Raw genomic sequence first — 121,896 nt, 5'->3', positions numbered from 1 at the left:
TTACGGATACGCTGAACAGTCCGTAAATTCCCTCCTAAGGTTGAAGATTGTTGAATTGGAGATTTCACCTCCGTTATTAACCTATGCCATGACTACGGCGGACTTCGAAAGCTCCTCGTTCCACTTATAGCTCTTTATCTCCTCATATGATGACGGCATGATGCTAACTGAACTACGTATCGTCAGCTGACGAGAATATCTTTCCTATTTGGTAACCGGTTTTTTATTTGATAATGTCGTCTTCAAGTTATCAAGGTTTAAAGTAGGCGACACTTTGATCCCCTCTCCCTGTATATATATTATACGAAGAATATGTAAAACCATAATACCATAAATATAAAAGCTCATAATGCTGCTCATTAATATTCATAATAAATTAAAGCAACAACCTCGCAGAAGGTTTAAGAAAAAGAGAGCAAAAAATATTTTAAAATTTGCAAAATTTATTCAGACACGTTCCATTAAATATATCTTCTCATAAATATACATTGTACTGGCATACATATTATTTAAAAGTTGATGATCCGTACAATAATATGTATGAAATAGCGTCTGTTGGTAGGACCAAAGATCCTTTACTCCAGCTGCTCCCATCTTCCTCTCTTTTCTTCGGTACACATATGAATACATTTAAGAACCATCATCACGGAGATGATCACAACGGCAACCACTAATGAAGAAATAATAAATAAGTTAATGAGTAATTCTATCAGGTGAATAATTAATGACATTTAATGAAACACTATAATCTTCATTTTGTTTTTTTTATTCAGTCCAATTGTTTTTTACTTAAATCTTTTTTGCATTAATCGTGACCTGTAGTTTTGCAAGGAGCATTTTTTTTTCTATTGTAATTTTAGAGAATGGTTCATGATATTTTGCCACTAAACATATTTGGCCGTTATTATTATTTATTTTTTTGAAGAGCCTTTTTTTAAGTGTTTGAAAAACTTTCAAAAAATTCAAAATTAACTTTTGCTCCAGAGCATAATTTGATCCAATGACCTTTGTTTTTATTAAAAAGAAATCCTTAAAAACAATACTCTTTGTTTTTTCCTTATATTTTTTTCATCTAGAGAGATAATATTTCAAAAGTTCCTTCATTTTAGGGGCCCCCCCTCCAACCCACTCTCTGTGGACGACCCTCAGGTTCGAACTTTACCTTCAATCTTTACTATTGTATCTCATCTATCAATATGAATAAAAATAGTGATTAAATATCCTGAATTCTGTCTCATAAGTCTATTTCGAAAGGACTCATTGACTAATGGTACCTTACACATAGTCATTGTCTTTGCTGACGCTTCAAGAAATGTATGTATTTCCATCGATAGAAATAAAAAATGTTTCAATAATAAAGTTCGGACCTATGATGTTAAGAAATTAAAATACGGGGGGAGGGGGGGATCTTGTTAAGTGGGAAAATATCAAAGAGACGAAAATGTCACATGTAAAATTACTGGCCGCAAAAATGTAGGGGACAAAATTAATTATTTAAAACGTTATCGTAATTTCACAGAATGGCTCATGATATTTTGCCACTAAACATATTCGCCCGTTATTATTTCTTCTTTTTGAAGAACCTTTTTTTTAATTGTTTGAAAAACTTTCAAAAATTCAAAATTGACAAAATTCGTTAAATAAAAGTATAAAATATGCCCTCTTTTATAAAAAAAAAAACTCTCAAAAAGCGTCAAATAGATAATAGATATTAGAAACACAAGGCGTTAGTCAATGTTGCAAACTCATATTTTATTGCAGTTGTATGTAAGTAATAGGTCGATTTAAGATTAAAAGGGTCTCTAAATGAATAACCTAAGAGTGGGAAGGGGGATAAACTTTTTTCCTTTTTTAATTTCTAAACTTAGTTTTTTATTTACAAAAATGACATCCCTACTTATAAATTCATATTATACAATATTATTGAAGGAACGGTCCTTGGGACCGATCTTAGTCTGGATTGTACCGAAGAAATTCGGACTGACACAACATTACAGGGTCTAATAGATACATCCCGAATATGTTTGACTTTAATTAGGGCATTGCGGTCGAGTAAACGGCCATATATGAGAGATTGAGAGTCTTGACAACCATTTTGGTTCAGATTTTGCCTCAAAAATATCAACAACAACTAGAGAGTAACTATGGCTAAACCTAGCTTGAGTAGAAAATGGTACCAGGCATATTATTGAGTCCACCAAGTACCTCAGGACACAGTTTATGATGCTCTAAAGTACCTAAACAAGATGAATGACGTCACCAGAAGGCCTCAAAATCCCTAAAGCTATTATAAGACGACCTTGACATTCCTGGACAGTTTAAAGAGATCAATTTAGGCAATTTTAGCAAATCCATTGTCAAAGCTGCCCAAGGACCTTTTAGTGAGTGCAATAAGGGAAATAGGATATTCAAGGACTTAGGCCCACCTCTAATGTTCAAGGCTCACCTCGTCTCGCCAAAGCCAAATATTGTACTAACATCTTGAGGCAGTTAAAGATTGGCTTAATCCCTCTTTTGATATTTTTCTTAGACGAAAAAGTTTTCACTGTCGACGCTTACAACACGGACGACATGTTGATCGTGTAGAGTAGGGTCGAGTTCATCGTATGTGTTGGTTCAGTGGCTCATTAAAATGGTTGGAAATATTATAAAAATAAAGTAATTCTTCGAAACCATGATAAAGTTTGAATCTTCTTTTTGGGGACCAAATATGTGTATTTTCTCTAGGTGTGTATGTATGTATGGATGAATTATATGAACTTACAACCAACAAAATAATAAGAAAATTCATTTATAAAATATTTATCTAGAGGAAGTTACTCCCTTAACTAATTAAATGTCATTTACTTTTTGTATTTTGTACAAAAACAAAAAAACGAGCACATACCCCTGTATCAACATTCTACATTATGTGTGTAAGACTATAAGATACTTACTCTTTTCCTTAAAAAATCTATTATGGATGTATGTATTAGTGTTGGATTTCGGTTTGAAAATCTTAGACTGGGTGAGACTGATATGAGTTTTAGTTAAGTAAATTAATTTGATCCTTTAAAGAGGATAAATCTGGATTGCTCTCAAAGAAAAATTCGGTCTAGATCACGTCATAATTTTCTGGAAAAATAATTCAACTGATTTTCGAATTCAAATAAAAGTGTGTCAAATTTTGCAAATTTGTTATTTAATTTTAAAATCTATTTTTGAACCTTTATTCCTCCGAAAAATAACAGGGGGAAAAGGCTCGAATGTATGACATTTTTATTCAATCCCTGTGGAAATTATAAACAGCCATATAAAGAACTAATTCTAATTAAGCGTATTAACGTTCAGAACAGTGATTTGGAGAAAAGAAGCAGGCACCTCGACAGCTGATAAAAAATACATTGTCTTGGTGAGATAAGGTAGTGAGATAGGGATAATATAAAACTCGGTTTCCACCGATTCTATAGATAAACTGGTGATGACGTCAGTTGTGTTTTAAAACTATATTGGTTCAAATAGGTCTAGAAAACATCACATACAACCGAACCAAAAAAATTATTGGGTCTTGGACCAAGTCTCAATACAAATATATTTGTATATCAGAATGAGGAGTTAAAAGAAAGATGAAATCAAGATTAAAAGAGAGAAAGAAAAAAAACCTGCCTTCTGTATATGTGAGTACATACATCCTTACTAGGTTGTCTCATTACCCGGCATCCTGGATTAAATATTTTTTGATTTGGAGATCCCGGAAATATCAGAATCCCCTTTGTTATTAATAAATACTATGACATTTAAGCTAAAGAGGTCCCCGCATAATGCGATTTCAAACGCATTATATTGATAGAAAAAATCGTAAAAACTCTAAACCAAGTGATTATTAATTTAGTATTAGGTACTCAACGTCTAATTTAATTAATTATATATAAAACCGTGTTGCGATACCCCACATTGCTATAAAGTATACCACTTACAATGTTTAAAATCTTCCTCTCCTGTCAATTGAAACGAATTACATAGAAAGAGTATTAGAATAAAGCTTTCGACTTATACTAATGTAAAAATGGTTTAGAATAAATTTAGAGATGTTCTAAAACGAACAAGTGCATAAAATACTAGCACAAAGTAAACCATTGAAAGGAAATAGGAGCGGGAAAAATAAGAAATTAATCAAGGAACAGGTCAAGCATGACTTGGGGCATGTGTGTTGTTCACTTATATGAAGGTTAATGGAAATATAAGGTTATACCATAATGCTTTTTTTTACAAGTGTTAGACTTCCATCACACTTTTTTATAGTGACGTCAAAGAGTATAACTGTTACCAGGAGAAGCTATATATCATTCTTCTTGAATGTTACTGTTAGAGTACCGCTGTTATACTCTATGGCGTCATATTTGTTTATTTTACCTGATTACATGATAGTATAATCTTATATTTCTATTAACCTTGACTTACTTGACATTTTAAAGAATGCCACAGAGAATGACTCCGTCATGCGGGTAAATTATACAACTCCCGGAATATAGTATTTATTTAAACCAAAAAAGTCCCGGGAACCGGGATCTTAGAATAGAAACCCTAATATATACACGTATATAAATTAACCCCAATATTGATAAATTAATTTAATTTAATTCACAGCACCTGAGAAGCCTCATATATGTACCTATATGTGCTTTTATGTATGAAAGAAACTTGGAATAATAATTCTTTATTGGATTTTAATTTCTTTACCTATAACTAAAGAAATGTGTGCAAGTAAAATGAATATTGAGCTTTCTTAGAGGGATTTAATTATAGAAAAGAAATAGTTTAAGAAAGTGTTCACATTTCGTATAGCTATATTGTAAATCACAATCATATTCCCTAAGTTAATATCAACAACTCCCATGTATTTTTCCCAGTTGCCAATTTTCTATTTATATTGTCTTTATTAATACTCTTAACTTTGATTGGTTCAACAAAAAGTAGCCGTTATTAAGTTCTTTCTATTTGTGGAGGAAAGGTTGACAACTTAGGCGATGAAACAGGATGGAAGTGGTGGGATATCTGAACAGTCAAGTCATTAAGGTTATAATTGAAAATTGTTAGCATTTTCAGTATGTAAAAAAGTTATAGTAAAGCTCCCTTTAGAAAACTTGCCTTTGGAAAAGCTTGCTACAAGCAGCTGTGACGAGGAGGAAAAAAAAGAAAAGAAAAAGAAACAAGAACATCAGCTTCCGAAAATAAAATTCTCTCTTTAGTTTGCCAACTTTTAAAAAACACCGGGCGAGTTAAAAAATAATTCCATTTTATCGCTAATTCTAACAGTTCAATGATCTATTCCTACTGTTTTCCTTTTCTAACCTATAAACTATCATGTTTCTTTATGCATTGCCATCCCCTAGGTATAAATAGACATTGTAGTACTACAATGAAACCATCTTACCTAAAATCGAATGTTCTAAAAATATTTAGGCTGAGTTCGATTAATTTTCAGAAAATTGCAACTTTAAACCAATCAACGTTCAAAATAATAATAAGGAATAAATTGTGTATTAGTTAGTGCTAGATAAAAAGTATGACTCGAACTCGAAAAAAACTCTACTTGACAAAAAAGGACAATTTTCTGAACCTTTAAAACGACTCACCTGAAAAAGTATTTGAAAAACTCGAGTAAAATCGAATGATCAAAACTCAATATATGCATGAATATGCAGATTAATCTCCAATTTTTGGTGCGAGATTTTTTCTTTAACGGAAACGAATCCATTTTTTTCTTTGCTAATTGTACAGTTATATTGAAAAAAAAAAACCCCATATATAATGGGTAATCAGCTATTAGATTGTAAACAAAGAGTGGCGCCATCTTGCTGTAAAATGATACAACTCTACGAATGATAATATTATTTAATATAAAATATACATATTTTTATCACACAGAGGGTGTTCTAAAGAAATAGGTTGGGCTACCAAGCTACAGACTGTTACACCACCAAGCACATAATTGCACTATTGTAGCTAAGATGTTAATAACTTGTGCTGAGGCAGTTTTTATTTAGGACAGAAGACTGCAGTCTCGTCCTGGTCAGTCTCAGTACGGTCCAGTTCAGTCCTGTATATCAGTCCTAAAATTGATAAAGTTAATCAACTTCATTTCTTCTATTTGTTAATTAGTTGTGGTACTGACAGTCTGCCAGACCTGCTCCAAGGACTGTTAGGCTTTGTCCTAACACTGGACTAGACCAGAACGAATAGTTAAGGGCTGCCACAATACTACGACTAACTTAACAATGTATGAAAACCTAAATAAATTTAATGTATGCATTGTTGTAGTATTACGTTCAGGAAAAAGTAATTATGTATTTTCTGCCCTTTTTTAAACTAAGTATATCTTGTTCAATATTGATCACATCGGATAACACGATCCGGCGTTGTAAAAGGGATGGGTGTATACTACAAACGCTTTTTGCACAGAATAACGCTTGATCGTTTAAGTCATGATTTATACGGTCCCGATACTCTTTCAGTTCGTTTCGTACAACAGTGGTTCGAGCGATTTTCCCCCGCTCAAATATGCCCTGTACTGTGCACAACTCGACCGTTTGAAGCTGACGATCACACAAAAGCAGCCAGCATTGGTGAATAGGAGAGAAATCGTGTTTCATGAAGCTAATGAATCTTGTTTCATATTTGATAAGACGGCAGAAGCTTTGGGAGCTCGAATGGGAAGTTCTTATAAAGCCACCCTACAATTCCGCCCTGGCACCAATTGACTACCACCTTCTCTTGTCTATAATCAAGGCCTACAAATTTTCTTCCGTAGTGGCCTTTGCAAATTGGTTGTCCAAGTTTTTTTGCCAATAGGGGCAATGGTTTCTACAAAATGGGTATTATGAAGTTGGTTTCTCGTTGGCAAGAAGTTATCTAATAGAACGGGGCATACTTGGCTTAAATCAGATTATTACAACACTTCCTCTAAAGCATTGAAATAATGCGAAAAATACGAAATTACTTTTTTGCCAATCTAATATTATAAATACAACTCTTTGGTAAATATGTGCTATTATGCAAATAAATATTTTCTAAAATTACCCAAATACATTTTTGGATAAATAATTATTCACGGCCTATTTAGGTAGTTAGTCAAACTAGACTTAATTGTTGAACAACTTAGATTTTATCTATGCAACTCAAATATTTATTCCTTTGTCTGTTGCATATACTCCACCTCAACTTGACTCCATTCTCAATAACTGGAACTCAAATCATTGTTGTCATTTATCTTTATTTTTAATGATGACAAAAAAAAAATGTAATAACGAAGCTTTAGCTTTTTTTGAAATACAATCACTAAATATATCTGACTTGGGCAAAGAATAACGTAGAAAAACAAGACAAAATGACAATAAATATACATTTTTTTCTCCGTTTATAATTTAATGCTTAGAAATTACATTTCAAATATATTAATGGGACTTAAAGTCCGAGTTAAGAACCATTGTAGGAGAAATTTGCCAAAGAGTGATCTTTTTTAAAAAGGACACAAACCAAATTTATTGGGATGGGTTTCCTGTAGCATCTTCTTGAATAAATTATTTCTCGTTTTTTGCTGATCGTTGCATTTACCTTATGAGCCATAGGAAGGTTTGGATCTGTGGTCACTACCCAGTCTTTTTTTGATTTCCTGACATGTAGATTGCATTTATGTTTTTGTTAACACATTCTTATTAAAGGATAACTCTTAATGCGATCCAAGAGAATGTGTACAGATTTTTTTTAGTTTCTTGCTACAGAATGAAGTATCTATTCTATAACGGAGCCATTTTTGCTCTGAGGTAGTAAAAGTGTTTTTGATTCGATGTCAGAGTTCGGGAGACTTAATTTGTCCAACTGTTTGGCTACTTCTTTTTCCAGTAAGTTTTCTCTCAGACCTAGTAGTTACCTCATAATCTGTCTATTGTTAATTTACTCGAGAGCAATACAAAAGGAGTTGGTGGTCCAAAAAGTATAGTATCTGTGTGCTTCATCACAATTGAACTAGTCCTTAGCTTGGTTATAATGTTAGCACTTGCCTTACTTCTTCTGATTCAACTCTTTATTCAATTACTCGACCAAACTATATGGCCTACTACTCGAATAAAACACGAGTAGTAGGCAAATCGACAGCTGACCAAAAAATAAAATGCAAATATTAATGTCATGTCTCATTTAATTATCTGGCTCTTATTGTTAGTGAATAAAAGGCAATTTATTGGGCTATTATTAAACAATTCCTTATAGTGCATATACATATAATGAGGGCTATAAATTAGTATTTTCATGGATTAAAAATAAATTGAATATACACATAACAATAAGAAAAAATAATCAAAAGGTGAAAGTAATGTCACATACAAAACGAAGATACAATGACGATATTCCCACTTTAATCCATTGTTACTTTAACTATGTACAGTATGAGGGGAATGCCCGCAGAAAATTGCCATACTGAATATTGACAAAGAAAATTGCCCTCAGGAAAACTGCTATCAGCAGAAAACAACCATCAATAGAAAATTTTCATCTATTGAAAATTGCCCGTGATTATACTACATTTTGAATGATTCATTTACCTATCCATCCCATTTACAGATGTATCTAACCCAACTAAGAACCCGTTGATAGTTTTCTTATTCACAAATAGGTGACAATCAAATAACACACCTAATACCCCATAGCCGTGGGACCATGAGACGTATTAAAAATCATAACCGTCACTTGGGGTTAATGGGCTGTGCAGCATAAACTTGGGGTTTGAAGTAGATGAAAAACCAAATCCACCACTTCAATAACAATAAAGAAACCGTCCCAATTTTCTATATTTTTTACAATGGTAACTTTGACGGCCACTATTTAAGTAAAACGGGATCTTTGTGCACCAGAAAACTATCTACAGATCTTTAAATGTGTCAGTCCGATCTGTAGATAGGGAGATTAGTAGATAAATCACTACATATGTATATTGTATAATTGCAGGTAATTTTCTGATGCCAATATTCCTTCGGACAATCTTCCTAGAATCGTAGGTTCAATAAGGGCTATTATATAGAAAGTGATTGAAATCTATTTGGGAATTCGAGATAACTAAATAGTTTTAGAGTAGAAAATTAGAGTATATGAAAAATGTTTTTAGCAAGGCAATGTTTCTTAGTCTCTTCTTGAAGCATAAGTATCTCTAAAAAATCTTTAGTTTTTGCAAGAACTTCGAAGTTACAGATCATGTTATATGTAACAAAATCTGATTATAACGGTCACAATAAGGATAATAGCCTTATTAATTATTGTGAAAGTTTCAAGTGAACATCAAACAATCCAGTCTTAGCTAATAAACAACATATGTTAATTAAATCAGCCACTTCTGTTTATTGGCGTGGAAGAGAGATCAAAAATAACTTGTGCTTTCATTAGTTAGCATTGAAACAACTTCAGCATGTATCACTTAATTGAAATTGTGATCTATCCTATAAGTTTGATATTACAAGATTTCCTGTACTTATAAATGTCAGACTATGTAAGACATTTCAACTAGTAATGGGTTACTTTCTGAAAATCCTTAACTGATCTGAGATCGTTATAATTTAGTAAGATCGAACTAATATAGTAGAGGTTTGGTCCACAATTCAGACCAAAGTCTGGATCGAAACAAAATTTCGGTCTGGGGCCGAGTATCAAGACTAATTTCAACCTATTTTAAAATAGATCCAATACCAAGAGTTGATGCTCAACTAGTATATAGACAATCAACTCTCAAAACAAATGTTTTTTGATCATTTTTAATCAGGCATGGCTTTTATTCAAATCCTTACATTAGGTGCATTATTGTATGTATGAGTTAATAAAGGAGCTTAATATACATTTACATCAGATTTGATGATAAAATACGGCCACTTCAATTGGTGAAGAATATATTCATACACAGAATAAGATATCATATTTTCAAGTTATTTTTTTTTACGTCTACTGCAACAATTTTGAAGGAAAACAATAAATAAATTAATAATGTTATGTACATTTTTGCACAGCCATTTTGGTGCAATTGCAAAAAAATGTTTTGCACTGGTAAATATGTTTCTCCTTAATTTTATTCCTAACATAATTATAAATGCGGCTATGATCAAAAATGAATATAGATAATTTCTACACTGACCAATCATATACATATCCAAAAGTATACATAACTTTTAATATTTTAGAAAAAAGTTCAACTTAGGAGTAGTGGTGAAACACTATCGGATATTATAGGTACAAGCATTTGAGATTCCCTATTTATTTGATATTTTGAGGAGTTTCAAAATTATTAATCCAATTATCCATGCTGCAATATGGTCCAAAAAAATTTTAATATATGTATGTATAGGGTATGTATTTTTAATCCGGGAAATTTAAGGAATATGTACAATTCAATTTATTTTCCCAAATTATTAAAGTAAATCACAAATATTTAGATCTTACATGTAGGGCTCCATAGTGAAGTAAATCACTCATACTAATTACGTCCAGCATTAATCAGAGCCTCCAACCTGGTCCTCAACCCGGCACATACCTTGATAAGGAGCTCCTTGTCCATGTTGGCCACTGTCTCAAAAATGGAAGCTGAAAGGAGTCAATAGTGTTATGTGCACGTTTGTTGGATTTATCTCCAAGACACATAGTAGTCCAGGGGGCTCAGATTTGACGAACATCAAGGTCTTAAAAATGTTGTTTATTTCGGAATAAATCCGGTTCTAATAACCCGATTAGGGCAAACTGCCCCAATTTTAGAATTATAGTATTACACCGGATTTGATAACATCAATTTAAGTGTTTAGCATCATTATCAATGGAATTATTTGCGTCCTTGTCCGTGCTCTAGCACGGAGGGACACAATAATGACCATACGACGTTCGTATTTGGAGAATATCTCAATATTTTGTATTTTTTCTTATACAATTTTTTCATATCAATCTGATGAGCACATTTACATACTTACACAGGCCAAGGTATCGAGGTCAAAATTTGTTCCAAATTTAAAATCTTAACCCTGTATATTATGGTCATAAAACTTCGACAATGCTCCTTTACAAAAGAAGTTGTTTTAATACAAACGTGTCATCTTTGAACATAATAATATTCAGAGTTCATAAAAAGAACTGCCGGGTTTCCAACATGTTCTTAAGTGTACGCGATGTGAACGACTCATTATTGCTTTTTTAACTCAATTTGGGCCAGATCATTAACTACCAATCTTGATTTTGGAAAAAAAATGCAGGTCCACCAATCCTGAGAATATTATCCATGAAAATGTAAAAGCCTAATTTGACCTGACAATATAAAGTGCAACTTAATTGAAGGATATTTAAGGCAAAACTGAGCACTCAAAACTCAAGAGCTAGACGGGGTTGGTTTGTGTTATGTATCTAATCTTTTAATAGATGTAACAAATCTGTTTTTGAAAAGAGCTTGAATTTTACAAGTATTAGAAATAATAGTATGATTTATTTTTCAAAATAAGTTCTTTGCTAATTTCAAAAAGTTTAATTGTGTGTAATTCTTATTTATTTTCCTGAGCATGAAATAGTTTTTTGAGTCCATTTCTCAGATTTGGGTTACTGTACAAAGAACTATTTGTCACTGAGATACTGTGTTTGATTCTACATCAACAGTGAATATTGTAAGACAAAAGGAATCCACAAAATATTTTTCAAAGGGTATAGAAAATCTCAGGAATTTAGAAATGTAAGCAGTAAATGGTAATATATATAATCACTCTTGATGACTTGAACCCTTCCACAAGCTTATTTACATCCAGGGCCTTGGCACACGAAGATGAAGATATCTCCTTCGTGTACTGATGTATCCAACGAGATATATCAAAAGTTAATAAGGAAATCTGAGCTGCTGGAGTCTTGGGCTGACACGATAGGGATATCTTTTGTGGAGATGTGAAAAAAAGAAAATGTAAAACTCAATTCCAAATTTTGACAGAATGTATTTGTTATAATAACTATCTGTTTAAGGATTGTAGAAAGGTTTCTAACAGTACTTTTCATGCTTTTGTTGAGTGGCCTTTGAGTTTCTTTTTATTTGAATTTGTTTCTTTTAACATGGTGGAGGAAATCTTAATACCTTACAGGCAACCATTTTGTTTGGCTTGTCGACAAAGACACAGAGAAAATCCTCAGAAAATCGAGGTATTAGTTACTTTTTTTTAAGCCCCAAAGATGATATTGGCAAATGTTGAAATGTGGAGAGCCCATCCTAAGAAACAATTTGAGAGCAATAGTTTTATGCTTCACAGCTCAATATGTTGTTTTTTCTTAATCAAAATAACCAAGGATAGATGATGATTCCTTGGACTATGTCATTGACTTAATCAAATACAAGCCGACAGATTTGGTTGGATATATAACTACTTTAAAAAGAATTGTTCGGAGGTATAAACACTTTCAATTGATGATTAATGAATATGTTTTGAAGTATTTGACATATGGTCTGCTTTTTTCCATAACTCCCCCTTGATTAAATATCTTAGTTCTATGCTTTATGTAGACTACCTTATATACAAATGTAATAAGTGCAAGATCTTAACTCATAAATTAATTTTGCTCTATTCCCATCCCATGTTATTTATCATGGGAGGATACTGACTTTATCCTTAGACAATATTACCATCTTTTTTTTATGTATAGGTAGCAGTCATTGTGCCATAAAAGTTAAAATCTTAAATTACATCCCCCCTCTCATTGAATTCCCCGCTGCTTCTACGGTTTCTTAACAATCCTTGTTTTTCCATTGGATTTTCCATGCTTCCACTTTTTCTTTCAACAGAGACTCATTTCTTTTCCTTCTTCCTCTATAATATAAATCTAGTTTTTTATCATTTAAAAAATCTTTCTCGTTTCTTTCAACCATTGAATAATATTGGAAACACTATATTTCCTTTGTTTAATTCTTTCATTAGATCCTCAATGACCTTCTAAGACTCAAACTCAGAGGTTTCACTTCATTTATTTTTTTTCAAATCAAGGAAGTATGTAATGGATAAATTTATGAAGCATAAAATGACTCTCAAGGATTTTTATCATGGGTTAAATCCGTAAATTTTCATTATTTGTGTGTTGCTCTATGAGAGTGGTTCTTCAACTCAAAAAATCAGATAGTCTGAAGGACTGGCAGTTTTAAAAACCTGTACCAAGGACTGATAGGAATGATTGAAATAGCATAAAACGCGACGTTATTCCACTGGCATCAACATTGTATATAGACACCATCTTGGGGGTTCATAGTTGGTATTTTTACCACATAAAATTGACAATTTTCAAAATTCATATTGATGAAACTTAATCAAATGACTTTAATAGTTAAAAAAAGATTTAACTCTTGCTTTGAACATTACCTTACGCCCATGATAAATACTGATATTTGATTTAAATCAAAGTAACTTGTACTAAATATCCCTAAAAATGCCTTGATCTTTACAATTATTAATATCAATTTTTGATTGGTTAGGGACTAAGGGACTCAACCTGTGGTTTAAAAGCAGGAAAATTAGAGAAAAATATCTCTTTCTGTCCGTTGTAATTGTAATTTTTTGTTTACAATATGCAAATAAGATTGCTTAACGATGTTATAATATATTTCCATCACATATGAGGGTCTAATATATAATAAAACTAGGCCTCAGAAGGATACTTTTTTGATATACAGTAAGTTCTAAGCTCTTTTAATTGTTGGTCCCATTTTGCCATCACTATCTTTCACAATATTAATTAAAAAATGGGGTTCATTGCAATAAAACTTCAGTCTCCCAAAATGGCCTTCAACTTTGTTGAAGTTGCATGAAAATACATTATTTTGGTCAACTGTTAATTTGTCTACTCTTGTTCTTTATTAGTGTTGGGATTGCTTAGCTACACAACACGAATTAAATCTCATTGAGCATATGTAATATATTTAAATTACTTTATAAAAATTGTCTCTCAGTTTGGAAAAATGATTCAAATTGCAAATTATAAGTTATTATTGGTCTTTTTGAAGGAATGGTTGAGCTATGCACCAATGATCTACCTGCGAGAGGTATTATAAATCTCAATATGTAGCACTTAGACAAAAGTACTTTTTTATAGAAAAAAAAATATTATCAAAAAGATTTTTCTATCAATAAAGATAGCATCTCAAAGGTCTCAAATTTTATATGTGTAACGGTTCTGTCATTAAAAAGTATTTCTTTTAAATAGAAAAGATAACCTTTTACAGCTTTTCTTGACTCTATTTCGTTTTGATAAAAATGATTTTCTTTAAAAACCATGTATTCTAAGGATTAATATCAACTTATTTACTTTTCTAAAGAGCTCAAGTATATAATTGCTTTGTAGTTCTACTCCTTAAAAAAGTTTAATCTCTAATAGAACTTTTTTGTAAAAATGTATTGTAAATTATTTATTTCTTTTTTATAAGAATATTAATTGTAACAAAGACAGAAGAAGTTTTTCAGGAAGGTGAAAAATTATTTTTGAGAAAAATGCCACTCAATTCGAAGTATTTATTTGGAATAATTAGGCATCGACAAAAAGGCAGAAAAACTTTGATGTAATAATGAAGAATGTGCTCCCTTTTTTTTGTATTGAATAGGATGCACTGAACTTGAGCCAAACACAATCATTACTACATTTTTATTTCTTAGATCAAGTAGTCAAGCTGTTCTAGGATATTATGAGTACACTCAAAGATAGTTTCTTCAAGGATAGAAATATAAATAACAACTATTATATTTTCATCGACCAAAGTTCCAGTTCTCCGAAAATAAAAGATTCTTTAAAGAGTATATTATCGAGTGAAAGGCCTGAAATGACTTTCGAACATAAGTCGAGTCGTAACTTCTAGTTTTTGAGATCATTGGCGTTCAATTCCCAATAAAAAGTAGCAACTCAAAATCATCATCATTCTGAAATAGTGCATCTATAGAACATCTGTAAAAAAATTGTAAACATATTTGTGCCTCAAATTCATTTTTCAGTGGGATTTTACTGACCATTTATTAAAACTCACAGTATTACGGGACAAAGTACGTCCCATTTCAACTCAATACGAGACAGGTGCTTTTTTTCATATAGGATGATTCTGTTTTTCAAGGCACGGTTGGCAACTCTATTGTAGACCTAGGATATATCTCTAAGTCACTGAGGACAACAAGGCCACCAGGGTGATCAGAGGCAACAAAATCACAAACTCGATTAAGTTAACTGGATGATTCTTAAGATTTTTTTTCAGTAGAGCCCGGATTTTTGGTGAGCTAACAACTCGGATATGAAACAATACGATTTCTATCTCTGGGGAGGGTCGAGCATAAGGCATGTGCCTACTATTATTCGTCTCTGAACGCCATGAAGAAGCCCAGTACCCATACAATAGCTAAGCTGGATCTACATGATGTTGTCCGGGCCTGCAAAAGCTTCCAGCGCTGTATGGCCAAGGTTATCAAGAAAGGCCAATCTCATTTTGAACAATTGAATTTCATTAAATGTAGCATTCAAATAATAATAAAAAAATATATTGTTCAACCCCATCTAGTTTGTTTGTTATAAGCCTTTAAAGATTTTGTCAATTTATCTGGACCATCCTGTATATCATCAACAATATGAATAAAGAAAGAAAAAAATAACCATAACTCTGGTGGTCTACTATTCCGATTCAGTAAAAAAAGAAAAAAAAAGACATTTTATTTATATCAAAATATAGAATGTTAAATTGTTAATGAGTCAATATTACACCATATCTTTATTGGCATTCATGGATCAACCATATACAGTATATATACTTAATGAAATCAACATCCCTTTGAGTAAAACGGGGTGAAGACTCAAAAACTAGAAAAATTTTAACGCTGTTTTCATTTCTTCGTATTTTAATTTAGTGCCATTTTTATGGCACACTTTTGGAGCAAAAGTTGGCAATTCAACCATTTCTACACTTTTTATTTTTATATGCACACCTACAATCTGAATGAGGGTTTCACTACGGGGACAAACAGAAGCACAGCTGGCCTTAATGAAGTCTGAGGTCAAGTTGTTCCACTCCTCTTTGATTGCAGCCTTCAGCATATCAATATTCCGGCGTGAAGTCTTGTTCGTCTTACCCTCCAAGACACACCAAACAGTAAAGTCCAGGGCTTTAATGTTGGGTGAGGATGAAGGCCAGAAGGCAGCCATGTTCTCCCTGAAGAACTGCTGGGCCTTTAAGGATGTGTGTGACGGTGCCTTCTGGGGTAAACATATAGTTATCCCTGGGAACGTGCTCTTCAACCATGGCAAAAAATGGTACCTGAGGACCTTGCAGTAGACGGCCGTGTTGACTTTCTCATTGGCCTTGAAGAAGTAGGGAGACTGCCTGTCAGACGCCGAGGACCAAGACCTGAGCTGGATGTTTGGCCCTGAAGGTTCCCTTGAGCTGAGCTCTTGATTCAGACAGGAAGCGATCATTTTTTCTGTTCAGAACAGCGCTCACTTGTCGACATGTACGTGGAGGATATCTCACAGCCTCTGCCTTTTTGCTTATTGCTCGGACAATTTTGATCGCACAAAAACAAAGCAAACATCAAATTGTAGCTTGTTGTCCGCTCTTTCCAATGGCGCCAAGTACAAAGTTTTAAGACTTTTAGAACTGAGGCTGGATGACCTCGAATAAAATTATAATTTTTGAGCCCTCACCTTGTACATTCTCGTATGTGTAGAAGGTATTATGATCATAGTTTGATAATAATCTCACCTACAGAGTGAAATATATATTTATCTTTCAATATGGAGCACATTCATGAACAATTATCCACAGCAATAATAAATAGATATTTATATTTATTTTCATGTTGGTTAAAAAAATGAACTGACTTGATTTATAGGTCTAAAGAATCTCTTTGTATGTAGAACAATCGATATTTAAAAGCGTGGCGTCGCTGAATTACAATCATTTTACTTATTAATGTATCATTGTCCTACGTGTAATTACATAGGTGGTCTGTCAACATAAAAGTAAGTTACTATGATTTATGTTTAAATTAAGTCGGGATTAGATTTATATTCTTCAACGAATAATGATCGTCAATTTCTATCAACAAATTGTTCTGATTGTTGTAGACTCTACAAATTGATAAACTTAATTTGAAGGGACCTTATAGGCGGAAAATAATAACTTATAAATCAAACGAGGGCTCCATACTATAGTTAAAATTCTTGGTTATCTCAAACTATACCATAAATTTGAATAAAAAATTAATGAATGTGCCTATGCAATATTGATGAATGTATACTTCCTTGATTTTTATCACAGATTGTTTTTTATGTTAAATTAGTACATATTTATATACAAGGTCGTGTGAACGTGGTGGGCTGTACAGTCCCTTTGGAGCCCCCTCCAAATTAAGGAAATTTAATATTGTAAAATTTTTAATATAAATTTTAATATTTGAAATTGAATTAAATTTTTTTAAATGAATTTTAATATTTGAAATTGAATTAAATTTTTTTTAAATGAATTTTAATATTTGAAATGGAATTTAATTTTTTTTAAAATGAATTTTAATATTTGAAATTGAATTTTTTTAAATGAATTTTTAAAATGAATTTTTTAATATTTGAAATTGAAAAAAAAATTTTTCACCTAAATTTTAATATTTGAAATTTAATTTAATTTTTGAAATTTTTTTGTTTTTTTGAAATTTTTTCAAAAAATATAATTTTTGAAAATTATTTTAGATTTTTCAAATTTTTTTAGGATTTCTTTCCAAAAAAGTAAAATTTTGTGAACATCTTTGGTTTTTTAATTTTTGAGATTTGTCTTATGGATTTTTGAAATTATTCTCAAAAAAAAAAGTTTTTTGTCAGTGTTGTGGGCTGATAAATTTTTTATATAAAAATAATTTTTTTTATGAATATCAGTGAATTTTTAGAATTTTTTTTCAAGAAAATTAATATTTGAAATTTAATTTTAAAAATATTTCTCCAAAAAAATTTACACTTGTGCACAGAATTAAATTTTTATAATGTTTTCCAAAAATTTAGTTTGTTGTGAATGGCTGTGGATTTTTGAAATATTTTTCCAAAAAGTTTAATATTTGACATTTTTCTCTAAATTGAGCGTAGATTACATTTGTACTTTTGGACGAATTATAGTATACTGTTATCAAAAAATTATTCTTATTAACTGTTTGGGTGTGCGGAAAATTACACTTAATGTAGCCAAAATTGATCGTCACAATTCAAAAATAAGATATTGATAGGTTTATTTGAAAGACCATATTGGGACAAATAATATCTATGTCTCTATTAAATTAAATAACGGAGTGGTCCAAAAATCTTGTGTATCTTAACTCCGAAAATACCATTATAAGAAATATGTTCCCTTTCTAACAAATGTAGATATAAATAAAAATAACTTGTTCAACAAAAGTTTTACACTTAGAGTAGCAGCGTATTATTCCATTTGGTATGGCTCGCTCAATCATTTTAAATAACCGCCCTATCTGGCGTCTTGCATGATGTTTACATTGCAGAGAATGACGGTAGAGCTTAGGCGCATCTTAGTTCACTTGTTTTCTATTTACTCCACTTCTAGGTAAGCTATGAACAAGAAAAAAATTACAATACTAGGGTAATAACTTTTTAGCCTGAGCTACTAATTGCTACGTATAGTTGTTACCAATTGGAGGGAACGTTTTTATAATCTATTCACAAAATGGGACAAATATGTCTCATTTCAATAAAAGAGGAATACATTCGCCTTTTTTAAATTTTCTCCCATTTATATAATAACTGACGCACATTAATACTAAAAAAATAATTCCACAAATATAGGGTTAACTTACCCCACAAATATAAATAAAGGACTTCTAAGTGAGTCAATTATGTCTATTAAATATTTTCCTATATTTACAGAGTGAGAACTAAAAAATTAAAATCCTCTTTGAGGTAGTCTATCCTCAGTTCTAAAGTCTGACAATTTTGTAATTGGTACCATTCGAAGGAGCTGCACAAAGCTACAATTTGATGTTTGTTTTGTTTTTGTGAGCAACAAGCAAAATGGCAGAGGGTGTGTGATCACCTATGCACAAAAATCGTTCTCCGACAAGAAGATTTCCCAGTGGACGCTGTTCTGCGTGGGGGAAAGATCGCTTCTTGGCTGAATCAAGAGCTCAGATTTAGGGAATCTTCAGTACTGAGAATCCAGCTCAGGTGATGGTCCTCGGCTTCGTGATGTCCGACAGAAGCAATATCCCAACCTACTTCTTCAAGGCCAATGAGAAAGTCAACACACGCGTCTACTGCAAGGTCATCGTGTACAATGTCATGGTGTCATGGTTAAAGAGCACGTTCCCCAGGGACATATATGTGTTTACCTATGACGGCGCCCCGGTACCCACGTACAAGAAGATGCAGCGTTTCTGCAGGGAGAACATGGCAGACTTCTGGCCTTCGTCCTAATCCGAAGTGAACACCCTAAACTTTGCTGTTTGGTGGGTCTTAGAGGGCAAGATGAACAAGACTTCTTACCTGAATGTCAATGCTTTGAATGCCGTGATCACGGAGGAGTGGGATAACATATCCGCGAACTTCATCAAGGGCAGCTGTACTTTTGTTCTTCTCCTTATTGAAACCATCTTTCAGAATGGAAGGGGAATTATTGAATAAAACGTGTAGAAAATTGATTAATTACCAACTCTTGATTCAAAAGTTTGCTATAAAATTGACGCAAATAAATAAATATGCAGAAGTGAAAACGATTTTTAAAATTTTCTAATTTTGAGTCTCACCCTGTATGCATAATAAATGAAGTTATAAAATAAATAAGGATTTTCTACTTTTTTAATATATTTTCAGTATTGTTTATTTGTTGACGCACCACATATGTATCTGAGTGTTGAAGACCCTATTTCATAAAACGATAGGGGACTCTATTCTATTTTGTTTTCCTTTTAAATAACACAACCAAATAATAAATATTTATAAGTAGGAAATTCGTTAAATTTGATTACATATATTATGAAATAATGGAAAATAAAAGTATTTTATAATCCATTTACCCCAAAATCAAATTATATACCTACATACATGGAAAGGTTAAATAAGATTAATGATGCGTGAGGTCGGATTTCCACTCTTCTTTTCCTTCCTATTCTTTTATTTGACTAATTGATTCTTATTATGTATTGGGTAAATCCCAAGTGGCTTGGAGGAAACACATAGAATGGTAGTTTGACTCTATACTAGTGTGTGGTAGTAACCGACGTTTCCCTGATATATTAGGCGTCGAGAAACAGACACATTTTGTTTTAATAAAATAGAAAAACAGTCCAAAAGAAATTGTCAGTGTGACTCTGTCTGTTTTTTCATGAGTACACTCACGCGTAGTCACTCAATACTTAGATGTTCTCTCCTCAAGAAGGAATAATCATATGATATAATGAGCCAGGGAGTACTTTAGTCCCTGGCTAAGCTTAAGGTATACACGCTCGTTGGTAAACTTAAAGTCGCATTAATTATTTTATAGAATGTACTTTTGAGCTGTACACAATCCCGTTCTTAAAAATGAGTCCTCAACTCATATTTTATTGTTAAGAGTCAAGTATAAGATATATATATACATTGTCTTTGTTCCATTGCGAGACAAAATTAACAACATTGAGTAGTACGTGACCACCATCATCAGAGAAAAACTTTCATGCCTAGAACCATTCCCAACTCTGTCACAATATGGTGCTCATTCTCAAACGTTCAAAGGTGGTACGAGACTTATTCCCTAGCGCTTGGAGCAGCTACAATTACCCTCCAATTCAGTCCAGATTTTTATACAAGTTGCACCGAAACAGGCTTTTTGAATTTTCTAAAGCTGTTATCTTTTTTATTATTTAACTATTGAGGAGGGAACATACAAGTATGAAGTAATAACTGCTATTTGTCCTCATGAAAGACAGGAGAGTAACACTATTCACTGGTATGTTAAAAAACCGAAAGTGAACGTAGTCATCCTGACAATTTGAAGTTTGTTTTGCAGGAGATAAATAAAGAAAGATACAGAAGCCCCATTCCATATCTTGCAATTATAGAAAGGAATTAGTCGGAAAGGGATTCTCAATTATACTCCGAGTCCAACAAGGATACTCTCTCTCATTCATGAGCACACACGAGTGGTTACACTTCATAATTTATACTAAGTAAATGTGCTCTCCTCATATATGAAATAATAAGTATTATAAAATAAATGAAACATACATATATTCAAGTAGCATTTAAAAAAACCGGCCCCTCTTCCATTATAGTATTAAGTTCATCGACAGCTATGTGAGCATTGTGTCAGTTCTTATTTAGTTGATGCTGTTCAGTCTTAGGACGCGTCTTATCAGTCCTTGAGATCGGTCCTTCGGACTGTGAGTAATAGAACTGATTAAATAAAAGTTGATTGACGTGTTCAATTACCAAACTCTATAAGTTTTAGGACAAAATTGGACCGGATCAAGACGTAACTGAGGTATAAAGTCCTAAAAAAGGGCTGATACAGCGCTAGTTATGTTTTGTTGGCAAAAATTATAAACTGCTGAGTGCAAGTCTTTGTTTTAGTCAGAGTATAATTACTCTGATCAACATCAGAGTAATTTCACTCCTTGCTATATAAGGAGTGGGATATATGTTTATTTATTTCCTTTCAGAACTGCTTGCAGCTGATCCAATAAAACGTCATGACAACTAATTTGCTCTCTTCCTAAATATTCTTCAAATTGTCAGGATTGCCACGTTACTTTTCAGTTTCTTTTATTTTTATATACCAACAGGATCTATTTTTTACACCGTTGGATATGTTTCTTAATTAATACAAGATTTAATTCGAGTTCAATAGACTAACACTTACAACAAGAGTACTACTCACAAAAACATGTCACTGTGATAACACCTTGATGACTGATGACTAGTGTAAAATAGTTGTAATGAGGGTGTAACTATATGGAATAGAGTCAATCTAATCACAAGGTGGAGTCTATATTTTCTAATGAAAACTGGTATGTGTATTGTATTCATTTATATTTCAGTAGGCATAGACCTACTCACATAGGTGATTTAATTATCTTTAGAATGCCAATATCTTAACCATCCAATGGTGCAAAAACCTTTTACTACCCCCTACCCCCTTTTAAATTTATTTATATGGGTTATCTTCGGTTTCAGTCTGGAAATCCTGGACCGGTTTAAGACTGTTATGATTTTGGTTGTACCCATCTTATTCCGTCATTTGAAAAAGTTTGGTCAAGATCGGTCCAAAAGTAAAATTCAGTGCCAAAAAAATCAGACTGATTTAAATTCAGTCTATCCCAATTTTATGTATAAATTGACTTGACTCATATGTGCTTTTAAATTGTCAACACGGTACAATGACGTCCCACGAAGAGGTCAAACGTGTAAAAACCTTTACTTTTTCTTTATTTAACTTATAGGTAGTGCTGTAAATCCTAAGTATTTTTTAGCGTGCGAGTTTGTTAGTAGTTGGCAGCCTTATACGTGGTTCCTATTTTCATTATTGAGGAGGGAACAACTAAATATAAAATTTAACCAAGAAAGTGTTTGCATATGAAGGACGGATAGTAACGCTGAAGATTTGGTAGTGAGTTATAAGTATAAGTCCTTATTATAGTACAATGATGTCATACGTATTACGAAGTTTAAACAGAGACAGATAGGAGACATTTCCATCCCGTCGTTTCTCCTGAAATACGAAAATCTGAATTCGAGCATCTCTTGAGATAAAATGATCAAGTTAAAAGTGTATTCCTTTTATTTCCTTCATCTTCCTTTGGTTCTGACCCTTGTTATATATTTTAGTGTTATGGTTATAATTACATACTACCATATACTGATGGATAGATTCTTAATTATTTTGTAAATTATATGTTTGCAGTATTTGTTTTTAGATTTTTAAGATTACTCAGTTATTTATAATCTATATAAGCTCTTTGTTTAACATAATGGAAATATCAATGACTGTTGATTTAGAAAAAAAGAAAAGAAATTCGGTCTCTCATAATAAATGAGACCAAAAACATATCGATCCATAAAAGAATTGTTCATTAATTGAAACGGTGAAAAAATGGGTTGACGGTCTTGGACCAGGGTCTGGACCGAAAAACTGCTCTGGAAAAAATCACTTAAGACGGAAGGGATTTTTTTTCGTGCTGTACCGAGTCTCTACACTAGAGTTTACGGCACTTGGTAATTTTCTCTTAAACTATTTTGCCGACGATTCTCACACCTTACACCTTTTTGTCTTTGGACATTATGCCTTAAAGCCATTTCGCACCAAGTATATTTCGCCTTAATATATAAATTAATGAAATCAATACATCGTTTTTGTGATTGTTGGTTAAAATTGATGTTCCATTTGAATATTTAAGTCCAATTATGGTACATGTAAAACTATAAAACGCTACCATGGCTGTTTTCTTTTGGAAAAAGGAGGAAATCATATCCCAAAATTTCAATACATTCAGAAAGATGACTCAAAAATAAGAAAATTTTAGCAGCCGTTTTCACTTCTATATATTTTTATTTTGTCCCATTTTCATGAAAAACTTTTAAAGCAAAAGTTGGTAATTTAACAATCTTCTAAATGTCAAAATGCCCCCCTCCATTCTAAACAATGGCTTCAATAGGGTGGGGGACGAACAGAAGCACAGATGGCATTGATGAAGTCCGAGGAGAAGTTGTTCCACTCCTCCCTGATCATATCCTTCAGGGAATCGACATTCGGATGATAAGTCTCGTTCTTCGTGCCCTCCAAGACGGACCAAACAGCGAAGTCTACGGGTTAATGTCGAATGAAGACGAAGGTCATGAGGTAGCCATGTTCCCTCTGCAGAAATGATGCACCTTCTTGGACGTGTGTGCCGGGGTGCCGTCTTGGGTAAGCACATAGCTGTCTTTGGTGAACGTGCTCTTCAACCATGACGAGACATGGTACCTGAGGACCTTGTAGTAGACGTTTATGTTGACTTTCTCATTGGAATTGAAAAAGTATAAAGGCATCTTACTCTCGTAAGACGCCACGACGCTGAGTACCAATACCTGAGCTGGATATTTGGTCTTGAAGGTTCCCTTGACCTGAGCTCTTGATTCAGCCAAGAAACAATCATTTCCCTGTTCAGAAGAGCAGCTACGGTGAAGATCTTATTGTTGGAGTAAATCTTGTGTGCGGAGGAGATCGCCCACCCTTTGCTGCATTGCTTGTGGCTCGGACATTTTTGATCACGCACAAACAAAGCAAACATGAAATTGTAGCCTTTTATGAGTTCTTTAGAATGGCGCCAATTACAAAATTTTCAGACTTTTAAGTCTGCTGCTAGGCACCTTCGAATAGAATTCTACTTTTTGAGTCTTCACCCTATACACAAACAAAGTATCACTCTGTAATGAATTCCAACCAAAGACAAAATAAATAATAAAACTTGTATATAGTAAGAAAAACAAAAATACATAAACATGGCAACAATTGGCATCGAATAAGTGCTAATCACTTCTTTGTTGGTAATCATCATTAGACATAATTGATAGTTCATCCTGGAAAAGACTCATGAATTGACGAACAAGGATAATATGAGGCAAGAGCACAATTCCATCATTATTCAAACAGAAAACAAACATTTAATGCACTTTTTTTAGAAACAAGTATAGCATATTTTGATTTCAACATTTGCAAAGTATAAACTTTATGTATATGTTAAGGTGAAATATACTTGAGACAAAATAGCTTTAAGGCAAAATATCCTGCCAAAATAGTTTAAGGCAAAATTAACGGACATCAGAATTTACAACCATAAGTAATAGTATTGAGACCATCTTTTCTTCCAGTTCGGTCTTAAGTGATTTTGGGTAGGTCAAATTTTTCTGATCAGTCTAGGATTTCCAAACCCAATATTAATCCCAATAAGTACCTATCTAAAAGTAAATATGTCTATCTCCATTATTTCTCAGTACAATAATGAGATGGCCAGTCTTATAAAAAAAAAGTATCCTTGATAATTAAAATAATTATAAATGTACATATCATTAGTATTTTATTGAATTGATGTTATTGTAATTTCATTATTGGTAGATATATAAAAAGTGAAGGTTGGAATTATGGGATGCACACGAATTGGGAATTAGTTATTATTATTATTATTATCATTATAATGAGCGAGTTTTAACAGTGGTCAATCATGTGTTAAGGCTACCTACAGGGTAAAAAAAATAAAATATGAAATACGGTGCGTCAACATAAAGACAATCTTGAACAAAAATTAAGAAACCCAATATTTCACAGACATATTTGAGTCAATTATAGGGGTATTACTCAAATTTGTGGTATTAATTGAGAATGCCAATAATGTTAGTTATAGTTTAAAATATTTATTTGATTAATATAACTTATTTGGGCTCCGATATAAGCCTTTTCAACCATAAAATCTATCCATTTCTCATTTCTTATTCTGATAACAATTTTGTCAACTTCAATTGCAATTTGACGTATACCCAAAGAGTATAATGTGTTGATAGAATTTGACGATCATTCGTCCAAGAATACAAACGTTATTCTAAATTAATTTAGAGAAAGATCATTCCAGCTTGCTTTTTCGTTCACGGGCTACAAAAAAAATCTACTTTTCTATACCTATGAATATTCACAAAGAAAAAAAATCCCACCTTCTTTCTGGACTTCATCCAAAAGACATTTATGCTCAAAATGATCAGGATTTTCTGGTTATACTCCTCCGGAAATCCATTGCAATGGTGTACATTGTAAATATTATATAGAAAATATGTAAAAATAGACATGATGCAATCTTTTGACATAATTTTTAACCTCCTGTAATTAGAGAAGGATATTCCCTTGGGGTTTTCAATGAAGAGTAGAAATTCTCAATATAAGTGTATAAGTATAAGTATTCATGATTATTAGGTATGCTAAGAATTAGGGGTAGAAAGTTATTACTTATAATTCAATTATTATTTGGTTTTGTCACGCAGCAGTGTCTTTTTTAAAACGAAAATCCTCTAAGGAAACTTCATACATTTACATGAATAATCACGTCTTCTAGTGTATTGCAACCTCTTTAACTAAAAGAAAATTAGAAGAAATCCCGAAATAAGTTGGTGGTTTTTAGTTTAGCAGGGGCGTCCGCAGGGAATGGCTAGACGAGTTGTAGCGCCCCCCCCAAAAAAAAAAAAAATAAAGGAATTTTTTCTTTTTATTAGAAAATTTAAAATTTCATTTTTTTCCCAAGAAATATATTATATCAAATTTAATTTAATTATTCAATTTTTTTTCCTAAAAAAAATAATTCTTTGCAACTTTTTTTCCAAAAAAATATAATCTTTTTTCTATTTTTTAACAAAAAATTTATAATTTCTTACCAAGAGGATTTAATTTTTTATGAAAAACTATAGATTTAAATTTTTTTTTTTTTTTCAATAGTTGTGGATTTATTTTTAAAAATATTAGTAATTTTAATTAAATTTTTGGATTTTTTTTTCTAAAAAAATATTTTTTAGAAAGAATTGTGGATTTTTGGTATTTTTTTCCTAAAAAATTAAATATTTAAATTTCATTTGTCAAATTTTATTTACTAAATTGTTAATTTTTTTTTCCAATAACGTTTTAAAACCCAAGCCCTATCCATCATAAAACCCTGCGGACGCCTCTGTGATGGCTTTCGTCTGAACATCCTAGACTGGTCAAATACTGTTATTATTAGAGTTCTAATTTGTTTTTGCTTTTTAAAGAAGTTTGATCAGGACCACTCTCAACGAAACGTTCCGTCTGAATCTATCTCTCTTCAAATTCGGCCACAACCAGCGATAATATAAAAAAGCTAGAAGAGCAAGACGTCAGCTGAGTAAAAGGAGAGAGGAACATAATAGAAGAATAAATTATATAATTATACAGGTGTACAGGTAGTCAAGGCCTCGAAGGTCGGACGAAATGGTTGCTGCAGTGAAAAAGTCTGTCGAGGACAAGAGAGGCAAGTCCACCGTCAGCGGCCTCTCCAGTGAGTTCAACGTCAGCAGAAGGACCATGGACAAGAGACAAAATAAGTTGCTGACCTCTTCCGCTAAGTACTTTTGTTCTATCTGAGGGAAATTGTCCACATGGTCTTGACCATACGAATGATATTTTTTAGGAGGCATGATATCACGTCGGGGTGACTAATCTTAAGATTGAAATATTTTTACTTTAAAAAAAGTAAAAATGATTATTCCTTTATACGAATATAAAAAGGAAAAAAGAATACAAGGTACTATGATGAATATTTAATACTAACTAAACAAGTCGAATTCCTACATAAGTATTGATGTACAAAATGATGCATAAAAATGGATCTAAATATGCAAATAAAAATGCAGAAAAAGGCCAAACATGCAAATAAAAAGGCAAATAAATCCGGTAAAATAGGATGTACTCTGTTAAAAAAACAAATATATAATTAAATTGTCTCAATCAAGGAGGTCCTTGTATGATTAATGAGATAACGGCGGATAATGTACGGATATAACCTCTGAAGTAAATATGTGGCCCGTCAAACACAAACGCAAGATAGTAGGATATTCTTAAAATGTATTGGGATTAGTGTTGTGTAGGTCCTTCTTTGAATTGAGGACCACGGTCTAGTCAAGTCCGGTGGAATCGATTAAAACCAAAGTCAGAATGGATGTTGCTGCTTTCGAATTTTACAAAAAATGAAAGTACAGTGTAAATTTCAAAAAGATTAATCCAAAGAAGCCGATTGACTTAGTTCTGATGATCTTGGTGAAATGTACAACAGATTAATCAAGGATGCACGCGTCATTTCCATTGAAGAACCCACGATTAAGATGATTGGAAGGCATGTACTAAATTAGGTAATCTAACTGAGATTAAGATTGTCAGCGATGGTGCAGATATCCTTACAGATCTGGACGTTTGTCTAAATACTATCAACTGTTATGTGTTGAAAAGGATTTAAGATCCAACAGTAAATATATGAAAGCCACTTTAACTATCTAAAGCAGAGAGTCCTAATCTGTGGGCCAAGACCCCAAGTATCTCGTGTTAATATCATTATTCTCTATTTATACAGGGAGGGGGATCAAATTGTCGCCAAAATATTTATCTACAAAAAACAACTCAAATTATACATTTTTTAACTTTTTTTATTGAAAATCAAAACTATGACGAGCATATAGGTATAGAATAGCCATTCATTCGATATAATCACCGTTGGCATCAATAACAGCCTCAATACGGCCTCTGAACCGGCCGTAGGCTCTTCTGACCATCTCATTGTTCATGTTGCCGAATACCTTCTTGATGGACTCCATCAGGCTGGCCTTGGTGCTATGGGGATGTTTGTTGGTATGTCTCTCGACATAGCCCCAGACAAAATAGTCCAAAGAATTAAGGTCGGGAGAGTTAGGACGCCACAAATCCTTGGTTACGACGTGATAACAGTTCTCGGTTAACCACTGCATGGAGATTTTGGACACATGGCAGGGTGCTGGGTCCTGTTACCACACCCAGGGCCTGTCTCCGGCCACCCCTTGGATCCAGGGCAGAACCACCTTCTCCATAACATCCAGGTAGACCTCTGTATTGACCTTTAGACCCGTTTTAAACATGTGGGGAGGTATAACATGACATTCACTGCTGTATATTTCAAAAAGATTAATCCAAAGAAGCCGATTGACTTAGTTCTGATGATCTTGGTGAAATGTACAACAGATTAATCAAGGATGCACGCGTCATTTCCATTGAAGAACCCACGATTAAGATGATTGGAAGGCATGTACTAAATTGGGTAATCTAACTGAGATTAAGATTGTCAGCGATGGTGCAGATATCCTTACAGATCTGGACGTTTGTCTAAATACTATCAACTGTTATGTGTTGAAAAGGATTTAGGATCCAACAGTAAATATATGAAAGCCACTTTAACTATCTAAAGCAGAGATTCCTAATCTGTGGGTGGAGACCCCAAGTATCTCGTGTTAATATCATTATTCTCTATTTATAGTAGTTAACTCAACTCAAATTTATTTCCTACAATTATTGACTGCATAGGATTGATCGAGAGATAAGTGTTAAGATAATTTTTTTTTTAAGGAATTGAGTTATTTTCATAGTTAAAGCAAGAAATGAAAAGTCACAATGGGTCATTTGTAACGAAATTATGTCAGCCGAATCGAAGAAATCCACCAAAAAAAAAACCTAATTTTGACTTTAAGGATCCTAACCTTGCGGTTAAGGATGTCCAAAGAACACAGCTGATGGTTTAAGAATAACAGGCTTGATTTTGGAGGCCAGTACAGATAGTAAAATATGAAACCATTTAAGCTTCATATTTGGTGGCCTTCAGAATCGAACAGGATTCTCACACTATTGCCAAGGAGTTAATAGAGACAGTATGCCAAGACATTGTTCAAGTTATGCTTGGACCTGAATAAGTAAATAAATTGAGTATCATATCCTTGTCTAAAAATACGGTCAGTAGAAGAATAAACGACATGTCTGTTGATATTATGGAGTAATTAATACATTTTCATATCTAATTTATATTAGATATATAATTTACCCTTTGGTAACTTTTTCTTTTTTTTTTAAATTACTTTTATGTTGACGCACTTTATATGTAGAGCCCTCAATGACTGTTAAGTTCAAGATGAAATCAATTATGAAGAAATATTAAGACTTGTCAATTTTTACTTTATAGGTATAACATATTAAGTATACATGGATATTTAATTGAGAACATGTATCTTTTTGAAAGATGAGATGATAAAAAATGTGTTTCACTTTTGATGTTTCTTTTAAAAGAAGAAGTAAAAAAAAACTTAAATGTGAACTTTCCACTAATGGAAATTTACTCTGATCCCAAGAAGATAGGAAATTGTGTATCCCCACACAATCTTATGCCGACATAAATATTAATGTTAGGATAATGTTATTAATTAACATGGGATATATAATAATTGATCACGTCCCACGTTCCGCCTCTTCTCGTTCTGTTCTATCCCAATTATTAGATATGATTTTTTTTTTTTTTGGGCTTGTAAGAAAATGAAAACGAAAATAAACATGGTAACCTTGTCAATTTGAATAATGTTTTGAAGGAGACCAGCTCAGCCGACATGGCGTTTTCATTAGATAATTTATTATCTGATGTGACAAGGGAGGATGAGTAGAAGGAAATAAACAAGGACATTTGCAAGAATGTCTCCGATGACGATCCACAATTTTACTCTGAGTCCAAAAAGGACTTGAGATTAAAACTCTACAACATATCCTTTCATGAGCACACACAATGTTAAATCAGGTTTTGAATATAATTAAATGCTCTAATGACATATTTTAGACCAAGACCAAATGTTAAATGAAGAAGTGAAACAAAGACAACTTTTCCCATTTTTGTACGAATTTGGTTGCCTACGCGAATACTTTTTTTTTCTCTAGAGGCGCTGAGGATAATATGAAAAAAATGACGTACTTCAAATGATTAAGTGACTAAATTAGGTGAATAATTTTACAAATTAATGAAAATTGTGACCAGTTCTTTGTTTTATATGTCCCTTGGGTACCCAGGTTCTGGCAATTCTACTAATAATGGTACTTGAACAACTTCCAAATTTCAAAAACCTCTCTATAAGGTATCAATTTTAAATAGGTTTGAGTACTTTAGTTTACCATTTGAACTGGTTCAGTAAAACTAAGATTATGCTATTCCTTGTTTTACCAAATGGGCTGTGAAGTAGATAAGATAAAGTGTGCAGGAGGATATTTGGAAAGAAAGCTGAATAATTTATATCTTTCAATTGACTTATAAGGCGAATTTTTCACGCGGGGACTACACCCTCCCTGTACTACTACTTAGTCACATCCCTTCTATTGGGACAGATGCAAAAAGCACAAAAATAGTTTGTCATTATTATTAATTAAGGATGTATATTAAAAAACAAACAAACTTGGAATTGAGTATTTTTGCTAAAGGTTCCTTACGTAAATTATTTCCTTGAGGAGCACTAAAATCTTAAACAGTTACGTAACTTTTTTATGATAAAATCTTAGGTGTGTTTATTGCGCTCACTGGGATTCCATCCATTTTCACATTTTCCTTTAAATATTTGATATTTCTTAAGGTAAATTCATACATACAACAAACGACCAGGAGTAATATAAATTTATTTGTAAGAGGTATGTATTTTATGATCTTTAAACCTCAAGAAAGCTCCATTTCAAAAGATGTTGTATACATACAAATGTGCCTTGTTTGGAGATCATAATATTCAGAGTTCTTATAAGTAACTCCTCATGGTTCCAACACGTTCTGAATTGTACATGATATTCAGTTGTACGAAATAACTATATAGCAGGAAGAAGTTTTACTTGAGGGTGCTTTTAACACATGATGAAGGTTAAACATAGAATGTTTGGTGAAGAACTCGTCTTTAATTAGTTCGAGTGCTCTCCTCACTCTTTCATGAGATAGAATGCCAGAAAGTTTTTGGACTTCTATCTTGAACTTTTAGAAGGAGTTTTAGAACGTCTCCTGATGCACGCCTCTCATAATATTCGCCAGAAGTGTGGCTGCTACATTGTTGACTTTTTTAAACCTAGGTGAGACTCCATGTGGAACCACATTTCCAGATCTTCCTCATGGAACTCGGGGAGTAAGACAATGGCTCATAAAGGCCAAATCAGAGAAATTTGGGAAGGAAATTTATCTGTTAATTGAAAGGTAGAAAGTCCTGAGGGGGATTTGCAAGCAACTTGACTAAATGCAGGTTTGAACATAGAATCTTTGTTGAAGAAGTAAACTCGTTCTCTCCTTGTATGTATATATGGTGGAGAAAATAAGTAGTTGATCCCTTTTCAATTTTGTATAGATTTTTTATAGAGTTGAGGTTCGAAGACGGGATAGGGTAAACCATGATCTTAATGTGCCTTTTCTTGAGCAACTCATGTGTTGCTATGGTCGTATGTTTCGGGTCAGTGTCAGACTGAAGACCCATTTCACGACCCATTTTCAGTGCTCTGCCTTGTGGGAAGGCGGTTGTGGCCCAAAATTTCCCGGAGGATGGACGAAACCTTTCGATGCTATGATTTCATCCTTTCCCGTTAGCAGATAAGCATCCCTGAAGTATTACATATGTTTCCACGTCCATGTCTGACGATGGGAATTTTGTTTTGGGATTATACTCACCACCTTTCTTCATCCCAAAACTTTTGTTTGTTCATATAATGTATCTCACTCTTAAAATGAACCTACCATTAAAATGATAGATTTTTTTCTTTGCCAGGTGGCCAATTTACAAAATTGAAAAGTGATCTGTGAGGTCATCGTATAAAAGAGGTCAATAACTTGTACATATTTATGTATTATTTATCGAAAATGCACTTGGATAGAAATGAAGGACAAGCCAACATGGCGTAGTTGGGAACTAGAAAGCAACCTATTTGCGAATGAAGGAGAATATATCTCATAAAATTAAGGCGTGTAAGAACTTAATGGAAGGAGTGGGGTCCTTGACACTGGAGGAAAGAACTGAGTATATTATGAATAAAGTCCAGTTCATTATGTCTAATGTCGAAGATGCCTCCTTCCAAGAAATGTAGAAAGGATTTAACTCTGTGATAAACTGGAAAGATAAGGAAGACAAACTAAAGAGATAATCCTGGAAAATATCTCCAAAACAGTTTAAATTCGCTCCCCCTGCAACATGAAATCATGTGATAACAGCAGTCTCTAGCAAATCTATGGATATTTTTTTTGAAGTTCACCTTTCATATAGTCGAAATATATTTATGATGACGTAACTTACTGAGAAGTATAATGGTGCCATTGAGCAAAGATTGCTCCATGAAACAGCTTTTGCATCCGATTTGGAAGTGTACTTAATATTTAGAACGGTATTTGATGGCACATAAAAATGGAAATAACAACCCATAATGATGTAAAAAAATCCATGAGAGGTGGTAGCCCTGTGTATGAATGGACACCCTTGGAGAGGAACAAAACTCGTGAGACATCAAATTTAATTAATAGATGCATAAAGATCACGAATAAGATATTTAATGAGTCTTAGGAGGTATTTTATTTTTTTGCATAGTCTTGAAAAAATGGAAAGTTACACATATATTATTTAGTTTATGTGTATTTTTAAGACGATTAATCTCAAATATGAAACAGATATGTCTTTTAACATAGCCATATACATAGCAGTATATATTATATAGCTAACTACTCGTATGTGTAGATATACATATACCTAGATATGATTAATCTCTGTGCTACGTGTTTTAAATACAAACACATTATTTGACAAGTAAATAATACCATTAATTTAATAGGGCACATTCTTGAAGTAGATCTTAAAAGACATTAGATAATATGTACCTACAATGTAAAAGTATAATCAGGTAAAGGGAGATCTTATCTTTCTACAATCTTCTTGTAGGGTATTTTACACAATAAATCAAGACTATATTTTTACAAGAGTATCATAGTTACCAATAAAGGATGGAATTGTAATAATAATCAATGGATTATCCGCAAACTCCTCACTCAATGGACGTTTATAACTTCGATCTGTAACATCAAAATTACATCGTATGACGAATTGAATAAATAAAAAAAATGGAATAGATTCACCTTCTAAATACTTTGAAAACTCTTTTTGGACCATAAAAGTATTCATTATATGAATATTTTCTGGTAGAAGAGGAAATGGACCTAGTTTTATGAATCCAACAAGGGATTGCCAAATGTTGGATGCGTGGTATAAATTGTCATGGTGAGGATCTAATAGAACGGCGGAGCGTACAATCATTGAGTTTTTGGATGGAATGAAATCCATTATGACAATCCTATAATAAAACTCTCCAAATGTATTTTCAAAGCGTGTTCCAATTAAATGTATCATTTGATCTGTCATGTTTTTACGCTTAATGGACTTTGGATCATCCATTCCATATTCGGATTGGACTTTATAGAGTTGTAAAAAGATTTCAATCACCGTGTCTTTCATTACGGGAGCCAGTTGTTGAACCATGCCGCTCTTTACTCGAAAGTATGTTAGGTTCTTATATTCTATCCGATCCACTAATAAGCTGTAGATGTCCTTCATATCTTGGTCTAAATAGGACAAAAAGGTAGGTATATTAGAATGTTTTTGGCTCCAAAAGTTGGGTGGAACATAGTCCAAAAATGTTTTTATGTTGAAAAATAAAAGATAATACTGTTTGAGGTATTTTGATCAAGGCTTGGAGGTTGTGAACAATTTTTACAGTTGTAAATTTCAAAATTTATCCAAAAATATAGTTCTAACGTAAAAAAATTGATCTGGATTGATTTAGGATGAATATTTTGAAATACTTCGTTGCTTTATTAAAAGTAGGGACTATTCTGTTTAATAAACAATTTAAAATAACTTTTAAAAATCGACAATTGTCAACATTGAGGCGAAAAGGAAATGGATGTCTGATTTGCTTCACACCCAAGTGAATTTGAGGAGATCATGAAGATCTTAGGGCGCCCTCAGAGTCTTGTTTACAAGATTAAAGCATGGTGGTCTCAGTTAAGATCCTGGAGAGATCCCTTGGCAGCCAAAGCCGTTGGAAAATCAGGATGATGGAGAACCACAACACTGTAATAACTATAAGTCCGGCCAAGTCGATAAAGTAGCAGCCAAGGCTCTCATTGTTAGTGATTGGACTTTGAGGAGGTATTTGAAGGATTTGTGGAGGCTTCTTATTTACGACGATATTATCGAAGAATTATCGATCAATTTGGGTATCCTCCTCCCCAGACTGTCCCCCCTCGACTATGCCATTTAGGGTGTAAGCGAGAATAGAACTTGTGTCCCCCTTAACAAAATTGTACAATCTCAAAGCCTCCGTAGAAGGGTAGTCGTCTGCTATGTCTGAGACCTTCTTCAAAAAGTACTGGGTAACCCTTAGGCCCATGTTGGAGGCCATAATAGAAGCCAAAGGAAATCATTTTAAGAAATAGAAAGATTTATAAATAAAATATCTGTAATAAAATTTCAACGTTGTACTACAATTCATTTTTGCAAAAGTTTACCCTATTTGTTAATTATCAAAAAGTCCATGATTTTACCTTGAAAACTGTACATATAACCTAAGAAAAAACTTTCACAGCATACTACAAGTAGTCGATGATTGTCGTAGTTGCATACTAAAACAGTTGAAAAACAAATCGGATAATAATAGATGTAATTAAAACGTATATTGAAAGAAAATATAAATTATTTAAACATTTTTGGACTATATCTCCTCAACGCTTAAAAACCCCAACATTTTATGAAATATACTAGGAGTCAATTAAGAATAGTTTGTAGACCCACCTTTTTCTGGAGAGATACAAAAACCTAATAACAATTTATTGTTTACAGAAACCATGGAAATGAGCTTGTGGTATCCTTGAAAGTCCACTTCTTCCATTAATTCTCTAAGCTAAAAAATAGTTAGGAATTATTAAATATATTATAGATATATTTTGTTAATAAATAGGCTTTATTCAATGATTTATCCATTCAATGCCACTCTTTTTATCATTTAAGCTCTGATAAGTCTACATACGTAGGAGAACAAATGGTGCACTCCATAATAAATTGAATTATCATAAATTGTTATAAGGTATAATCACATTAATATATCTTTACAGAGTCTTTTTTTTTACAATACTAGACTGTTATAAAATGGAGTGTGGATGAAATTTTCAATGGAAGACAGTATTTTCTCTGTATTTGTATAATGTAAATAAATAGTATGTTTATTATGCTAATATGGACAAAGTGCATTGGATGAAATATTTAGGAATTGTCGGATATGAAGACGACATTTCAGCGTGTTAGAACCATTTATATATACCTACATTTTTTTTAAACCAGGGTTTATTTATTTTGGCTCTAAAATAATTGTATCATTGGATCAACATTAAAGTATCAAAAATACATAAAATTTACCTACCAACAATAAAATGACAAAAAAAAAAAAGTTGAAACCTTTGTTGATTAAAACTTGTTAATAATTTTTTGTTATGTTTTAAAAAAATGCACCAATTTTGATGTGAAGATAAAGAAATCCTCCATTTCTAACGGTCTCTGAAAAATTATCCCCCAATTCTACTGCAAATGTATCATATATTGGCCTAAGTATTTTTATTTCATATAAGAGGAGCAATGTTGTTTTTATTATTCAATGGAAAAGTAGCAAAGTGTATCATTACTAAAGAAGGGATGCGTGTAAAGAAAAAACTTAGTTAGTAAAAAGAAAACGGTTGTCACGTGAACTCTTTCTTCTTTTTGAGTTCAATATTTAATTAGTCGTTGGTGTGTTAATATTTCCCTCTAATAGGTGAACTTTCAAAAATTGATTAAGAAATCTATAACTATAATTATTAAGTAATTCATTTTCCCCACCCCTGCCCAGATTAATATAACAAAAAGCTGATATTAATAAAGTTTTGAATTCAGTAATACCCTATGTATCGCTCCCGCCTTCTTCTCTTGCTTTTACACAAATCCCATTTCTAATAATTACTTTAAATAGTTGACACTTCCAAAAGTCCAGGAATCGCACAGTAAGGAAAACATTGTCCGGAGGGAGTTATTAATGAATTCTGAAAAATATTACATGGGCAGGGGCTTCTGCAAGGGGTGGGCTGGAAGGGCTGTATCCCGTCCCCCAAATTAAAGAATTTTTGTTTTTTAAAGATAAATAAATTTTACACTAAAATAGGACTAAAAATTTTTACTTGAAAGATTTATTTTCGTAAAAAAAAAGGTAATTCGAGCCAATTAAGCAGCATAGGAAAAATTTAATATTTCATATTCTATTTCCAAAATATTTTGTTTTTGATGAATAACTATGGATTTTTGAAATTTTTTTACAAGAAATTTAATTTTTTGTCAACAGCTGTGGATTTTTAAATTTTTGTTTGGAAAAAATTTAGTTTTTTCTAAATAACTTTGGATTTTTGAAAATAAATTCGAAAAAATTTAATATTTGAAATTTATTTCCAAAAAAAATATTTTTTTTCGATGAATAGTTATGGACTTTATTGTTATTTCAAAAATGTAGTATTTGAAAATTAATTTTTGATTCTATTTTTACAAAAAATGTAACTTTTTGAAATGCTATGAATATGTAAATTGTCTCGTCCCCCCTCAAAAAAAAAAAAAAATAGCTTTTTGTAAATAAGTGTGGATTTTTGATTTTTTTTAACTGAGCCCCCACACACAATATATGTATATATATAATCCTGTGGACACCCTTGACGCTTTTTTTTAGTTGATCGTATGTTTCTTCTCTTTAAACCACATTTTTAATTATTGTTAGTGATGATTCGTTCCACATTATTATAATCAATACGACTTTAATCTCAACGAGCTGTTCTCTTAACCTCCCCTTCATATCTCATTTAATTGTTGACAGTTAATTAAAATTTTAAATTTAATAAAAGCGTGGACTCCAATTCAATAATTGTTATTTTATTAAAATAACTGAATAGTCATAAACAACAACTACTAAAATACCCATACAGTTCAGGGATCAATAAATCCCTATAGTAGATTGAGGATTCTTAAGAAGAAAATACAATTGTACTTATATTTCTTTTATTTGTCAAACGATAATTGAAATTCAAAATTGAATAAATGCATTGCCTATGACTAAATAGTTTTGCTTTATAAGAAATCGAAGTAAGGCACATATCTATACACTAAAAAAATCCTATAAAGATCAATTGTTAGTGTCCACACTAAGTTATTACGAAAAGTTGTTAGGAGAGTGTAGGGTGAATCGTGACAACTAAGGTTTAGGGGCATTTTATATGTAGAGGTACTTGCCTTATATAGTTTTGTTATAAAATTCAAATTATTTAGTGATAGTTAAAGCATTTATTCAATTTTGAATTTTAACATTCAGTCAACAAACAAAGAAAACATGACTACATCTTCCACAAACACCCTTCTTTATCACATAAGTGACATATTGACAGCTGAAGCATATGGACATTTTAGTTGTAAAAAGTACTTGTCTGATTACATGTATTTATAAAATAACGACTATTACGTTTGTATTGATGTTTTTACTTGATTTTGAATTTCAATAATTAGTCATCAGTTAAAGGAAGTAGGAATTATTCAAGAACACTTAAGAGTCGTCTTCATATATTACTACACCAAAATATTAAATTAATATTTGTCAATATCAACATTTCATTTAAAACTCCATTTTAACTGCATTTTGAAACTTTACAGCATAAATGCATCCATTCAATAGAAACACTTAAATGCATCCTAAACAACAATAAGCTCGTCTACTTTTCCTACTGCTCATAAATTTGAAAAGTAAATATACCATCATCAACCGTATATTTTAACTCCTGAGAATGAAAAATGAATTTATTACTTACTTTCTTGGATATACCTATGAATATATTTTTACAATCAATAACTCAATGCCAATGAAAGACAATTCATTAATGACCCTAATCAATATAATACTTATTAACTTCATTTTGAAGGATAGATTCCACCTCAATTTTGAGTGTATTGTTTTTATTCAGGTCCTCTATATTTGATAGATCCCAATTATTGACAATCATCTTCACAGCAATCAATTCACCTGTTAATTATAAAAAAATATATTTTTGCGTATACATATAATATATATAAGACCATCAATATACAGAATAGTGTATCTGAGTACTGATTCATTTAAAAAGGTACTACCGGAGGTTCACAAATATGCAGTCCTCTTTTTAAAATTTGATGTAGCTTGTAGCTGATTAAAATAATTTGAAAAAATCATTTTTTATGAGATTGAGGATGTTAAAATTGAATATTCCGAAGATTTTGTTTAATTTGATTTTCTTATTACTAAAAGACTTACAAAAAAGTTTAATTCATATTCACATATGAAGACTTTAGTCTGGGGGGGTTCTAGTTCAAATATAATAAACTTTATCAAGATCTATCACGGTAATTAGAAGTGTGCTAGAACAAAAGTTTTTAGAAAATTATAAAAAAAACAAGAAAAAAAATGTAAGACGCAATGCAGTTTACCTCCTGATTTTTATTAGTTGGACTTATGAATATCAGCTTATTGAAATTTGTGATAAAAGACTAAGCCTTGTTAAAAAATCGTTTTGTAGATTTTGGTTGGAGACAATCCAATAGATATCTCCTGCACCACAAGTTACAAGGCCATGGACATCTACAACGACACTGGAGATTATGGCAAACGTACTGCAAGTGCAGGACATCCCAAATCTGTTCGTTCTGAAAGGTCGGTGCAAAATGTCGAAACTAAAGTTGACCCAAGAACTTCAGGGGTAATTAACTAGTAAGGGGAGGATATTTCGACCAAAGATATGTCATCACACATGTAACACCCTTCAAAGATACATAAAGATCAATTTTGGGTGCAAGGGATTCTGATCAAAGGATTTCTGGCGGCGTCAAGCCAAACCTGAATCCTCTAAACTATTTTGTGTGAACGTATCATAATAAAACTTTCCTGTAAGAAATATTTTTGACTTTAATTAAAATATTTAATGGGTACACGATCCTTAATGTTTTGCGCTAACTTAAAAAATTAACGGAACAAAAGCTCGATATAAGCAATTTTTTCTTATTACATAAACTAACAATACCGTCCCTGGAGAAAATTGCCATGGAGGAAGATTGCCAGGTAGAAAAATTCCCCGTGATAAAATTGCCTGTATTTTTTTCAAACTTCATGATGAATAATAAAATATTTTAAAATTTATTTGTTCCATCCCTTAAGGGAGTACCTTCCTTTGTGAGAAATATTATTGCAATGCAATTTCCTACCATTTTTTTAAATTTAATATAATCTTCTAAGAAATGGATCGAGAGGATTGGTTTGGTAAAGGGGGGGGGAGAGTGATAAATAGCTTTGAGCCTCTCAAAATATGGTTGAATACCCTTTGCCATCACATTAGCCCGGGGGTAGTATTGTATAGCTAAAAAAACACCACCAATACATCCAAGGAACCCCTCTAATATCAAAAAATTGTTCCTTACCAAGAAAAATAGATGGAATTTAAAAAATTGCAAGGAAATTGTATTGCAATAATATTAGTCATAAGTGAAGGTACTCCTTAAGGGGGGGGGGATGGAACAAACAAATATATTTAGAAATTTGTTATGAATAATATCAATCGAATTTATAATGTGTTATTATTCATCATAATGTTTGAAAAAAATAGGGGCAATTTTCCTCCATGGGCAATCACACCTAGGCAGTTTTCTGCGTACGCATCTTTGTCTGTAAGTACAAATTTTATCTATGGTTTAGCTTTAGTAGTTTTTGTTGTTTCAATATTCTATCTTTTTTAAGATCAAGTATTTTTATAATATTGTTTGTACAATGTGTAGTAACATAACTTCATCTTTTCATCATGCGCGGTAATTAGGCTGTAGCCGTAGTAATGAGGTGGACGGGGTCTTAAACTAGAAACAAGATTCTAAATTTTTCTTGGACATACAATTAATTACTATCATACATCGGAGCATTGAGGAACGTGTGTTTGTCATCGAAAATAAATATTACCAAATAAGTGTATGAAAGAATATATATAAAATATAACAAATTACAATTTAGCTTTTGAATTTTTATTAGTGAGATTTATGAAAATCATTCAATTGCTTCAATTTTTAATATACACAAGGCATTTTTTTCCATTCATTATCCTAATTTGAAATTGTATTTGAAGGCGAATAACTCCACGAATAATTATTCTAGAGAGCTCAAATTAGAATGGTGACTATGGTGTCAGATTTTGTGTCAAGAAAGAATTCTAATTTGGTGCAGTTTCTCTAAATTGGAATCAGATCTACGTATTCCCTAAAAAATCAACATTGCCAAAAACTAATTATGTTATCTGCTTATCATCCGCAATTATGTAATAAATATATTTTTAATTTGTTTTTTTAAATCTTTTTGTGTAAAGTGTTAATCCCACAAAGTCTCTTAATCAAAAAATATTTAAAGAGAGAGAGAGAAAAAAAAAACTATCCTCGGGTATTAAAATACAAAAGTTCAGTGTATGGACAAAAGGGAGAGACTCCTATTTGATATGATTTTTATAACTTTAAATATGCATAATCATTATACAAAAAAAAAAAAAAAAAAAAAAATTGGGTATAGGAACAATGTTTTATCACGTTTTGGAAAAAGGAAGTTATGTTGCTAGACCCTTATTTAAAAATCGAACCATTACTAAATGAGCTCTTCGGATCTATGTAGTTGTAAAAATTTTAATTTAATTACGTTTCATTCTTATTTAAAAATAAAAACATCGACAAATGTTGAGAAATTTACAAATTTAGTAAAATATTTTACAATCCAAAGTCGGACCTCTCTGAATATTGCTCAAATACTACCATTTTTAGCACAGGGACATATTGTTACTGTTAAACCCGAATAAGAGGTCGAAAGAATGAAAATAAAAACTGGATTTTTAAAGTACCCAACAAGATCCACCCTAACATACAAACATGAAATATTATGTACACAATTTAAACATTAATAGTATGAAATAAAATATTTAATTGACAGGTTCTTTAATTAAGGCACGAACGTGACAATTTGATGAAAGATGAAAACTTAATTCATGAATGACACGTTTAGTCATAGACACATACATTCCCATATATCGTATAGCAATAGTGTTCGATGAAAGAAAAAATATTGGGTTTCTCTGGAGTTCAAACTCACAAAAACTAAATGGAGTCGAGTAAGGAGTTTGGAGTCATCATTTAATAGTTTAGTTGTGAAGTAATTATGTTACCATATTAATAAGGCTTATTAGATTTTTACTAGTTTTGAATGGGTTTAAAAAGACTTCAGTCCCATCAGTTTGGTCTTAATAAAATTTGTCAGTTCTTGGACTGGGTCTTTTTTAGTGATCATAAAAATATGTTTATTTGATATTGTATATACAAGCAGAGGGTCCCTGCGATGCAGGACTAAATAAAGGGAAATAGAAACAAAGAATGAAGGTAGAAGAAAAGAGTAAGAGAGAAGGATATTTAAATATACAAAAAGAGAAAAAAACGGGTTCCTTCGGTATAAAACTGGCTTTTAATTACCTCCGAGTCCCAAAAAATATGATACAAACATGATTTGTCATTTTATACATCTATTTGCTAAATTTCAAACTGATCTGATGATTTTGGATTCAAAAATCATCGTAACACCAAAAACAGACTTATAAACATATATAAGATATTATAAAATTTTTGGGAGGCTTTAGAAACTTTAAGGAGGCTCAAGCCCTCCCCCCCCCCTAAAAGGGGCTAACGACACCATTAGAGTTGCTTACTACGTCATCATTTAAGTTGCTGAAGATTCATCATAACCTCTTTCAAAGTACAAAAAGCAAAGTTAATGTAGAAGGTGTGAGGCTAGAACTTCTTATCATACGTTCTATCAGCTATCATTCATATTTTCTTTATTTTTATATTATTCAATCCTAGTTAGGATTGAAGAAAATGAAAAGATAGCTAGGGCCTGTAGGACTGACGAATCAGTCCTTATGACTGTTAAATACAACTCGACTGATTAAAAAAGACGGAGAGGTCGGGGGGGAGTTGGAGACTGATTGAGATATCAGCCAATAATTGGCCCAGTTTTAGTTTTGCAAAAATGACATTAATTTAAAAAAGTAGAAAGCATAATTTCTAACGTGGATTTAATAGCTGTCTAAGTAGTTGTTCCTTAAATATAAAAAAACAAAACACGTGGGCCTCTTCTAGAGGGGTAACCAGAAGAGTTGGGAAAAAGCTACAAGACTTATACTTGTGAGCCTTTGCTCACAAGTATAAGTCTATTTGAAAGTATCAATTCTAAGCAATCACTTCTGTTAACCAGTATATCTGCTATGGGGCTACGTGTAAACTTCGCACGTAGGTAGAAAGGGGGAGGCACAATTTTCACAGTGGATACCGTGTGTAAATTTTATTGTTTGGGCACTACTAATTTTATGCTCTTTCGGATTAGTTATTTTTTTCAGCAAAAAAAAAAAATTAAGATTGTCTCCCATTTACCGTTCCCCTGATTTTTTTGGAGTAAATATTTAAAAAGGTATATTTACCGGCCTTCATTATTAGAATATACAAAATATAAATGATCCTTTACTTTTTGGCATTGTATTCTGCTCATTGGTGGACCAGGCATAGTTCTTCACGTAGGTAGTAAGATGTTTTTGCTCCGCAATCAATGTTAAGTAGGGCTCTGAAAAAGACATATCTTTATGAGTTAAATGCATATTGGGTACCTACATATATATATACTATACTACAAAAATATAATCTAAATGATTAGATATAATTGATATGATAGTCAAACTCCATGTATATACACATTATAAAGATATACACAAATTATATCAAACCTTTTGTGCATTTTCTTATTACTAATCAAAGAGTTTCCCATTGCCACATAATAGGAATCATAAATCATATATGTATGTATAATTTGAATGACTTTTTATTTTGTGATGTGTCAACTCAATATTTATCGACTTGGTTCGACTCGAATTGAGGGAATTATTTCTAGACTCTTGTCAAACGGTAAGTCGATTTTCACATTGGAAAAACCCAGAGTTGACTTCATATTTCATTGGACCGACTGGATTTTATCACTAAACCTCATCAAATCATGCTCGTTACGAAACCTCGTATGGTAAAAATACATAATGCCGGGAGAGAAGAGTTATATTTAAGTATTTCGGTAGGTTTTGTTTTTTTAGGTAGAGATCAGTGATTGACCCTAAAGGGGTAATACCAACATTGCCAAGGTTCTTTCATTCAATTTGAGATGAATGTGAATATTATATTAAACATAGTCATACTAAAAAATTATATAAATGTCTTAATATGTTTTCCACCATGACACTAAGTTTAACAGCTCCTAAGTCACTCATGACATCGTCTAAAGATGATAGGGTTCTGTTTTATTTTGGTCACTCTACCATTGTTGCTTCTTCCAACACTTTTCCTAGATTAGCGATTTCCGGCCAAATAGGGTAATTTTTTCCACTTAGTGGGTACATTGCTGTAAAAATAGCAATATTACTGTATCAATGGTGGTCAAAGCTGCTTGACAGAAGTCAAAGAATTTTTGAGGAGAGGAAATTCTAGACTCAAAAGCATCAATAGTTCCGTATGAATTACCTCAAACATCATGGCGACCGGATGATTTTCTTCACCGATAATGAACTTACAGAATGTATAGTTACATCATGAATAAATGATCAATAATTCATAATAAATGGCAGTTTCTTGTAGAACAGATTTAGTGTATATAATTACATATAGGATATTTTAAGAATTGGGTGGTTTCCTGATTCCTTGTTCTAAAATGGGTCGTTATATTTGAAAGGTTGAAAAAAAAATCGATTTAGATGGATATTTTCTACAGAAAAATTGGATGGATGTATCTACGCCCATTCTTCCAATGAGATGATATTTTTATAAACCAATTAGTTTAGTCATGTCATCGATATAAAAACACGTTTATGACATAATCTAATATGATTTTGAACGTAAGGAAATGTAGGAATTAAATAAATTAAAAAAGTATTTTTAATGGGAGTCATGGTGCTGTGGGTATACTACACTATTAAATGTTGTCTCATTCCCCAAACTTTTCGCCTCAAGTAAATCCCTAAAAACTCTCCTCAATTAATTCAAATCAACACAAAACTATTTTTTTTTTTACTGATAAAATATAAGAGGCAAGCACTCAAACAAGCACTTCCATATATATAAATGAAATTTATCAAAAACGATAAAAAGTTTTATCATGTAACCGGTTACTCTTTGCAAAAGAATCGAACATATATTTGTATGAACTTTCAAAAACTGAATTATTATTATTCTTTGTTGAATAACAATTTGAATGGGGAATTTGATGTTAGTTTGTTTGTTTTATATGGTGTAGATGTTGGTTCTTGACATATCTTATCAGGAATGTGTAAATATATGTACCGACATCCATAAATATTAGTGTTGAGACTCGGTCCAAGATTCGTGCTTTTTCTTTTAGTTCAGTCTTAACAAATTTTTTTAGATTGGGTTATTTTCTAGTACAGAAATATACAGTATATTTTGTTGTCAACTGTCGATGTTTCTGCTTATTTTCTCCTAATTAATGTTCTGAACGTTGATTGGTTGAAATAGATCTTGTTAAGCTCTGAAAATTTCTCAACAATTTTTAAATAATAATTTCCTAATTGGGATGAATTCGCAAACTACCAACTGATTTTGGGCCTTTTTTTTTTTTTTGAAGAAAGGTTTCTTGGTACAATTAAGGCAACAATAGGATTTCAACAAATGCTTCTGTCTAGACCTTAGATCGAGATTATCGTTTTTAAATCGTTGATTAATTATTTTGGACCCATTCTAGGAATAGATTTTCTCGCCTATTCTGATTTATGACCTGTAAAACTATGATAAATGCAATTCATTTGACTTCATTAGTCGTTACTGTACTGATTATGGAATCGAGAAAAGGCCATTGAAAATCAATTGATGATATGTTTCAATGCTACATTTAACTATATTTTTTATTCTATATGTCCTCCATCACAAGCAATAATAACCTCACCACACCAGCAAACAGATTGGGAGCTCTTGACGTCCATGGCGTACTACATTCTAATGGTGGTAGCTCGGACCAAATCCACATTGGGATGAGAGGTATAGCAGATATTATTCTGCAATACAGTTTAACTTGAAAAGTCAAAGGGGTTGAGGTCACGGCTGGGAGTGGGTCACATGGAGGCAGGCCAAAAGTAAATCATATTGTTACTCCAGATGTTTTGGTGTTTTTTGACACTATAGTGTTGTAATGAACTTCCTGATGTTGTAGACATTCAAAATGGAGATGTTAACAGTCTTTGGTGCCTTCTCGGCACTGTCACCGGCGTAGAGTAAATTGCACGCACGTTTTCTTTTTTTTATTACACTAACACTTTTACACTTAATGCCATGTGATAAAAATACAACTTGTTTATATTTGTTTCAGCTCTCGTTTTGTTGAGTTTCATTAACTTCATTACTCAAAAATAACGAAAAGGATCGTCATTAAATTCTAATGCAAGTCTTGTGCCCCAATTTAGACACAAACTTATATTTTGATAACGGTCCTGACCGAACTTCTTTAAAGAACCGAATCAGTTCGGTCCACTAAAAATCATAAAGGTCTCAGACCGGTCTAGGATTTTCAGACCGAAACTCTAGACTTATAAATATGTATATTATATGGGAAACATGTGTGTTCAAAAATTAAATAACAAGAATGTCAAAACATATGAAATGACGTGATATTTACTCATTAAGATTCATAAAAATAATAAACAATATTCTTAATTATAAATGCATCAATATTTTCTCTGCAATGAAATATGTATATTTATGTATTAATGAGGTTAGAAGTGTTTAATGTTCATCTCCCTTTCTTATAATACGAGAGAAAATACCTCCTGAGGAGCCCAAATATACATTTACATTAGATATACAATAGGGTAATTACTTTTTTACATCATCATAGTTCTATATACTTTTTTTTAGATATTATTTATTTTATGTTTGCAAAAAAAAAAAAAAATTTTTTTTTTATTAATTTGAGTAATAAACGTCACGCATAAACGTATTTTAAATTTATGTCATTAGCTTATATACATAATTTTAGACCCTTCAAGAATTCAAATTCGATGTAATAAAGTCGTAGGATAGAATGAATCTCAGTGAGGATCTATTTTTTTTACGACAGGATCCCAACAATTCTTGAATTGTTACTTTTACATTTTTTTTTATATTGCACCATGACTTCAGGGTACATCGATGCGATAACCATCTCATCCTAAAGCCACAGAAACCCAAATTTAATTTGGCAACCCGTATAACACATACCCCTAAGATTGGGATATAACTATGTTCATCTATTAAAATCACATATGTTATAATAAGAATTTATAAAATCAAAACACGATCCCAAAATGGTTTATCAAAATAATGGCACTTATTTAAATACGTCATTAAAATAGCCAGTTTTCTTAACGCCATTCACGAGGAGTAAGATTTACCATGTCCATGCTACTGGGATAGATACAAATGTACAGGGTACTATTTTTTTATGATACTACTAAAGTAGCGAATAAATTTATTTGTCAGGGTCTCAAAAACATAAAATCAAAAACACTAAATCATTAAAATAATATTTTATTTACCTATACAGTCATATTGAGATAAAGGACACTGGTATTTTTCAAATGAATATTAGAGTATATTCGGATTTGTTTTATATCGTAAGTATTAAATAAAAGCTAAAATTTTGGGATACTTATGTATTTAATTAATTTTGAAACTCGGCATTTTGAAGCAACCTGTGTTTAATCATATCCTGTTTCTTGACAAATCATCAAAAAATTTAGCTTATCTTTCAGCAAAAGTGTTTTTCGAGGGCATCCATGATATGTATCCGTGTTGATTGAAAAGCAATGTGAAATGAATTTAATAAAAAAACAAACACGCACTAAAAAATATTGGTGTCCGCCAATCCTGTTTCTTCTAAGCGAAGTTTTTTATCCATTAAAAAACTGGTATCTGAGAGAACGTTGTCTATAAGCATACTTTTCTTATATCCGGATTTGACTGTATCATGTATATTTGAATTATAAATTAGTTGATGCGTGAATTTTTTTCATATTAAAATAAAACAAAGGTAATTTTTGTAATTTTGCAGTAACAGTGTGTCTTTTTATATTTCAGGAAAATAATTTAATAAAAAATGACTTAAAATGTTATTACACTAATGTACATTTAAAATAATTCCTTCTTTAGTTTCAATTTACTCGTTCATGTCACATTTACTTACAAAGGAAATACCATTAATTATAGATATTTGATAAAATTAATCATAAATCATTTTGTATTTCTATTACAAAACTCTCAACCACTCCCGTACGTACGAGTATATTTAATAGTAGACTCATCTCTTGAAAAAAAAAAGTTTCACCCACGAGACGGGAAAATAATTTATACTTTGAGAAAATGGTGTTGCTGATTAGATAACCCTATTATATGAAGCACAATGTATATGATATAACTTTTAGAAACTCATCATGTTTATATAGGTTTAACTCAATAAGATGTAAATGCTGGGTAGATGGATTTAATTGGGAATATATCTTATTTTATAGTTCTGTAAGATTAGTTGATTAGATCATTATTTATAAACAATTTTGCAAAGATCTTAGAAATGGGGATTTTTCTGGAGGAAATCCGGCTTTAATTACTTGATTGGTACAAAATGTATGAATTTAAAATTATTGCAGGACACTAAATCTGATGGCATCAATTTATTTTTAAATGATAACAATGAGTTTAAAAAATCCCCACAAATCGCACCAATATAAACTAAAGAGATAATTTGGAATTAGTTTGATTTCATACTATACAATGTCACACCATTTATTTTCGGCGGCAAACACACGTTCTTCACTACTCCAAGACCTGATAGTTAATGAACGTAGTTCCAAAAAAAAAAACAAATCACTTTAGAATATCGCCTCCATATTGAAACTTCGTCCAATTTGTTATTGGAGCTACGGCCTGATTGCCACACATTATAAATAAAGAAAGTTTCGCTGTTGCACCCTATTTGGCCTCCAAGCTCACTGTTTTTATAATAGAAATAAATAGAAATTGAAGCAATTTACCGGTTTCTACAAATCGCAACTATAAATACTTATAGGTTTAATTTGATAAAAGAAAATGTCAGACTATTTATTGATAATATTTATTTTCGACAGCACACCCACGTTCTTCACAACTTCAAGGCATGATAGTTACTGTCTTAATTGCCAAAAAAAAAAAACCACCTGTAGAGTCTGGCCTCCATATTGAAACCCTGTCCACTTTGTTACACCGACTACAGCCTGATTGTCACGATTTATAAAAAAGAAAGTTATGTTGCTATTTTGCCTCCAAGCTCACTGTACCTCAACTCCACAGACTTCTTTCTGTGAAACACACTTGACCTACACACCAAGCAACACAAAATTTGACCTGATGCCCAGGATCCAGGAGGAATTCTAGAATCTGTCAAAGGAGACTGTCATCAAAACCTGGTTCTGTTTCTAACGTAGAATTGAGACCGCTATTCACACCAAATGCAATTATATTGATACAGTTTACATTAAACATTAGTTTTTATTAAAATGGGAGGATTAGTTTGGGAGAAAATCCATTTAAAGCAAAAATCGTGCTGGTTGTTAAATACAGGTCTCACTCGGGTCAATTACGTAAAATGTAGGAACAGAAGTTCTAATTACATTACTTTTTGACTAGTAAACAACATCTTTGACATGGCAGAGTAAGTAGTCATCTATTAAGACATATATGGGATGCTTTGGATACTTGTATAGAAACAATTCAATCCTGTGAAGGGGTTGTTGAAATGTCTGTAATTTATGTCTTCATTACATCCATGGAGGTAGATATATTTACTCCATTTTATTTTTACTCTAAATTAACCCTATTCTCCCCTTTTAGACTGAAGACGAAGAGGGATGATGAAAAAGAATTGGAATAAAAAATCATCTTCCTTTTTTACAAGAAAAAATTATAAATTAGTTAAAGTATTCAAAGAACAGCTCATTAGAATATTTCCCCTTTTTTTTACATATATGTATGTATACATAAATAAATATATGTTCTTTTGAGTGGAAGGTTGAGATAATACTTTTAAAATGATTGAGGGCCTCTGATTTATTGCTTAAAACCCCTCTGATATATAATTTATGGTGTTATTTATATAGAGTATTATGTATATATATATATCCCACGTAGAAAGGTTTACCAAGCCTGCATGTAACTCGATCCTCTTCACATAAATAAAATCTTTCTAGAGGGACAAATATTGGAAAAAAAGAAGTTTCATGCATTCTATCTTTATTTATTATAATACAATTTATATTTCCAAGTCAGTCTTTATTTTAAATTCGTGTGTTGTTTATGACTACGTTTTATGTATGTAGTATTGGAACTACGTCCGATAACTATCTTTTACTAGTTCCATCTTACTTAGATAAATTGAAACTAAACTTAAAACGTCTGCATTTCATTATTTTGAAAAGCTAGATAGGTGAAATTTGTTGCAGAAGAAAGATTGCAAGAAACTCTACAGATTAAGTAACCAAAACTTGCAGTATCATTTAGTCACAATTTTTTAGCGGCTATTTTTAATTAAAAGTTTTCATTGCGCAACCAAACGATAGTTGAAACAAAAAATGAACAAGTTTCATTTTTATCTTATGTCTCTAAGTGTAAAAATGTTGGACTAATAGCCAAAATGGCAACGCGTTTGTGATGTTCTCTGTGCTGGGGTCAGTGACAAGAATGCTGGAGAGACCGTTGGCATCTCCATCCAGATTGCCTACAACATTAAAAAGTCCAGCACTGCCCATAAGCCAAGAAAACCCAAAACTAAACTTCTATAGAATTGGGGCCTGTCATCATGTGGCCCTCTTCCAGCCTTGACTTCAATCCTTTGGACTTTGTGTGCCTTCGAGAATAATGTCTTCCTGTTTTTGGTTGTAAATATAGTATTAAAACAATTCACAAATTAGTTTTGAGTTTTTTTTACTTGATTCTATTAAATTTACGTTTTTCTTAATTTACCCATGCTCCTTCAAGTTTTGGGTAACCACTCTGTATTTATTGTTGTTGTTTCTTTAACAATCTGCTCCAAACGTGGTTTATTTTACTACACACTGTCACCAAAGAAGACGGCTTATCATATTCTAAAAGAAGTTAAAGCCATAGTCAAAGTCGACAAAAATAATATAAGCCAAGAAGTGACCAAAAGCTCACACATATATTTTTGGCTTGTTTTAAGGATTAGGTGGAGGTCAAACATGATACTCCAATGACTGTGCTCTCCAAGAACAGGAATTTGTGCCAGCAGACCGTTGTCCATGTCGGAAGCAAACTAAGAATGCATAGCATTGATACACTTACCGGGCCGTCAAAAAGCTTTAAAACATGGCTTTAATTGCGTTGGGAGATATTTTGGTTAACTTTTTTGCAAATAGTAGCCTCACCAAACAAGAACGGTTGATTGTTTACCTTTTGAACATCTTAATTACCAAGTCTCTAGAATAAATATTAACGGAAAGAGAGCTAAGTAGGTAAGAAGTGGCAATTTTAGCAATTCTGATATTGTAAAGACTGCAGAACCACCGTCCGGAGGGTCAGGGTTAAGGTCAACAATGGTGAAGACATCAACAATCGTCATAGTAGCGGTCGGTGAGCCGTTCCACGAATTCCAATGCTGTAAAAAAAAAAAAAGGTTATATTGAACGACCCTTGCTCACTCAACATAAACAACAATTATGATTTGATTGGTTAGAAAAGCTTTACAATGACCTAAGGTATCACTGAAACCGAATTTTGTTCTTTTCGGACGAGAAGACATTTACAGTGGATACTGTGTACATTAGGCAAAATTATCGGGTTGTATGTTTTAGGAAGTCAACTGCAACCTCCTTGAAGTGTCCACTACCAAACATCAAGCCTTATTGAAGTGTCCACTACCAAACATCCAGCCTTAGTAAGGATGCTCGGCATTATTTCATCTGAAGGTCACAAAATGAAGCCAATTTGGGTCCCCCTTAAATACAGATTGACTAGCAAGGATTACTGGATGAATTTGCAAACAAAAGTGCTTCCTTAGGTTGACAAGATTACAACGTCACAGCATTATTGAGTCCCTAATGCCATTAGTTGAGAAATAGTGGCGATCAATCTCGAACCACTACGTTGTCAACGTTTGTAAAATGTTCCGGGGTCGCGTACAGCGTGTAATTGAGACTGAAAGTGCTCAAATTCATTAGTAGGGTTAGCTAATGAGTTATAAACAAGTTCTAATTTTTAAAAAAATCTTTTGAATTTCATTTTAAAGCGGCTAGGTGTAATTAATTATTCAACCTTTATTATATTCCAAGACTTTCTGAGGGCCCTTCTAGTGACATCTTCTAACTGATTCTATGAAAGCCAAAGCCACTGATAAACATTATGAAGTCAACTTCAAACAGCATCGAGATCTTTTAAACGTTAGCTTTCCGGAACCCATCCGGTTTCAATTATTTGATTTGCACAAACTGAACCAATTTATAGTTCTTACATGACAACAAATCTGATGGCCACCACTTTAGCTCCCTAGAACTATCTGTCTTTGAATTATTCGCGTACAAAGAGTCCTTAACACAATGAATCCCTCTATGGCCAACGTCTTCTAAACAGTCTGAAGGCGACTACAAACTGGATCAAGATGTTTAGCAGTGGTCACTAAACTCTTCCGTTTGGGACTACATTAACTAATTTGTTTTTTAGGGCGGGAATACTTGGATACAAAGATTTGCAAGCTCAGCCACAGAAACGTGGACGAACTGAAGGCCTTCATCAGGTGTGATATGGCTGACCTTGACCATGATCTGGTCGTCAATGCCTGCCTCATCTTCAAACGTCCTGTTGTGAAAGCTGATATTCAGACTGAAAGCGGCCACATTAAGTTATAAATAAAAAATATATGTAACATTCCAATGATACTAATAGGGGATTTCTTCGAGATTGATTCGGTCTAATATTTGGCCAAGAGCCCAGCTTTAGATTGTTGATTGTAGTTTAACCGTTTTTAATTCGTGGATAGATTTTCATCCAGTCTCAATCTATGGACCCGTTTTCTACCCTAAACCCTGATTTGAAACACATCAAGCATTATATGATGTAATTAAATGCTACTGCAAGTTTTATTTAACCACACTGTAGACCTTTCCTTAACTCGATGTGATATGTACCTAATATTTACTGTAAACATCATTATCTAATGTAACGTACATAAATGAATACTCTTTGAGATGGATTTTCTGTGGAATTGATTGATATATTATGTGCATACGTTTACATCCTTGATTATACATACATTTAGCCCTCATTCGTATGTCCTCCCCTTCTTTATCTTCCATTTTTGTTTTACCTTTTATTACTGATATTTAATAAGATCCCTCATCCTGCAAAGTGAAACCTTTTTTGCGGTGGATGCATAAGATGTAAATAGTTAATATCTTATCACGATTTGTACATTAAAATGAATATAATAGGAATCAAAAAAACTTTTAAAACAATGTGTTACAAAATAAATTAGAATGTAAATACTTTCTTTACATTTTTTTAGGTATCATGATGATCCCTAAACCAACTTTCCAATCCTTATCCATCAAATCCGTTTTTCGGATCCTTGAAAGCTCGTGTAATTAGCTAGTGCTCTTTTAAAAAAACATATAGTCCGAGATTTTGACATTGATAGATAGAGGTCAAAGCAAACCCATCATTTTGTTGAATTGATATCTCTTTATTATGATTTTTAGAAAAAATGAGTTACCCAGCATAGTCGCCCTTTTGGTAGAGTATTGCCAATATGTTTGCCAGCATGTCGAAGCTGTTATAGCTTATGAAGGAAGATATATTGAACATAAAATAAAGCTAAAAATAGTATTGAAGCTACTGATGGGACGACTCCTAACAATTTTCAATGTTGATTCCGATGCAATTCTATTAAAAATTCACGACTCCAATTCTTAAATATTTAAATTAATAGTTAAAAAAATACCATTTGCTATAAATTTATAAGAATTACTATTGAAGAAATAAATTGCCTTCATTTACTTACTGTAAATAATATTTGTATTCAATAAAGAGAAAATATTCTTGTGCCCGGCGAGTCTTGTCCAAGACAAATTTTCCTAAGGCAAGTCATCATACGATAAACTTCCCAAACGCAAATTTTGCAAGGCGAACTTTCTTAGATCCCTTTACAGAACTAATAAGAATATTTTGCACTTTTGTCCATGTTTAGTTTGTGTTCAATTTGTTTCTTCTCAGTTTTGGAGCATTTTTTATCTTTAGTTTTTAGTTTTTTTCCAATATTTATAACACTCAAGTAACAAATTTACATGCTCGTTTTTTATATCTTGACAGATTTATATAGTCAATCATTAGATGCGGGATTTCCCGTAAGTGTAAGATCCTGAGGAATTCAAATGTTGAACCCTTAAGTATATATTGGAAAAATATACTAAAAAGTTTATACTTATATCGTCAAAGATTTTTTAAATGGTAGTATTAATACTACTTTTAGAACACCCGGTATACCTATTGGGCACGTCATTGATTTGTCACATCCTGTTAAGTCATCATCAAAAATAAATTACTTTGTAGCCCTTATTACATAAATAAAAACAAATATCGAATTTTTATAGGACATGTGTTATTAAAAATTGTACGCGTCTAAGTAAAGGGACAATTCACTGAAGGGATAATGTGCCTCATTAACGGATATGGCTATACAAAATCTATAATTTACCATGATTACTTTCCGAGGTCTTGATGGTCTTACACTTTTTAATAGACTTCATAATCAAACTTTTATTGCATATCAGATATGAAGGATGTTTGAATAATTTGAGGTTTGGTGGATCTTCCTTTCATGTTAATAATGAAATTTAATTTAAGGGTCAAATTCAAATTATCTGTAAATTCGGATCTGTCAATAGGGCCATGGAAAGGTCATGATCATTATATGCACTGTATTGAAAGGGGTTAATGGCGTAAAAAGGTTATCATTCACTCTAGTATTTATGAAAATTGGAAGTAATCTGTACTTTGTAAAGTGTCCACACTCAGTAACTCTTGAGTAGAAAAAGGCTTAGGGAGAGTTTGAAAGAAGGCCAAGCCCCTTGTCCCTCAAATTTTATTATAAAAACATACAATGGAACCCGTTCAGTTATACTGACACGCAGATATAAAGTCTCGATTTTTTAATAGCATAAGCCGATCCGGATATAAAGACCAAAAACCCGGATTTTGAGACATTTTTTCATCTGACAAATATGAAAATTTGTAATTCTTTGACGAATGAATATGTCTTTGCAATAACTTTTTGAAATTATTTATTTAAACGATAGTTTTATTTATTTATAGTACTTTGTTCCATATTTTCCATTATAATTTTTTGTACTTCATTGTTAAGAGATTTGATCAATTGATATTTACTTTGCTGTTGAACAGCTTCTGCTTTTTTTCTTTTTTGACTATGATAACGGCTGGTTAGTGATATAGAGGTATCATTTTACAGGAACATATTGATGTCCCAGACATCTAAATATGTGTACATAACTATACACCTAGATATACAAACACGATTAGTTTTTTTATCCCCCCCTTAACCTCGATTGACGGAAGTGAAGGGCAAATTATTTTTGCCAACTGCTAATATTATTCAGAGAATAGTTATTAATTATCATATACAGGGTAGGGAAGCAAAACATAGACTCGAGAAATGGAAATATAAATACATCAATAATTTTAAATTTCCAATAATAGTAAAAAAAAATAATATAAACAAGGCTTTTGCAAAACTTTTTTCACTCAATATGGCCACCCTCATTATGAATCACAGCCTTTACACGTCGGCACAAACTCCTCTAACACGCTGTCCCACTATGGAGGACTAAGATGGATTTTTTCCAACTTTTTTCGAATTTCGATTACAACTAGTTCGGAAAAGTTGTCATGTTGTAGGAAAATAACCCATGGAAAATTTCATTCATCTACGATGTCATCTTTAAGAAGCACATTTAGTTTAAAGTTTGAAAGGACACCCAAGTTATTAATTTTGTCAATTAAGATAAAAATACATCAATGGTTATTATTTTACATATATAATTGATGATTATTCTAACCTATAAAAATCATTAGTAAGTTTGTTTCTAAAGCTGACCTAAAGAAAATTTTAATCTTTCCTTTTTGAAAATGTAAAAAAGGGTGCGCACTATACATGGGGCATCTAATTGTTCTGGCTTTTTTTCCTTTTTTTGTGATATAGAACAATTCAAGAAACAAAACTTTTTGAAAACTTTTTATAAGTTAAAAAATATTATCAAAATTATTAATTATCTTAGCTATGCTAAAACATGGATTACTCAGGAGAAGGATAGGAACAAGAGAAAAAATTTAGTCGTCATTTTGTTCCCTACTTATTTTCAATAATTTCATATATTTACTACTCAAATACATTATAGTTTCCATCAAATCCCAATGAGAGAAAAATAGATAAAGACCATCAAAAAGTGAGGACCGATTAGACTTACCCATCTAATACCGAGACACCTCTAATGCTGAATTCCTTATGATATGTAGAGGTGAAAAGCCTCTCTACACCATCAAAGTTATATGTTTTATTCGTAAGCTATTTCCACGAAGACATTTAGAAGAATCATATCCTCCGAAAATGAATTATAAATTAAGTAAGCAATGAATCTTTATTTTCTATTTACACTACTCAGTAAGTGGAAGTGAAAGCCTTAATAAAATGCAGATTGGTTGTAGTTTCCGTACTAAAGTAAACGCTATTTCTGATAACATGCTAAATGTATTTATACGAAATTTTGTCACAGAGATTATGGATCATGTTCGGCAAAGTAATTAGAAGAAAAACTATGATACGGAAGTTTGTACATCAGATCAAAGAAACATATCAAAATTGAAGAGTATATTGTAAATATTTTTGAGTATATTAAAGATGTCATTAAATTAAAAGTTTTTCTACCAATATTTTTTAACCATTTTTTTAATCATCTATATTCATTTATGTGTAACAACTCAATAACAACCTTATTATTGATCCCATTTCTCGAATAAGTTTTCAATTATTAATTCAGCAGACGTAGCTATATTTACTTACAACGACTAACATATTCGTTTCTGTAAATCTCTTATTAGTTCAGCCCATGTGATTACATCACGGTATTACTTTATTAACACCAAAATATACCTGTATTTCGATATCATCCGTCTAAGTTTCTGATTCTTTTCTCCTAATGACTGATCTGAACGTTGATTGGTTGAATTTGGATTGGCTCTTTGTAAGCCATGAACAATAATCGACAATCATGGAATAATAATTTCATAATTGGGAAGATGAATTAGCTAATTACGAAACAAATTGGGTTCTTTTGGGGGTTTCTTTTTGGAAGAAAGGTTGTGTAATGCAATTAAGGTAACGGCCTGACATATCTTGATTTTGAAAACTTTAAGCACTGATATTTCAAAAAATAGACATATTATACTTTTTACAATATAGATTTGATCTACTGACATGAAAGTACCTTGATAATGTGTTTTCTATTAGTACATAATATGTACATCTTGTAAAGGTAGATTAAAATGAATTGAATTACAAGAGTCATGGGAGTCTTTCAAAGAATAGAAAAGACTAATGCAAATTAATTTTCCATTGTTTTTTCTTTGAATATTATGAAATTTTTGCATTTATCCATTTTGCAACTATTGATAAGAACAAAGCATATAAAATACATTTAATTAATGATGGGATGTTACTCACATGAAAGTTTTTGGGTATTATATGTATTTATTTAAAAAAAAAAGTTTTTAATAAAGATTAAGGTACTCTCTAGTACAAGAATTTGTATATATAATATACATATATATGCACGAAGAGAGAACGACTTTTTGTAGTCATATGTTTGTTCCTTTAATCATTTATTTGTGAAGGTTTACCGTAGAACTTTTTTGACAATCACAAATATTGCTAAAGTTTGAAACCCCTGATTTAAATCGAAAGCTTTAGTTATCATAAACTGTACACAAAATCAAGGAAGTATAAAGTTTCAAATAAGATGATATTTTTTTATGATATTTGTTATTTTTTTTGTTAAATTTAATAGAATATTAATACAATTGTATTATTTTATATGAATATTTTAAAACCATCACTGCTGAGTAATGGAATACTTAATAAAACTAGGGGAAGAATCTCATAAATACATTTATTTTTCTACTAAATGAAGACATAATTAGTAATAGTTATTTACTAATGCTACACTAACGCCATCTACATTAAAAGTTAATAAAGAGCAGAAAAGAGTCGATGATTGACCCTCTAAAAGTTACAATTTCTCTGTTAGTATCTTACAATCTGGTTTATTTGGGGTATCACTTGAAAGTTCAAAGGGAAATACATACATATTGTACATATGAAGAGAGAACATATTATACGTATAAACTATCAAATGTAATGATGAACGTTTTTGCTCATGAATGCCGGAGAGTTATGAGTTATAAGTGTAAGTCCTTGTCGGACTCTGAGTAATATTGAGAATTGACATTTGAGTAATTTCTACCTCTATCATTGGTAGATAAGGAGTGGTGTTTTGTATTTATTATCTACCAAAGTGTGATATGGTGATGTTAATTGCTTACCTTGCTAATAGATTTGTTTAGGAATAATTAGTGACTTACAGTAGGATTGAAGATCGATATCGGAGTAATTCCTGCCTCTATCATTAATGATAGATAAGGTTTGTGGGGTTTCCTCTCAAATATTCTTCAGAATTGTCAGGTTGATCAAGTTAATTTTCAGTTTTTTTAAACAAACCGGTGGATCGTAGGTATTATTTTCATCTATGACAATGAAATGCAATCTCCTCTGGGAGCACCTCTTAGTACACGGATCGACTTTGATTCTCTCTTCCCCTTATACCCAAGACGATCTCACAGCTTCTTCTACTTTCCAGAGCCTCCATAATAATAATAGTCTGAATCCTAGTACTCCAATAATATCTCATTCACGTTGCTTCGCTAAAGAAGAAATTAACTTATAAAAGTTCTGTTGTGTTGATTGAATTTCAACTTTTCGCTAAAAATATCCATGATTAAGAGATAGAAAGATAATATATTACGTGCGGAGAAAATTGTCCACAATATAGTACAGGGTGGTCCATTGAAATCTGAACACTTACTAATTCAATAATTAAGAAGGTTGAGTGATTGAAATCAATTCAAATTTCGATATATTAAAGTCTTAACAATGAGTTACAAAACAAAATGAACTTGAGCTCTCTAGTTTAGGCACAAGTTGAGCAAATGACACTTGAACGTGATTGACGAACTTTTATTCCTGTACTTCAAACAGTTGGGCGTCTAAAGGACCACTATGTACACCGTAGCATGTCCGAAACGTTGGAGAGGAGGAAGGGCTCTATCAAAAATGCCAAACTTAATCCAGATGAGTTAACGAAATCAGCCCATGCCAATCCCCTCAAGCCACTGAAAGAGATCTCAAGGATTCACTCTAGACTGTCCAGAGAGCTATGAAAAAGTGGGGTTGAAGAGCCTTATGAGGGTGGAGAGTCCACTTTTGACATCAGCAATGAAAGAAACACATATGCTCCGTTTCAAGACTCTTTTCAATGTGTCTTTTGTACTCTTTTTTGTCACTTTTGGCCTCCCCCCACCCCTTCTACAGTCCTGATGCCAATGCCTTCGACTACAGCTTTTGGGTATATGACGAGGGAAAGGCCTGCAGTATCTACCATTCAAACACTAAGGTCCTCAAAACCACAGTCAGTCAGTATTGGGACGCCATGACAGAGGACTACATCTGCAGCGGGTGTCAGCCCTTCATCCGCCTCCTGGCAGACATCATGGATGCTAGGTCGACTACATCATTCATGATTAGTAGAGCTCAAACACATCTATTTATTATACTTATTTTGTTGAAATTCCATTTTAATTCATAAAATATCTTGTTGAAGTTTAAAATTCAAAGTGTTCATATTATATTGCACCACTCGGTAGAGTTTGAAAGATTATTAATCATTCAAACTCTATGTTCTATGTAAATGGAAGGATCACAAAGATCCTATTCATACATTAAAATGCTTTGAATGACTTTCATTTAACTTTAATTCCCCCTTCTACTATTACATCATAATCAATCAAAATGTCCATCGTTTCTTTATTGAATACAGCATCAAACTCACATTAGAGAATATTTATCAAAAAATCTAATTGAGTATAAGGAAATTGATATTTAACCATAATATTTTTATTGGGCCTTTCAATCAGAAGGCACAAGGAGTTATATTCTGGGATTTATTGGGGTTTTACCCTATGCGGAGTTCCCAGAAATCCTACATATGATTCTTTCAAAATATAAGTTTCATTTCACGTTATACAATTCATACAAAATTAGTTTGTTCATCATTTACCTTATAATAGTCGGATTGGGTAAACATAATTAAAAAAAGGTTGACCTGCGAGCTCAAAAAAACAGCCCAAGCTATAATAGTTGTGCAAAAAAATTTCAGACAAGTTGTAAAACTTGATAAGTCAACGTCTTCTACATCAATTTCCTTCTTTTTTCTTCTTTCTGAAAATTTACTATCATAGCGGAAGACGTCACTGGGATCCTAAATTAGGAATATAACTATGCAGAATAATTGAAAACCCCTAAATATAGCAAAAATTAGTAATAAATTATTTGAAAAACAATATTAGATTACTTCATTTTTAACTTTTAGCTACTACATTTACACACACAAATTTAACCAATGACGTCACTATAAAGAAAGGTTAGAGTTACTTAATAAATAATTTCTGTTTTCCCTTCCGTGTTACCTAACCTTGTTCTAATAACATTTCAGTTGAATCTTCCCTTTTTGTTCACGTTAAATTCAAAACATTAGAGTTTATTATCATGTTGCAAGAACAACAAAGGTGAAAGATTGGAACCTAGCTTGACCCCAGAATATCTCCAAAACAGTTACTGCAGCCAAATATAGCTTAAAGGCAAACTTATACTATGTCAAGGAGCGCCTGGATAAGGGCGAGGATCTGGGAGAAGCTCCCAGGAGTGGTTGTCCAAGAAAATTGACTTTTGTAGGTGTAGTCGAATCCATTAAAGAGCAACCAATCGGATCTCTCTATGACGGAGATGGTTATAGATGCCCATGTCAAGACGCATCAAAGAAGGTGCTGGTATCTCTCCACGACCCCAAAAAGTACCACTCTTTACGACAGTGACGGTGAAAAAGTGATCCATTTTTTTTTTTTATGAATTCTTGGTATCTCCAATCACCAGAAATGAATTCCCTGGATTAAAGTGTCTAATGATAAGTAAAGTCAAAATCCTTTAAAATCCAACACTCAAATGTTAAGATCTTAAGGAAATTTATCAATGAGTAATGGGTTTGTTCCCATGTCAGAAACCTACTGCAAATTCCACCGGCTGGAAGCCGTTAGAGAAGAGACATTATCATTAGTAAGATTATATTAATACAATCTTTTTGGATATTATATGTATAAAAAGTCATACATCATTGTTTAATTTGTTTATTTTAGTCTCAAAACTTTTGCAAGACCCAGTTTGACTACGACTAGCGTAGAACTTATTCATTCTTCGTAATATATGAAAAGAAATACACAAACTTATCTGTATTGATTATTTCCTAACGGGATCCCAATATTTCCTGCTCAAAGACAATTTCCGGGGAAATGAGAAAACATACTATGTGTGTATAATACACAGGAAAATGAAGACACCTATAGTAAATATAACTTACTTGAGCAAGTAAAAATATTATTATTTGTTCATTTTTTGAAAAAGAATCAATTTCAGTTCATTGCCAACTTTTTGAACTTTACAATGTAATAATTGTTTCCTATTGGATGACAAGGAGTTTCGCTAATAGTGGTAGGTTAGTTTACTTTGATGATAATTAACTTAAAGAATGATTTTCAGTGAGTACGGATCCCTTCAAAGTACTTTAACTTGGGAACCAGTATTTCTAAATATTTTTAAACACAACAAAACAATAACATTCTTGCAATGGATCTCGAAAGCCTCTAAAGTGCATAATAATTTGTACTGTTCAGCTGTTGATTTGTTAAATCTTGTTCCTCATTAACGTTCTAAACATTCTCACTATTTATTTAACTAAACAAAAGCTTATCAAGACATGAATAGCCCAACTATTAATTATAGAATATTGCAACATTTGGATATAATGTCGAAATTGGCAAGCTTTAGTATCATGTGCAGTTTTTTTTCTTTTTCTTTTTGGATGAAAGGTTTAGAGATACAATAAATATTGCTATAAATGTACGTCAAACTTTATCAAAAAATATACTCCTCCACATAGGTACCTTCCCATCATTTTTGAAATGACGAATAAGGGTGATTTCTTTACAGGGTGCTTAAATTCTCTTTAAAAAATCTATATGCAAAAAAAAAAAAGAGAGTATTCTGAGTTTTTTTACTTCATAAATTTAAAAAATGTATTTACAATATGGCAAAGTAATTTCAACTACACAACTTTTTTATTTTATATGACATATCACCGCAGGGATAACTGTTTCGATACGAGGGTGGAAACTACTAAAGATCTACTAAAAATTTGGATGGTGAGTAGAATTAGTCTCCTTCTCGAATACGCTTCACCAGAAATAGTGAAACACCTTGAGATCAGGGGATGAAAGAGATAACATATTCGAACAATAAGATCCTTTATTCCTTCCCTTTCTGCTCATGCAGCTATAAGGTGTCGAGGGACTTTAACAAAGTTATTAAGGACATATTTTCATTTAAAGCTGAGAAGCTCAGTTTTATTTTAGTCTGAAAAATGGCACGAAATTCGGCATCTCTGTTTACGTTTTGCTTGCAAACTCCAACTTGACTCAGAGGATAGCCCAAAATGTTGATGGTTTAATCTGTGTTGTAAACAGTACTAAGACGGACGTCTATCACTTTTTTGGAAGTTCCCCTCTTTCCTATTCCCGTGTGAAGATGGTCTGAGATTCTTCTTTGTCTTGCTATGCCATAATTCCCAATAAAAAATAATTTTATTACATTGCTATTTTTATCTCATTATAAACCCAAAAATATTATACAATACACGAGAATAACATGTTGAAAAAGTACATCAAAGAATAGGTTATTGTATTTCAAGCCGTGAGTAGAAAAGAAATAGGAACATAAGGTTCTTGTGTTGCCTGGACAACAGGCATAGTTTCGACATCATATGTAACTAATCATAAAGCAAAAGGGTATACTTATACCGGGTGGTTCATTGAAATCTGAACTCTTACTACTTCAATAAATAATGAAGGTTGACAGAAATCTTGACGGATTATTTAAGATATTATTTTTTTTCATAACTAAAAAATAATAAATTGTTAAATAACAATAATATATAATGATACATAAGAATTAGACTGGCATAATGAAGATTATTTTCCTGATGCCGATTCCAATTACAGAAAAAACACCCGATTCTTCGTTTTGATTCCCATAAATCGTTCCATGACTTATGAAAGGGTGACAAATATGTCATGCGACAAAATCTTCAAGGTGGAAAATTACAGAATACAAACTTGTATGTATGAAAGATATTTTGAATTAAACTATCAAAAAAACGGAATTTGTATATGTAGAAAAAAAATAATAATTGCAAGAAAAATTACCCCAAGTAAAAATGTTGGCCCCAAAACAACCTAAAACTGTGATTTCCTACCTATACACCTCAGAAAACTCTATGTCGTCCTTCTTTGGCTTGTGATGATGTCATTTGTGTGTTGGTAGATCCGCTCTGCGATTCACTTAATTATCTTACTCTCTGCTTCAAAGCAAGTTATTATTTTATAGATATAATAACCTATAGACATTTCACATTAGATAGATTTAGGTAAGTTTTGGATATATGTAAGTATGAGATGGATCAATAAAATAAATTACAGCTTACCTTGATATCTCAGGTATGGTCAGGGTTGTCAACAGGGGGAAGGCTGACTTAAATTAAGGATTTTTTAATTTTTATAAAAAAATATTATTTGAATTTTGTGAGAATAGTATGGATTTAAAAAAAAAAATTCCAAAAAATTGATTTTTTTGTGAATGGCTATTAATTTTTGGAATTAAAAAAAAAAATTCAAATTTGAAAATTTTAATATTTGAATTTTTCTAAAAAAATTTAATATTTGAAATTTGTTTCCTAAAATTACTTTAATTTGAAACATGTTTTTAATTATTAATTTAAATTCATGAATAATGGTTTTTTAAAAAAAAATTCAAAAAAATTATTTTTTTTGTGAATAGCTGTGCATTTTAGAAATTTAAAAAATGTTATTTTTGAATTTTTTTTTCCCAAAAATTGAATATTTGAAATTTGTTTCAAAAAAATTTTACATTTGAAATTTGTCTCCAAATATTAAATATTTTGTGAATAGCTATGGATTTTTGAAATTTTTTTGAATTAATTTTTCTTGTGAATAGCTATAGATTTTGTATAAAAATTTCCAAAAATTGTAATTTTTCGATTTGTTTAAAAAAATCTAACAACAATCCCCCCTTCAAAAGAAAATCACATTTATATATAATCCTGAGGACGCCCCTAATGACCCTTTGTTTCGACATAAATGTAGCAAGAAGTGTAAATGTTTTAAATGTGATCCGCCCTGGTTGAATTTAGGACCAAATTAATTTTCTTTGTATAGTGATTCGACATTTAATGATTGTAAGAAAATTATTGAATTACCATTCCACAAATTTTGAAAATTTATGGAAATTATTTTTTATAACATTTAAAGTTCTTATGTAAAACATATCTTCTGAAGGACCAAATAAGAGAAACGAAGAAATGAACGTTGTTAAAAAAATCAGCTAATAATTCAATATTTTTTTTTTCGCACTGAGGCAATAGAAGATGAATTGTTGTCTAGATCGGTGCTTATTTTCCACTCAACTTTGAAGTCTGGAAACCCGGCCAAATCTTTAAAATATCTTTCATAATCTCTTATATGTAAAAAAAAAGGTACATTAACAATTTTATGACATTGCCATTTTTCTCTCATAAACCCAAAAGTATTATATAATAGACAAATATAATATGTTGAGAAAGTCTATCAAAGAATAATTTATATTTAAACACGTGAGTAGACAAAAACATAGACATAAAGTTCTTGTGCTGCCATATAGAAACAGTCATAACTTATACATATATGGAACAAAGCATGAACCAAATACGGGTTGATCCATTGAAATATTAACATTTCCCAATTGAATAAATAATGAAAGTTGAGTGATTGAAATTAATTTATATTTCAATATGTTAATACATAAATAATTATTTACAGGAGTAAACAAACCTGAGCTAGCTTACGTACAAGTCGAGAAAATGACACTTGACGTGATACACAAATTTTCATTCGCACACTTCAAGCAAATGGGCGTCTCCAGGACTAGACCAATCCTCTCAAGTCCCTGAGGGCCCATGTCATAGATCTCGGGATTTAACACCAGATTGTTCTGAGAACTATCGATAAAGTGGGTGGCATGACTCTTGTGAGGGCGGAGAGGCCACTTTTGACGCCAGTAATGAAAGCCACCCATGTCTTCCGCTGCAAGACTCTCTTGAATGAGTCTTTTGAACTCTTTTTTTTCCACATTTGGCCTCCCAACAGCTCTGATGCCGACCCTCTCGACTACACCTTCTGTGTACATATCGAGGGGGAAACCTGTAGTATCTGTCATTCAAACACCAAGGCCCTCAAAGCCACTCTGATTATATATCACTGAGACGCCATGCTCGAAGAATACATGTGCAGTGGGTGCCAGGCCTTCCCCCACCACCTGGAAGCCATTCTTACCACTAAGAATGACTACATTAATGATTAAGAAAAATTCAGGCACACATCTATTTGTAGTATTAATTTTGTTGAATTTATATTCCTGATTATATTTTGTAAATGTTTAAAGTTCAATGTGTTCAGATTTTAATGGACCATTCGGTAATAGGTCACAAGTGTTTAAAAAAATGTTTCTAATACTAAATCCCAAAAAATAATATTTTTATATGTTGGTGTAATATCTTATGTAACAAATATTTATAAGTCTGTTTCTGGTGTTATCACTCATCGAATCAAAAACAGTTTAACAAACCAGTCTGAAATGTATGTACATATATACTAAAATTAAACAAGCCTGTTTCTATAATATTTATTGGCAGGAGCGTCAGCAGGGGGTGAGCTGGAGGGACTGTAGCCCTCCCCAAATTAAGGAATATTTGCTTTTTACTAGAAAATTTAATGTTTGATTTTTTTTTTTTCAAAAAATTTAATTTTAGCATTTTTTTGTGAATAGTTTATGATTTTTGGAAAAAAAAATCCAAAAAAAATAATTTTTGGCTAATAACTATAGATTTTTGAAATTTTTTCCTAAAAAAAATAATTTATCAAATTTTTCAAAAAAAATTATAATTTTTGGATTCTTTTTTGAAAAAAATCCAAATCCCAAGCCCTCACCAAAATATAATCCTGCAATTGTCTCTGATTAGGCTCCCCGGGGTCATTTAGATGCTGTTGTTGACCAAAACAAAACCTTCTTTCTTTCATAATTTATACCAAGCAAGTCAATAGCTTTGCATATACATAATATCTCATTCTCTCTGTCTTTTCCCTCTTCTCTTCTCACTTTGTCTCTTTCTACATACATCTCTCTGTCTCTTATCTTCTATCTTCCGTGTTTGTTAATATTCCCTTCTATTCACCCCTGCAACGCGGACATCATCTGCTGTTTACGTAAGTAATTGTTTAAATTATGATAAACAATTAGAAAATATAAATCTAAAAATAATATAATATTATAGTTGTATCTATGTATGGCAAGTTTATCTTAGTATAAAATATATGAAACGGGTACATACTATCTAATATAATATAATATTATAGTAGGTGCTAATATGTTTGTCCGCGAATTAACAATTTTCAAATTCTTAGTATGTGCATAACAAAATTTATAATACAGTTACATCCTAGTATACACATAATATTATAAAAATTAGCAAGGTTAATGGAAATACAAGGTAATACCAAAACACGTGCAAGACTTTTACCATGCTATTTAATATTGACGTCATAGACTATGTTTGGTTGCGTGTTTGGTCAAAATCACGCTCTTTCTTGCCCAGTTATCGTTACGTTGGGACAAAATAAAGGTTGACTTACAACTTCTTTTTGACTCACAAAACCTATATACCCTTGTAGGTACGACTTTGAATTCCATTACACAGGAGTCAGTAGAAGGAGGGAGGTGAGGAGTTGGAACTGCATGGGTAGACATTTCATTCACGGTCATTTAGGTTGTGTCTCGACGAGGTCGATAGACACAAACGATTTATAACCAGGGATCCAGGAACGACCGAAGATAAAGAGACGTGGAGGAGTTATACGATTGACTACTTATAAGGGACACATAATAATTATTAGTAAATATTAAATACATATTACTCTGATGACAATAAGGATCTCTATTTATAAGGATTTATAAGGACTATTTATACTAGAGATCACACATAGTACTTAACATATATACACAGATTATATGTTTATGATGAATGATGATATAAGAAAAGGAAGAGAAAGAATAAGAGAGGTAAGAAGGAAGGAAAGAAGATGTACTTACACTACAATTTGGATGGATCTCTCCTGCGCAAAAATCTGGGTCCGCATTCATCTATCCTTCCCATTCTTAGAAATATCTAATTCAAATGCCTTTGGATACTCTCAAGAGATTTTGACTCTCGAGGCGAGATCCCTTGAACAATGCTTCACTCGGTGGATCTTGTCTCCTTTAATGGAAGGATCGTTGCTTGTGCAAGTGCCTCTTCATGTCAAGGTATGTGATAGTGACTTTTGGTCTTGTTAATCATTGTCCCTATACATAAATTTCTCCAGATCCTCTACGGAATCATCGTATACTTCTACTTGTAAGAACTAAGGGGTTCCATAAAACGATATAAAGACCCAGTGAGATAGTTCTCATCCTCCATCCACAGGAAACTTTTTTGAAATTCTTGAAAGTCAACTCTCTCCCCTACTCTAAAAAAACTATTGCATTAATAAGAGTTCTTTGTATATAATGCAGAAATCACTAATCGCAATCAGATTTAAAGCAATTCTATTTATAAGTTGGACTTGTTCATATACGGTCTAGACGGAATATTATATAACCTGGACACTTCAATCTCATCCCTGATTTCTTTATTACTAATGAGTCTCTTTTGTCATTGGAAAACAATTGCAAGATGATTATAGATAAAGATAATGTACTTCTCTTTTTTCGATATTTTGGTCTGGAATGCTTATTACATATAAGTAGTTATTTGGAAATGGAGAGTTCTAGAAAAATAAATAATTACATAATGAACTACCCAGTTAGGAACGAAGAGTTATTATTTCTCATCTACAGCTCCTTCGTTGAAACTCCTTCAGCCTGTTACTTCCAAAGTCGACTTTTTTACGTCTCTTATTCTGAGAAAAATATTTCATTGTTAAGAATCCTTCAGTTCTCTTGATGTATATAAGGTAGAAATCCCTTGGAAAAAAGTACAAGTAGATCTTTGACTCTTAATGAATATGCAGCCTTTTGTCTAGATACTTTGGTCTGCTATGCATATTATATTTTCTGTTATCTGCATAAATAGATTTTGTGAATTGTTGAGTGCTAAGTGATTATGTGATAAAAAATTATAAGTGACCTCTTACCTTCTATAGACTTATATTGGAAAACCTTAATATAATTATAATTTCAAAACTTAGTTAGTCTTAATCATCTCTTATATATCTTAATTGCTTATCACCATATTTGAATATTACCCCATGAAGATTTAGGATCTCCACACAAATAAGGATTATTAATAAATGTTTCCCATAGTTCCTATGCTTTAGTGTTAGTTATTTTAAAAAACGTATTAATGACATAGATACAGACGTTCAAAATTAAAAGGTAACTATTCATATTTTGTCCTACTTTTCTTTATTTTATACATATACATTGTGAAAATGTATTGTTATTTTAAGATCTGAATTAAACACTTTTTAGAGTAAATCCTTAATTAAACGAAACAAGAATTCAAAATTTAGAAGATAATTTAGTAATTTTTCTGGAACTTGCAACATGAGAATTCGGCCTTTTTTTTACCCGAGTGTTTACTACTTATCATGATATTTTTGTTCTATATATATTAAAATATTTAAATCCAACTTGAGCAATATAATTATCTAAATGATGTTTTTTTTTTACATTTCAACCCAATGGGAAGTTTCTAATAAATTGAAAAATAGCTTTGTAAAGCATCGTCTTAGATTTGTCGACGTCAATAAAATAGGTCGAGTTTTGGTCGCTGAGAATATCATATTGTAAAGCTGACTAGTATGTAAAGTAGTTAAATATAATAAATCTGAAGCCCTTTTAAGACCACTCCTATTGACACTATCTTGAAAAGTTTCGATGAGATCTCGATCTTGGCTAGAAAATTCATGATATGAGTTATTGATGTACATAAAGTATATGGCTTTAGATTCTTCTATAGTAAAATTAGAATTAGAGAAGTGATAATAAATATATGTATTTGGAACAATTGGGGATCAGTACTTACAAATTATATGATGTTTTTATTTTCACGCTCATACTTATTATTTGATTTTCATTTAGTATTCTTAAGTTTCTAATATAAATTCATTTCTTTATTTATTAAAAATATATACGTAATATTAACGTAATGAAATTATGTTCTCTTAATTAAAATAAATGTTCAGAATGTTATGAAAATAATTTATATAGTCCCAGTTAGTACGATACATTAAATTGAATATTCTAGTAAGCCGATTACATTATGGGTTAACCTTGTATTTCTATTAACCTTGAGAACTTAGAAAAAATATCATAAAAGAAACTAAAATTTCCTTGGAAAAAACATCAACTCTGTTGATTTTTACAAAAGTAAAGGGTTACCAAATGCCATCTGACATATCTATCATATAATTTAAACCAGGATCTTACCCTAACATAGATGAATGTAAGCATCACTCACTGAATTTATCTGTAACTTAACCTTGGGTATTGATTGGAAAATGAGCACCATTCATTATTTATGTTCATTTTGGAACGCCTGAGTGCATAAACGAAAAATAACCTTAACTAAAAAAATATTGGAACGGCATTCATTAACCGTTCACTTCCTTGCACTTTTTTTATTATTCTCCAAAGACATCTTTTACCTAAGGGCCAAAACCAAGTGCAGAAAATAGAGTCACATGATCAATTTTTAGAAAAATTTAATTGGTTACAATAATACTTTTAAGGGACTCTGAGTGTATCATGAATGACACGTAATTACTGAATGTGGATAAATGATTAAGTATATCTGTAATACCTGAAAATTGACGTCTCTCTATGATAAAAGTATTTTCGTAGCCAACTAAATTTGGACTAATTGATGAAGTGGTTGTCGTTTCGTTTAAAAATATGAACAAAAAAAACAACGGAAAAAATGAAACGGGATTTTTTTTTCCTCAATAAACAAAGCTGAACGGAATAAGTGTGAAGGGACCCAACCATGCTTAACCTTAATTTCTTATTGGTTTTATGAGAACTCTCAAATCTCAATTAATATATGTTCATAAAACAAAGTTTGTATGACTGTAGAGGACTCATTTACGAGTGTGGGATTAATATCTTAGAACTGTATGACTAATTGATCTAAAAAATAACATTGTAGCAATGAGCGTGTTTGACGTTCAGTGCTTCATATTAAAACAAATCAAAAATATGTTTTTGTTTGAATTTTGAGTAATTATTTAGAGTTTTACATTAAATATATTTTTATATTTCTTTAAAATAATTTTAAAATTTAAATAAATACTTAATTTTAAACTTCCGCATAATTATTCATAGATATAAAAAAGTTAAATTTTTCATATTGACTATATAATGAAACTTTCATCAATTTATTGAAATAATAGTTTGTTAAAAAAGGAGGTAAATATTGCTTAGCTACAAAAAAATTATATAAAAAAGAGTTAATCTAAATATTTACCATATTTAGGATTGAACGATCCATCCGGATCCTCTTGGCATGTTCCTAATACGATCCATAGATTTAATAGTAATAAAGCAAGAGATAACTCTTTCAAAATCCTCATAGCACAGCTGATCATTCTTCTATTCATCACGCTTTTCTATTGAATAATAGGTAGGTAATGAACGTAGATACCTAAGTCAATTCTCAATTGTTTCCCTTTTTATAATATTAACCAAGCAACAATGTTTTGTAATACAAAAATTAATGGATCGTTGTTATGTGACAAAATGATTTAGATTACACATTAACTTATACATAAGTAAGGCTTTATTTAGATAATGTAGTCATTCATTTGCCAACAAAAAGTTGACAAAACAAAAAAAACAACAACATGAACATGATGCAGAGACATGTATGAGACGGGGTATGTAATGCAACAATGAATTTATATACATGCTTGAAAAAATAAATGAATATCCAAATGACGTTTAAAAGGACACAAAGTATTGTGACTAAGTAGGAATGAATGGATGAAGTGATAAATGCCATTTTTTTAAATTCATTTTTCTAAAGAGGACCAGGGCTTAGAAAATTTGGTGGATTTGTTAGAGCCACTTTGAGGTTGTGGTTGAGAGAAAACAGAGTCTTCGGGGGAGTCCTCCTCAACTTCTTTAGCCATAGATTTCAATTTTGCCTGTAAAATAAACGGTACATTTGTAAATAGATCACTCAACCTCACACGGCAATAAAATAAAATTAATAAAAAATTCGCATTTACGATTATAAAAAAATAGACTTGAAGGCAATAATTAACGTTATTTTATGGTGATTTGTCTCCTAATTTCAGTAATGCCAATATTTTCTCAATTTATTGGACAACGACGAAGTACTTTTAATTTTTCGGCATAAACACTGATTTTCTTTTATACACTTCTTTTATTAATATAAGTATGATTTTTCGAAATACAATATCACATAGACTGTGAATGTCAGATTCATGAAATTTTTTCAAATGATAGATGAAATATTTTAGTAGGTTTTTAGTAATATTTGAAGATCCCTTTATGTTGTTAACATAGCTTTCTACCAGCTAAACCTAGTTTTGTGTCAGTTTTTATTTATTCGGTTCAGTAACGGAGAGAATCCGTTACACCAAATTTTGTCCGCTTGGCGGCGCAGAAGTTTGTTTTGTTTAAAGAATGGTTTTAACTAGTTGTGTTCAATTATATCTAGTTGATTTTTATCATATTTTTGTAGTGTGGCATAATTTTTTTGCTACCCTGTTTGCTACATTATTACTTACAATGACACAAAGTGTGTGAATCTGAATACATACCTCGTTCTAACGGACTATTGGCTCTAACGGACACCCTCTCCCCCTATTAGTACTTTTAGATTGAGGTTTTACTGTTAATATAAAGAGTCAGTTTAAAGATCATCTTCATTTATGTAACTTTTTGATCATGGGAAGGATTTTATTCTGCTTATTCTAATACTTTTTCATGCACATACTAAATATATTTTCACTAAAATAAGTTTTAAAATTAAATTAGTTAATTCATTTTCTTCAGAGTCAGTTCTTTATGTTAATTGGGCTAATATTAAGTTTTCATTATTTACGCCATTAACTTTAGCTGGCAGTGGTTAATTCTCAACAATTAATAAATTCTTATTTGGGGAAATTGGCTAATTAAACATTCATTTTGTAGCTTTTTACTGTTTCTTTTTGCAAAAAAGATTCAAAAATACAAAAAAATGTACGTGATAATTTTGATTAAGTGCTCATACCTCAAAAATGGCAAAATTTGCCGAAATAAAATTGAGTATATGTTCTTTACTCATGATTTATGATCTTTCATAATAAATAATCATCAAATTCTTTTAATGGTGGAAGGTCTTTTTATCATCCGGTTATATTTTAGAGCTTTAATTAAAAATGCAGTAAACTACAACTCAATCTATCAGTTTTAAATTTTTGAATATAGTCTAAAAAGTGTATCATGCCAAAAGAGGTAGAAAATCGAGCAAAGTTTCATTGACCATTTGTTTTTTGAAATAAACAAAGATGAAGTGTATTTTTCTTTCAACTGTTTTAATTCATTCTCATAAGTTAAATCTTGTACGATTAAAAGCAGCCGATTCTATGTAAAATGAACTCAAAAAAGGTATTACGTAGAATGGGCTTCGTTTAGGATTGGAGTCATTTCATAATCTGTCATTGTTACTTATTTTGATAAAATTATCTATTTAGTGTATATAATAATAAATAACTATTCTCTAAATAATATTTAACAGTTGGCAACAAAAAAAAATACATAGACTAGCTTGAGTTCCCCCAAAAAAAAAAAAAATGAGGTTAGCCACCCCACTGCTACGTACAGTATAAAATGATTTTTTGGAACAGCCTGTATCACACACAAAAAAGTTCAAATGTACTTACAAGCTTGGCATTAAATGCATTCTTTGCAACATCATCCAAGAGTTTCGTCCAATAGTAGTCTTGTACCACATTCAAGGTAGCCTTTGATGAGTCAAATTTCCCCGTAAGTATCTCAGGTAATCGTCTTAAATAGGATTGCACGGATTTTCCTCCCTTTCCATTTGAATTCTTCGTTGTACTCATCTCATTTGTACCATCTCTTTTATTCAAATAATTCCCTGATAAGGCTCCATCATTTTTCCTGAATCGAAATCCTGCACTATAGAGATCATTCCCCATAAGACCCCCTCCATTATTTTGATAACCAGAAAGTTGTCCTTCAGGTATGAATCGAAAGGGGCGTGGAGAGCGTCGACCTAACCGAGGAACAGCATTGGCCATTTCAACATCATCCGTGAACCCACTTTCATCTCCAAAAACTGATCCTCCGAGGGGAGATCCATAGATTGACTCAACTCCGAACTGGAGTAGAATTACGAGACTAATGGCTCTAATAAATTGTGACGCACTCAATTTCATAATCAAAATATCTGAGATCACTACTGTTTAGGGAAAAGGGAAAGATGGAGTCGACAGAGATGGTTGTGTCTTCGCAGGATTCAGGCCCTCAAAGAGATGGAATCAGTGAGTTACATCCCGTTATAAATGTATTCTCTCCTCTGTCACACTAGGAGGGTAAAAACATAACAAAGATGTGGGAACGAGAGTAATTAGTAGAATAGATAGATGATTGGCATCGATAAAGAAAGTTTTTGTACTTGTATTTACTCCTCTGTCATATTTATCATAATTACTGATCAATTTATTTCCTGATAATCGATTAAATAGGTATATATGTATATTTAAAAAGTATGATGGTAGAAAATAAGGGTAGATTGATTGTAATAAGTATATATTGAACTGTGTTAAAGTAAAGAAAGTATATATGTGGCCCGTCAAGACAAAATAAGTTAAATTGATTTTTCTCAAAATGGAGTATTTCTAGACATATTGTCGTCAATTTCTATCAACAAATTATAATTATTTTCTTAAACGACCTGAAATTTGATTTCATTCTATGTACATGAATCAGAGTTTTACTTAAAAAAAAACTAAAAAAGACTTGTAAATACAGGGTCGTTCAGGTAAATCTGTACCACCTTTAACTGCATCCTGATCAATAAGGGAAGCAAGCAGAGGTTTGAAAATTTATTTTCAATTTCTAATTATACAAAATAAAAAATTCATTCATTTTCTCTGCCATTTTTGCCAATCATTCGCTAGATATGAGGCCTATAGGATTTGCTGGGCTTATAAGAAAGGGCTGAGTCTTGTTCAAACAAGACCTCGACACAGGCCTCAGCTTTCATCCAAGGTATCCCTTGGTCGGACAAGAGTTTACAGTAGCTGTCAGACCCCACAATCTCCTTTGGCTCATAGAAGATGGGTGCATGACACTGCCGTTGCTCCAAATGAATCCAAGGATCATGATGCTACCCGAAAACTTGGGGTTGAAGACGTATGAACAGTAGCTCTCACTTTGGCCAGCCATCTGTCGTTCGGGAGGTTGTGGGATCTATCGACAGTCCATTTTTTCTCATCTGAACAATAAAATATGATTCGGTTAACATAGGACTTTAAATTCTTCAGCAATTCTCTTCAGTGGCACTGAGCAGCCCGGGTGGCGTTCATTTTGAAGAGAAAATTGCCACAGCAAGGTATTTCTTTTCTGAGTACTCATCAAAAAAGATTAAACTATAGACAATACTGAGCCAAAGGAGATGGTGGGTGCAGAGAGCTATTGGGAACTCCTGTCCGACCAAGTGATACCTTGGATGAAAGCTGAGGTTGAGTCTATAGATAATTAATGGTATTTTCTTTTAATTGTTTATATAATTCCTCAATTCTAGTGACGTCAGTCGAAAATTTTTTAATTAATAACAAATAAAAAATAGTTTAAATTTTTTACTTTCTCTTATTTATACCAAGAAAAGTAACCTTGACAACTATCAATATGATTTCCCGCTCCCTCCTTGGCCTGAACAGGGCCAGGTAACCCTTTCCTAGTATGTATATAAATATTAGCCATCTTATTATTCCTATGAAGAAATTTTGGCTATCATCTACTAATGTATAGATACGCTTTTCTTATAATATTACTAAGTAATATTACAATATAGTATCGAATAAAATATTATTTAGGATTTTAATATTATGAAATATATAAAATGTAATTCATTTTAAAAATTGTGGATAAATAAATCACAATAATAGTCTGGGAGTACTTAATAGATATATAGCAGTTGGTATGATTGACTAATTTGCCTAACTACGATATTTTTTCGGGGATTTTTCTGGGTTTTTTTTTTTTTTTTTTTTGCAGTAAAGGTTACGTGATAAAATAATGGTAACGACGTGTTCCATGACTGAGCAGGGTGTTAGTTTACTAACATAATAATCTACATGGACTGTTTATTTTTTTCTTCTTCTATCCACCTCCCCCCAAATATCAGTGCTCTGAACGTCGATTGGTGAATTCAAAGGATCTCTTGTTAAGCTGTTAATCATTTCTAATATTAATTTCATATTTGAGATGATTTGGCTAACTGTCAACTGATTTTAAGTCTTTTCTTCTGTTGATTTCCTTAAAGAAAGTTTGCCTGATACAATAAAGACAACGACGTATGAAGCCTCATTAATATTTAAACAGATAGTGCTTTGAGTCAAAATAAAACATAAATAGCCTTATACAAAGAAAAAATAAATATATGTATGTTCACAAGCTGATATTTGAATGAATAATGGGGGAAAATTGGAATTTTTATGATAAGGAAGGAATGAACTATCCGCAATTTTTTACACAAAATGTTTTTACATTAAAAATTTCCATTCATACTACCAAAAAGCTTCATAAAAATATCCAAAACTATTCATATTTTATCCCTTATATTGTGAATATCAAAATTAGTGATAGGAAGATTTAAAAAATAAAATCGTTGCCGATTCCAATGCAATTTTAGTAAAAATTCACGATGTCGATTCTTTAATATTTTAAATAATAGTTAGAAAGTACCATTTTGCCGTGAATTTCTAAGAATTACAATTGATAAAGTTAGTCGCCTTTCTTTATTTAATGTAAAAAAAATTGACATTAAATAAAAGAAGGCGATTCCTCTGCCGGCGAGCTTTTTCCAAGGCGAATTTTCCCTATGCGAGTAATCCCACACCATGCAATCCCAGGCTTATTTTCCAAAGGGTAAAACTACTGGAAAGTAAAACATTAAAACAGAGGAACGAAGCGCAACCGTTAGTTTTAGGAGATACAATGGTACAGCGTTTTAACATTTTTTCGCAAGATGTCGCATTTCATATTACGTAACTCTTTTTGTTATTTTTTTACTGACGTGGACTGCAATATAAATGAAGAGGGATGAATCACGCCTCACACTCTAAAATTGATGTCGGGAACAAAGAAATTATTTTATTCTTTGATTTTTCCTTTTTTGAATATACCCCATCAAAGAAGAGAGGAGTTTTCAATTATACATTTAGGATTTTTGAATTGCTATGACAATAATTAATAATAAGGGTATAATTTAAGATAAGATGGTCAATTATTGTCAGAGGTGTAAACTTGTACAAGGGTTGTCAACCGTCCTTTGAAAAACGGAATATAGAGTTGAAATGAGACACACTTTGTCCCGTGAAACTGTGAGTTTTACAAATGATAAGTAAAAAGTCTTTGGAAAATGTTTATCATTGCGCTTTATGTAAAACGTTTCGTTAAACATGTTCCCAGACCGTGTTCTGCTCTCGGACCAATGAGCAAACATCATATTCACACACGTGTACGATGACACAGAATACGCTCATCTCATTGGTAGAGGAGGTATTGTTGTGGACACAGAAGATAGTGTGAAAAGACAAAGCAGCATGTCTAACAGTAACTCAGACGACGACATTGCTCTACCCAGGGGTCCAGCTTCAAACAAGCATTCAAATTGTACTTTTCCGAAAAAAAAAAAAAATGAAAAGGATGCTAAAATACCTGGGAGAAATGGGAGAAAGCTAACACCTGGGTAGAAAATGTGCGTGTAAACATTTAGCAAGTGCACTGCAGGGTGTGTCGTGAAACTTATTCTGTAGTTTGCTATGGTGGGTGGACGACACTCAAGCAAAATGCTTCCAGTGATGGGTACAAGCGAAGCATAAGGGACATCAAAACTAGTTGAATCCTAGACCAATTTGTTGTCCACCAAACAACACCAGTGGCAAATATGGTATGTAAAGTACGATTATTTTTTATATATGGTAAAGTGCAATGTATGTCAGCGTTGTATCAATTGGTAACCCTAACTTGGAATCCATAGCTAAGGCCTTCTTCTGGTCCTCGAATGAGCTTATTCTAAAAAGTAAAAATATTAGGAAATATCCTAATAACTCCTAATTATATCGCCAAATAGTAACTAAACAGTACCCCTTGCAGAAGAAAAAAAAACATTCTGTGCAGCAATACATTTTTCAGCTATTGATCACGTGGATCTTCGTTTCACTACTTTATTTGAAGCTTTACTGGAAAGGAAATAAAATATTGTACTCACTCACTTAGGCCAGCTCTTTCTTTTCCTGTAACAACAAAACTGAGAAATGACTAGTATGCAAATTGACTGAAAAATTATCCGACTTGTCAAAATGTGTCACGATCTTAAATTAATTCATTTCTTAACACATTTCCAATATTATATTTATACCTTAATTTCATTTTACGCTCTGGCAACATACAATATTTTTTGTATTGTATTTCGATGTTCATAAAAGTAAATATTTTTTACATTACATTCAAAGATAGTTTGTATTTCGTTTGTACTGATAAAAATATAGAAGGGAAGTATAATCATCTGTCAGGTCAAATGAATTTTGGCAATGTTCCTTATGTTGTATGGATGATGACAAATATTATTTTAGTTTTCCTTGGGCGAGCATTTCTAAACCCCATGAAACAACAGGCATTACATTTGCAAAACATATTCCTATAAAGTAACAATTGCTGCATAGACCGCATGTTCACGCTCAGTTTGCGTTCCATTTCTTTCTTCTCAGGTTTCTTGCATTTTTATCATACATTATTTCATTATGATATTGTATCAACTTAAAAGACTTCAGTGATATTCTCAAATGGCCGTTTTTTTGCCTCTTGACGGTTATATACAATTATTTTTGTTCATAACTTATAAAAGTAATAAATAGTCAAATATCAATTATAAATAATAATACACAAGAATCAAAATCGGAAATTATAAATTATTTTTTTCCCGATGGCGATTCTAGAAGGATGACGCAATCCTCCGATTCTATTGTGCTTTTTTCTATGATACCACGAAGGTTCTTTATTGCTTTAAATACAATTATATATATCTATGGCACAAATTATACATACATATCAGGGGCTTCTGCAGTGGGTGGGCGGAAGGTGCAGTATCATATTAAAGTTTTGCTTTTTACTAGAAATTCTTATCGTTACTTTGCCAAATTATGCAGCCAATAAAAAATTTCATATTTGAAATTTTTTGTGAAATTTTTTTACAAAAATTAAATTTTCATAGGAATAACCGTAGATTTTTCAAAATGTTCACCAAAAAATGTAATATTTGAAATTTTTTCGAAAAAGTTTCATATTTAATTTTTTTTACAAAGTTAATTTTTTATGTGAACTGCTATTTTCGAAATTTTTTCGTAAAAAATTTTTATCTTTAATTTCCTTTTTTCAAAAAATTGCCTACCTGAAAAAAAAAAAATTATAATAATAATCTGCATATACACAAATACATCATCACATTTTTATTTGTATTCAATAAAATTGCTATCATCCCGAACCTAGTCTCCATGTCTCTTGTGATCAAGAAGGATTTTTTTTTCATATAATTTATCCTATAAGTATTTCAAAAATATTATATAATACACTACCCTATAATATATATTACAGGTAAACCTCTTTTGTGAAGGCCTGTTTTTTTTTATTTCCCTACCATTAGACTCAAGTATTCCTTGCGCTTTGCTACTTTTCCTTCCCACATATTATATAATAAATAGTATGAGTGACGTAGTATCAACTCTTTGCTCACGTCACAACTTGGGAATTCTTCTCATCTATTTAGTCAATAACAAGTTATTAATTAGTAACATAGAGACGGCTCGTCTCGAATCTCTCTGAACTGGAGAATTCCCTGGTCAGTCGGTGGGCTGTATCCGAACTTAGAGAGACTCGTCCTCCTTAAATGCGTTAAGAAATTTAAAATCTTTTTTATGAATAATTTCACAATTTTTTCAAGAAAATAAAATATGGGCTCTTTTTATTTTTTCAAATATTAATATTTTTTCCTCAAATGTTCTTTTTAATTACTGTTATGCATATATATTTTTATTTTTTAGAGAAGTTAAATTATTTGTTCCTATTTTTTGTCTTTTTAGAAACGAAACTAAAGCCATTTCTTCTTTGTACGTATTGTTAAATTTTTTAAACCCTGCGCTGGCCCTCAAATGGAGAACTGGGCCTATGGCAGAGGTAATTTTTTCTCACTTTTTCTTTTTCTTTAAAATAAATAGTTTAATTCCTTGAGAAAATAAAATACAGTACCTTTTTTTTCATTGGACACAGGTTTTTTTAGCAAACAATTTAAATCTACTTTTTGTCTTTTCAGTTTAAATTAAAAAAAGATCTATCCAAGGAGGGGTTCCTAGTCAGGAGTGTCCATAGGCAGTGATAAAAGTTGAGTGTATTTTGGGCATGTAAAAAAAAAGGAACCAAAAATCAACATGGCAACCCTGACAATTTGAAAAATGTTATGGAAGAGAGCAACTTAGAGGTCATGCCGTTTCAGTAGATCAGCTATAGCCAGCTGTGACGAGAGGTGAAGGAAATAAACAAAGACGTTGGTAAGAATTACTCCGTTGTCGATCCTCAATTCTACTTTGAGTCCAACAGGTATTTACAATTATATCTCTACAACAAAATCCTCAATCCTCCGTCTTATAAGAGTATACACAAAGGTGTCAGGAAAATTGGCATTGAAAAAAAACCCCGGGAAAGCGACAAAGTGTAAAAAATGAAAAATATATTTTAAGCTGATATAATATCTATCAACAATTTTATACAAACAAACTCGACAGTGATTGGTATATAAGAAGTGTTAATCCCGTAATTATCCGTCATTAATATCATTAGACTTGATTGATATTTATTCATATTGGATTGTCGAAAAATCATTATCATAATATATTGATAAATATAAAGAACTTGAAATCTTCAAAACCCGGAAAACTGCCCATGGAGTCGTACCGCAATGAATCAAATTGATAATTACATAATTGTCGAATACATATTTTAAGAGCAAATTCTGTCGTCATTATATGTGTATTTACATACATTCAATAAATAAATATATTGATAGAATGAAGCAATAAATATTGACTAAGTAATTTAGATTTATATTTGTTTTTACAAATTAATGAAGTTGGAGATGGATATTCATTTTAAATTGGATTGAATGAATATATAGAATTGTCATATTCTTATCCTTTGATAAACATCACTGACGATCATTATTAAAAATGTAGTTACATTTTCAAATGACTTTGTATCATACAAGGAAAATACGCATAAAATGCGTTCAAAGAGTCTATAGGTCATTTAGAATGGTTCCTTAGTTTCCCTTGATATTCAATGGAAGTATGAATATACAACTCTGAGTCCTTTGAGTAATTACGTAATGCAGCCTGTTTCATTCTCTTTGGACAGACAAAAAGGTTTATCAAGAGACGAAAACCATTCTTCAATTGCAATTTTAGATTTCTACAACTGTACTGAGCTCTACAGTTTTCTTCGAATTCTCCAACGACCTGACCTTTGACTGCCTCCCCGAATCTTCTCTGGTTTGACTCACCACAGACAACCGCCACTTTTTCTGACTCATCTTGTGTCATAACGAAGTGGGCCTTCCCTGTTATTATGCTAATGCTTTTTCGTCAATCCATGATAATTGTCCAATTTGAATAATCACTAATGTTTAATGATATTATAATTTATAATGGAGAATTCAGTGATTAACACTTTTTCCATTCTAACCGCTGTCGTCATTGGTTATTTTTATTTTATCTTAATTCATAGTATATTGGTGAAAGGTATTACATCAGTTATAAAGAATCTTGCCCTTTTTCCACTCACTCACTTTTCCTTTTTTCTCCCTAGCCATTTTTTCTTCTGCAATTTTTTCCTTCATATTTTTTCCCTTGCCAATTTTTCCTCTGCCATTTCTCCTGACACTGTATTATAATGGTGATAGATATTAGTAGGTGACGTAAAAAGTTCTAAGCTTTTTTTCTCTTTATTTTGACAAAAAACAAAAACAAATAAAACATAGTTAGGATTATCCGATTGAGATAAAAAAATCCAATGTTCCCTTGAATATTTATTTTCCATTTTGAAGGCAATTTCATAATTCTGCCATAAAAATTGGACCAGCTCATTTTCATAAACCCCTCTTGAGGCCAGTTTTGTAAATGCTTTAAAATGTAATGATCGATTGTTGCAAGGTCTAGCCTATACCGGAGGTGCGATAGAACCTCCCATTCAAACACTCGGAGTTTCTGGGGCGTTGTTAAAGATGTGTGGTGTGGCATTGTCTTGATAAATACAACAACCTTTTTATTGGCCAATTCCTGCTGCTTCTGATCGATCTCCTACTTCAATCTGGTCAGTTGTTCTTAATATAATTATGAATTGAGTGTGCCTCATGAGAGTATCTCATAGGGAATAGTTCATTTCTGATCCCACGAAACACAAAGCATAACCTTCTTGGCCGTTAATCTGGGATTGGCGATCGTTATGACCGCTTCACCTTGCTTTGACTACGATCTTTTTTGATTGTTGTTCTTGTATGTGACCCATTTTTCATCGCCAGTGACCATACGCTTCAACCATGGAATTTCGTTACGTTTCATCAAAGAGTTACAAATATCAATTCGATGCAAAAGGTTCGTTTGCGTCTATTCGTCTGGCACCCATACATCGAGATTCTTCTTAAGGCCATCCTTATACAAATGGTACAAAATTGTTTTTTGGCTAATTTTCAGTTCCTGAACAATGAATTCAATTGCTCACATGCCGGTCCAACTCGACAATTTCTATTATTTTATCCAAATTTTTGATGATTGACCTACCAGAGCGTGCTTCATCTTTGACGGTCCATATTACCAGAACGGAATCGTTGGAGCCACCGCTTAACTGTTGCATTCAATACTGTATTGGGTCCATAAACAACACAATTTTTTTTTTGGCCGCCTGATCTGCCTTTTCACCCTTGGTCGTAGTGATCCTTAAGAATGTATAGAATTTTTTCTTTTTTAAAAATAATTAAATAAAATAGTTAAATAATAATGTCAACAACCGAGAAAAAGAAAATTAATTCTTCAGATTACCAAAATCTATGCCCCCCCTAAAACTGACCCTGGTGATCCTCCCTAGTCTCAGACGCTTTGATATTCATGAATCTATTTTGGTAAAAACATGTATAACTCTAATATGTTAAGAATGATAAAATAAAATAATACTTTTATTACGGAGCTCATAATTTATGCTTATCTTCTGAAGCTATTTGCTATAGGTAACTAAATCGGACGATAGAAATTTAATCATGTATCTAAGTAATTCCTCAGATATTTTGTACAGCATTAGAAAAAAATGAAATAACATATTTTAAGAAAACGCTTTTTTTTATTATTATTTTCGCTTAAGGCGTGTAGAACTACTTTAAAACAAAATATATTTTTATTACCACCATGTCTTCCTTTGTGATAAGTTCCTTACGCGCTCAAATGTTATAGACAAACAGTAAATTTGCACTCTAACTAAACTTTATTAAAACAAATAAGTTGGTATGATTCATAATAGTGAATAAAGTGATTAATATACATTTATCTAATTTTTTTGTAATTCTTATTTAAGATAGAGGTGAGCGGAATTTGTATAAAAGATGTCATCCATTGAAGATGTTGCCAAAACATGGCTTACGGATCCTCCATGGCAAAAAGTGTTTAAGCATACATTTGATGTACTTGAAGACTACGTAAGCTATATTCTCATAACTGTGGGTACCATATTTTTATCTGTGAGATTATTATCTACTCTCGGAACAGGCGAATTAAATTGTGTTATACTCGGTGTTCAAAATGGTACAATAGGGCAAATAGATCCTTATCCATCTGGTGGTACCTTTGGACTCTTGACATATGCTTCCAATGATGAAAGTTGTATTCGAGCCGTATATTCTAAGTTCATGGAGTATATGCCATATATACTACTAATTCAAACATTAATATTAGTGGTTGTTGATAAATTTTCTTTTAAAATACCGAGGATTGCTCAAAAAGTGGAGCGCTTCTATAAAAATATAGTTGAAGAATCTCTTTTTGGTAAGGATCCTGACGTATCCGAGGATTTGACGGACCCAAAAACATCAACAGAAGTTATTTCTCGAAGACGACAAAGAAATGAAATTTGTGTCTCCTTAAAAAGAAGCAAAATCATTGGACGTGTGTACTTAGGAAAAAATCTTGTTGAAATCCTTTTAGATATAGCCTTTTTATCTATCAATATTGTATACTTATTATCTACGTATGATGATCTTCCAAGAACTTGCTCCGTCTTAGTGAAAGGTGCTGATGGTAAAAATGGTCCAGTTGAAACGGATCATAATATTTTTCAATGCCGAGGGAAAAAAATGAAGTTTTTCATCTTAGGAATGTATGTTCAAATAGTTCTTCTGGCTCTTCATGGAATATGTTCATTAGGAGCAATAATCTGGTGTCTCGGATTTAGAAGTATATCGAACTTATTAAGGAAGATGAGTGAAGATGATTTTAACGTTAAAAAAAAAAGAAACATCATCGACACGCAAGTAATGAGATTTACGCCTATCGGAATGGAAATGATTTTTTGTTTTTATTCGACCTCCTAGCACATACTTGCGGGATTGAATCCACTCTGCGTGTTCTTACTCATTCTGATGATAACTTTTATGAAACTTGTCGTCCTAAAATCGATACACTCACAGATTTAACTTTAGAAGAGGATAAACTTAAAATCGTTTGGCGACCAGCAGACATAGAAAAGCTGTTTAAAAGAAATTCAGTAATCAACATAGAAAGTTATGAAGTTACGATTTATCCAGCAGAGACCGTAAAGAATACATGCACTATTCCGGCAAACAAATATGATTGTGAAACGAATGATGATGGTATCTACTCCATTTGGTTTTATGATCTTTCTGGAGGACGTACCGAGTATGTTGTCACAATAGCATGCATGGTCGGAAAGTCCAGAATGAAGGGGGAAAAAGTTGTTACTAATTTGTCTCCATATGGACCGGAAATGCCACGCTCAGGTATGGTAAAAAGTGTATCAACTCATCAAGCAGAAATATTTTGGGATCCACCCAAAGGGGAATTTACCAAGTATACACTGGCTTTAGAAAGAATTGACAAGGAAAACCACGAGGATGTTGAAATTGGAGCTATGTGGTCAAAATCGAATATCCATACCTTACCAGGACAAATACTTGACAAAAAGATTTCTAGTCAGTTAAGTTTCCAGGGACCTACGCGTAAAATTGAAAATCTTAGCTTTAAATTAACGTCTTATACTATTCTTGGGTTAGATCCAGGAGAATTGTATCGAATTGAGTTAGGAACTAAAACTGGTAATGTACATACGCGGCAATATATTCAAGACACGCTGCTTACAAAGCCAAATTCGGTTGAAGGGATGCTAGTATCGAACGTTAACGAGGAGTCCTGTTTACTTAGTTGGATTCATTCTGAGGAAGGCCACTCACATCTGAAGGGTTATCAAATAACAGTGGAGAGATTCTCTGATTCTAAAGTTATCCGTGTATTAGTTGTGAAAAGAACCGAAAAAATATTTAAAATAATTGGGCTAACCCCAAGTTTGGACTATACACTTCGAATAGAAGTACTTTGTTCCCATGAAAACTTAAAAACAGAGTCTGAATCAAATGAGGCTTGGCTAACAACTCTTCCGGATTCCCCAAAGGATTTTCATACTGATTCTTTACCAGGAACAACATCTGCTGTTTTGAAATGGGAACCTTCTTCAAATGCAATTAAATATCGACTCTGGATTGATTGTGAAGACATAAATTATCATTTTGTTACGGATATGCCTGGAGATCGCACACAGTACAACGCCAGTAAGTTACCTGAAATTACTGGTACCGGTCGACAGTATACTGCGGTTATAGCATCTGTAATTACTTCAAGTAGATCTAATCAAGACGTGACAAGTTTTAAGACGACAATTTCCTTCGTCACGAGACCTCTCCCTCCTACAAACATTCGAATTTTCCCAAATGAAAAATTCACCATATTCTTTGATCCATCCCTGACAGAAAATGTGTCTAAATATAAAATCAAATGGAAAGGAGAAGAAGGTGCTGCAATGGAAGGACTCATTGAGAGCTCTGTTGAAGGTCCCCTTAAATTTGAATTTGATTATGACTTTGAAATTAATGTTGTCTATAAAATCAACATCTATGCACTTCTCATACAAGGATACGAGGATGACGACATTTATGAGAGCAAAGAACTCCATGAAAAACTGATTTTGAAAGACGAATCCCAAATATTTTCACTCTATCGAGCAGAGGAGGAATCATAGTATTCAAAGTAGTACCATATATTATACGAATGTTGTTAGGCAAGTAAGAGTTTTTTATCATACCAAATCATTCTTTATTCTACTGAATTGATTATTATTTTATGAGGAGCGTCCACAGGGGGTGGGCTGGAGGAGATGTAGTCCTACCCAAATTAGGAAATTTTTGGAAATTTAATATTTGATTCTTTTTTTTTTTTTCAAAAAAACTATATTTGAAATTATTTTCCCAAAAAAATTAAATTTTTTTGTGAAGAGCAGTGGATTTTTAAAAAAAACTCCAAAAATTTAATATTTGAAATTTATTGTTAATAGCTGTGTATTCTTTAATTTTTTTTTTCTCAAAGAAATGTAATTTTTAATTTGTAATTTTTTGATTTTTTTTCCAAAAAAAAATCCAAAAACCAAGCCACCCTCCCCCTTTAAAAAAAATAATACTTTGCACGCCCCTGTTTCTATTAAGCTGTATCTGTGTTACAATCTATTAATTGTATTATCCATCCAATCTCATTTTTTTATTAATTTAATATTTATATATAATAAATATATATTCTTAATGATAACTTGTTATAGGCGTGTTTCTCATTTTTATTTACTATGGCTTGACATGGAATCGGAACTAGATAATGAGTCGTATTATGCGCATATTTGGACTCGTAATTGTAAAAAACCTTTTTGCTTTCCCAATATACTTTATTTAATTTTAGTGATAGGCAATACCAGGGGCATCCGCAGGATAATTTTTTTATCTTGGTTTTAGGATGATTTCAAAACCAAAAATTCAAATATCCGGACATTCTCAAAAAATTATATTTCTTGGAAATTTTTTTAAACATCTATAGCTGTTTACAAAGAATATGCTGTTTTTGGAAAAAAAAAAGAAAAAATCCACAGCTGTTCACAAAAATATAAATTATTGGGGGAAAAATGGGGAAATTAATTTTTTGGAGAAATATTTAAAAACCCCTTAGCTATTCACAGAAAATATTTTTTTTGGGAAAAAAATTGAGTCATTAAATTCTTAGGAAAATGGAATTAAATATTAAATATTTTCTAGCAAAAATTCATTTTTGGGGGGTGGAGGGGTACTACAGCCTCTTCAACCCCTCCCCTCCCCCCTATGAACACCCTGAATACAGATTTTCCATGTACAAACTCGTATCTATATGAATAGAGGATGTTTAACATTAAAAAAAAAAAATATATATCTTCCGTAAGATTTTATAAGTGGAGCCCATATGAATGATGAAGAATATAAATATATTTGATAACTGTTGATATCAACTTTTGCTCCGAATCTAACTCTGTAGCACATAAAATTCACAATTTATCGTATCAAAAATATATATTTCACATACTTAATACTAAATAGAAGTTAGGACTGAGGTACTTGAGTCTGAACTTAGGGTAGGGTTATTCTGTAAAGACTTGAAGCCTGAGGAATGAGGCCTGAACAATTATTTTTCCAGTAGATGGCTTTAGTGATGTGTATCTCGCGTTGTATAAGTACAATCGGTTTAGCAAGGCGGTGTTAGAAAGATAAGATTTTTTAGAATAAAAGCTTGCGTGTTTGGTCATCACAATTTGGTGATTATTTGACTCAGATTTGTTTGTGTGTGTCAAAGAGGGACACCAGCAAATAGAAAATACGTCAATATATATAGTTTTTTTCTGCAAACAAAGCAAAAACCGAAGGAGGGCGACTGAAAATGCTAATAAGGTTTATAGTCCACCTATTGTAATTGCCAATCACGCACAATTTTGGTTTCGTCGATTCGGTTCTGGTAATTTCGATGTTAAAGATGAAGCCCACTCCCCCAATCGTACCCTGAATGTTGGGATGTTTTCGTGTACCGCCAGGTCCCACAACGGGATGCAACCTACAGCCAACACTTGAAGAAACTACTAGATGGGCAATTGTCGAAAATGTGAAACACTGTTTTGATTGCCAAGGAGATAAAGATTAATGAATTAAAATAAAAAAAAGAATGTTTCATAAATTATAATGGACTTATTTTTACTACACCTAATATTAGGAGTGCCACTATTATGCATCGTATAAAATGCATTGAAGCAACGTAAAGCATTAAAATAAAGTTACGAAATGTGACTGTTAGTTTTAGGAGATACAATGGTGCAGCTGTTTAATACATTTTTGACAATATGTCGATAACATTCCAAAACATCAATTTCCCCCTAATAAGATCCAACACTTTTTTTTCAAATTAAGAGGTTAATTTGCACCTTATTAGTCATTGCATTGCATCAGTCCGGACATTATTTCTACGAGCGTATTTTATTTAACACTCCAGTAGTGAACCTCCTTTCTTTACGTAGCTATGTTTATTTAAAAAAAAAAAGAAGTCATATATGTCGTCACACTACGTTACAGTTGTCAAGTGCTCCATTTTTGAAGTTGTTATTATAAATATAGCTACGAATATTTATTTTAAAAGTTCTTCATATCTAAAAAATGAATTAATAAAGTATCAACTATATCATCATGTGTATTCTTAGCAAAAACAAAACATCAAAATAATTACATATTCACAGAGATATTCAGTATATTAACTGGTTTTAATAGTGACGTTGAAAAATCCACTTATTAGCCTTAATGGGTTGAACTCCCTCCCACACTTTTTAATCTGTTTCTCAGTTGTAGCTATTTCCAAATCTTTATTTCTTTATTAAGTAGGGGTGTCATATCAAATTTAACTCAATTAGTTTTTTAGTTCTTGAGTGTATGGAGAATTTTAATTATTCCAATTCCCATGGGGAAGATTCCGCTGTATCATGTTTCAATTTTGTTCAGCATACCAATGGATAATATAATTTTCATGCATGCTCAAGATTAAGTAAAAACAAATGTATACCGTCTTTTACAGATTACTCTTTAATAATATAAAAAACTCAAAAAAAGAAGTCCATTATTTTATTTTCTAGGTATAAAAAAAATTATTAAATAAATATAAAAATTGTTCAAAATATTGGAGTATGAGCTGGGCTCTGCAGAATTTTATATTTTTTTTCCGGAATTTAAAATTTTGGAATTTTCTCCAAATTTTTCTTTTTTCGAAAAAAAGTTCATAAATGAAATTTCAAATATTATAATTTTTTTCATACATCCATATCTGTTGACAAAAAATTATTTTTTTGTAGGAAAAACTCCTGAAATCCACAAATGTTCACAAAAAATGAAATTTTATCGAAAAAAAATTCGAAAGTAATATTTCAATTATTAATTTTTTTCTTTAAATCTTCAGCTGTTAACAAAAAATTATTTTTTTGGGGGAAAAAGTTGTACAATTAAGTTTCTTCTGGAATTTAATTTTTCAAATTAAATTTAAAAAATTAAATTATTTCTAAAAAATTGCAAAAATACAAAGCTATTCATAAAAAAAAAGATAATTTTTTTTGAAAAAAATATTAAAAAAAAAATTTTAAATATTAAATTTTTGCAAAAAAATTTAAAAAGTCCATAGCTATTTGGAGAAAATTAAATTTTTTGTATTTTTTTTTTTGAAATTTGGGGGGAGGGGTTACTCCAGCCCACGCCATGCGGACGTCCCTGTTGACATGTGCCACTATTTTCTCATTCTATTATGACTGTAATAATTATTATAATTCTAATGTTATTTACAACTAAGAATATATATTTGTTAGGCAAATTTGTATGTATGTCTGTATGATAAAAGTCACCGGGTGAACTGTACATAGTGCTCCTTGATATAAATGATATACATTTTTTTTAAATAAAAAAAAATTATGTAGTCGTATTAATAAAATATTACAGTCCTATGCATGTATAACAACTGTTTTTGTTTGTCTTTGTTATCAGAATGCATATGAATGGAAGGTTCGAAAATAATGCAAACCACAGGTACACTGAAAACAAAACAAAAATGCAAAAATTAACGAGGTAACTCTGACAAATTGGAAATGAAGATTAGCTGTCATGACGTTATATTAGATTAGCTGTGAACAGCACTGAGAGGGTTGGTTATAAAGTTTTAATACAAATCCGGGTCGAGACAAAAACATTTGCAAAAATTACTTCAAAGTCTACCCTAAACTTTAGTCTTAGTCTTACAAGGACTTTTTATCATTTCCATGATCATAACGTTCCAAACAAGGTTGTATAGCCAAGAATGATTACTATATTAATCCATTATAATCTTCCTCTGTTTTTATCTAGTTTGAATGACTCTCCAATTGTTTAAATTTGAGAAAAGTATTTGCTCCCTAAAATGGTAAATCTCTCAATAAAGGTATGATAAGAGTAGACGATATGGATCCTTGATATTATAATATTAAACTGCCATGTTCTCTAAATATTCAAATCATCTAGGCTTCTTAAATACGTAATTTTCATTGTCTAGTATTGGATTCAATATTATGTCGAACGTCAAAGAACAATTCCTTTGTCATCATCAAGGCCCCAAAGAAGACATTCCAAATTGTTTAAATATGTAATTGTGATGGATTTAAGTGTATTTATTCTACGACTCATTGTACCAAGAATTCCAATATTACTTATTTGTCTCATGAATAATTCTAACTTGTTTTATTTAAAATATGTAACAGGATTAAATAAATATAACAATTTGATTTCATTCTATATATGAACAATATACAATGATGCATGTCTCCTACAATGTCCTATTCCATATTGATAGTAATCCAAATGTTGTAAATTTTAAGGTACTTTTTACTGGCAAAGCAATTCTTTCTCACTACGCCATCACAGGTTTTCATTATCAATGGTGCAGCTTTTTTATAAAAGCAATCAAAAACTTAAGCAACATTTCTCAATGGTGTTGCGTGTCACTTCTCTTACTCATGGTCTGAACAGAATATCATCGCCATGTCCTAATTACTTCGAAAATAACAACATTCTTATCTCTGAAATAAAAATTAGGTTTCTTTATTTTACTGAACAAAAACGATTGATTACTACGCCGAGCATTACAATTTAGTCTTTATGTTATGGATGGAAACAGTGATGTAATCAATAAATCAGCAGCAATAATGCCATTCATGACATATAAGTTATAAGACTTGGACGTGTTGTCCATGAGCTACGTCACAAATTATTTTCTTGAACTCAATGTGCGAAGGTTCGCGCCCAAGTCATTCCTAGAGAAAGAAATATTCTTTATACATATATACTTCACACAAAATTCCAAGGTTAGATGGAGTAAATGCAATTCCATGATATTTACTTATACTTAAGCAATGCAACTCCATCTAACCAATTAAAGGAACATTTAAAAAAAATAATTTTTTTATAGGAAATGTATACTAACTAATTAGACCGCTACAAATCTTCGTCAAGGTTATCATCAATAAGACCTACATTATAATATAATCTAAATGACTCAAGAGTAGTGTTATAGAAGATATATGAAATATGTATTAAGATGATTGTACATATCTTGCAAAAAATATTATCTTTTTCATTATAATTCAAATTTCATTATATACAAATATATTATAATGTTGCTTGCTAAATCAATTATTTTATTATATAAGGGTATAACTAAAAAGAGAAAAAAAAACCTCATTGACGTCACGGAGGATCAATTCTACCTTTTTAAGGACATATAAGTGGTACTTAACTGGACTGTATGGGATCCGAATAGACTGGCCACGATCCTTGGTACTAAATAAGGACACTGAGTAGAAGAAGAATATGTTTTTTTCTTCTCTATGCTGATTGGCTTAAAATTGTCATCTGCCACAAGGTCTATTTTAGAGGCATTGAAGGCAATTTATGTACTACTTTATGGGCTTAATTTAATTATTTATCATAATTAGCCAATACATATTAATTACAATATATTTTTAATAATAGCAGCGTGTAGTGCAGTGTATCTAATCAATTTCTATGATGATTTAAAAAAGTAAAAAATAAATCAGACGAAGTGGATAATGCAACTTTTCTTTAAAAACTAACACCTCAGCTACAAGAAGATACTTTGTTGTCTGAACAAAGAACTGATGATTCGTGTTATATTGTTGGCTATATTTTAAACCAAAATAAGACATATTAGTATTGTTTGTTCGGACTCTCTTAGCTTTGTTATTTTGGACACTAGTGATATTGGCCCATATTCAAAATATTTATCTAAAAAATTGTACCAGCCAATATTTTTGTGGCTGTATCAAGGAAGACTTAAAAAATATATTCATTACAGTGGAGAAGTGATTTAGCAACCTTATTAAAATCTCAAAAAATTAATGACTAAAAAGATATAACCCAAATCCTGCAAGATCTAATTGAAAAAGAAACAAAAATATATACCTCCACGATTGTAATACTATTAAGACAAAAATTATTTGAAAATATTGCCAAGTTCGTTTAAGATGTATCCAAAACTATATCAAAAGGGATAAACAGAGAAAGGAGGAATGAGGAAGAATACTTGGGCTAGTAAAAGTGAATGTATGTATTCATGAAATTGTGCAACACATGTCTTGAATATTGGCTATATTGAATAATTATAATTAATTATTTAGATGTATTATTACCTAATAATATTAGTTTAACTGTTTCATAAAAAATAACCAGTTCAAATTATAAATAATAAGAGAATAATAACGATACCTTTGTATATCAGTGGGAGCAATAGTTGAAGATCCTATTTATTTATTTCATTTATATTTTTGTTGTTGTAGATTTTTGTCTCTCCGCTCCTTCCCTTTAAAGCTTTAAACCAAGTAGCGAAACGCGCACAAAAACAATAAACAGGGGAAGACTGTCTTGGTCGTAATTTACTTTTATTATTCGCCAGGGGCATATTTTGCCTATTATTTCTATAATAACAACTCTAGCTACAAACTAGAATGTTTTCGTGTATTAATTAAAATAGGTAAATTGAGTTACATGTGTATAAATTAGAATACGGAATATATTCTAATTATAGTATTACTTAATAACTATTAACTATAGTTTAGTTATTTTAGTAATAAATTAATTATTTGAGGTGATAAGATTAATGTATGAGAGTCTTCCGAGAATGGTCGGCTTTGAGAGCTTCGCAACTTGTCCTTCAAGGGAGTGATTGAGCTTGCAGACCATATCAAAAGTAATTTTAGAGAATAACTTGACCCCAAGTACTGTACGGCTTTGCTTCCCACTGTCGGATGATACTTACTGGAACATTTGAACGATAGTCTCCATGTTTTGGAGTAGTTCAATTCTAAAATTCACCAGGAGGTCCTTGAGGAGGATGAAATGAGCTGTTTTTTTCTCAGACAAGCCTTCACATTTCTAGGCTCCATCTTTTAATCCTTCATGCAATAATTTGTTTGGGGTCTCTACGGAGTTAGATAAATTGATGGAAATCCATGAGGTTAAATCCGAAGTTGGGACAGCTCAATACTCGTCTGCAAAGGGAATGCTTCTTTCTTTAGACGGGCAAAAAGAGGGCAAGTGGACCCCAGACTAAATGTGACAGATATTGATGGAATCTTCAAGACGACGCTACAGAAGAGGCGGTCATTAAATTCGGAATATATTACAATTTAGAGTATGCTTTAGATGAAGGATATATATTTCATAATAAATGAAAAGAAATAAAGTATATAAATTATGCTTGTTGTGTGTTCCTTCTTTTTACAACTTGCTTGCTGTAAAACTTTTATTTGCTCTTTGGTTTTAGATTCATTTATGGAAAAATACTCACTTCAAAATTTTATCACCATCAGATTAAAATTAGTTTTGTAATTTTTTAGAGCATAATTATGACTTAAATTCTACGTGCAATGTTTTTAATTAATATTTTATGTTTATTCTAAAGAAAAGTACATAACCCTCTACTAAACGTCTACTTGTATTAAAATATATTAAATGAATCTTAGCAAAATGTAGCTCTGTTTTTTTAAAAAACTAAATACATGTAGCATTATTCCAGAAATACGATGTAATTTATTGTTATGGTTGAGAATTAGTTTTGAAACCATGTGTCCAATATTGAAACCAATATTTACTAGATTTGATTGAAGTTATTTATTCTTTTCAGTGACTACATTATTCATTGATTATAAATATTCATAATGTGTATATGATTCCAAGGGATTTTGTAAATTTTTTGTATTACAACAACAAAGACTTCCCTTAAACCCTAAAGTGATGAAAATAGTGCTTATAAATTATTTTAAAGGAATCAGAATTAGAGATAAGAAAAAACTTCCTTGATTAATATACATGAATTCTAAGAATTCATTGTTCCTATACATGACCCCTCTTTCCCTTCTCTTGTATACCAAATATATAAATATTATGTAGATAACTGATAAGTAGGAAATACATATTTTACAACAGGGATTGAACGTTAAAAACGAGCGTGTGTATTTCACAAGAAGTACTTGTTATTCATTTTCTTATAAGTAACTAGTTACTATTATTATTTATAAATATATATTACTTCAAGCTAACTGTATACCTACATATGTATTCTAATCATTATTTATCGTCATTATCCATTCACTATTCCGAAACCACAGTTTTGTTTGAATGAATTGAATATTCATTTCATTTTCGTACAATGCATTTTTCATTATTTTTTACATATGCTGATATATACGCTTAGAATCAACCAAAGAATAATATATTCATACTATGTTTACTAACATGATTAATAAATGGAAAATAGCAATTCCAAGAAATTAGGTGGCAGGTATTATACTTGTAGTATCAGTAACATCGAAACTTATTAATTAAATTAGTATAAATATGATTATTACTTCATAATATTTATTGTATGTATCTATTCAGAGTTACACAGCATAAATCTATTAGTATTATATAATACCAACATATGTATGTTAATTATTTTCTCCAGCGACTAATATCTTCATATAGCCATAGGACAAGTTGATATTTTTATTTTTTGGAGTTTAAGTATCCGTTGTTATTAATAAAGCCTTCGCTTATTTTATGATTATTTTTTTGATTGTTATACTGTCGATTGACTATTGTCTAATCTCTGATAATATAGTATTGCATTTAAATGATCCTTATAAATTTGCAGAAATAGTGAATCAAGTGCTGCTCAATATTGACATGAACGACACTTTAAAAGATGCCCAGATGATGAGTCGTCTTTAACACTTTAACACCATTATAAAAGTTAAAAAAATGCCAAGAATGCTATAAACTACTACCATTTAATTATTTATCCAATGATGTGCACAATTTGATAGAGCTCAACTATTTAAAAGATACGTGATAAAATATGAATAATAAAGGTTGATTAATTTTACCTTCTAATATAATTTATTTATCTTGTGTCTTCACAGTAATACTTTGTATGAAAATTATGATGAAACAGGGCATTTTTTTTTGCTTTAGTCAGTCAAATGACTGATCTGCAAACATATATATATATATACATATACAGAGCGCGACAAGGAAATTTTCCGCGAGGAATAAGAAAAACCAAAACCTTAATAACGTTTTATTAGAAAAGTATAATGAAAAATGTTATAGAAAGAAACTTTTACCAATTAATCTTGGTAAGAATTATTCAATATAACCGCCTCCAGCCTCTATCACAGCCTCCACTCGAAGTTAGAACATAGCGCAAGTTGCCACAACATAGTTGGCAGACATGTGGGCCCATTGCTTTTTGAATTTGGTCTAGATATGTGATGTTTTCCCAACCTTGCTCCCTCTGAGACTCCACACACTAAAGACAACGGGATTGAGATCAAGAGTGGAAGAGGGCCAGAAGGTATTGCCACAAAAGTGAGGAATGTGCTCCTTGCAGAAGTTATGTGTCTTCAAGGCCGTATGGGTGGGGGACCGTCTTGTGTCCACACATAGTTGTTCTCAGGATTGTTAATCTTCAGCCAAGGAAAGATTTCCCCCTCAGGACCTAATAGTAGGCATCCCTCCGATTTTCTTATTGGGCTTGAAGAAGAAGGGATCAATTTTCTTCCCATCAGAGACCACGACTCCCAAGCACATTGTTTGGGCCGGATGTTTTGCCCTGAAGGTGCCCTGGACTTCCTCATTTGATGTTGCTATAAATCTGCTGTTCAAAACCTGGTCGACTGTGAAGATCTTATTTTTTGAGAAGATCTTTACAGGTGACGGATGACTCTTCAAGTAATTAAGGACTTGTCTGTTCTCTCAACCCTAAAGGCCTTCATCCTGTCGGTGAGGAGATGTCTTGGAGTCCTATAAAAGCTCTTAAGGCCGAGGCCATTATGAACTGCCCTCGTGATGGTGATCGCGTCCCCGTTGAACTCGTCAGCCAAGCGGCGCATTAATGCTGTTGGATCTTCCTTGATCTTGGACTCCAGGGACTTGAGAAATGTTTCATTTAATTTCAAACCATTTCCTCCCTTCTTTTGGACTCCTTTTGCATTCCCCTTGGCCACCTTGTTGTTCCAACAGTCACACCAACAATGTTTGACATTATTTTTGGATCAACATGCCGTCGAGTAGATCCAGAACCTTTTGCCTTTTTTGTTCCTGTTAACTCATTTTTTGTCCGACTTTAATCAAATCAAAACTATGCGCAAGAAAAACAACACATGTATCGGAATATTGCTTGAAATGTCACCTGAAACCTTAAATAGCAAAAAAAAATCATAATGAGGCAGAAAAATTCCCTATAACACTCTGTATATAAGTTGAAGTCAAGATCAAGCAGAGTTTACTTCCATATCAACAATTTTATGTGATGAGGATCATTCTTTTGTAGAATTCGTTCGACATATATCACATAAAGATTTAATGTTACAAGTATGTATATTCTTAAACAGAGTTGCTCACACTTAGTTTTTATGACCACCAGTAGAGTTTCAATAATTGAGAAATAAGTTCGGCTGAAGTCTAAAAAATAAAGTCCAACATCTCCAATTACGATTCCAAGTCAAGTTGAGAGTTTTAAGGCACGTGAGTATGTGAGTTTCAAGCCTTGATTCTTATTAAAATCTGAAACTTGTCAATATGACAACGAATTCTAGTCAATTTACAAGTTTTTCACATTGAGTATTACACAAATCTGAATTATTTTTTTCTAGTCCAAATCGAGTCATCGTGGAGTTTGATATGTCAATCTAATAAGAGTTAAGTATAACTCTTGTCAGAGTCTCCAATTCTGATTAGTGAGTTATAATTATAATTAATTGATGACAGAATAAAGTGAAAAATATTATCTTCACTTCACTCCTATGTATTGAATGTTGGTAAGCTACAAAAAATAAATAAATCATGGACTTGAAATAGATTCTATACATATAGATCTAATTTATGGCTATAGGTAGTTATGAATTATTTGTAGTAAATAATGGTGCCAGTTATCCAAAAAAATTTGGAATATGGAATGGATCAAAATCTATATATTGCTAATACAGTTATAAGCTTTTGAACCTAATTTATGGACTCGTAACCGAGGAACAACAATACAAACAAGTACACCTCTAACTGGTTTTGTTTACATAAATTATAATAATTTTTGTAGTTGGAGTCGGAGCCGGTAAACATTTTCTGGCTCCTGATTCTGACTCCACAGCCCTGGTTTCTACGATATATATTGAGTTTAGAATTTTGTTGACACCAAAATGACTTTTATTTGTTGTATAAACACTGCACTTTTTCTAAGCTCAAAATTGAATTTTCTTCTCATATCTCCTCAAAAAATGACGTCACTTATTCTCTTAAATGTTATATTGAAATTGGTAGATCAAACATTTATATTCTAACGCAACCTTTCATAAAATTAAAGCTGTTATAATTCATATTTTAAATTAATAAATATATAAAATACATTTGTTTATAACAATTTCAAATTATAATAAAAAAATAGAGCATACAGACACACTTCACAATAGTATGACATCACACTTTCAATTTAATATTTTTTATATATAGATGACTTCATGACGTTTTTTAATATTAACAAGTACTAAGGAAATTGGGAGTGATGCTTGAAGTGTTCCGGATGTTTATATTGGCAGTACAGCACAAATTCAAACTTATAAGTGCAATTGATATTTGTAGACAATTAATTGGCGATTCGTACCTTATTGACATTAAGAACACAAAATGACTTATCAAGGAAATAGTATAATTAAAGTAAGAGTTAATTAAAGCTGAGTCGACTTTTGGAGGATTGAGTTTAAATAAAGGAGCTATGGGTTGAGGATAATAACTTTTTTGGTACTCGCTGTATTTTCCAGGATATTTTTCTTTGTATGACTCTTCAGTTCAATAATTTAAATAATAAAGGTTCATAAGATACAATAACTATTTTTACGGATTATCAGAGTAAAATATGTTTTGCAGGCAAACCAATTAATCATCTTTCAATAGTTCTCCAATCACAAAAGAGACTAATAAGCAATAAGGCTGGTGAGGCTTAAACTGTCCAGGTTATATAATTATCCTTATAGACCATACATCATATACTCCACACAATAAATGGAATTGCTATCAATGTGATTGAGATAAGTTATTTCTGCTCTATATAGATCAAGCACACTTATCAATGAAATAGACGACGAAGCAGAGTTGACTTAAGGAGAAAATAACAAAACTTAAATTTAATTTATGGATTTTTCAGCATAGAGGTATGATTAACAAGGTCATAAGTCACTATCACAGACCAAATGATAAGGGGCATCTGAAAAATTAAGGATTCTTCCAATAAAGGAGATAAAATCCACCGAGTGAGACCCAAAGAGGCGAGACCCTTTGAACATGATGTTGAGGAGATCCATATATTCGAATTCTTCGTACGAAAGATCCATCTAAATGACTATGATTTAAATGTCTTTACACGTAGTGCAACTATTTTATTATCTCGCATTCTACTCAGGAATATTATTTGAAATTTATACCGACACGCGTCTAAAGGTTTTGTAAATAAATAAAAAGGTATTTTCCGTTTTTATGTTCTCTTCTTTCAGTATATAGAGTAGTATATAAAAGAACGGAACTTATTATACAAAATTGAGAGCAAACCTCAATTCGCTGTATTCTTGGATTTCTGCATATCACGGTTTTTGTACGGGCTGCATGTATTTATGAAGTAAACAATAAAATACGATATTTCCTTTTTCTTGATTTTTGATTCGGCCTGTACTTGTTTGTTGATGGACCACATAATATATAGATCAGTTAAATAATATATAAAATAACGAAGTTTTTTATAGATGGGATTACAAAACCTCGTTTCCTTTTTATTCAACTTGTAAATTGAATCATTTTAAATTCATGTACATGAGTAATGGTTATCTTTGCAGACTACTTTACAACTTGTACTAAATAAGTAGATTCTTATTATAGGTTTATCAACTACATATTTTTCAGTACTTCCCCGATGACAAATTGGACTTATAGTCTAATAATCATAATAACCATGACCTTGAACAAAAACCGTGAAATGCACAAATGCGAGAATATCATATAACTATATATATGTTTATTAATGGCTTTGAGTGTTCCTCTTCTTTTAATTTTAATTTGGTCGTGCAGAACATAATCTGTGAAAGAGCATAACCTTTTAGTGGTGATGTAATGAGAGTTCGAGGGAGGGGAACATTTCTTATTAATTCTTTTTCGTCTTCTTTAGGTTGTTCTGGGGTTCAATGTTCACTCTGTTGTCAACAAACATTATAACCCTTGTTCCCTAATGTTACCGAGTGGTCCATTAAAAGTATCCAAAAAAGAATTCAAAAGAACTCAAAAGAGTATTTCAACGGAAGAAATGGGTTTCTTTCATTGATGGTGTCAAAAATGGCCACTTCACTCTACCACCCACTTTTTTATAAGTCATTGGATAGTCTAGTGTGAAATTTGTGATCTCTTGCATGGGCCCTCATAGACTCGAGCCTGGGCTGTTTTCTTTTGCTCCTCTTTGCCCAGTTTGACCTTTTTGACGGAGCCCATCTTCCTCTCAGTCGTTTTGGACTTGCTGACGGAGTCGACGATGGACCAGTAGACGCCCAACTTCTTGGAGTGGACTGATAGAGATTCAACGATCACGTTCAAGGGTCATTTTCTTGACACGCACGTCGGCTAGAGAGCTCCAGTTTTTATTTCCTATAACTAAGGGTTTAATATATCAAAATATGAATACTCAACCTTAATAAATTATTGAATTAGTTAGAGTTCAGATTTCAATGGACCACCCGGTATATATGTTTGTAGGTATCTCAACGTATAAAAAAACGTGAAACTCATTTTATTAAGGATATTCTGTCATGACTCTACATATACCAATTGTTAAAAGAGGGAATCATAGTCGTTACCTTGTTGAAAACATCGAGGAATTATGCTGTACGAGATTTGATATAAAATAAACCATTACTTTCTCATTCCAAATAGAATCATCATTCGATTCTCGAATTTATTTCTTTATCTTTATGTTGGTCCGCGTCCACTGATGAAATTTTTTAGGTTGCACGTTTTTTTTTTTTTTTTTCTCGAGTTGCTAGGCTGAAGAGTCCTTTCTTAAGCTGTTGTTATGATTTTTTAATTCGTGAGGAATGTCCTTTATTTTCTACTATAAACAAGCTATCATTGATTTATACGAAATGGGATTGAACATTGGATTAGGCTCATAAAAGACAGAGAAAAACTCTGAGGATTTGTTGCAAAGTTAGTTTTGTAAGTCCTTGTTCGACTCAAAGTACATTTGTGGACAGATATCCGAGTAATTTTTGCCAATGTGCTTGTTTTTTTCCTTCTCCCCCTCCTCCCTTGTCAAAGTTGATTGTAGCTAATCTAATGGAACGTTATGACAAATATGGTTCTCACCTTCAATTTTCCCCCCTTCTCCCACTCTCCCTTGTCTTATCTGCTTGTAGATGATTTAATGCAACGTCATGACAGCTAAGCTGCTCTCCTCTCAAACATTCCTCAAATTTGCAGGGTTACCATGTTCATTTCCTGTTTCTTTTTTTTACATACTAAAAATGCTCCTGATTAGCATCAGTGCACATGCCCATAATGGTTTTTTTTGGCGGATACTAAGATTAAACGTCTTTGGGGGTCCTCCGTAATTTTCTACAACTGAAAAATATGGAAAGAAAAAATCAATTTAGGGGAAAATTCTTTCAAAAGTTTCCTTTTTTTCTTTTCAATATTACCATGTTATTTATTTATACCTATATAATAAATGTATATACAAAGCGGGCTCATAGGTCAAATATATGTCTACATATGTGTAATAATATACTTAATATACAAGGATAATATACATTTGTTTATAGCTATGCATCGATTTTTTTAACGGGAGACGCAGGAAGAAGAGTAATTTTTTATCCAGCGATGTTGCGTGATGGCATTTTTGTGAAACTTCCGTTGATTATGTACAACTCTAAATATTGATTCCCCTGTCTTTCCAAGGTGACTACATATAGTCCCTTTGTTCTTTTCCCTCCCTCCTTATCTCTCTCTTCCCGACCACAGCCACGATATCGATCACAATAACAAACTTCTACAAAATAAAGTTATTGTCAGCTGTCGATTTCCTTGTCTTGCTTGATACGTCATGGCTATTTTAATATATTTTTTTTTTGATAAATAAACAAAGTAATAAGTTATTCTATAATTATGCTCCTTTTCCAAAAAGGCAGAAATATAATTTTTTGTTGATCCCTCATCGTACGTTTTTTTATTTCTGGGAAGAAATTTTGGCTATCATACACAAATAAGAATGTATAACTACTATTTTAATCAAATATTACTCAGCAATATTATAATACAATATCAAATAAAATACTATGTAGATTTTAATAATATGAAAATCATTTTAAAAATTGTGATGAAATAATATGGGAGTAAATAAGAAATAAAAGGGAGTTGGTATGATTGACTTATTTAACTAAAACCAGATGAGTTCGGTCCTTTTTTCTGTTTCTTTTTGAATTAATGTAAAGTATACTTTAAACCCTTTATTAGATTTATGTGACTTAATTGGAACCTGATCATTTGGTCCTTTCTGAAAAAATCTAAGAGTTTCTAACTATTTCTTTATAGGTAACGTTGATATTTGACTACTCTAAGTGTAACTGCCGGGTCCTCTAAATGATGAATCAGAATAATATTTATATAAATAGAAATTGAAATGAAAATAGAAATACTCTTTTTTGAGAAAATTATTCTAGCTTGCTTTTGTGTTGACAGGAGGCCCATATTTTCTTTTTCCAAAGATCCTAGGACAAGGACTCAAAAATTAGATCCTCTTTGATGCTGTCAAGTCTCATTTCTAAAAGTCTGATTATTTTTTACTTGCTCCCATTCGAAAGAACTAATAAAAAGCTAAAATTTGATGTGTGTTTTGTTACTATTCTATCCAAAATGTCCCAGCAAAAAGCAAAACGGCAGAGGGTGTGTGATCTTTTCCGCGCACCAGTCGATCTCCGACAAGAAAATCTTTATAGTGAACCTGTGAAATGATAGCTTCTGGGTTGAATCAAGAGCTCAGGTCAGGACCAAACATTCGGCTCATGTCATGTTCCTCGGCGTTATGGCGTCCGACGACAGTAATATGCCTCCTTACTCATTCTAGGCCAACGAGAAAGCTCCCATGGAAGTCTACAACTAGGTCCTCAGGTATTATGTCTCCCCATGGTTGAAGATCACGTTTGCTAGGGAACAATTATTTTTTACCCAAGACGGCGCCCTGGCACACACGTCCAACAAGGTGCAGCATTTCTGGAGGGAGAATATGATGGTAACCTTGTGGACTTCATCCTTACCCGACGTGAACTCCCTAGACTTCACTATTTGGCGCGTCTTGTAGGGCATACCAGCCAGACTTCTCACCCGAATATCGATACCCTGAGGGATGTGATCACGGAGGAGTGGAAAAACTTGTCCTCGGACTTCATTAAGGCACCTGTGCTACTGTTCGTCCCCATATTGAAGCCATAATTCAGAATGGCGGAGGATATATTGAATAAAAAGTGTAGAAAATGGTTGAATTACAAAATTTTGCTATGAAATGGTACAAAATAAAAATATGTAGAAGTAAAAACGGCTTTTAAAATTGTATAATGTTTGAGTCCTCACCCTGTACACATTATTTGCATTGAATATGATGATGATGCTATTAATTAAATTATATTTACATATATATGTATATATATGAATAACTGAATATGCAGTTTCTTTTCTGAGGGGTTCAAGGACCTGGAATCTTCATTCTTTTGAATATATTAATAGAATAATAATAATCAATGCCTCTTTATTTTTTGCCTGTTCTATGACCTTTCTGTTTGCTTCGAACCATATGAGAAAATGTAAACGAATTGGAATTCCGTATTTTCTGCAATAAATTATGAATTTTAATTGACTTCCAGTCCTTGGATAGTCTCTCTCTCTACTACAGATCATTGTTCAATGGTACAGTCAAATTCATTACCCGGGAAGTTGTCTTTGAGCGAGATCCCGGGCAATGGCACCGGAACTATAGCAGCCATTGTCCCCACTTTTATAGACTAAGTTTAATATTTAGGCAACGCTACTTTAAGTTTCATGACTATCATGTTATCATTATATAATTTGCCCCCTTCCTCGGAAATACATTCTCGGACTGCTGAACCCGAGCAAAAATGGGATACTGTTAATAAAGGCTGTCAAACTTAATGTTTTTTTAAAGATATTTTAATCAAAAATAACAAATAGAGTAGGTCCCCGCATGTACGGTTTAAAACGCTATGGATTTTGCATAACACGTTGTTCGGAATTATTCTGACAGGGAGTCAGAATTTTATTTCATATAATTCGGATACTTCTTGATGTTATAGTCAGTCCGGAGGGGTATGTCAACAGTCTCTGAAACTGTTCGTCACTGACACCGGGCCGGAGGGGACCCGACTCTGTATAGGGTACATACTTGATTCTACATACCTGACAAAATATTACATATACGAATATAAATGGAATTTTTGAAAATATATATGTAGTTGCTTGGTTTTAGATTTTTATTTCCAAAACCAAAAAATAAATTTTTGGTAAAAAAATTTCCAATCCGTAGCTATTCACAAAAAATTTCAAAAATCTAAAGCTATTCACAAAAAGTAAATTCTTAGGAAAAAAATAAAAAAATCCACAGCTGTTAGCAAACAAAATGAGAAAATAATTTCAAAATGAAATTTCGAATTTTAAATTGTTTGGAATATCTTTTTTTTTTTTGAAAATCCATAGCTATTAAGAAAAAATTTAAAAAATCCACAGTTGTTTACAAAATCTTTAAAATGTTTAAAAGAAAAATTGAAAAATTATATTTTAGGAAAACAATTTCAGAAATAAAATTTCGAATTTTAAATTCTTTGGAATATCTTTAAAAAATTCATACCTATTCAGTAAAAATCACATTTTTTGGAAAAAAAAATGTGATTTTTTTTTAAATTTAGATTTTTTTGGGGGATGGAGGGAAGCTTCAGCCCTCCAGCCCACCCCCTGCGAACGCCCCTGATTATAATATATGTATTAGAGATTTATTTTGATTATATATGATTAAAAAGAACTCATTTATTCATTGGCTATATATATAGTGATTACCCATGCAAGCATATGTTATTAAACTCGGCAAGTAGGTGGATCTTTTATGAGAAAACTTCCAAGGATATACTCCTTTCATAAACGATTGCTTTAGAAGCTATGTTTAAATGATTTAATAACGATTATACAAATGAACTATTCTACATATGTGATGTGTAGGCATATTAAGACTATTCAAAACATACTTAATAGGTACATATATATTAGAATATGTAGAAGGACGCTATCCGTAATTATACTTATAATGGGGGAAATTTATGTATATTAAACTCAAAAACTCAAATTTGACGTCATAAAAAATGATTTAATTCCCAATATTTAGAAATCAATCATTTATACATATAATATCGCAACCTTTCCTGTAAAAAAAAAAGAAACATAAAAATGAGCCAAAATCATTGAGTATTTTACAAATTCTTCCCAACCAAGCAACTTTATTCAATAGTTATTTGTAAATTTTCTCAGTTTGTTGAGAAGAGCTTTTTCAAATTCAACCAATCAACGTTCAGAATATTGATTTCAGGGGGAAAAACGCAGAAACATCGACTGCTGAGAACATAATGCAATGTAAATTTGTATATTTTTGAAGTATAGTCGCCATACCTTTTCAAAACTTGTCAATTCGGGGAGCCTGATTGGAGTGATTAAGGATGACTCACCATTCATCTACCGATAACTACCCAAAAGTATAGCAATATAATATAAGTTGTTTGAACGAAATCCACCCCTTCATATTTTCAGATTCTTCCGCCATATATGATGATGAAATTTTTTACAATACTCAAATGTGATGGAGTATACATACATATGAAGGTTTGACTTAATAGCCAAAAAACACTCATAAAGTCAAAAACAGCAGGTTTTAAGGCATTTTGGTGCGCTGTTGTGATGATTTTGATGATTGTGGGGATCCCCTGGATCAAACAAAAAGACAGAGACCGTCTTTGGTTCTGACAACAGGACTCTACCTCCAGAATGACTCAGGATTGGCTCCAGGAGCATTGCTACGACTATGTGTCTAAAAAATTTGGCCTCCTATCTCCCCCGACCTGAATCTGATGGATTATTTTGTCAGTAGTATCTTGAGTCAATGAGCAACACATGTCATCACACCACCAAGAAGTCCTTTGATTTACTCCATTGTTCCGGGATGCAATAATTTAGATTAGGCTCTACTTTCCAGGGTCTGCACGCGGTTCAGGACCCAAATCGAGGCTTTTATTGAGATCAACAGAGGTTACATTGAGTGAAATATATATTTTCAATGATTATATCGGCAGCTTAGTTTTCTTTTTTTGATAAAAATCATTTAAAATGATCATTTTATGTTAATTTAATGTAGAAATATCAAAAGCACCGGATATACATAGATTTTAGACCCTGTATATTTTTAACTATTTTGAATTATATTATAGATGGTTTTATAAAACAAGGAAATTCAATACGTTAAACACATTGTTTGACGTCATTTCAGCTAATTTATGATAAATAATAAGAAATCATTTCAAATAAAACTTGAGACCCGAAATTTAATTTTTGAATATTACTCAGCTTAGTGAAGTAATATTGGGACTTGTGTTTTTTTTTATGCAGCAGTGTTCAAACAATAGTTGTATATATTTTTGGCACATATTTTAATAAAACTAAGTTATTACTATTTTAGTGTGAATATCAAATTTGAGGGTTTGAATTTTTTGTGGTAACTCTGGGGTACGTTGATACTGATACATAATTTCATTATAGCTGAAAAAAAATTGATTTAACTAAAAGAATCTATTATTTGATGATTTAATAATTTCAAACTATTTCACATTTAAGGGTCATGTACATTTCTCTACTCACAAAAAATAAAGAATTTTTCTATTTCATACCTTTTTTATATATATAGTGTGCCAACATAAAACAATCTTAAACATAAATCAAGAAAAGTAGAAAATCCCAATTCATTTTTTACTTCAATTAAAGGCAAATATTTCATAGACATATTTGAGGCAATTAGAGACATATATATTCAAATTTGTGCTATGAGATAAGAAACCCAAGAATTTCAAAAGAATAAGAATGAATATGAAAAAGTACTCCAAGAGTGCCAATTCCGAAATGTTTCGCACCTCAGGTGCGCCAATGCAATATTATATGTGGCTATACCACGATAGTTGTACAACTCGTACAAACATACTGTTATTATCTAAGTAACGTAAAAATTTACACAGTATTTTTTGTCAGTTCCCGATTTTTATACGACTCTGGTCCCAAATTAATCGGTTGAACTCGAATTAGCTTTTTGTAAGTTATGAACTATTTTGTACCCTTAAATAATGATTCTCTCCAAAGTTGCAAAGAATTGGCTAAGTACTAAATTTGAAACTTGGCCCAAGACTTGTTTTTTTTTCGGTTCGGTTTTAACTGATTTTCCCCTAACGATTTGGTTCAGACCACAATCTCGGACTGTTGTCCAAAATTTAATTGTTTCAAATATGAAAATTTTAGAGAATTTTTAGATCTCCCAAAATCTTGGTATACAAAAATCGAGATATCCTTGCTATATATTTATGACGACAAAAAATTTACTACGGAGCTTCAAATCTCGGCTGACGTTATTTTTTATAATGCTCCATGTAATTATAAAAAAACAACTTTAAACTCTTCTTTACATACTTTTGTGGATTGTCTCAGTGTTCGAATTCTAAAACAATATATTTCTTATACGTAAAGGGGCTAAATGCTCCCAAATCAAAATTCACATAAGCACTGGTTTTGTTTGGGCTTTCAAAATGAAAGTGATCCCTGGGCAAGACAAAGACGTTTGAATGAGCGTTATTGAATTCCAAAGCTTTTATTGCCATCAAAATTACGAATTAGGAACCCTAAGTTGCTTAAGAGAAGGAAAAAAAACTGTCATCATCTCAGTTATTTCAAGGTATGCTGCAGTCTTTCTTGATGGTTACGGACACCTCTGGATTTGGATAGAAATATGGTGCTGATGTTATTAAATATTAACCCTCAATGTCAGCAAAATATTTGGACTCTATAAAATACATTGTAAGATCTTATAAAGCATTTAAAAAGAATTAGTCTTACTATGTAGACTGCCGGCTTCTTATATTTAATTCTTATTTATGTTTGTTTCGGTTTTTGTATTATTCTTGTATGTTTGTTCCTAATTCTGTATGCTGAAGGATTATAGTTAACTGTTTTTTATTTGTAATATGTGTATAATTATTAAATAGTTGTTTTTTTAGGAGAGGTATGATTTTAAACTAAAATGTTTTTTTTAATGTTATTTTTTTTACGTGATCCTCTTTCCTTCATCTATCTCTTATGTAACTTTTTGCATCTAAAATGAAAACCACAATAAATAAATTAAATTTTAAACCAGTTTTCTTCCCTCTCCACCTGATTTATCAGCTGTACAAATACAATTTACACAACACATTTAACTTCATATGACGTTATTTGGGTTAATATTCACAATTTTAATTATAAAAGATGCTTTTATAATAACGATATTCTATTGATCAAATGCATTCTTTACTTTTGTTTATACTAATTTGTACTCATGAAGTAGAGATTAAACATCATACCTACATATGACTAACAACTTTTTATAACGATATATACAATAAAATAAACCAAATTCAATATGAAAATCTAATTCACTAATCATATGAAAACAACATGTTAGTAGAAAACTCATTAATCATTAAGGAAGGAATTGAAACGGAACTAATTTCATCGAAGGCTCTTCCCCTCTAATCCGCCTTTACTCTTATTAATTATAGTAATTAAACTGCACATAAAATGAAGTATTTCATTAATAGATATGACAAAGCATGGTGTGTCATTAGTTATGGGTAATTAATATTAAAGTTAATTAAAAGCTGGGAAATATATTAGTTCTTAAAAATACTTTTACGCTTTTTAGTTTTAATGATGAAGTTTTCAATGCTTAGGCATTATTTTATATCTACTTGGCAAAGATAAAGCTATTATTAAAATTATAGAGTAAAATTAAGAGACTGAATTAGAAGAATATAAAATATATGATTTAGTAAAAAAAATCTATTATTTATAAAGGATTACTTTTTAGATTTTTAATTTTTTTCCCATTAATGTTAATCTCCTTAGCAGTCCAAACACGACAGTCAGCTCGGCGATTTCCATAATTTTATCTACTTTTCCTACAATTCTTGGTGCATATTTGACATCAAAATTACCGAAACAGAATCGACGAAACCAAAATTGCGCCTTGATTGACTGTTATATTATCAGGACCATCAACAATATTCACATTTTTAGCTTTCTGGCTTGCATTTTAGAATTGATTGAAGAAAAACTGTGAATTATAGTCTATCTTTGACGCACGCTCGGAAATACTGAGTCACACAATCACGAAACTGTACAAGAAGTTTTTTACTAAAAAGTCTTATATTTCTAACGACATCCATCGTAAACCGATCGTTCTTATACAACGTGAGATACACATTACTAAGCCACTCCATTGGAAAAAATAGTGGATTTCCATTTACTAAACCTATTATTTTAAAAAGTGAAAATAGACAAGTTAAATAACACAAATCAACAAATGAAAAGTAATATTTTAAATTCCATATTCAATTTTAAAAGTATTTGTCGAGTTGATAAATAATCTATAATTAGTTTTTTTCGTAAAAAATTATGGTCTTTGAAGGTTTTTGAGTTGAGTCTTTTCAGTAGTTTTACTCTTTTTAGGAGACTTTGCCTGTGCTGGACACAACTCCCAAAACCATGGGTCAGGATAGATTTTTTGTTCCAAAGACATGCCTGACTGAAGCTGCACCCGAGCTCCTTGGATATGGCCATGGGACACATACTGCATGAAAGAAGCTTCAAAATTTCACTTCATTTTCCCTTCATTTTAATTGTTCTCGTTTCTTTTATTTATTGATTCAAAACTTAACGTAAGTAATTTTGAGGCATAAAACCTATATTTCATGGAATTTGAAGACCATTGTCGTATACATTTACAATTTATTTAAATTTAAATTAAGTGTACCACTAGATAAGATTAATCCCGTAGATATCTTTAAGCAATTAATCATAAAAACCTACACAAAAAAATATTATAAATATCTGAAAAAGTGAAATGGTTCAAGATGCGCTGAAATGTGGTAATTTAGAATTGAAAAAATCATTTTTTTCAAAGTGTTTTTGACAATAGACCATTTCACTGACGTCACAAATGAACAGAGAGCACCACCGAGGGTGAAGATATGCACTACATTTAAAAATATAAAAAATTAAATCAAAGTTGAGCTGTGAATTTATTGTCACGTCACGTGACAAGGCTCAATTCTAATTTTTTAGAAAATAAAAATCAATTGGATGAAAGATTATTTATTTATTCATGATTGTGACAACATACTTCAAACTTTGTGACTAATATTTATCACAACCAAAACTTATTTATATATTTCCAATTTTTTGGACAAATTTGACTACAAAAAAACCTGCACTCCCTTCCGCGTAGTCTAAATAAGTATAAATAAGGCAAAAAAAGTTTTACTCTTGGGCACCGTTGTTGAATATGTTCATGTCAGCTGTACAGGGTGCATGGACAAAGACCAGACAAAGTAGTCCAACGGGTTCAAACCCGGTGATGTGAGAAGCCAAGAGGAGAAGAGTACGAACGCAAAAGCATTGCTTTTCAGCCATTCTTGCGTCCGCTTATCTTTGTGGGGCGGAGCCAAGTCCTGCTGCCACATCCACGGACTGTCGCTGACAACAGACTTGACACGACCCCAAAGACCATGACAGTGGCCGGAAACTTGGTCTTCATGACCCTGGGGACGTCCTGTTGTTCACTGCAATCCAGTGATTGTTTTAGGAGTTGTGGATTTGATCCTGATTTCGAGGAGCCTTCGGATCCGATGACTCCTCAAACTGCTTCCTGAGACTTCTGACCGTTCTAACTGGCATTAACAGAAGGCCATAAATGTCAGCATTGCTTAATTTCATGTGCTCACTAAGCATAATCTGAATGGCAGCGCGCCTACGATCTCTCTCGTTGAGCATAATGATTTTTCTTGTGCACTTAAAATGATGCTATCGCTACAAGTGGTAAACAATAACTGAAGCCTATGACCCGGAAAAAAAATTTAATACCAAAAACAGACGGATCAGACAAAGGCTAATGGAGTAGTGTTGTCTTTAAAATGCGGAAGATTTTGTCCACTCACCCTGTATTTGCGAGATTATTTATATATGAGGGTGGTTTGAAAAGTATCCGACCTAACAAAGATACATAACATTTTTTCTGATTTTTTATTTTGTTTTTCAACATAGTTTCCTTAGAAACTCAGGATCTCTGTATTCGTATGGATTGAAAATCAATGTGAAATGAATTTACAAAGACACATACTTAATTTTTTTTGCACCATCTTAGAATTTATACCTATAAAAAAGGATACATTCTCAGTGGAATTCTTCATTCCAATTTTTTCCATCCGACTCATGAACTCTTATAGAAGTTGATACCAAAAAAGAAAAGAAACAGTTAACTTTATGCGAATTTTACTTAATTTTTCTTCTTTGCAAAGTGTTCTAAGGAGTAAAAATTGGTCTCTGAGACAACGTTAACTATAAGCGAATGTTTATGATTATGAGTGTCAAAAACTGTCTTGCTAGGAATCCATTGAGAAGCAATCGAGATATAACCACGAAGATGAATTTGATCAAGGATCTTGGGGGCAAAATCAAAAGCAATGAAGAAAAAACAAAGAAGGTCACAAAGAAGAAGAGGTTGCCTAAATTCTAGCCTCTTTTGAATGTGTTTAAGAACCTTTGGCCTCCCAGTTCCATTGATCTTAATCCATTGGATTATTATATCCAGGCAAAGTTCGAAAGATCTCTCTGAAAGAAGCCTAACGGGCTTATGATACATATCTTTGGAGTCCGTAATCAAGGCTGCATGGGTCGGCTTGTCAGAGTACTACATCTGTAAGGTTTCAGAAGTCTTCAGGAATAAGAGTGGATTCTGTCATTGGGGCTGTGGTAGGACATTAAAATAATAAATGTGCATTTCAGTTATATTTCTTAGGAAATAAAGTTGATTTTGTTCTCACTCAGTTCACGAACTAGTATTTAATTAATTTTGAAAACAATCTTCACTCTACACTTAAATTAGAAGCATGTTGTACACTAATCCATGGTCTGAACCAGGGCTGCAGATCCGGTAAATAAAATCCCAGAATCCGACTCCAAATCTGACTCCAGTATTTTGAATGTTTCATCGACTCTGACCAAACACACATTTGGTTTTGAAATATATTTTATAACCTATATAAAGACTATTGAGTCATTGAGACTAGAGACTGTAAATATAGATTTAATTTATATATATATAGGTAGTTATAAATTATTTTTAGTAAATAATTGTGGTAGGTATAAAGAAAATATTGGAAATTTAAGATATTTAACAAGATGAACAACAAATGTAGTGGATCAAAATCTATATACTGTTGATGCATTCATAAGTTTCTAAACATAATTTGTGGACTCGTAACTGAGAAACAACAATACAGACAATCTTTCATTACAACGTTACTCTATACTCTGATAACATTCACAAGACTAAGTAATAAACGAGCACGATTAGTGACTCTGCTCTAAGCATCAAAATAAATTAGACTTTAGAGATGCACAGGAATTGTGATTTTACACACTGTAGTTTAGAGCATGTTGGAAATTTGTGAAGTAAACATTTAAATGAGTTAACATCCAAGTTTCATAAATTTATAGTACTTCATAACTAAAATTTATAACCATTTACGAAAAAAACTAAGCAAACACTCAATGTAAGCCTTAAGTTATGGAGTTGGTACAAATTTTACGAATCCGCCAACAACGCACTGACTCCAGCTCCGCAGCCCTGGTCAGAACTATCCCCAAAAATATCAAACCTTAGGACTTTTATTGTGTTTTTTTTTACTAATACGCAGCAGAGAATGTGTTATTACAGTCAAAATGAATATAATTTCAAAAACTGGACAGTTACAAATATATTTTTGGACTCCATATTGAAAGATACATATGTATATTCCCAATTAGTATCTTTCTATTAAAAAAATGACCATAAGTCTTATGTATATTTGCATGAGTAATTACTGTAAGTTCTTACTTACGTGTGCACATTATGAAAAACAACAACAACAAAACCAAAAGGGTTTATATTTTTTCTTTTATTTTTTTTGCACAGGGAAGTATTTCTAATATGGTATAAATTATTCATATATTATATAGCACGGAAATAACATTGAAAACAAGATTCAAGTTTATATATATATACATATATACAAACACAAAGATTCACCCCACGAAAAACGTATTCGTGATGATAAAGTGACTAGAAGTCCAGCATTGTAATTTCAAAACATGAATAAAACAACATTATTTTGCGACACAAAAACTTATAAGTACACAATAGATTCGTGAACGATCGCTCAATTGCTTACTTTGATATTTTTGTTAAGAATAGCTCATTTTGCCGTTTTATGTGTCAACATTACTCATTTTTCTAAACTGGTATCAAATAAATGGCGGAAATTTGGATTCTACTTAGATTACACAGCTTTTAATGATTCTTGGATTATATTTTTTTAGGAAAATCCACTTGTCAAAACCCACGTTCATTAGACTCTCTTTTTAGAAGTAACATATTTATACGATAAAATCGAATACAAAAATTAAAGGAAAAAATTCTTCGAAAATATGGACTTGTTGATATATTATACAATATTTTTATCATTAAATTATAAAACAACAAAACATAACTAATTACTTTAAATTCGGATAACCGAACTTTCCAGATCTAAAATTAATCTTAGACAGATACTAGTTTTGCATCTTATGAGACTTTTACCCTAAGTTCGTAACTAAATAAAATAGAATCTGGATTCAGGTTACATTTTTAGTTATAATTACGGAAGCCAAAACAATAAATAACTCAATTTCAATGCTATTAGGACATAATTATCACTATTATGGAAATTGTTGTTATAATAACGTTGGACACGTCATCACCTTTATTGCATATCCTCCGAAAAAAATAGAAAAAGGCCCCAAAATTTGAAATTGAACAACCTAGCTCAATGGACAACACGACCAAGAGATTATAAACTCTTGAACTCAGTGTGCGTATGTTTGTGCCCAGGTGATTCCCAGAGAAAGGAAAATACATTATGTAAATGAATATTGACTTCAAATAAATATATAGAAATTACCAATACTTAAACAGTGCAAATCTATCAACCCAATTAAAGGGACATTAAAGAAAAAAAAGTTTGAAAAAGTTTTTTTTTTAAATGTTAGTGTACTTAATCCAAACAGGGGAGAGGGGGGGGGGAGAAATGTCTAAAAATTTTACTTACGTTGTATAAGGCCCGTTTTACGGATAATGATGGGGATATTTCCAAAATTATGTTGATTTTCATATCCAAATATGAGTTCTCAGTACATCAGTTTTGATACTCGATCTAAAATTGATTGATTTTCATTCAGGTCTTAAAGTGAGTTTCCACATTTATCGTACGTGTACATTAGAGTTTGACTGGTCCATAACAAATACTTAAATTTTGACATATAACGTAACTTTATTTGAATATGAGTATAATTAATATATTTGTATATTGTATTAATATTTATCTTGACCAAAAAGCTGAAGGCATTTTGGAAAAAGTGACAAGAACGATAAGACTGCCACTTTTAGGTTTTTGAATTTGTCTAATAATTGTTTTACTAAATATATATTTCAAATAAAGAACCAATTATTAGAAAATATTTTGCATTTCGTTAAAAAATTACCATAATTTACAAAAAAATAAGAATAATAGTTATTAAAAAAAAAGTGATTATACAGGGCGTTATGATCAAAACAGCTCTTGTGTTCTCCGGCAATTTGTTATGATGTAGCTGTATGATAACGTCGCTTTCTTCCCCAGTCGTAACATTATCGTATGAACAAACTTTAGTAAAGTTTTGTCTAGCATAGCAACAGATGCTGTTTATATAAAGAAGATTGAATTTATGTGCATTGTGCCGGGATGATAATTTTTGTTGTCAATAACATGGAAATTTCAAATTTGGTGATCTCAAATCTGACAGTAGCCAGGTCTTTAGTCTGAGAAAAAGAATCAACACCTTGTCATATCTGAGATAGGTCGCTGAAGTGACTTAGTGAATACTGCTATGACTTCATTCGCAAGAAAATATAACCCCCCCCCCTTCCTTCAGCCATTCCGATCTTAATCCAATGGATTATTTTGTCTAGGACTTTGTTGAGTTGAATATAAAACAAATCGAATATCTCATGCCATCCAGCACTCTCTGATTCCCTTCATCCAGGAGACAATGACTAACATGCCAAGGAAATACTTCATAAATGTCTGTTCCTCCTTCCGGCCCGGTATACAGGCCGGGATTAATGCCGGACACGGATAAATCGAATGATCTTGTTCTCAACATTTAAGCTAATTTTTAGGTAAATCTTCCAAAAAAAGTGACAATTTAAAGATTTTTGAAAATGCACCGATCTTTACATTTTGCATAGTTTTTATTACTTTTTCCAAAACTTCAATGGATGTGTAGTTTGTACTCTAGGTACACATTAATATATTTCAATGAAACTGCACATATCTGTTTATTATCCAAAGTACGTTGTCCAAAGATGTATTAAACAACGTATTTAGTTTTGTAACAAACCAATTGAAAATATAAAGTTCAAAGAACTTTGTAAGTATTACAAAATTTCAAACCTCAAAAATGCACGCTAGAATGAATGTCCTCAAAATTAAATGTGGATTATATTTGTATTAATATAGGAACAACTATTCTTATTAACCTCTTGGGTGGATTTGCAAATTTGCACTTAAAAAACCAAAAATCGATTATTACAATGAAATAATGAGAAATTCATTGATTTTATTTGAAAGAGCCATATCGGGCCAATATATGTATCTTTAGATTTATTAAGATTCCAAACAACAGTAAAAACTATTTTGTATCTTAACCCATCACACAAGTTTGAATATAAAGCCTATAATTGACTGTAAAATGTCTATGAATACTTACACAGTATGTATGTATTAGGTATGCGCCTATGAAATAAGACTTTCGGCTATTGGTCCCTAGGTGTCACCAGTTAGACATTATAAGGCGGTCCAAAAATCGTTTGTATAGTTTCATTCAAAAACGTACTTTTTTCCCTCGTAAAAATGTCTAATTTTGTGCATACGAACTACGATATGCAGACATAATTAATTTTCTGTTACTAATTGAAGAAAAACGCCTTGCAAGACCATCAAATGCTTGTGAAAGCTCACAATGGACATGCTCTTAGCCGAACATAGTGTTTCAGGTAGTTTGAATGATTCAAAAGTGGTGATTTTGACGAGAAAAATGAAGAGCGTGGCTGGCAACCGAAAAAGTTTGAAGACGCCGAATTGCAAGCATTGCTCGATATAGATGATGGCCAAACGTAAGACAAACTTGTTGAACAATTGGGTGTTGACCGTCGGACCGATTTGAACCATGCTATACGCCAAAAACGCCCAAAATATGAAGCCAGGTAACACAAGGTAATTTTCTTAATGACAACGCTCCACCGCGTTGCTCTATAGCAGCTTGTTGAATCGTAAAACTGGGAACCTCTTGCTCATGTGACTTACTCACCACCTGGTACCTTCCAATTATCACATCTGTTTGCATCGATGGGCCACGCACTCAATGATTTACGCTTCGATTCTCACGCTGAAGTAAAAAAATGGATCGATGGCTAGTTTGCAGACAAAGGTGAACAATTTTTTTGAAAGGTACCCATAAATTGTATGAAAGATGGAAAAATGTGTGGCTAGCGAAGGTGATAACTTTGAAAATTAAATTTGTAACCATTTTTCCACAAATAAGAGTTCAACTTTTTTTTTCTTAAGTCTCATTTCATAGGCGCATACCGGGTATATTTGAAGTAAACTAATGTATTGGGATTTTGTCCTTTTTTTTTAATTATAATTTTTTTTAAATATTGACATACAGTATATGCATAGATGTATCTAAATTGTAAGCAATTTTGTTATGTAAAGAAACCGAGAATGAACATGGTTCCCCTCACAATTATAAGAATGTTTTGGAGGAGAGTAGCTTAGCTCTTATGACGTTGTATTACATCAACTGCAAGCAGCCATGAGAGGAAAGAAAGAAACACAAGTATCAGTCCATGTTTAGCAATGAATCGTTCCGATATTAATCCTCAATTCTCATCTAAGTCCAACAAGGACTTAAAAGTTTATAACTCCCCCAAATATCCTCAAATAATAATATTATAATGGAGTTTTCTACCTCTTGCTTGTTTTTGTTGAAGATTTTTCTTATGATGATCCTTACGATCCTTATTCTCCCTTTCAAAAAGGAATAGGTTCTGTGATCACTCAAATAGGTATGTCCATATCTGTTCTATAAATGAAGGAAATAATTTGCAAAAAAAAAAAAGTGATTGCATTCTATTCCTGGTCTTATCTGAAACATGATGTACAAAATGTGGTTGTTTATTTTTGTTTAAAGTGCACAGTTCAATAATAGTAATATAGTAGAAATGGGTGCAGTACTTGTTTTTGTTTTTTTAAAGATTTGAAGGAGGAAAAAAACATAATATTCACATTTATAGACTCTTTCAAATTCCTCGAAAAAACAAAGGGAACGCTTATACAAATTGTTATCTCATATTAACAACTAGAGTTGTAAATCCTAAACATTTTTGAGCATGCTGTAGGCAGCTTGGACAGGTTATTTTATATTATCAATGATGCATAAAAAATGTCCTCCCGACTTGTAAAAAATAAAAGAAATCGTAAATTAACGTGGTACTCCTAGAAATTTGAAGATTGTTCGGAAAGAGAACAGCTTCGCTGTCATGGCGTTTCATTTCATCAGCTGCAGGTAGCCGTGTGAGGAAGGAAATAAACACAAACCCCACTCGTTATCAAAAAATAATATTAAAAGAAATTAATCCAATGTCGATTCTCAACTCTACTCCGTGTCCAAAAAGGGCTTACACCAATAATTCTCGATGCACTAGTGATTAATGTATACTTAGATGTTCTCTCTTCAAGAGTTAATAATAATGATAATAGTTTTTTGAAAATTATAAAGGATTGTTCAGATTGTCCGCTAGAATAACTGCTCCCTCTTTCTGTGACTATTTTTATACGCATCTAGAGCCTCTAAGCCTCTAAGAGGCTGAAATTTTTTAAGGGCCCCTCTTTTGAACTTGGACAAGTTAAGACGGGGTGTCGATTTGGCGGTAGGATCATAGAAGGGGGGCTCATCCTATATCCAAATGACGAAAACCGTTTTTTTGCAACTCAATGAGACTAGATGGGGTTTCAGTTATTTATCAAAAAGAGATTGGCCTTTCCAAAAAACAACTTTACGAATAACTACTTTTTCCAAATTTATTAAAAATCAAATAGTTATATGCAAAAAAAAAAAAAAAAAAAATCGGTGAAAATTGTTATTTTGTTTATTTCAGGTGCAAAAATATGAACTTCCAATGGAATATGGGACTAGTAAATAGAATAACGTCTGTGAAAAATTTACCTGCAGATTTGTTTGCATATAAATTTTCGGAATAAAAATTGATGCTCAATTGAAATATTTGTCATTTTTTGAATAATTTTTCAATTTTTTCTCCTTTTTATCCATTTTTTCACCAAACATCAATTTTCATTTTTTTATTCTAAAGAAATGCCAAAAAACAATATATTCTGGATATTAATTTTAGAATTTTATCTGTTTATGACAGTGTTTTCAATTTCTGGAGCATTTTATTTGATAATTTTGGCATTATTTGTAAAAAGTAACCAGGTATTGAGGGTTATTTTTTTGACAACATTATTCTTAATAACTTTTTTGTTTTTGCAAGTACGAAAAAAATCTTGTTATGTTTGTGTTTCTTTTACAATTCTCATAGATGCTATTAACTATTTTTTTTTTTTCAAAATTAGTGCAATACAGCTCACATAGACATATTTTTGGGATGAGTTAAGATACTCAATAATTTTTTGCTCTAGTAAGGAACCTTAATTTGATTTGTTTTGAGTCTGATATAGCCCTTTGAAATACATGAAATCTATAAATTCATTTTTTATTACTTTTTAGTGACAATTAAGTTTGACTTATGCATGATCAATTTACGACACCCCAAAATGTTCATAAGAATTATTTTGTTGGTAAAAGTTGACGATAATTCGTTCAAGAATACAAATATAATTCACACTCAATTTTGAGAAAAAAATTATTACTTGCTTTTTTGTTTGACCAGCCAGATATAAAATAACTAGCTAAGGATTACCCGGCGTTGCTCAGGCTAACGATGGAGAGGAAAATCACATTGAAAATGGTCAAATTAATTGAGACACCTAAAAAAATATTCAGAAAATACTACTATATACTAATAATCATAATATGAATGTTTGGTTGTTGTTGAAAAAGATACTGATAATTCTAATTCTCTTGGATTCTTCACACTATATCAAATAACATACCAACATACATGTATCTACAAAATGGTCTAGCTAAGAAGTCCATTTTTTATTTACTTCAAAAAATTTTAAAAGTAACAAATACATTATTTTATTTGTACTTGCAAAAAAAAAAAAAAAGTTATGAAGAATAATGTTGTCGAAAAAATAACACTCGATAACTGGTTCCTTTTTGCAAATATTGTATAAATCATGATATAAAATATTTCGAAAATTGAGAATACTCTTTCAAAAGCTGTTGTGTTGGCATTTTTCTGCGCAAAAAGCATCGTTTTGTGGTAGTTTTTCTTAAAAAAACTGAAAATTGACGTTCGATGAAAAATGGAAAAAAAAAAGAGAGAAGAAATCTAAAAAATTGAAAAATTATTCAGTAAATAACAGATATTTTAGTTAAACAATAATTTTTATTTGGCAAATGCATATGCAAACGAATTTCCGAACAAATTTTTACAAACTTTGTTACATTTACTAATCTCATTGGAATTTCAATTTTTTTGCATCTGAAATAAAATAAATTACAATTTTCACCACTTTTTTTTTCAGCCCATTACTTTTTTGATATTGAATAAATTTAGAAAATGTAGTAATTCGTATCGTTGCTTTGGAAATGCCAATCACTTATTGATAAATAACATAACCTTGAAGAAAAAAAAAACCTTGAAAAACCATCAAAAATTGTTTTAATGACACCGGTTTTTAATTATAAACTCCACAAAAATATTTGAATCATTAAATGCAAAAAAATATATATATATATATTTTAATCTAAAATTCCAGATTGTTTTTATGTTTATCTATATTAAAAACTGTTGGCACGTCACGAAATTGAGAATTTTATAGATTAATCATGTCATAAGGGGGATCTATTTTAACCTTTAAATTGGTTTTGTTACTCAATGCACATAAGCAACATAGCCGAGAAACATTTTTACCTATTATATTTTTCAACGAAAATGTGTTAAATTGCAGCTTTTTCTGTATCAGAAACAAACTTTTTTAATATATTTTGTTTTGATTTTGCATCAGCATTTACGTTAAGTTGGTGATTATTAATTAGTATTTATATAGAAAAAAAAACACACAATTTTTTTGTCTTTCTTCTATGAAATTTTTTAAACTACAAAAATTTATTTTCAAGACAAAAAATATAATAAAGCAGTTAAGGGTTATAAATTTAAAAAAAAATTTATATCTGATATTACAAGGCATAAATTGATTATATCCGCATCAAGTTATGTCATTTAAATAATGAAATTAAGTTATACCTTAAGATTGCATTTAAAACAAGTGATTAATTATAAAGCTATAATCCTAATTCAATATTTTATTGTGCGGTACTTGATGTTGATTAATTATTATGGACATTCCAAATGGGCTCAAAAGTCCAAGGCTTCACACATAGATGGGACTATTTTTTTTAATGCACCTCATTTTTAGTTAGTAACAACCTTCAAAAAATAGTTGTCAAAATTTTATAACAAACTTCTCTTTAGTTTATGAATTATTGTGTGTTAAGTGCGACTCTACTTTGGGTATTTCAAAAAAAAAAAAAAAAATGATCAAAAATAATTTTGCGTTTTAATATTGCACTACTTTTTTATGTAAAAATACCATTCAAGCGCTATTTAATGGATTGAAAAGTATTATAGGGCTCTGCTCTATAAAGCATAAAAAAAGAAGAAAGCATTTGGAAAGAAAAAAAACTGTTTTTCTTTGTTTAGTCCGGACTTTTCAGACCATGTGTTAGTTATAATAAAGAATCATTCTTCTATCAAGTGTAAAAAACACTTGCACGCACACATGTATTGTTTATCCTCTCTTTAATATGTCTCAGTAATAATGATAAGTAAAGCTTCAAAAGTAGTCTCTTTTATCATTGTTTTTCAACAATAAATACACACATACGTGGTTTTTAATTTGATAAAATAGCAGTAAACATAACATTGGATTATCTGTTTTTGACAAAGGGTCATTTTAGATAATATGAGAGGTTTTAGCTATCATTATTTAATTGTCAATATTATTACATACCAACACGGATAAGTGGATAAATACATCAATAAAAATCCCACAATCCCATATAAAACCACCTTAAAATCGTCCACAACATTCCAAGTTAACAATTGTTTACTTCACAAGTATGGCACAAGGAGATATCTATTTGGGCCTCTCAACATTTCATTTAAAAAAGAAAAGAAAAAGAAGGAATATTAAATATGCTGTCGGGTACTATCAGGATATTTGGTCTTGGAGCCATTTTGGCTCAGGGATATTTTGCCTTAATAAACGTATTTATAATACTAAACACGTCGTTATTGCTAGATACCTCGTGCGAATTCAGTTTTGCAATTGTACTCGTTTTGGTTTTGCTCTTTTAATTTTCATTTTCTGGAAGGGTGGAGTAGTCCAAGGATGAAATTACAACTTCCTACAAGACAGTGTATCGGCCCATCAGCCCAAAAGAGTGCATGATGCCTTGACCACAAAATGTCTTCACTTTTGGAACCAAGATTTTTAACCTGAAGATAGCATAGACTGAAAGAATACAATTTATATCTTTGGGAGAGGATCGAGTATGATGCCTGAGCCAAGTAACATTCGTACTATGGCAAAGCTGGATCGACTGGAGGGGGTATGTGCCTGCCAATGCTTCCGTCGTCGTAGGGCCGAGGTTATTAAGTGAGGAGGATTTCATTAAATGTAGTTCAGATAATGAAAAAAAAAAATATGGTTCTTCCTCATTTAGTTTGTTGGTTATAAGCCTTTAAAGATTTTTTGGATGT

The 121,896-nt window shown here is 31.7% G+C and overlaps 2 protein-coding genes and 1 long non-coding RNA gene across 14 annotated transcripts; 1 reads left to right on the top strand and 2 right to left on the bottom strand.

Moving 5' to 3' along the window:
- Window positions 1-425: 425 nt before the first annotated feature.
- LOC121122241 (uncharacterized) lies at window positions 426-75,293 on the bottom strand. The gene is made up of 8 exons (XM_040717229.2): window positions 73,309-75,293; window positions 70,884-71,562; window positions 43,223-43,318; window positions 38,568-38,680; window positions 35,395-35,503; window positions 33,681-34,163; window positions 33,540-33,617; window positions 426-670 (listed from the first exon to the last, which is right to left on the bottom strand). The coding sequence occupies exons 2-8, from the start codon at window positions 71,014-71,016 to the stop codon at window positions 576-578; spliced, it is 1,107 nt and encodes a 368-aa protein (XP_040573163.2). The 5' UTR covers window positions 71,017-71,562; window positions 73,309-75,293; the 3' UTR covers window positions 426-575.
- LOC121122226 (uncharacterized) lies at window positions 66,460-86,577 on the top strand. 12 transcript variants are annotated; one of them, XM_071889961.1, is made up of 4 exons: window positions 79,390-79,566; window positions 79,986-80,269; window positions 83,288-83,408; window positions 83,479-86,212. In XM_071889961.1, exon 4 carries the CDS (start codon window positions 84,647-84,649, stop codon window positions 86,015-86,017), a length of 1,371 nt encoding a protein of 456 aa, XP_071746062.1. In that variant the 5' UTR covers window positions 79,390-79,566; window positions 79,986-80,269; window positions 83,288-83,408; window positions 83,479-84,646; the 3' UTR covers window positions 86,018-86,212. The 12 variants fall into 12 exon arrangements, with proteins under 12 accessions (XP_071746057.1, XP_071746058.1, XP_071746062.1 ...); XM_071889965.1 differs by having other exon boundaries at window positions 79,446-79,566; window positions 79,986-80,220; XM_071889956.1 differs by lacking the exon at window positions 79,390-79,566 and adding an exon at window positions 66,460-66,585 and having other exon boundaries at window positions 83,288-86,212.
- LOC139905939 (uncharacterized) lies at window positions 82,499-83,001 on the bottom strand. Its single transcript, XR_011781098.1, has 2 exons — window positions 82,894-83,001; window positions 82,499-82,833 (listed from the first exon to the last, which is right to left on the bottom strand). It is a non-coding gene; the product is annotated as an uncharacterized lncRNA (long non-coding RNA).
- Window positions 86,578-121,896: the final 35,319 nt, after the last annotated feature.

Source organism: Lepeophtheirus salmonis, chromosome 7 (assembly GCF_016086655.4).
Source record: "Lepeophtheirus salmonis chromosome 7, UVic_Lsal_1.4, whole genome shotgun sequence".
NCBI classification, from domain to species: domain Eukaryota; kingdom Metazoa; phylum Arthropoda; class Copepoda; order Siphonostomatoida; family Caligidae; genus Lepeophtheirus; species Lepeophtheirus salmonis.
The sequence above is the reverse complement of the archived record's forward strand: the minus strand, read 5'-3'. Positions and strand labels throughout refer to the sequence as shown.

Excerpts from the sequence above, each read along its gene's own strand:
- LOC121122241 (XM_040717229.2), bottom strand. The coding sequence starts at position 71,016 with ATGAATAGAAGAATGATCAGCTGTGCTATGAGGATTTTGAAAGAGTTA. Across the intron at positions 35,504-38,567 it reads AATCTATCCTTCAAAATGAA|CTTAGAGAATTAATGGAAGA; the intron begins GTTAATAAGTAT and ends ACTATTTTTTAG. Across the intron at positions 33,618-33,680 it reads GTTTTCAAAGTATTTAGAAG|ATCGAAGTTATAAACGTCCA; the intron begins GTGAATCTATTC and ends TTGATGTTACAG.
- LOC121122226 (XM_071889960.1), top strand. The coding sequence starts at position 84,647 with ATGGTCGGAAAGTCCAGAATGAAGGGGGAAAAAGTTGTTACTAATTTG.